At 39.1% G+C, this 144,179-nt stretch overlaps 5 protein-coding genes across 7 annotated transcripts; 4 read left to right on the plus strand and 1 right to left on the minus strand.

The window, feature by feature from the left end:
* Positions 1–28,150: 28,150 nt before the first annotated feature.
* On the minus strand, positions 28,151–30,531 carry LOC109998319 (perforin-1-like). Of its 2 annotated transcripts, none has more exons than XM_029281034.2 (3): positions 30,479–30,531; positions 29,774–30,309; positions 28,151–29,586 (listed from the first exon to the last, which is right to left on the minus strand). In XM_029281034.2, exons 2-3 carry the CDS (start codon positions 30,307–30,309, stop codon positions 28,437–28,439), a joined length of 1,686 nt encoding a protein of 561 aa, XP_029136867.1. In that variant the 5' UTR covers positions 30,479–30,531; the 3' UTR covers positions 28,151–28,436. The 2 variants fall into 2 exon arrangements, with proteins under 2 accessions (XP_029136867.1, XP_029136866.1); XM_029281033.2 differs by having other exon boundaries at positions 30,402–30,484.
* A 5,409-nt stretch (positions 30,532–35,940) lies between these two features.
* On the plus strand, positions 35,941–37,251 carry LOC109998322 (myeloid-associated differentiation marker-like). The gene has a single exon (XM_020653112.3). The coding sequence runs from the start codon at positions 36,174–36,176 to the stop codon at positions 37,077–37,079; it is 906 nt and encodes a 301-aa protein (XP_020508768.2). The 5' UTR covers positions 35,941–36,173; the 3' UTR covers positions 37,080–37,251.
* Positions 37,252–38,757: 1,506 nt separating this feature from the next.
* Positions 38,758–73,735, plus strand: LOC110004253 (testis-expressed protein 2). Of its 2 annotated transcripts, none has more exons than XM_065961983.1 (13): positions 38,758–38,933; positions 39,416–39,520; positions 58,033–59,572; positions 60,261–60,461; positions 60,736–61,060; positions 62,080–62,324; positions 62,592–62,759; positions 63,008–63,107; positions 67,620–67,746; positions 69,000–69,107; positions 69,490–69,699; positions 71,070–71,190; positions 71,779–73,735. In XM_065961983.1, the coding sequence occupies exons 3-13, from the start codon at positions 58,058–58,060 to the stop codon at positions 71,926–71,928; spliced, it is 3,270 nt and encodes a 1,089-aa protein (XP_065818055.1). In that variant the 5' UTR covers positions 38,758–38,933; positions 39,416–39,520; positions 58,033–58,057; the 3' UTR covers positions 71,929–73,735. The 2 variants fall into 2 exon arrangements, with proteins under 2 accessions (XP_065818055.1, XP_065818017.1); XM_065961945.1 differs by having other exon boundaries at positions 38,759–38,933; positions 68,994–69,107.
* A 612-nt stretch (positions 73,736–74,347) lies between these two features.
* Positions 74,348–88,337, plus strand: ccdc40 (coiled-coil domain 40 molecular ruler complex subunit). Its single transcript, XM_029281254.2, has 19 exons — positions 74,348–74,377; positions 74,778–74,908; positions 75,253–75,346; positions 75,771–75,892; positions 76,031–76,114; positions 76,507–76,726; positions 77,926–78,083; positions 78,193–78,315; positions 79,744–79,865; positions 80,185–80,428; positions 80,573–80,755; positions 82,243–82,488; positions 82,612–82,825; positions 83,909–84,078; positions 84,162–84,253; positions 84,482–84,602; positions 84,980–85,168; positions 85,258–85,416; positions 87,009–88,337. The coding sequence occupies exons 2-19, from the start codon at positions 74,783–74,785 to the stop codon at positions 87,258–87,260; spliced, it is 2,919 nt and encodes a 972-aa protein (XP_029137087.2). The 5' UTR covers positions 74,348–74,377; positions 74,778–74,782; the 3' UTR covers positions 87,261–88,337.
* A 2,969-nt stretch (positions 88,338–91,306) lies between these two features.
* Positions 91,307–108,599, plus strand: card14 (caspase recruitment domain family, member 14). The gene is made up of 20 exons (XM_020654257.3): positions 91,307–91,668; positions 92,176–92,313; positions 92,403–92,728; positions 93,729–93,869; positions 93,986–94,105; positions 94,377–94,502; positions 95,897–96,043; positions 96,132–96,254; positions 96,791–96,891; positions 97,426–97,481; positions 97,712–97,772; positions 99,446–99,662; positions 99,752–99,878; positions 101,104–101,344; positions 101,479–101,542; positions 102,171–102,264; positions 102,399–102,563; positions 103,140–103,258; positions 104,740–104,855; positions 105,965–108,599. Exons 1-20 carry the CDS (start codon positions 91,455–91,457, stop codon positions 106,170–106,172), a joined length of 2,904 nt encoding a protein of 967 aa, XP_020509913.2. The 5' UTR covers positions 91,307–91,454; the 3' UTR covers positions 106,173–108,599.
* The last annotated feature ends 35,580 nt before the right edge of the window (positions 108,600–144,179 follow it).

Here is a 144,179-nt window from a genome sequence, read left to right on the forward strand (position 1 = left end):
TCATTTTGTGTGTGTTGCATGATTAACAGAGTGTAAAAGACAGAATTTCCCCTCAATAAAGTAAATCTTAATTGTAATCTTAATTTGATTGACTAGTTGTGTTGCAGCTTACAAAGCAAAAATGCTTCACAAGTGACCTTTTCCAATTTGGAGAAAAGAAAAATGAGATGGAAGACTCAGGGAGACCTGTTCCTCTTTAGTCCCCTGATGGTGGAATGAGTTACCAATCTCCATTCTATCTGTAGAGTCCCTTACCACCCTGTAAAAAAGGTGTATATCCAGCTCTTAGATATTGATGCTACAGGTGATTATAGATAATGATGATAAGACAAAAAAAACACAACCAGGAGCACATTATTTAAATGTTTATACAGCAATTTAACATGAATGCTTATATTCTACATGAGCAAATACAATTAATCTGACAAAAGACTGTCAAAAAAGAGTTTGAAATAGCAATAATATTGAAATACACCAGCAGAGGAACGTGTATCATTAAATCAGTCAAAGCCACTCCAGTCTTAGAAAATGATTAGAAATCCCAAAAAAGGTGGCCTAAGAGGTCAGACAGGTATCAGGCCATGATGATATATTTTGAATTAATTATTTTAAAGTAAGCCAATTTTGTAATAATTTTAATTTGGACCTTTTTAGGGGTATCAGCAAGAAGGAGATGCAAAAGTAACCAACAAGAAGGTCACTCTGGATCAGCCTGAGACAAGAATTCTTATTCTAAATCAGTACTGTAGAATAAACAAAAATGCAGGGTTTTTTTTACATCACAATTATGGATCGTACTCACACTTCTGACCTGTGTTGTATTTGTTCCTTTTTTGCAATATAACCCCGCCATGTTCAATGCAGGTGGCACATGCATAGACGATTAAGAAAACAGTAACTGCAGCACACTATTTGAACATCATTCTAACATGAATGCTGATTCCTCACAAAGACATAAAACACCGTATAGAAGACACAAGTGTAGCCGGTGTACCATCAGTGATTTAGTGCTGCTTGTTTGCATACCAACAAAGACTGCGTGTGACTAGACTGGCAGGCCTGATCCAGCTGGGCTTGACAGCAAAGCACACATGAAAGAAAGGGATGGAGGGATGGAGTGGTGAGAGCAGGGAGGAAAGTGAGGGATGAACAGAAACACACACTGGGATCCTGCTGTTCACAGCAGCAGGTGCAAAGGCAGATGGGGGGGGGGGGGGGGGGGGGGGGGGGTTGTTAGCGGGGGGTACAGGCAGTTTTGTGGAAAGGAGAAAGAGAGCATGTGAGAGGGGATGAGGGTGGGGGTGACATATGGGTAGAATTCACTGAATTAAACTCAGTGCCTATATGGAGTCCCTGCATGGGTTCCAATAAATGGAAATCCCTGTTTGATTTTGAACTACTGAGGCTTTTTCCTAATGATTCTCTGAACTTTGGTGCTGTGATGACGCTCCGGACTGTTAAAGGCAGTAAAACCAACTCCGACAACAGCAGGAAGGCACACACTTAAGTTCCCCTTCCCAGTGTGTGAAGGTAAAAAGCAGAGGCAGCAACGAGTGGCTGTCAATTGCAAACACACATCAAGGAATGTCTTTTGACCGGGTCGAAGATTGTGAGTGCAGGTTTCTCACATAGCAGGCTACAATGCTTTTTAATGCTACTTGAAATATGTGCTCCATGTTGCCACAGCAGTTCCCCTTTCTGCAGGCTTCCTCCTTTCTGCTGGCTGAGGTAGTCACACCCAATTCTGCATGCTCCAAATTCAAGGAAATTTGGAGAAAATTTGGTCTTGAACCCTTAAACTCAAATAAAGAAGGCTACACATTCCATCTGTAAAGCTGCTGGAAACTGAAATCCAAAATAGTCTTCTTTGCTATGTTCCAAAGGGTCTTACAGTATGTACTAGTAGGCAAAAAAAAATTCAAAATGGTTTCAAACAGACAGTGTGTGCATGTCGGCTGCGGTATAGGATGACCAGGTGCCAGCAAGCAAAATGTGGGACATGTGTGTTCTTCAGATTGCCGTCTCAAGGTGCAATATTTACGTCCCTGTGACTTTTAGCCTTCAATTTGAATGTTGCGTAGGCATAATGGGGGACATACTTATCCCCACTAAAGAGTATGTTTGTGCGAGACAATGTTGTAAATGTTTAAGCAATGTCAAGAGGTAGATTAGATTTAAATCTCATATCCCTAAATTTTTTATATCGAAACCCTTTTAAAGCTTTTAAATTTAAACAACAGTTCTTTACTACAGGCTGATTCTGTCCCAAACTATGTGCAGGCTGTTCATATCTGCCAGGAGAGCAGGTGCAAACACCTCTGTAACTATAGCTGCTGCTTTTGTATGTTCAAGACATTCTTTTTTATGTGCAAACTGAGTCTGGAAAAATGACCGGAGCTAGCGTTCTACCACAGTCTGCTGACCTCTGTGTGATAGTGACTTCTGCTCAGGATGGTAAATGTTCAGTATTTCAGCTTCTGTAACCGTATCTGTTTGACAATCCTGTTTTGGTTTCGTCACCTCAAGTGAGTAAAATGCCAAACAATGTGTTCATTATTATAATCTTATCATCCTTTTAAGTCTATATTTTCTTGTGTGTAATTGCTCTCTAACCTTTTTTTTTAAAATATTATCACAAAGCTCATTCAGCAGTAATTTACAAGTTATCTGTTCTCACTTTCTGTGGATGGTGTTTTGAAGTCTCTCCTTTAAAACCTGAATGTTCATCACAGTCGAACATGAGCATAATAGCTTGCTATAAGTGCTCAGTAAGATGAAGAAATTAAAAGTAACTCATCGCACACTCTCACAAGCACATGTGACATCACCACATGGGTTATCTTCCGTTATTAGGAAGAGACCATTAATGGCTAATTTGCCTGGAAGGGAAAGTTTCTCTATTAATGTGAGGAAGAGGACTGTTTACCAACGATGTTTCCAAGTATAATTTACGTGACGTTTTCATCACAGCAGCACATACAGCGACAGTACTGCAGCTCACACTCACACACCTTATGCAGCAGTCTTTGGCTTACCATCCTGTGTTTCCCTGGCAACGGTAAACATTTTGTGTCTGTCATGGCGGCTCATCGTGGCGGCTCATCGTGGCGGCTCATCGTGGCGGCTCATCGTGGCGGCTCATCGTGGCGGCTGCAGCGAAAACACAGCCCATTGCAACTGTTAAATGACGTATTTCTCTGGCTTTGATAACTGTTGGAAATGTTTGAGGTATATTTGTAGGAAAATGTAACATAGGCTTAGTAAATTTATAATTATATATTTGAATGTAAACATTGTCATACAATTCTGCATACTATATTTATAATTATATATTTGAATGTAAACATTGTCATACAATTCTGCATACTATACCTTTAACAACCTTGAAAGATTTGGGGATTTGAGAAAACATTCAGCCCAAGAAGCCAGCCCCGATCTGATCTTTCAATTCTGTTGCTGTGTTTATTGGCACCTCCCCGGTTCTTCTCCTTATTCCTGTTAAACAGCGGTTTGGCAAACTGGCAGTGCACAGTGCTACACCATTTCATGGTGCTTTCAATGACCCACATAACAGTTGTGTTCAGTGACACTGCAGCGTCAGAGTTTCAATTAACTAACCATCTGATGTAGGCCATTGGGGCCCCCCTTGATGGCACCAAGACACTGTGATTCTGTGTTTAGCCATGTTCAATAAACTGTGTTTACTTTGTAAGAGTGTTTAATTTTGACTCCAGCTTGCAAGGCTCAAACACACTACATAGGGCTGCAATACACTGATTGTCACATGCACTGTCGTTCTAGCACGGAAGACTTCATTCAGACTCTGATATGCCACACCCAAACAGTCTTGAGGGATGATCTACACTGCAAATTAATAAATGTTATAACTACATTTTCTTCAAGTTTCAAAAGTCTATTATCAGTCAGATTTTTGACTATGCTAAATAAGACTCAAACTTATATACTGACATTTGATGCACATTTTTAGAGGCAATAGACAAAGGTGTTCTTGTTTTTTGTTGTTCACTTTAACTTGAATAAGGAGCAGGTAAAGTAACCAAGGGCAATCGTTTTCATTGGTTATTGTTTTATCATGCTATTGAATAGTTACCGACTGAACCAGCGTTAACATCTACGCCTGCACTCCCCTGAGCTAGCTTGTGCCCTAACAAAGATTTTTTTTTTTTTTCAAAAAACCCTAGAGTAGAGGAGATGGAGCAGGGGATATATCAAATTACAGTACATCAGTCTCGAAGAGAGGCATCTTTTTTTGAAGACTGGGCGTTGACAGACAGCCAGAGAACAGGCGAGGGAGGAAAGCTGAGGATCTCTGCCTTTGATGAGACATAACAATATCCAAATCCCCGACCGCCTCTTATTTAAGTTACTGAGGACTCTGAAAAAGGGAAGTTCTTCCAAAGTCGCTCAGAAGCTTGTGCGCTTTAGGTGAAGGGAGGGAATGGAGGGAGCAAGAAGTAGAAGGGTGGGGGGGAAAGAAGATAATGTTTATGCATTAGATTTTCAAAGCACTTTTTTTTCTGTAAGGAAATTCAGATTCAAAGGTGTACTTCTTTGCAGGAAGATCTAAAGGATTCTTTCTCCCTCTCCCTGTTATTGCTTGAGTGACAAAGTCTCTCTGTAGCTTAGCCAGGACTTTGTATGCACATGGTAACTGAGCGTGAGTAGGCTCGACATAGCTACAGTACATCCACCAAGGGGATTGAGTGATGTGTAAGTGTGTATTTTATATATAGTATTTTTTACGCTCAAACTACACATTCGACATCAAAGAGAACAGTAACGCTAAAGTAACTCCTCTGCTTAGGCAATCAAATGCTACTGTTGAAATGGAGTCAAGCACCCTGCCGCCCACAAGCAATGCCACTGTGCTCACAATGGAGCCTGAACTGTACGCCCCGCGCTTATCGCTCCAAATTCAAACTCATCGGAGCAATATTAGCTGAGACTTTTTTTCTAAGTGTAAGTTTGAACTTCAAAAACTTCAGAGGCAGAGCACTTTGAAAGAGCTGAAGGAGCGGAGATGAGAACACAAGGATGTGTGTGTGTGTGTGTGTGTGTGTGTGTGTGTGTGTGTGTGTGTGTGTGTGTGTGCAGGCTCGCGTCGGGATAGTTGCTGAGCGCAGCACTCGTACATACGTGTGATTAAAAATTCAAATGAGCGCCGTTAGAATCGATGGGATGGCTTTGAGGCTCCGTAATGAGGCTGATATATGATGTTTAAACACTCGGAGCCGCTGGAAGTGCCACCGTGGAAATAAGAGACAGAGAAAAGAGGAGGGAGGCAAAGGAAAAAAAAAAGGGGAAGATTTGTGGCTTTGATGCAGGGATATCACCGTGGGGCATGGCTGGTTGGCTTGGTGCTGGCTGGTACTGGGATCCGGAGTGATTTCAGAATGTTTGCAGCGTTCCCCAAGACACTATTTTTACAGTAAATCCCCCTCACCAACAGTCCAGGACAAACTGGGAGGAAGGAGGGAGAGAGGCGGAAGAGAAGAAGAAGAAGAAGCAGGAAAAAAAGAGGATGGAAGCAGTGTGAGGGGATAAAGAGAGGGATTAAAAGAAGCATGATGACAAAGGAGAGGAACAATGAGAGTGACAAAGAAGAGACTGCTCTCCGTTCTAAGAGCACACCTGTCAATCATACACACACGCATTGACACGTGTGTAAAAAAAAGAATATTTTGTGTGAGGATTTTGGGACAGAAGAAGAGATGTATGAGTTTATGTTACTGAGCGGGACCACATTGGGACTGCGGTCACTCACACACACACACACACACACACACACACACACACACACACACACACACACACACACACACACACACACACACACACACACACACACACACACACACACACATACACACATACACACACACTGTTTTACTTCTAGCTGTGCAAGCTGTGGGAGTCTAGTGTCACTTTGAACTTGCCTACCATTAAAAGCCTGACAGAGTTTTGAAGAGGCCTATTGAAAGGGAACCTGTGCATTTATGATGTAAATGTCTTTTTTTTCGACCCTTTCTTCTTCTCTCCCCCTTCTTTTTATTTTTTATTTTGACAGCCTTTGAAATTTGTCATATGCACATCCAATTTAACAGCAAGAAAAGACTTCTTTGGCCCCCTTTTTTCTTTTTCGTTCACAAATCCATTTTTATATCAACTTGAAAGGAGTTGGCTGAATATTTTTGCTTGATTTTCTTTAATGTGATCATCACTGTTTCAGTCGCTCAATGTGTCGGAGTTAGATTCTTTTTAGTGAGGTAATTTTCTGTCAGATTCACTCTCATAACCGATTCTTCAAAGGGAGGAAAACAAGACAACAACATCTGCAGTCCTTGTGTCTTTCCTTCAGTTTAAACCGGACAATTCAACTTTTTCTTTTAACCTGTGGCTCATGTCCCCTTTACTGAAGTGTCAAAAAGCACTTAAAGATAATTTTTCTCGCATCCCATTTTGCAACTTAAGATTGAAGCTGTGTTTTAAAAGAATAAATTGTCTAATTAATGAGTGACTACATCACATTCTGCACCTCAGGATTTATGTCCAGTGTTATTGTTGACCGCCATGACGGGAGGTGATGTCCCCTTTATGTAGCGAGGCGTAAATAAAAGGTTTGCATTTTTCAGCTCTCAGTAAATATAGCTGTTTTGTAAGACATAAATATCACCTGTTTGATTTAAGATCCTCATGTTTAGATTGGAAAACGTTTCCCTTCTCGGTCACTTGAAATGTGCACTTAAGTTTTAAAAATTAGTTTGATCAAGTCATGGTTGTCAGAGTTCATCAATATTCATTTTCCATTTCCTGCTGACCAGGCAATGGAAGGCCAGAGGTTTCTGTGCAAATAAAGTAGTGGCCTTCTCATTACATTCAATCTGCTCTCCTCTGATTGCTTCTCCAGTCTGTGCCATGCAGCCGAGGTTAAGTGAGACGTCCATGTCTAAGCAGACTTCTTGTTTTTTCAAAAAATACTCTTTCATTCTTAATTGTTGATTAATGAGCAGAATATCTAATGACCAATCTTTGTTAGATTTCCTGAAATAAATACCTGGGTGAGAGGACTTTGCATCCTGTTTGGGGAGTTGATTTCTTTTTCCAGCTTTGATTGCACCTCTTGTTTTTTTTATATATTTTTGCTTTGACCATAATCTTTCCCCAAAAATATACTATAGCTTTCAAGTGCAGGTATTTAAGAGAGAAGATATAATTAGCATATGCAGTGGCTGGTTAATTGAGTCTGCAGGTTGTTCAGGGATATACAAACTAGCTGGAATGGAGGTGAAAAACAGAAAACCAGTTTTTGTCTGCACATTCAGTGCATCACCTGTGGATGAAAGTGTAACTGCAATATTGCATTTTAATAACAAGGTGGTATCTGAAAATACTTTCCCATTCCTTTATATACAAAAACACAATATGAGTACAGTCACAAACATATATTGCTCTTTGTTGTGTCATTAACTGTGAGGATAAATGCAGCCTCTAACACTCTTAGCTTGAGGGAAGATGAAATGGTGGCTGTGAAGGAATGATAGAAAAACAAAATCTAGTTAATTAATTTTTCTCCTGTCAGTATGAAGTGATCTCAAGGCCCCTCTCTATGTGTGTATATGTGTGTGTTTGGAGTGGATCAAAGCTTCCAGCTGGACACAGCAGTAGTTAAACAGGAGTTAAGGCATGAGAGTAAATGGGGGGGTGTGTTTGGGGGGGGGGGGGGGTCATGACAGCTGGAGGCCGACTGCTCTTCTATGATTTTCCACCTGTCAGTAAAGCCTGCCCATATACACCAACGCACACACTCGACAAAACACTGTTGAATATACAGATCAATGTCAAATTACTCAGACACACATACGCATTGATTCCAAAAACACAGAGCATCTCAGGCAAAAAAAAAAAAAAAAAATTCTGCTCACTTCTGCTGACTATGTCATAACTTTGATTTTAAGGACATTTTAAAGGAAGAATGTGCGACATTGTGCACATAAATACAGCACAAATCCATTTTATCCTCTGTAAATGTCTCTCTGAGTCATGACTGTCGCGCTGGCTGTGATGATCTCTGAGCCGTAATTTCATTGTGTTTACATGGACGGGACGGCGGGCCAGCTCATCCCCTTGCATATTAAAGCTGTTAAAGGGAGGGACTAGAGCAGCCTTTCCCAAACTTAAGACTGCCGCAGCCCACTTTGAAATACAAAATTACTCCGGGGCCCATTAAAAAAAAAAAATGTATGACTACATCTATCACTTTCAGTTAGGGTAAATTATTGGACATAATTTACAACATGACAACATGATATTATGGCAAGATAGACACAAAAGTTTACTAAACATTATGTCCATGAATAGTCATGACACGCCTTACTAACCACTGAATGGGTTGACTCATGGTAAATCATCATTATTGTGATATTTATTTTATTTTTAAACTTGGTGGAAGGCTTTTCGCGGCCCACCTGCAGTACCCACATGGCCCACCAGGGGGCTGCAGCCCACACTTTGGGAAGCACTGGACTAGAGAATAGAAGAATAACAAACTGTACTCATTACTTATTTGAATGTCACATAAGTGTTTTTTAGATCACGGTCATTCCATGAACATTTACGAGCAATGTGAAGCCACGAGCAAACAAAAGAGAGCAACCATTAGCTTGCTTTGGTGCGTTCCAAATTGAAAATTCCTTTGTGAAAACGCGAGGAGAGAGGGGTTAGAGGTGTGTCGCTATAGGAGGGAGGAGGATCCAGTGTGGCGGAGGTGTCATCAAACAGCAGTTTGTTTTGTGTTCATGCTAGTGCTCAAGGGCGACATCTACTGGATGAAAAGTTGCACGTTCTTCCTTTAATGTATCAGACTTGATATTTAACGCCAATGCCAGAAAACACTCAGATAGTATGATATCAGCAATTATCAAAAACAGACTGTTAACAATGTGACTCACCAAAATCACTGCTCAAAATTTAATCCCCATTATCAACAACTCTGAAACTGCGTGAACTTCCTCATCGCATAGGACAGAACACGCTAATTATTCAGAGTGCGACATGCCTATCATCATAACTTACAGGTGAACTACAGCAACATTACATCATTTAATTTCCAATGCTTAGAATCTTTGTCAGAATAGATACTTGTGTACTTTCTTTAGTAGTGTTTGTCAGGGTGTGGTTAGTTCTGAGGTGTCTGTTTTGGACATAAAATAAATCTTCTGTGGAGAACCTGAGCAGAGAACATAATGTGTTAAAGATTTGAAAACATTCTGTAAAATTAAAACGGGAAAACCATCTCAGAAGGACTCACAAACTAAAAGATATGATAAATTATCTAAGCTTTGATTGGTTACTGGTGTTTAACACATTTATGAACAACATCAAATATCGGCAGCATAAACATTTGTACTGTTAGATGTATAGGCCTATCTATATTTTATATATGTGTATATATATATATATATATATATATATATATATAAGACTATATTATTATATCAATGTTTATCAGACTGGAGAATATAACTGGTTGTATATTCAGATTTTGGTGGTTAGGTTTCATGTGTGGCAGCAAAGCATGATGGGGATGTAGTACCGGGTATGGCAACAACACATTTATCACAGACATGAAAACCTTAACGTCCCTTTGAACCAATTAATCTCCAAATCTGCCAATAAAAACATTTGAAAGGTTCACATAAGGTTCACATATATATATATATATATATATATATATATATATGTGTATGTATATATATTTATATATATAGTACAGTGAAGTGACATCCTCTGAACAAGTTGAGCGACATTTTCAGACATAACATACCTATTAGAGCTGATGTGTAACTGACTTCATTGGGGGACCACCTATAGGTTCAGAAAGATACTTTGTGCAGTATCCTTCACTTATTCACTCACGCACACCCGCACGCTGTGTTGTTGTGCCCATTCGTGGTGTCAGAGTCTTAATAAAGACTAATCCCCGCCGTGCATCCGCTCTCTGTTCCACAACTCCTGCTGGTCGTCTGTCTCAAGAGGGCCGTGATTTACTGTCACAGAACTCCTCAAACCGGCCACCACGCAGCGCGCTGAGGGGGACGAGAGACTAGGTAACACGGATAAGTGTCAAAAAAGACGGGAAAAAAAACATTCCTATTTCCCCCTCTGGAAAAAAAAGAAAATAATAAAGTGTTCAAAAATAATGGAGGTGGGGAAAGAAACTGTTTTTCACAGTCTCAAACACACACAGCAGTTCGCCCAGCTTTGTTTAGACTTTTTCTTTTTTTCAGAGAATAAAAAAGGAAAGGGGGGAAATATTGCTAGGTGGTTGTCAACAGTTGAAGCTTCAGCCGCACCTGGCATCGTGCGACTGCTCTTTGATCACTTGTCGAGTGAAATTCCGCCATGGATTAAAGTGAAGGAGGGGGCAACCGAGGGTGGGAGGACTAGAAGAAGTGACAAAGAAGAAAAATAAAGAAAAAGACGACCTATCTGAAACGCCTTTAATGTTGCATTCACTGCCCTTTTGCCAATAATTAAAATCAGCATGAATTGTTATATTTGTCTAAAGCCAACCCACTCAACTTAGACCCTGCACATGCTTTGTGTTCAGAAACACATTTAAAGAAGTATATTCTACCTTTGAGAAGACTGAGCCACACCATTTATGCCTTCTCTTATGATTCAGTATGTGCAGCCAAATTTAGCTCAGCCACTAATAGAGAAGTTAGAAACTAGTGGATGATGAATAGAAGATTTTCAACTGTAGATACAAAGAATCGTTACCTCCAATCTTTGGTTGCATTTTTGTACTTTCTCTTCTCAATAGTACTTGCCCAGTGTTGCTGGGATTCTCAACAGCATCAATCACTTATTAATACTGTGAACTATTGAGCCAATAAACAATATTATTTTTGTGTATGTACAAGTCTTTAAAAAGTATTACAAGGGGTGAAGGATGGCCAGGCCGTTATGTCCAAAAAGAAAATTACACCAATGCAGACGTGCAAAATCCTTCAGTTTGTACAGTGTCTGCTTGATGGCTGCCTACTAAAGCACCAGAAGTCACCTTCACACCCGATTCAAACAATCCCATTTTTACAGCAGAATGTTTTGATAACTCATCCGTTCTGATTTTGTAAGGTTAAGTTTTATTGACAATACAGGAAGTAACTGACCTGATCGAGAGGCAGACCTGCCTCAGCTCCAGCTATTAGCCTTTTGTAAAGGTGGACAGAAAGTTAGGGTGAGACAGCATTCCCAGCATGGTGACCGCCATCGATGGGACTCCGAAGCCCCCTGAAGTAGCAGATGGGTGACATCGCTCAGGCTTGCTAAATTAATATTACAGTCTATGGTTATGATGCGCTCCATGTACGCAGGCTATTGTCCTCAGTGCCGCAGCCGGGGGTTCCAGTCCGACCTCAGCCCTTTGCTGCATGTCATCCCATCCTGGGGCAATTTAGCCTTCAGTTATCTCTGTTGTAAAGAACAGAAATGCAACTTTTATTTAAATTCAAATAAAAATCTCCCTTGCTTCTCAGATTAAAAAGGTGCAAGGTCAAAGCATTTAAAGTTTTTAGCTTTAGTGATCTGAAAAATGTCAGTAATCAAAACTGGCCGTTTGATAGGCCTGATGCATGTTGTGAATCTTTAGATTTCAAATACTATTCACAAAACTGCAAAACAGACCACTGAACCTAATAGTCATGTGGTGTGCTGGGTGTCGCGTGTCTTTGACCAATAAGGTGTCTGCAGTGGTTCATCTTTTTAATTTCAAAGAGATCTATTTTTAAACCAACGCAGAAGTGAAACCAAACAGGACTATAGCTGAGACCTTGTGGAGCTTGTGTGGTCCTTATGATCATTTTTGTGAGTTAGGTTCAAAATAAAGAATCCTTATAGTAAGTGATATGAAACAGACTAATGTGTTTTATGTTAGTCTAGATCAGGAGGTGGAGGGTCCGGAGCCACCAAGAGGGGGATCCAGAAATGCCTTCCAAAAAAACAAATACAAATTTAAAATTGTGTATTGTTGTTACATTGTTGTAAAAATAAATACAAAAAAAAATGCAATTTAAAAGAAGCATATCATTAAGTGAAACGAAAACGAATGCATATGACAGCAACAAGACGTACACCTGTGTGTCTTTTATTAAGTTTTATGTCCTCTCAGTGCTCAAGTCTATAAATGGAAATGTCGAGTTCTGTTCTAGAGTTTTTAGTAGACTATAATATTATTTTGTGTTGTTCTTCAGTGTCTGAGAAGGCCTTTAGTGTGTGTGCAGGGCTGTGCGCTATGTTATATGCTTGAACCACTTCCAGGGACCACTGGATTCCCCAGTCCATGTACCCTTATTTTGGGGGTAGCCAGCTGATAAGTTTGGGAACCCCTGGTCTAGATGACATTTCTATACAGTTTAACAATCTGTATCGTTTATGACCTACACTGTAGGCCCAATGTAAATATAATAGGATGAATTCACTGATTTGGATCTAGTTATGAAATTTGCTTGTATGAACAAAATATGTGACACAACGTCCATACAAAAACTTAAGTAAACTTAAATATTGGTTTGCCCTATAAGCTTTATTCACATGGTCATTATCAGCACTATCTTAAGGCCAGCCACTGTTTCAACATCTTTCGTCATTGTTCCTTATTACCAGGTGCTTTATAGTTTGAATACTGTTCTTAGCAGATGCCTTCCCTGTGACCTTCTCATAAAACACACTGTGTTGTGTGACAGGTGACGATCTCACTCTGTGACACTGCAGTGTAAATGTGAAGCACCAGTTAAGATTCTCTTTCAAACATGTCAGGGCGTCCAAGCTAAACTGTTAGCGATATGAGTTAACACCTAGCGTGGGAGCCATGACAGAGCACCGTAGCTTTGAATGGTGGGAGCGACCTTGAGAGGAGCACCAGGAATTCCCTCCACTTGACAGCTGGCTCCCACGTACGCCCTTGACTTAACATGTGCTAATGCTGTCAGAGATGTTTGGGAAGAGGACTGCTGGCATGCTAATCTGTGCTATGTTTGCCACAAGGCTAAGCTGGGCTGTCTGTGGTATGTATAGGGAGGTGTTGACAGCATTGCTACCAGTTGTTCAATCGCCCACTGGGGTGGTACAGTGAGATGAAAGGGACAAAAGATTCCCCAGGTTGCAGTGGACAGCCACAGCAACTGGGTGAGTCCAAGATGGGAGGGGCAGTATTTTAGGCAGCAGTTACGATTGGGTAACCATAGATACCAGCATCTAATATGCAAGATACAACACTACTACAATACACACATGTACTTTAATATACCATACCATGCCATGCCATGCCATGCCTTGCCATAACATAACATAACATAACATAACATAACATAACATAACATAACATAACATGCCATAGCATGCCATAGCATAGCATAGCATAGCATAGCATAGCATAGCATAGCATAGCATGCCATGCCATGCCATGCCATAACATAACATACCATACCATACCATACCATACCATACCATACCATACAATACCATACCATACCATACCATAGAATGCCATACCATACCATACAATACATACCATACCATACCATACCATACCATACCATACCATACCATACCATACCATACCATACCATACCATACAATAACATACCATACCTTACCATACCATACCATACCATACCATACCATACCATACAACACCAAACTATACCATACCATACAACACCATACCATACAATACCATACCATACCATACCATACTATACCATACAATATCATACCATACCATACCATACCATACCATACCGTACCATACCATACCATACCATACCATACCATACAACACCATACCATACAATACCATACCATACCATACCATACTATACCATACCATACTATACCATACAATACCATACCATACCATACCATACTATACCATACAATACCATACCATACCATACCATACCATACCATACCATACCATACCATACCATACCATACCATACCATACCATACATTCTTGTCCCCTTGGTGAATCTTTATTTTTGACTCCTGTGGTGCACACATTTAGCTGCTTCTACAACATAATCAATTAAAGGAACAGTGCTGCGTCGACCTACTCATGCTAAAAGCAAAGGTCACTTCAGGGTTGACAACCACAATGTCTGCCAACTTGGTATCTCGGTTGTTAACTTACACTGTAACATTTTAAAATGTTCAGTTGAAAACAGCGATGCTCGTCTCATTTAATTCACTCTGTTGCTTCTCTAATGTCTTTGATAAACAAAAACTTGACAACCCTTCATCTCAGCAGTTCAGTTAGCTGAATTATCTAAGCATTACCAATGTTGACTAATCACATACTGCCTTGTTGTAATAACTTTTAAACCACAAACGCTGATTATTAAATCATAAGGTCTATACTTCAAATATTGCTCACATTAATTTGAGATCAGAGCGTTGACTCCCCTGCCTCAATGTTCAACAAAAATCAGAAAAGGCATACATATCCCTTACATTGTAAACTGCAGCAAACTAAAGCAAGGCAAAGATGATTGCAATAATCCAAACCATCTCTGTAAAGTATTTTAAATTTCATAAAGTCAAAGTTTTAAAGTTTAAGATTTACTGCTGGAGAACATTTTGAGGGCCTTGGGAATAATTTGTAGATATCTGATGACTCTTGCATGATCAATTTCTTTACCAAAGGATGAAAGATTTTCACCATCACTCCTGCAGGCATGGAATTCACTTTAATTTTTGGTTAAGACATTTACAGAGACCTACACCCAGACTGTTTGAGCCTTGATGGGGACTATTGATCAAATTGTTATTTTTTATTTAACCAAGAAAACCTCATTGAGATTACATAAGAATCCCAAGAGTGTCTTGACCAAGACAGGCAGCAGCGCATTTGAACAAATACAAACATAAAAGAGAGCAATTACAAACACAGATCAACAAACCGAAATGAGTCACAGAGCAGAAATTCATTAGTCAAAGCATCAACAATCTGACTCATCTTCCTCTAATGCCTTCAAATTACGTTTGAAAAGAAGAGACCAGCTCTTTTCTCATGGATAAAATCACACACATATGTGACACAAGAGAAGGTTTCTATACTGATTAGAGCTCTCAATGTTGTGTTTTGCCTCTGGTCACTTCCTGTCAGCACCTGTGTGTCCAATCAGACTCAAAGCTGATCGTTTGCTCTTACTGACATTGTTCCCTTTTTTCTAGATCCTTGCTTGTGTTGTTCTTACTCTCTGATGTACGTCGCTTTGGATAAAAGCGTCTGCTAAGTGAATTCTTGAAGTATAGTCTTATTAAAAGACAGGCCAGCCACTTGATCATACAGAGAACAATTTTGAGTTAGAGCCCTGAGATTTGGTATTTATCAACGCTCCTTTGTATACAGTATCTAAAGATTTACAGCATCGAGTAGATGCATGCATAAAATATCACCGTAATCGATAGCTGCAACAAGTGGGGGATTTTTTTACAGCAAAAGAAAAACAAGACTTTCTTAAGAGCTATCATAAGCGATATTATAAGAGAAAAACACTATTAGTTGCAAAACAGACTTTGGATGGAAGCACCTCTCACTCTGGTTTAAAAAAAAAAAATAGTTCAGTCATTTAAGATTTTTCATCAAGAAAATGAACATATTCTTCAATCTTTACTATTTATTTTAAATTCCAGCAAATATCAGAGTTTTACTGATTGATGAAACAGGAGAAGTTTGTTGATGTGACAAAGTCAACTCATAGTGGGAGTCCTAACATGGGAACATTTTTTCACTCATCTATATACTTGCTTGTCCAGCAGATGGCAGTATTCACATAAAATGAACCAAAGGTGTTGTCCATGTGCTCCTCATAAATCTGTGAGATTTTAGACCCAGGATATAGGTAGTTGATTATGTGACAGTCTCTATAATGCTTTAAACTGTGTTGCATCACAGAGAGGTTTTATATTAATCATGTGAGGTGAACAAAGTGACACAAAACCTGTTAGAGAATTCTGTAATTCCTACCCAATGACCAAAACAGGTGAATCAAAAATATGCTAAAAAAAAAAAAAAAAGGAAGAAAGGCCTATATGTAATGTCTGTTGTATTTGCACAAGTTCTAACAAGGTTTGCCGGATAACCAACAACTGATTGTATAATTAAATAAAAGAGCATGTTTGATCATTCTGATTCTGATGTCATGCTCCCTTACTCCATAGGGCCACCTTAGGGTGAGGCGTTACACTTATAACTTTTCTTGAGGAAAAGAAAAAGCTGTTACTTTCAGATTTAATTGAAGCTCTGTTTTATTGTGTTTCTCAGTCCCTCAGGACAGGGTGATAAAGTGACAACACAGCTCCTGTGTGTTATTTTAGATTCTTTTCTACATTTTGTCAATCTAGCCTTCTTAGCAACTTACTTGCCTGTACAAAGGTCGAAACCTTTTGTCCTACCATTCCTTTCATGCAAAGGTTGTTTTAGATCCTGGAATTTAAGCGCTTTGATATTTCCACTTGTGCTGTTCAGTGAAATGTCAAACATTTTCAGCTAAAATAAGAAAAGTCCTACTGAGACTTAAAACTCAGAACAGTGTGTTAGCCCCTACCCCCAACCCCCGTCACCCTGATCCAGTTCCTACTTCAAGTCTGGTCTCTAATCTTGATTGAGTGTTTGCCTTTAGAAAGCATCTGAGATACAACAAAGACAAGCAGGCCTCACAGACAGGATGAGCTGATTCTGCACAACACAGAATGTGTATTAGAATTACACTTTGTGTTTAAGTAGCATGAGGTTTCTTTTTTTTTTATCTGGGCTTTGACATAAATTGAGCTGTCTGCAGACAGGAGTAGGATGTCTCATTGATAGTAGAGTACTGAGTTACCATGGCACTAACACGCACATGGTTATGTTGTTGAAGAGAGGTGCATAGCATGGTATACATATCTGTTGAATTTGTTTATATACAGTATATGTCTCTTTTTCATGCATGTTAAATCATGCAGGGTGTGGTAACCTCTGAAAGCCCTCTCCATCTCGCCTTGGTTCCATGGGAACCTGCATGCAGCTAATCCTCCTTTTGGCTGGAGAGGGCTTCTCCAAACAAATCATCCAGCTCTAAGACCCACTGCTCCTCAAGTGGGCTCCTGGCTCTCTTTGCCAAGCCTTACCAAAAAAACCTCTCTCCTTTCTTCTCTCCTTTCTCATATGCTTCACATAAAACAGCTACCTAGCGTGAGGCAAATCCCCTCGTCTCTGTCTCTTTTCTTCTAGGAGCAAGAGAAGGAGAGAGGAATGGGGTGTGGATAAGCCAGACCAGCAGGAGATTGTCAAGTTGAAGAACTGAGATGACCTGTTTTGGAAGAGCGGACCGATTCTGAATAATGGCTGCTGGTGAAGGGGTCATTGTTTGATTGCAGACGGGAGGAAAGTGAGGATAAGGAGTGGGATCTCACTCCTTTGATGTCGCTCCTTCTGCTTTCCTTGAGTGTGAATGAAGCTCTCTCTATCTGTTTACAGTATTTACCCATATTTATCTGTTCATCTATCATTCTGGGATTGCTGTTTCAGAATATCTGGCAGGTTGACCTCTAAAGGTCTGCAGTTTGATTTGCAGCTCCTCTTGTTTGTTTATCAAAGTTTCCTTTGTCAAGATTCTGAGCCACAAATTGCCCCTGAAAAGTGTATAGAAAGAGTGTATAGAAAGTGTGTATAGTGTAAAGCCCTTTGACGAGACAAGGTGCTGTTTATGTGCACTATTATCATCAGTTATATTATGTGGGACTGCATTGCCTGCAGATATGCAAGTTGTATCAGTAGTCTCATCTATAATGTAAATACAAAGCTCAATCGTCTCACAATGATTAAACTATTACCTTCAATGTTGTGAATTAGTCCACATAGCTAACATTAAACCAAATGGAGTACACCAAACATCTGCAGGAATATGATGTGTATTTATGCTTTGTTCTGACATGCTATGATTTGTTTTTCAAAACTATCAAATGAAAAGTGTTTAAAAAATGACTATGATACGTGTTGGGACCAATCTTGATATCTCTTATTAAAATGACGCTATTAAAGGCTTTATATTTTTTTGATCCAGCAGATATCGCCCTTGAGCACCAGCATGAAACCAAAACAACTCGCGCTGCATTGTTGTGTTAGCATGCTAATGCTAGCGATCTTTATTATGCTGGTATCTTCACACTGCATGTAAATTTACCTGAAATGAGCGTGGTCTAGAAACACAGTTAAGCAGTGAGTACAGTATGTTATTCTTCTTTTCTCTAGTCCCTCAATTAAACAACTTTTATACGTGAGGGGAGGAGTCAGCTGGCCGTCCCGACGATGTAAACAAACTGAAGATAGGACTCTGAAAACTCTGAAAACATCACAGACAGTGGGACTCGGGTGTTACACCCATTGTAGACAGTCATGACTCACAGAGTTATTTTCAGAGGATATACTTGATTTATGTTACATTTAAGTGTGAAAAATCACATATAAAGACTTTAAAGTTTTTGCAATGTTGTGATGGATCATCATTGTGTCAGGTTTTAGAAAAAGTTTTTAGCTTATATCAGCATCATGTAATATGATCATGAGTATAGTTCAGAATCAAGATTTATTCATATTTTTCACATCAATGAACTCAATATTGTATCGTTTTAACACTTTCTCTAACTAGTTGGACGTTGGATGCTCTGTGCCATGTTAGCTCCTCTCAGACTCCACACATATTTATTTGTTTGTTTAACATGGAAACATGAAATCAACATTGCTTCACGTGTAAAATACAAAGCACATGCCATTCATGCAGGTTTCCAGCTGTGGCTAGTTTGTGACCCTGTTACCTCGGCTTTTAGGATTAAAACAGAAGCACTTCAATATTTCAGTTTTTATTATGTTCAGCCCAAAAAAAACACAGGGTCATCATGTTTGATGAATGCTGCTACTGAATACAATGACTGACATGATTGATAAAACACACTCATGCACAGACACACACACACACAAACAGGCACACACAAACACTAGTCTTTGCACATAATACAACATATTTATTGGAAAGCATATGATTTTGTTTGTTTGTTTGTTTGATTGTTTGTTTGGTGTCTTTTATTTTGAGTTGGACAGAATGGAAAACTGTAGTCTTTTAGTGTCCAACAAGTTTTATATTTTTGGAAAATACGTTTTTTTAAATGTGAATTCAAGATGAAAAAAAAGCTCTTGAAGCTACATAATATAGACCCAAGGAAATAAAAAGTAAAATCATCTCTTTTCCTCTATGGGGGGTGTTCTCACCTGTTATCCTCTAGGTGACTGTTCTGATGCTCCACCCAAAAGAAGCCCTCCAGATTTTGTCACAGAGGAGCATCAAGCATGACCCGGCATCACAGACTGAATGCTTCTAAAGGTTATGTTCAGTATGTTCAGAAAGCTAAACTGCAGGTATCAGGCATTGTGTAATGAAAGTATCTCCTATCTCAGTTTCTGTTGATAGTTGTACTAATCGGACACTGTGATGCTACAAACGCGTAGCACAGCTGAACATCTGATAATAGAAGAACATTATAGTAACACAGTATGTTTCTCTGTAAACCTATACGTGTCATAAAACTATGTCTGAAATCCTAAGAGCTGATTAATGCACACAGCCAAACTGAACACACCAGCAACTTGACATGCCTTGTTTGTAAAGGTCATCATATCATGAGTAGCCTATTAAAAAGTATTAAGCAATGAACACCAATATGTGTTTGTAGTGTGTGACTGAGATCCTACTTATCAGCTATCATAATTAAATGTCTTACTCAGTTTTTTTTTTCAGATTTATTTTTGGCTTTTTGTGCCTTTAATGGAGAGATAGGACAGTGGATAGAGTCAGAAATCAGGGAGAGAGAGAGAGTGGGGAATGACACGCAGGAAAGGAGCCACAGGCCACGAACCCGGGCCGCCCGCCTGGAAGACCACAGCCTCCACACATGGGGCGCGCAGACGAACCACTGTGCCACCAGCGCCCCGTCTTACTCAGTTTTTATCACATATGATAATGTATTGATTTATTGATTTATTTTCTGAAAGATTTACACTCAGTGAGTACATTATGCTGGAAGCATTGCTGTAGTTTAATGGCCTCTCATTGTACGGAAAATCTTCAAACTGTAGAGTCAGTTGAATGAAAGTTAATGACCTTAATACTTCATCCACCTCAGCACTCACGGCACTCAGTGTACTGATGAGTAAATCACTGTGTGTTTGTTATTCACTGACATAATGTTCACAGAGAAATGTTATTGTGCAAATATAAGGGGAGAGCAATACATTTAATACAGACTCCTTCATGTGAAAGGTGTTCATATCATGAAGAGGTTCTCCCCCTGCTGCTCCTCACCCTGTACTACACAGAGGCTTCCATGGTTTGTATGAAAATTGTCATTTATGTTGTTGCTACTGAAAGTTTCACTTTGAATTACAAGAAATAGTAGAATGTATTCCACACAACAGTTATCATCAGTTCTTTATTGTGCAAATGAGAACTTTTTATGATTTATTGCTGAGGAATGACAAAATCATTTACTTTAATTCATTTTTTATATTTAAAAGACAGAAGACAAAGCTACTGTCTGTTATTAACACAGTGCTGGTGTGCTGTTACACAACGGGAAAGTGATTGGTTGGGATCTTCAGAGAACTAATGAAAATAAGATGTATGTACACAATCATACAAACACTTGTTCTGGAAACATTTTTACAGTGCAGGCCATGAATATATACTCCCATATGTACCAATGCATTCCTATGCATGCATACAAAAGATGGATATAGTCAAATGATAATAACTTTATTTATATAGCACTTTTTCAAAACCAGGTTACAACATGCTTTCTAATTGAAACAAGCAGAAAAATAGTCTAAGAAAAAAATAGTCTAAGACAAACAGGTATATGTAGGCCTATAACAAAAGTCACTCTTCTCACTTACCAGTGCACCCATGGAAATACCTCAAAGAACTCCTCACCCCACAATCCTCCACATTAAGTCTCCGATCAGTAAATAACAACCTCCTCCATCCCCCAGGACTAAACTCCACACCATGGGAGGCCGGGCCTTCTGCTCCACTGCTCCCAGTCTGTGGAACGCTCTCCCTGACCAGCTGAGGGCGACACAGTCTGCGGACGTAAACCCACCTTTTCAACAGAGCCGTTTACTAGTAGGGTTTTTTGTACCCTTAATTGCCTTTCTTGTTTTTATTCCAATGGTTTATTTTGATGATTTATTATTTTATTTTTATTAGAATGTATCTATAATAATAATGTATGTAATTGTTATTAAAATGTATTATTATTAATCTCATTATTATTATATGTAAGCTAGGCTGGCATCCACACAGATATCGAAACATTGATTTCTATCCAAGGAGGTCAAACACATATCTAAGTGCTGCCAAAGGAAAAGAGACACAAGTTGCTCCTCTCAGCATCAGCTTCTCCTCTTTGTTTTCCGTCTCCAATAAGAAGCCCTTTTTTTCAGAAGTGAACTATAGACAAACAACTTGTATGTTTTTATTCAGATTCATTTTCAGTATTGGAGGGTAGGTACAGTACAGGATATTCTGCAAGTAAAGCAGTACTACTGCTGCTGCTCGTTCAGTACTACAACTCAACTCACAACATCCTGAACCCTTGAAAAATTGCAATTCATATTCATATCCACAGTGGGGCACTATAGTTTTGTAAAGAAATGACCAGAAATGAAAGATTTTCATCACAGCTGTGGTACATTAATACTTTCTCCAGCAGATCATTAAGTTTGTTACGTATACAAGAAATGGTCTGTGTGTCTGTGCAGGAATAACTGTGTCATTATTTTAATTTATAAAGTTGTTGGAATCTGGAAATGTACATAAGAGTAATGCTTGATGACCGGAAATGAAGTAGGACAATTTAGTTTTTTTCTAAAGCAGTAAGACAAAAAAGGAACCAGTTCCTTTAGCTGATAAAGATAAACTTGACCCTTCATCTCAGTAAATTAATTATTTATATCAAATCAAACATATCAACACATTACAGCCATTTTTCTGTATAGTCTGGTTTCCTCTGTTCATCAGCTCTCGTCTGTCTTTGTCTCCTTCCTTCTGTCAAAACAGAAGTTTTTGAAGTGAAGCTGCCTGACACGAGGGAATTGATGTATCCACCGACTATTTATAACAGAGAGAGCAGGTGTGCTGGTACACAGAGGCAACAGTGATTGGTTGGGATGCTTCTTTGTGCTTGTGTACATAAGGTACACATATACTGTGGGTTGCACATCAACAACACACGTGCCTGTGTCCTATGGAAACATGCATGCACACAAATTATGCACATTTTTCAGAACCCTTTTTACCATGCAGGACCATGCATGCACTCTCATGTATAAGAGACCAATGTATTATAAAAGATCCGCCACTTGCGGCAGACACACAAACATCCTAACTTCCATCTGCAAAATTCAATTTAAAACATATTTTAAAGTGTCATCAAATGAAAAGAGAGACCACTGCTCTTTCCAATATCAGCATCTTCTCCCCCTGAATATAAAGCAGGTCCATCCATACCCACAACCACATCATGTGCAGCAAATCATCTCAACAGCAGCAGATCATGTCCTAGTGCAAATGTTCCGAGGACAGTTTAAAACACCATGCACATGGAGTGTCATGTTTTTCCTCTAACATTGAGGTCAAAGTTGTACAAAATAAAAAAGATAGAAAGAAAAGCAGACAGCTGGTGGCAAACAAAACGCCCTTGTTGTCAGATGAACCTACTCAGTTTATTACATCAGAATAAAGAACAGCATTTCATAAGAAACCAATACGAGTGTTGTTTGCCAATGTTTTCTAGTGTGGTCATTTGTACCTTCCTCCAGAGACTGTCAAGCAAGAAAGAAGAAAACCTACTTTCACAGCAACAGTGCTTCAAATTGAATAAACAAATGCCTGGCCTCACATTGTAATGTATTGTTCCAAAATCATGACTAATACCACATGATTAAATCATTCCTCTGTATCTCCTTGTTTTGACCTCTTTGGCATGGGGCGAATATAACGACTGTGGACAAAGAGCTAAAGAAGGAAAAATGTAATCATAATGAGGCCAAATGTCACGCAGACACAGCTTGTCCCAAAACAAGGGTGAACCTTGAGTTGGCTTTCACCCGCAGATGCTCAGGCGTCTATCCTCAGGCATCTGATCCAACCTTCTCAACAGGGTCCTAAGACGCCCACTAGACTCTTCTCCTCTGTCCCCCCCCGGTGGTGGAATGAACTTCTAAAACTCCATTGGATCTGCAGAGTCCCTCTGCACCTTTAAGAAAAAGCTAAAGACCCAGCTCTTTCATGAATACCTACTAACTTAATGATGATGGTTTCGATATTATTGATGATGATGATGGTAATGACGATTGTTTTAGTTTGATAACGATGACTTATAAGATGGTTTCTATACTGATTAGAGCTCTCAAGAACTGCCCTCAATGTTGTGTTTTGCCTCTGGTCACTTCCTGTCAGCACCTGTGTGTCCAATCAGACTCAAAGCTGATCGTTTGCTCTTACTCACATTGTTCCCTTTTTTCTAGATCCTTGCTTGTGTTGCACTTACTCTCTGATGTACGTCGCTTTGGATAAAAGCGTCTGCTAAGTGAATTGTAGAATTGTAGATGCAGAGTTAACGTGTTGAACAGACAGATGCCAAATATCGCAGGTTAGCTTGTGCTGGCATACGGTAGCTTGCAATGTAGTTAGTCCTACTGTAAGCTGTAAACATAAACACTACATCCTGCAGTGAGTGTGCACTTTCTAGGGACGATGAGCCTAGGAGGAGAGGCCCAGGATGTTGTGTTTACAAGATGCAAGGAACAATGATACTGACTCTGCCTATAAAGACTCAAGCTTTTCCCTGTGGCACATCTTTTTACAAAGAAGTTAGCACATTTAGGCTAGGATATTGAGCATGAGAGGAGCAAGGGGTTAGCAAATGTACAGTAATCAAAGTTGCAGTTCTGCCTCTGGCTAATTCTAAGCTAGCAAGCTAAATTACGCTAGGTATGGCAAGCCAGTGCAGACACACAAAGTGACACTAAGTATTCCACAAATACTTCAGAAGGCATAGACGGCATCCTGATTCAGGGCAATGTCACATGCACACAGTTGCCTTTTACAGAATCAGCAGCTGGAGAGCAATCAGCCTGAGCGTTTGTGATAGCACCATTTGATAAATAAAAAGGCAACATTTTACCCTCAATTTCACTGTGCTATATGTCTCCATGTATCACTGAGGGGAATATGTAACTTAGCTGATAAATGTTCCTCAAATGAACTATGTCTATGTCAGTTGTTTGATGCCAGGAGAAGAATATAGAAGGTCTTAAAAAAACACAAATTAAAAACAATTAGGCCTATGTGACTGAATCTATATCAGAGTTTCAGTAAGTCTACAAGCTAAATTTTGGTTGTTCTTTTAATGCTTTTCTCTATATTGTCCTTCAACTGGTTTAGTCAATGAATTCATGTTCTTTATCCTTATTGAGTACAAACACAACCTGCAGCTGACTCTCACACACAATCAGGCAGGAAGAAGGTCAATGGTTCGATAATTTGTCTTCCAGTTTGTCCAGAAGATGGTGCCATCAACCTGACTTAAGAAGTTGAATTTCTGATAATGAATCACAAATGGAGGACAATAAATTCCTCCAAACTTTAAAAACTAGATAAAAAAAAGACTCAAATAACAAACTGACGTCACAAAGTGAATATTATAGCAGGAAAGAAGAGTCAATTAAAGACTGTAGAAGAACCTTAGGAGATCCTGTTAATGAGAGCACAGTAAAAAAGTCCCTCACAGCTAACACAGCCAGGAGCTTTTTTTAGAAGACAAAAAAGGTAAAATACAAGAAAACATTCAAAGAGCACATGGAATCAAAAGTATATTTAACCATCTTCAGCCACCAGTTATTAGAAATGAAAGAGACTCAACAGGAAATCTATGAGAATTTAACTGTTAGTGAAGTGTTCTCTCTCTTACACCTGACCTTTTGTCGTCTAAAAGGACAGGTGAATTTTCCATCCGAATGATAAAGGAAAACTTCAAAAAAACTTTAAGCTTAAGAAATTGTCTGATTGTCAGATCAAGCAGTTAATACCACAAAGTGAGGTTCACAGTGTGTTGCCAACTGTCTGCGCCATTTGGACTAATGTCACAAGAAAGTTTAGTTTGATGTTGCTATGTATTGTCTGAACATGTCTAAATCAAGCTATTGTAGTTAAGCTGATGACTGACCGTCCCACTAAGCTTAAGTAGAGCTAGACTTCAGTCAACGCACCAAAGTTAGGTTCAACGTACTTCCACAGGAAATGAAGTCATTGCTGCATTTTCATTTACATATTGCAACAGTATACTGTGAATAAATATCAGCTTTATGTCTTCATAAACATCTGCAGACTTTTAGGACATTGTGATGTATTTACAAGATTAAAAACATGCTTCATGTTTTCATGACCATTCTGCTGAAACACATAAAAGGGTTTTGTTCATCTAGCAATGACTGTACATGCATCGTCTTTTTTTTCTTTTGCAGAACTTCCTTTCAAGAAGTGTGCAAAAGAGGTGTCAGTTGTAAGCATGGGTTCATGCCAGCGGTTTAATGAGAAGAATAAGCTGAACTTCCTTGTAGGACTTTTTTTTAACTTGCAGAGAAGTTGTACCAAGTTCTTGAACATGTGATCTTTTTCCCCCCCATTGAACTAACCCCTTTGTTTTGTTGTTTTCTCACTCCATCCACAGACATGCAACTAAGTAATTTTATTTTAGGAAACTCATTTTCTTTATAGAGCTTTTCCAAACATACTGTATATTCTGCATGTATAATAGAAAATATTTTTTTAGTTCCTGCAAGTCGGTGCATATGATTGCTTATACAGTATTCATGCTTGCAATGTGACCTGTTTTCACTTCCCATTCATCAAGCTTACCCTAACTCTATTGATATGCTTGTAGGAAATATCTCAACATTTTCACTTTAGGGATCAACTTTCAGCTGTCAATACTGGATGAATTACTCGCCAACAAAAGGACATCATGCTGAGCTGATGATCATTGTGACATCCCACAATACACAAATGAATCCAACAGCAGAACAGACACTACTGTCAGCTCATCAGACAAATGGCCACTATCGCTCTATGATACAATGAATGAACACACTATAAAATTGCTGAATAGAAGTGATTGTATTAAATTAGGGGATCATTCATAAGTTTTACACTCTCTCTGAATGCTTCATTTGAGGTAAAACACAACTTGGTTTCTAATTGACGGATGGTGATTCAGGAAGGCCAACAAAACGATTGACTCATTATTCTGTGTTTCTTTTAACATAATTATCAACCCAATCAAATGTGCTCATCTTCCTGTATTTGGTTTTCTGTTCCTCATTCTTTTGCATGCATATGACTCCTGCGGGTGCCATGTGTGATACAAAAATACTCCCACGATGATGTGTTGGTTAGAAGACAAAGAGTTGCACTTTGCAGTGCATTGAAGACTATAATCACTTATCAATAGTTAACTGAAAACCTTTTTTTTCATGCCTTTGTTTCTCATGTTGTATTAAAGAGAAGGTAATTTGTAATTCCACTTGTAAAGGGATTCAAATACTTTTCAAGAGCTCTAAATTTGCTTTCATAATAACTGAACTTTCAGTGAGCATGGACTTAGTTTAGTTACATTTCTATCAATTTGTTATTTGAGCATTCAGTCATCTCCTCTTCAGCTGAGCTCACAATAGGAAAGTCCCTCAAGTTTAAATTCTTCTTTCTTGATTTCACATCTCATCACCCAAATCTTGACCTCTATCTAGAGGCTCCTGGATAGAATAAGAATTTTAATTTTTTTTTTACTAGATCTGGTCTCAGTCTATATTGCAGAAAAAGCTGACACAATATGAGCCAGTTGGCAAATCCTGCACTTCTGGCTACTTCAAAGAGGATGAATTAGATTTAAAGGTGACCCCGCTATTAGCATCAGGTCCACAAGGGCTTGAAAATGAGCTGGAGGCAGAAAGTAGGCTTACTGAATTATTGACTTGTTTGAAATTTGTTGAACCTTTATTTACAGACATGCTTTAATGTTTTGTTGCCTTTTGTTGCCTTTATTTCATGTTCACCACTCATTTCAGCTGCTGAAAAAACAAAAACTGTCTTCCAACAAACACATCATCATAAGAGTATTTCAGCTGCTCCTCTCAAGCAGCATTTTCAGAGTATTAGCAAAAAAGAAAACTTAAAGGAACTCTTTTATTCCCACTGCAATACGCATTTTATACAAGGCTAGATAAGCAATATTTTTTTAAATGCTGTGCACATGTGCGTTTACCTATTTATGGTACTTTTTGCTGTTTTATGACTTAATGAGAGCCTTAATGTGAATGTTTGTATGTTTTTATGTTACTGAGCCCCAACAAAAGGTGATTTTCTTATGTGATAGACAGAAAGGTTTTTTGAATCTTGAATCTTAATTGTATCATCCCTTTGTTTTCTCACTACTCCGGTTTTCCAGTATTTACATTTTCCTTCAAATCTATCTCGTACCTTCAGTGTCTTCTACTTTTGTTTGGAGTTTTTTGTTCAGCTGCTATTGTTAAATCTTAGAATCCTGATTTATCTTTGTCTACCACCAATGCACCTTGAAATCTAAAGTTGTAATCATGCTGTATCTGTAAAATTAGTTTAAATGATTAAAGGTCACATTTTATGTAAAATGCACTTCACCATGTTTTTCTAACAGTTATGTGTCTTTAGTCTGTCTTCAATTCCCCCAATGATGAGAAAAGTCCATCCTCTCCATCTTTTGCCTACTCCACTTTAAAGAAAATGTGTGCTCAAACAGGCTGTTTGGAGATTTGCCCTTCATGACATTACAAAGGGCAGATCTGGAGTTGCTGTGGATTTTGTTTAACTTCAGTTATTTTCACCAGTAGTTTCTGATGCATTTGAAAATTACATGAACCAATACAGTACACAATTTTATTTTATCCTAAATATATTTGTAAATATTATTAATAAAATCAGACAAAAACTCTAAATGTCTTAGATGATGCTTTATTGGCAGAGTTTTTTTTCTAACAGGGAACAAGCAGAAACAAGTTTATTATTACAGACATAATTACAAACAAATATTTGCATTGAATATGATAAATTCATCATTTGTAAAAAAATGCAAACAAAAGTTAAACAAAAATAGAAGATAAGAACAGAGGGGGGATGCTTTGAACTACTTGCTAAATGATCATGAAATCTAAACCTTACTCATTATCCTCTCATCTCACACCAGCAGCTGACCTCAAACTGATTGAGTGATTGATTGACTTCTTACTTCTTCCCCATTTCTCCCGCTAGGACCCCGTTTCTGGTGTAGAAGATCTTGGCAAGGGAGTCACTCATTGGGGAGGGACTGTACTCCTGACACTGATCACCGCTAAGACTTCCTGCACACTCTACTATGTAGGAGAAGAAGAATGTACCGTGGTTAAGCATGCAGGAGTCACTCACCCTCCCTCTACGCAGAGCAAAAGAACACGTGCCTAACTGATCACTGTTCCAGTAAGAGTCCTCATCATACACATTGAACTTCAGTTTGTTTTTCATGTTGATAGTGATTGGTCCAAATTCAAATTGCTCCGGCCATTTAGGATTGTCATTGTTACTCATGATGACAGTGCGCTTATTCTGATTGCCGTAATGCACCTCAACAGAACCATCTGTAGCAGTCCACTTATCACCATACAGACCCTGGGCATAGAGCCTAAACACCTTCAGTGTGGCGAGACCTTTCCCTGCAGGACAGCAGTTTGACTTGGTATTCTGATTACTGTTGCAAACACAAGCGCAAGGATCCCTTTTGCTGGACTTGTGCCCAATTTGACAGGTTTCTGAGCATTTTTTCAACACTGCATTTTTCTTGATGTATGTCTCCACCATTCGCTTGAGCCCGGCCCTGGCAGGATGCTCTATTGGCAGTATGGTGTGCAGGGGCTGTAAGCTGTATCGAACCACATCAGGAGTGGTTTTCAGTGACCTCAGCCAGCTGTCATAGACGGAGGGCTGTGACTGCTCTTCAAAGAGGAAATCAGCCTCGTTAATGTTTCCTCCAATGACCTCTGTGTGGCGCTCATTGAACCTGGCACTAAAACTCTGGCTGTGGCCTAGCTTCTTTTTCTCGCCCTGACAGTGTTTGTTCATTACTTCAATTTTGGCACTGCTTGCAAAGCTAGCAGAGGCCTCAACTGACAAACAGTCGTTGATATCAGTCGATGACAGTCCACTCACGGTTGACTCACAGGTCCTAACAGCAGTGATTGCTTTTATTTCCCCTCCCAGAAACACTTGTGTGATGTAATGAGTACCATAGGTGTCAATAATTCTAAGATACGATTGCTCATTTTTGGGTGAACATGAAGGAAGAGAGTTCACAGCTGATTGAAAGTCATGGCTCAATGGAGGATTGGTGTTCATTCTGTAGCTGTGAAGGACAAGAAGGACATTAATTACTTTGAGTCAGTCCAATTTTAATTCATATTTTGCCTTTTATATTAGGCCATTTGTTTCCTGTAGAAATACTGTCAAGAACACTGAGCATTTCTGATTGAACAAGACAAAAACAAGGAAGAGAGGATGATGTAAGGACAATAATCTGACCAGATACTCACCGGTAGAAGCTACAGCTGACGGAATGGCTCAGGAAGGTGAAGTGGTCTTGTTTCGACTTCTGCATGGCAAATGTAGATTCTTTGGAGTGGGAACCTCCAAAGCCAACCCCAACAGTGACAGAAGGGTCCACTGGGATGTCCAGACCAACTTTCCAGTCATTGGACACCGATGATGTGGAATCATTGACGAGGGTTTCAACTGAGTCATAAACGGTACTGGAGACCTTTGTACTGCACTTCGGGAGGGATCTCCAGTCCTCCACGGCTGATGGGACCTTCTGGGTTTCCCTGTTCAGGTAGGGGTTTCTGTACAGCTTGCAAGTGCCATTGGCAAGCTTCCATGTTTCGGTGTCAATGACGTATGCGCCTTTTCTCTCCATTGTGACAATGTCGAATCCTTCTCCGCCAAGGTTGTAACCAGGGACCAATTGAGCCTTTTCACACTCTTGTGGCGTACCGATGTATTTAACACTGGACGGCAGACAGAGAGGACAACCTGTCCAGAACAGGAGCATGAGAAGCCACAGCTTTGCCATCTATTGGAAAGAGTTTTACAATTGGAAAAGACACATGAAAATCAGTTAACAACTTGTATTTAATATTTAAATTTGAATAAGATGGCACTTACTTGACAATAGAAAAAAGGTAGGTGTGAAAGAGACATCAATTTTTACAAAACCTTTTTAGAAAGTTTGCATGTCTTACCGTGACTGCTGACAGCAAGCTCAGAAGTTTACAGTATCTCTCTCATGTTATAGTAACCATCAGGAGGTGGAGTTTAGTGTCAGTCTCACACATTATTTATATTTAACCATCACACTTTGAGGGAACATCTTAGGGCGTCAATCACATGAATAATTCATCAATGCTGGGAAATGTCTTTTCTTTGTGACCAACAATTTCTCACTTGAATGTGGCTCTACCTTCTACCTGTGGTTGTTCATAAAGTATGTGAAAGTCTGTGTACAGTTAAATCCATGTATTAACCATCTGAGTTCCAATGTTTTTTAAACCAGGAATATACAATGAATCATTCAAATATATGTATATTATGTTTCATACTGATTAAATATGGGGCACAGCTATGACTTCCCACTTATCCTTTCCTGACATAAATAAAGTATACTCAATGCTGCCATGATTTTGAAAATTCAACAATGTCATAATTGAAATTATTTATATTGACAACTTTTTGAGGGGAAACTATATCCAGTTTCCCATCTTTAAGATCTATTAATTATGTATACACTTTAAAGGCTTTATATGCGATTTTTTGATCCAGCAGATGTCGCCCTTGAGCACCAGCATGAAACCAAAACAACTAGCGATGCATTGTTGTGTTAGCATGCTAATGCTAGCGATCTTTATTATGCTCGTATCATCACACTGCATGTACATTTTCCTGAAATGAGCGTGATCTAGAAACACAGTTAAGCAGTGAGTACAGTATGTTATTCTTCTTTTCTCTAGTCCCTCAGTTAAACAACTTTTATACGTGAGGGGAGGAGTCAGCTGGCCGTCCCGACGATGTAAACAAAGTGAAGATAGGACTCTGAAAACTCTGAAAACATCACAGACAGTGGGACTCGGGTGTTACACCCATTGTAGACAGTCATGACTCACAGAGTTATTTTCAGAGGATATACTTGATTTCTATTACATTTAAGTGTGAAAAATCACATATAAAGCCTTTAAAGATAGTCATTGGTTGATCCACCAGGAAATAAGTGTTTCTTAGCAGCACTCAGACAAAGGTAAGTAAGTAAAAAAGCATGATCAGTACATTCTCAGTTACGGATGAGGCAGTTGTTGTTAAATAACAACCAGTTTATTTATTACTGACACCATAGCAGGATAAGAACGTTTGACATCAATAGCACCTGTAGCAGTTGTTCAAAAAACCCCAGTGGTGCTTATATCCTCCCTATTTTAGATAAGGTTTAAGATTAAGATTTTAGATTCAGGTTGTAGTTGCATCATCAGTTGCTCTTAGGAACTAATAATGCAACTATCCCCTTAATTGACAAAGTGACCAAACACTTGAAACAGACAACACATGATTTAACAGTAACAAAGGTGTTCCACAAGGTTCAATTTTAGGCCCGGTTTTATTTACTATATACATAAACAATATCGTCTCGTCTCTATCAAACTGTGATGCCCATCTTTATGCTGATGACACAGTTCTATATTGTGCGGCTGACTAGGTACATCTTGAAGCCAAAAATTTGCTGCAGTCTTTTAATGTACTGCAGGATACCCTAATATATATTTGCAGTCTTGATTCACTTTGCCAATTAAGGCTGTAGTTGCATCATCAGTTGCTCTTAGGAACTGATAATGCAACTATAACCTTAATTACTTAACGTAATTGGTGAGTCCATGGTAACGTCTCAGATTTGACCATTTTAAACCGCAAGGCACCATCTTGTTGCCTTTATTATTTCAATTATTATTATTATTACAAATAAGTTTAGACTCCAAGAGTCTTTTTTTAGCTTATTTAAATATGCTGATGATATGGCACTCGTTAGCCTCCTATCTGCAGGGGACACTAAAGGAGAGAATATGTAGCTTCTCTCTAGGACTGGTGTCTATCAAGTGCTTTAGAGATATACATTAGTAATACTAAAGAAATGGTCATATCCAGTAAAAACCATATTACTGACTCATGCCAAACCCTAACAATAATGGGGGAAATTGTTGAAACTGTTCATTGTTTTGAATATTTAGCAACTTACAGAGATAGCCATCTCAAATTGATAGATAATACAGACTTTAAAACAGCTCTGCAGAGGCTACACCTACATGGGAAGCTGAATGAGTTTGGGGTGAGTCCAAAGATTATTGAAATGGTAAACAAGACTCTGGTAGAAAGTATTTTGTCTTTTAACATGGTTGCATAGTATGGGCACTTAGATGTCAATGGAAAGGTAAACTGACAAGAGCTGTCAATACAGCCAGTAAAGTCATAGGGAAACCGAACATGTCACTTTGTGACAGGCATGTACTGAACACAAAAAAGAAAGCACTCGACACAACAAGCGACCCCTCTCATCTACTGTACTCCCAGTTTGAAGTGCTTCTGTCAGGTCGCTAAAACATAAACATATCTGCACACTGTTTTAAGAAATGACTGTTTTAAACCTTTAACTTTATGAAATGAATGTCTTAATACTCTAAAACTTATTTATGTTATATTTTTTTAAATGTACTAACCATGTTAACTGTGATGTTGTCGAGGACAGTCGCTCTTCTGGTTTCTTGCTGTATCTGAATATTGTCTTTTTTGTCATTATGTTTTTGATTTTTGTGCTTGTGAAGCCGAAGACAATTTTCCATATTGTGGACCAATAAATTTCTATTCTATGTTTAATATTTCTACTTCAGTGAGATAATCTTATTTCACCAAAGGGCTGTTGTGGCTGTTTCCCCCGAAGTTATATTTTCAATGTGCCCTTATTAAGAGATAGAAAGTGGGTTGGCCAATAAAGGTAAAGTCCGATCCAAGCTCCTTCAGTCAAAAATGTTCAGTGTCATTTAAATATAAATAGAAAAACAATGACACTCATCTCAAGAGAAGTATACCAACTTCCTGTGTCACACAGTAGAACTAAGCTGTCTGGCATTGTTGCAAGTTTGCAGATGCATTGCACTTAAAAACATTAGAAAATAATATCTTTGGGTATATATTAAATAGTGTGTGCAATAAAAAACTTTGATTCATAAAAACATGCAAGATGCAAAAATGTATTTGCAATTACAGCTTTATATAGTTTTAGCATTTCTCCAGCACAGCTCTGCTCTGTTCACATTAAACCAAATGTCACACGTTTGGTCTTTGTACCTCGTGGTTTATATGCTCATTTCACACTCTGTCATTAACTTTAATAAAGGAAGTGCAAAGTGAGGTGTTTTGTAAATGGCACTTATGGCAGGGTTAATAGTCATCGGGTTACTGCAAAGAACTGACAACGTCTTTATTGTTTTTTCCCCTTTACTTCTTAATAAAATCAAGTTTGAAATGTAAGATACATAACAGGTACTACAGCTTTATTAACACAGGGGATCTCAATTCAAGTTACAATGTTGGACTTCCAGAAATGTTCTTGTTGGGATGCATTTGTGAACAGAAATAGCTTTTTTCATTTGGGGTGTTGGAAGGTTGCAATTTATTTTGATTATGACATCTAGCTCCTGTCTTATTCAGTTTGAATCCACTGAATGTGGACCAGTTCTGATAATATTATCTTTGTGACTGTGCTTTATTAAAATGAAAGGCAAGAAATTTCCCTAGTCGTGAAATAAAATAAAATCAGTTTAAGTACAGTATGTCCTATAATGTTGTGTTTTTTTGTGTCTAAAATGTGGCTTAAATGCCAGACTGGACTGTCATATCCATCACAGGCTTAAATTGATTTGTTCTTATCAGAGCAGCATTATAAAGGCTCCACCATACAAATAGAAACCAAACTAAAGAAAAAAACATTCCATGTAATTGTAGAAAACAATCTTTGATTTTCTTGGGAGTTAAAAAAAATTAAAATCTCTTCTTTTTTCAGAAGTGAAATGTTTTTTTCTTTATTCAGATTTCATTTCAGTATTGGAGGGTTGGTACAGAACAGGATGTTCTGCAAGTAAAGCAATAATTATCATGATGACGTCCTCCCTCTGCTGCTGCTCATTCAGTACTACAGGCCGGCATTCAACTCCACTTAAAAAATATTGGGCCTTTGAAAAAATGCAATTCATATTATTTCACAGAGTGGCACTCACTGCATGAAGAATTCACCAGAAATTGTGTGAAATTCATTACAGCTGTAGTACATTCACAGTTTCTTCAGCAGATCATGATGTTGTGTTTCTATGCAGGAATAACTGTATTTTTTCACAAGGGTTGTTGGAATCTGGAAATGAGAGACTTGGTTGATGTCTGGAAAGTTAGAACAAGTTTTAAACATCAAAAAGCTCAGATGGTTGCTGAATTGCCTCTTCATGATCATTCATCTGTTTCCGACTCATTGTTAGGTGGATTTTACAGCACATGTTTGTCTAAAGTTGTAAAAAAAAAAAACCTTGCTTCTTTAGATGATGAAGATAAACTGCACAAGTGACCATTAATCTTAGTGAATTCATTGTTAATTAAAAAAAAAACATCAACATCCATTAACATCAACATCCTCTGTTCATTAGCTCTCGTCTGTCTTTGTCTCCTTCCTTCTGTCAAAACAGAAGTTTTTGAAGTGAAGCTGCCTGACACGAGGGAATTGATGTATCCACCGACTATTTATAACAGAGAGAGCAGGTGTGCTGGTACACAGAGGCAACAGTGATTGGTTGGGATCTTCAGATGGTTCTTTGTACTTGTGTAAATAATGCACACATATAGGCTCCACACCAGCAACATACTTGCCTTGTCCTATGGAAACATGCATGCACTCGTAAATTCACGTCCTTTCCACAACCATTTTTACTGTGCAGGACCATGAGACTAACGCATTTCCATCTCTGCACACATTAAAGCAATAACCCTAAGTGCCTAATAACCCATTTAACCCATAACCCCTTGCTGCTGCATCTATACATAGATATCAGAAGATTGATTTTAATTGAAGAAAGCAACACATCTTAAATGATGGAAATGTTGTCAAATGAAAAGAGAAACATACGCTTCTTCTTTTACCCTCTCCCTTGGGGGAAAGGCAGGCCCACCCACACCAGATCCTCTGAGCAACAAATCAACACTTAACAGCAGATCAAGTTTTAAAATAAATGATCCTACAACAGTTTCCAACACCATGTAGAGTATATTCAGGCAGCCACCTGTGAGCTCGCCTCATTCCTCAAACAGTTAGGTTTAAGAGGTCAATAAAGCAGGCAGTGGTTTACAAAACATCTCACACATAACCCATTACCACCAAAGTGTAGTAGTGTTAAATCAGGAGAAAAAAAGAAACAGCAGTTCATGAGAAGCCCAGGTGGGTGAAAGCTAGCTTTGTTTGCATATACTTTTTGATTGTGGTCATTTGCACCTATACCTGAAGTGAGACTGAAAGCTGTGCTGCAACCTCAAAAAGGAAGTAGGCGAGGCCTATTTTGACGGCAACCGTGCTATAAAATATATTCCCTGAGAAACTTTAGTGAAGTCTTACTTTGTATGTAAACAGGATGGAGCACTGCTGAACTGAACAGAGAGAGGGCGTGTGCTTTTATTCATGGAGCCTGACAGTTCCACAAAGATTTGCTGAATCTGACTGTTTCTATGGACTTTAATGGACTTATTCTCTGAATTCAACATTGGGGAGTTATTAATTCAAGACTGGAACCAAGGTATTATTTGGCACACGTGAGGATACCTAGTTTCTTGGGCTCTGGATTACTCAGATTCAACATTGTGGCAATGCCTGTGATTGTACTGGAGGCCAGAGACTTAATCAGTCCTCTGTTTTTGATACGGACATGGGAGATCTTATCAGGCTGCACCACTTTCAGTCTTGTGGCCTCACTGGAAGATTCCGAGTTAAATAAAAATCCATCCACCCTCCGCTTCAACACATTCAGGGTCTTCTGCATGTTCACCTGGTGCTTCTTCTTCACCCTTTCGCTACTGATCCACATCCTCAGTGTCATCCAGTTTCACAGCCTTATACCAATATCCTGGAAGAACCTAACGATGACCGTGGCAGTTTTAGGTGGATTGATGTGTTTCACGGCCTCTGTGCTTTTTCCTTGGCTCATCATGGATCACCAAAGGGTATCACCACGTCCTCTGGTGGCTGCTGTGACCTCCTGCCTCACTGTCCTGGCCTACTCCTCCGAGTCCTACATTCTTCGCACCCAAGCCCACGAGCACAGAGGCTACATGGGCAGCCTGCCTGGTCTCCTTAAGACAATCCAACTCTGGGGAGGCTTTCAGATGATACCCCTGGTTGTAGAGGTGGTCTTTGGACTGCAAAGAGGAGTACACAGTTGGCAGGTGTGGGTCACTGGCGTGTCATACGGTGTGTGTCTCCTCATGTCCCTTGTCACACTGGTGGTGATATTAGGTGACCTTGCTGGGAGATGCCCCTTACCTTTTGACAGATTTTTGGCTGGTTTCACTGTAATTGGGGTTTTGCTTTATATGGTGGCCACAGTGATTTGTTTTACCAAGATTCTTCAGCTAAGAGAACTCGAACAACAAGTTTCCAATGAAAGTGCAGGGCTGGTTATCATGGAAACAGTGGTTGCAGGTATTACACTGTTAGCTTATACAGTTGACCTTGCCTTTTCCACGAAACTGTTATGTGACAGGAGTCATGTATGACGTTATTTTTTATGAGCAAAACCATGTGATTTTTATGTTGAGTTATTGCTGTATGATCAAACAGGCCTCTCTTTTAAGAGATAAACTACATTTTGAAATATATGTAATGTATTGTTTTGTTGAGTTTCACAAAATTGGACGTGTTCAGCTGACCATAAAATATTTAGCCTAAGTGACGTGTATGATGGTGTTCACTTCGACACATAAACTGTACAACTAAATCAGGGTTCAGTGCACTGACTTGTAAATACACAGCTTCTTTTATTGACATGTTCTATCCAAAACAGCAGTTATCACTCATAAAGCCTATAAAATTATTTCATTACTTTTACATTATTTAGAAAAGAGGGTCCACAAAAATGACCCAACCAAAGAATTGCAGACTAAAAACAATATACATCTCAAGTCTTATGTTTGTTTTTTTGTTTGTTTAGATTGTAAACTCAAATTCAAATTCAAATTCAAATTCAAATTCAAAAAAACATTGTCCCCGGGGTGCAATTCAAAGGCACACAGAGCAGTAAATTAACAACAGTGCAAGTAAACGAAACATTTTAACCTAAATATAAAGTGTCAATTTAAATACAACTTAAAGCTTAAACTTAACTTCAAAATACAAAATATAAAAGAGCAGATATAAGTGGACAGTGATCGGACTAACAGATGTAAACAGATGTAACCAGAACTATGTGCAGTAGTGACCAGATGTAAACAGAACTATGTGCAGTAAACAAGAAATAAATATATATATACAGAACTATGTGCAAGTAGGCAAATACTAAATGATAAGTTAATAAGGTGCATGGTGAATAATGGAACAACAGAACTAATATATACAATATAACTGTAAAGGTAAAAATGAGATAAATAAAGTGACCGTAGTGCAATGATGGATAAGAACAACAGGAATAAAGTAACCAGAACTGTATGAATACTGATATAGAAAGGATAGAATAAAGTGATGAGGATAGGTAAAGTGATGAATATATGATATATAACTTTTTACAAGCTTTCTGTATTCTACATATAGTAAGAACAGTTGCTTTTCAATAACACTAGGTGGCAACACTCTAATATGATGGGTACGTAAAATCACTGGACTTTATTTGATGTGTTTATGCAGCAGAAATGCTTTGGTCGTGACGATATTTTATTGTGTCCTTAACCTTCAATCACATTATTTAATTTAAACCTTTCGGGTTCATTCAAACTTAAATCTTTTTCACCCGGGAATAAAAAAGTGAGTCTTTCATATTCTGATTATGTTACAACTTACTGGCTTTATTCAAAAAGACGAGGCATGCAAAACATTAACTTACCCAGAGCTTATTAACGTTACAAACGGAGACCTATTTAATTAAAACTAATAATGCAATCACAGCCCATTCAATTGACTGATTTTTATGTCGTATTTATAATACCGAGTAATTTTCTTCTATTTTACTTGTATACGCGACTAAAGACGGTGAAACCAAAGGGGGAAACATTTCTAATAACTTATTTACATTTACAATGTTTACCTTCTCACATCTGTCTCGTCTGATCTAAGGCTTCATAGAAGATCAATCGAAAAATCGATTTCCAATCCTCGACCAGACGGCGAACAAATTACGTGGGTACTCTGGCTCGATTGCTCTTGACTTGGTAGGTCTGCTGCGTTTTTTCTTTAAGGAACTGGGTCCCAGTTAGTCAGTTTGTCAACAGGCTGGGCGAGAAAACGAACCGTCGATACAACTTGGTACGTGGAAGTGATAACTCAAACGTTACCGTACGTTTCCCTGTTGAGAAAAACCTTTTAACTCGTCTGGTTTTTGTTGGTGTGTACTCGGACAAACATGAAGTTCCCCTGACACGGTAAGATATCTTCGATTTGTCTCTTTTTTGAAAGATTGTTGCGAGTTAACCTCGACTAGCCGCACTTAAAAACAATTTAGAGATATTACTAGTTTGTCCTTGTTCCATCTTTCCTCCCTTACACTTCCATTTTTAACCACATTTGAGCTAAAGGCGTGAAAAGTGTGTCTGTCAGCGTTGTTGCTGGCTTTTAATCTTACATGCATCACAAGACAGGCTGCTTTCACTGGGTGTTGTTTGGTTTCAAAGCTTGCCTAGACTTGGTTTTATTTAGACAGCTCAGTATATTTAGTTATTATACGCTACCTGCCACTGGAAATGTGTAATATTTAATACCATGTGGTCACAGTCCACAAACATTTGATAGCCAACAAAGGGCGACCAGGGTAACTACTTATTGTCCAACAAATAAACGCCTTAATGTCTGTCTTTTAGTTTGTATATTTACAAATGTACTGATTTAGCATGTCTCCTGTTTTTAGTCTGTTCTTCAGAAGCCCCCAGAGCATCATGGAAATGTGAAACTTGACTCTCCAGTAAGGCAGATGCAAGTCCCAGGCTGGATTGAATGGCACTGAGGATACAAGGTAAGCACTTTGCCAGTAAAACTCATTATTGATCAATTTCCTTGGTTAGGGCAAAGTCTAGATAGAGAGAGGGGGGAAATGTGGGAAAGGAAGGACAAACCGCTCTTGAAAATGAAGATCTGAGTAGGAACATACAAAAATCAGTTTAGCTTTCAAGGGTCATAGGGAACTCAATTGAATTATCAAGACCATGTAAAGTGATGACCCTTAAGTGAAGGAGCACAGAGCGACATATTGCAAATTACTGTGTCTATCCGACTTATCACGTGGGAATCAACTCCAAAAAAAAAAGCAGGTTTGCTTTCTTTGTTAATCACCTCCTGCTGCAGTAATGATCTTACATGGCTAGCTTTTCATCCGTTTTTAGAAACGGCACAGACTTCAAACTAGAGGAGAAATCTTTTTTTGTGTCAAAACTGTTTACAATCACAAGGCTTGTCTTCATGTGGGCCAACAGTTACACTTAATGGCATTCAGGCTAAAGCCCTTAAGAGTGGATGATTAAAGTCAATAGCTGCAAGGTGTTTTACAGGTTTCTCTGCACACATTGACCTCAAGGTATGCGTAAAATGTAAAGTAACTTCTCGTAGGTGAACCTGCGGAAGGATCATTACCGGTTTTGAGATCCCCGCACCCGAGGCCGCGTGGCCCCTCGGTGCTGGCGGCGGATATGTCAGAAAAACACATTTGTCTACAAGGTTTCTAGGCATAGTGACCTGCTCACTAAAGAGAGACCACTGTAAACACACCAAAGTGTGTTTACAGTGGTCTCTCTTTAGTTTCCCTGCATCTGTTCTTGTTTATTGCATATAGCTATGTCTCCCATATAGAGAACATCAGTCACTTGTGGATTGTTTATTGGCCAATAAGGGTATTTCAATATGTCTCGTAAGTGTTGACTGCTTTTACTGTTGCCTCTCTGAACGCTGTCATTGAGTTGGTTGTTATGGACCTTTAAACAGGCTTTAAGATCCTGGGGCCAAAGTCACACAGGAACAATTTGTTGATCACAAAATCTGCAGAAATAAACATTCCCATACCCCCAGTCTTACACACAAGAATAGTTTTGATATTATTATTGGGTTTCCTAAGTGACCTTTGTGTCTCTCCTTATCCCCCTTATTTATTGCAAAACCACTATGGTTCTGAACCTTGAACTTCAACAGCATTCTTTTTCAAATGTTTTTGCAGGCACTTGTCATTACAGTTCCTGTGTTGTTGAGTCAATAACACAAAGTGCACTGCTTAGTGATTTTCCTTGAAACTGGAACACATGTTGTGACCTCTGTCCATACTGATGGTTTCTTTCTCATCACAACATTCCACTTGTGTTCTACAGTTTTTAAAGCTCTCTTCCTGGTGGTTCGTGGCAATTTGAAAATCCACGAGGAGGAGACTTTATTTGATAATATATTATTAATCCCAAAGACATTTAAAACTAACTTGTAAATAGGCATTACAATTTAAAAATGCTTGAATGTAGTATGCTATCTTCCTTGAATTTCATTCCAAGTACACGATTGGACTCAAAATGTAAGAAATACAAACATAATAGGAGACCAAAGTTTTTGTTTAGCATAAAATAAATGTTTTGTCTTATAAGTTATACGTTGTTTTATAAAATATACCTTTTAATAAAGATTCACTGAGCCACATTTTTTCAGTTCGGATAATGATTAATAATGTAAATTATTAAATAACTTCACATACAAACAGGAAGCAGCAACTACTGTCAGATTTTCAAATTAAATCTTTTGAACTGAAATGTGAGCGTTGTATATTGATCACATAAAAGAAGCTGTTCCATCTCGTCTGAACCTCATGATGGAGATGATTTGTGGGCACTTCTTACAGTTCAGTCTGAACGTCTTCAAAGTGAGACTGTACGAGCTGAGAATGTTTTTTATTTTTTTAATACTCTTTATTGAAAATTTCAATACCCCACACAGTACCCCCCCACCCCAAGTGACCAGACAGTATATTCGACTAAACAGAAATAATTACAGAATAAAATAGAAAACAAATGAATAATAAAATAATGAAAAACAATAATAATTTAAAAAAGAAACTAAAACAAACCTAAATATATGTAAATTTACATGCTCTTACACTCTCACAAATATACATGTTTATACATGAAAGGAAATAATAATAATAATAAAAAGAGATAGACTTAACTTAAAAAACAACTACAATAACATAAATGTATCATATGAATTCAGAAAAATAATAAGAAAAAAATAAAATAAAAATAACTTCCAGCCTACTGTATGTAGATAAAAGTGTCGGATAACCAGTCATCAGCAGCCTGAGCTGAGAATGTTTAAAGTGTCCAACCATCTTTCTCGATCTGTGACGTGGATCGAGTGTTTGTAGTTTTCAAAAAACATGGGACTAAATCTCTGCCCCTGCTAAATTTCATTCATTTTCATATGAAAATAATTCAATTGCAGCACTTTTCTTCGTCCTTTCATGAATGGGACCCTTTTTTGTTTTTTTTACTTTTTTCACTCAGAATTTTGATTTGAGTTTTTTTTGCACAACTTACATGCACTTCCTTTGGTTAAATTGTGCACCTTCACTTTTTACAATATATTGTCTGTTTATTGTGTGACACCTTACAGTGTCAATTATTAAGTCCAGAGAGATTATGTTTTTTCTTATAAAACCTGTAAGGTGTAATGACGACATCAGTTTAAAACAGCCTCCATAAGAAATTATCATGAACTAAGCAAGAGGGGAAAATTGAGTGCAGAGGGTTACATCCTGTTTATCAGTGGGTTTTTTTTACCATCAACATATCCAAAGAAAAGACCAAGAACCTCGAGCCCTCCAATGATCAGTGTGATGAGTGTTCCTCAAAACATAAAAAAAGACATACCATCATCAAAACATCAGTGTTAGTTGTTGGTAAATCTGTGGATACTCTAGTGTCAAATAGAGTGGATTAAAAGTGCATCCACATGCTGTAGATATTTCATGTTTTGTTGTACAGTAGGCTTTACTTAACTATAGATTTGCACCAGTCTTCAACTCCAAACACGCTGCTTGATGTTAGAATAAAAAATGAAAAACATGTTCAAAAAGGATAAATTCATAGGATATTTTTGATAATGGAAACATAGTACAAAAATGCTGCAGTTATCCATTACCTCACATCTGTCACAGAGATGGCATTGAAGGCTTTATGAGCTGTCATGTTAGAAAGTAAGGGTGAGAGGAGAAGGTGTCAGTTTGCCAGTGGAAGTGGAAAACAAAACGGCAACAGAATGAAAGAGGTTTTAGTTTTTGAGCAGCAGGTGCATTGACCTTTCACCGGTAATAATAAACTTTTCACACTGAGACGAGGAACATGTGCTGCTGATCATACTCTGAGAAGGAATAATCCGATACCTTTTGACTCTACACCTGTTCAAAGCTTGAACTCTTTTCATGGCCTTAGTTCTCAGGTCATTTCATTATACAGAAATGACCTGTTTTGATCAGCTGAGATGTTGCAGAGTACTTCATGACGGGCTTTACAAATGAAAAAAAGTCAGACTCTAAGTGCTGAAGACTGTGGCATTTCTTTACAATGGCCTGGTTACAACACCATTCAACAAGGTTTTACAACACAGTCTAATTTGCTTAACTTCTTTAAACAGGAGGCCAATAGAAAGTGCTAAAGTCTTATACATAGTATTTTCACTCTGCTCTGTTTTTATGCAGTTTGCCTTCTGTCATATGCTGAACTTATTTGGCTTTTGGTTTGAAACATGTCACAGTTTTCAGGCCTCTTACTCGAGGCTTATTTGGATTAAATAGAAAAAACCAAGTCTCCTCTTCTTACAACACAGCCTTTTGATTCAATTAAGAAAGGGGTGGTTAGTGCCTTGCTTCAGGGTTACCCTCTTACTGCTTACTCAACCATAATGTCACGCTCCTTAAGAAAAGTTTTGAGGTCAACATGTATTCAAATAATCTTCATTATTTTATAAAAGTGATGGAAAGGCTAGTCATCTTGCTAAGCTTGACAGGTCACAATCTTGAAAACAATGCAAATGACAGCAAGCCTTGCCTTGTTGTCACATGACTACATACTGGGGGAGGCAACTACATTTTTTTATTGGAGCAATGTCCAGGTCTTTGTTAGACCTGATCTTTCGAGAATTCCACATAGGGGTGTGTCTTTGATGATATAGATAATTGTGATGTCTGTCAGTAGAATACTGGCAGTGTCATACAGTAGGTACAAAGGCCTTGAATCCTCGACCAAAGCACGTTTAGGGCCTCTGGGCATTTGTTTGGCGTTTGAGTGTTGTTCCAAATGTTTATATCTTGAGTGTTGTGTTGTGTTTGAGTGTTGTGTTAAAATTTTTGTATCTTTGTTTCCTGTCTTAATTGTTGTGCCGCAAACGAAGCCGCTGTGATGCAAGGCAAATTTCAGACTACGTCTGACAATAAAGTATTATCTATCTATCTATCTATCTTGTACTACTTATAAGTACTTGTAAACAACAGTAGATCTAGAAATACGCGTTGACATTATCCATTTTCATTGTCTATAATAAGAGAAAGTCAGCAATGTCATATAGAGTTTAGGGAGCTTGTACGTTTTTTTTACATTGCTACAATTCCTTATTAATTCAGATGCCAGCATTGCTGTTGTTACAGAAAGGTGCAGCTCCCTAACTTGTTTATCAGCTATAGAAAATGTGTCAGCCTGCCAGCCATCAACATTTACTGGCCCTTCTTCAGGTGCTATCTGCATCGTGCTAAGACAGTACCATTCATCTCCCTACAAATAATAATCACTTGTCACAGGGGAGAGAGAAAGAGGCAAGGTGGGAAGTTGGAAGATGTATAAAAATAGCCTCGCTATAAATATAAGAGTTTCTCACTTGATACTGAGACATCATTTACAAAGCCTGTGCAAACAAACAAAGATGACTGAGCATTAGTGAATTCCTTTTCTGTTAATTTGAGCCCAGAGGAATAGAGGATCTGTCCTTGTTTATAAGAATAATGTTGCTCCTTTGGGATATCTCAGTCACTCACCATGATCTACAGACAAACACAGACCATCTTAGTCTCCCATGGGCTGCACTCAGTCTTGAAAACAGTGTAGTCTTTTGTCTTTACTGTTTGGCTGTGAAATACTCATTCATTTCACTTTGTCCAACACTGATAGAAATACATAAGGGATTACTGTATTTCATTCTCAGGGTTTAGTGTCTTTATCATTTATCGTTGGTCAAAGTAGGGCCCGATACACATGGGATTTTTGAGATACAGATTACAATTTAAGAGGTGGAAAATAGCAATAGCAATTTCATTTATAAACGCATTTCATTACAAGCTCAATGTGTTCTAACAAAAATTTTAGTTAATCAACAAAATGATTATGCTCTATCTGTTTTTGTGCCTCAAAGCTTTCTGTTATTGAGCTGTACTGAGTCTCAATAACTTGTTAACTCCACACAAATGAGGCACCATACAGGTTTCTATTTAACCTTTTATTTCAACTAGGAATATTCCCATTGAGATATAAAATCTCTTTTACAAGGGAGTTGATTCAAACACACATTGTCATCCAGGAGAAAACACACATGTTGGGTGGAATTCTATCACCTAATTTTTCAAAGTTGAAATCTTTATGCAATCTTTAATAATTTACATTGAGAAGCATGTAATTTAGTCGTTGTACAACTTCTGGACAACTTTTAACACAGTTTGTAGGTTGTTAAATTACACTAACTAAGGAAGGACAACAGAGTGTGTAAAACTGTATTGTCATAAGTCAAATTTCTACTTACATTTTTGTTATAAATAAATAAAATGGGACCCAATATGGACCCTTGTGGAACACCATTATTTTTTTAAGTATACGCTAGATCATCAAATTGAAAACATTGCAGTCTACCACGCAAGTAATTTTCAAACTATTTAACTGTTTTTCTAGAAAACCTTATATCTGCCAAGTACTGTAAAAGAACACAGTGATCAGTTGGGGCGAAAGCCTTCATTAAGTCTAAGAAAAATGCAACACAGTAATATTTAGAGTCAATGGCATTTATGATGTAAATTAAGACCTTAATAGTAAGTTTAGCTGTAAGTAATACGGTAGGAAAAATAAAAACCCAACTCCAAAGAGTCGAAAAGTTTCCTTCTACCTTCTCACAATTACAACATAATTTTGCCATTGGCTGATTTCCATTCTGAAATGAGGGATATTAATGTTATGTAGGCTGTTAACAATTAGGATGTATTGGGATCTGTTTTGGGATAAACAAGTCTTTGTGTAGATAAAGCAGGAAGTTGGTCAAAGTCTCTATCCAAGCAGATGTTGCCAGAAGGGCAGACAACTGTCCCTAATTCCTTGAAGCACATTATGGCTTTGGTAGCCGTTCCCATATTCTTGTGTTGGTTAGAAGGATACGTTTCACTATAATTTATCATGCATGAATCATTTGTTTAAATTTTACACAAATTAGCATGTGATTATTGCAAACAATATTTTGTTTATCTGCTGAGTGTTTCACCCCATCATTTCCCCATACATTTCTTGGAAGTAAAAACCATAACTTGTACTAGAACCGGGCCCTGGCCTTTAAAGTGAATAGAGACCTGCTTGTCTTGAACACATGTCAGGAAAAACATGATTACATGGTTGACCTTTTGCAGTAATTAAAAACATAGACCTCAAGTGAGCTTGTCTTTTATGACTGACTATTTGAAAGTAGTATATGAGACTACCAATTCAAATTTACTGAACAGTAATGGAAATGAGGCTTCTGGTAAAAACAGCAAGGCAGTACCTTTCTTATTGAAGAATATTAACTTAAAAAAAATAATAGCTCAAATGTTCCTCAGAAATATTTTAAGTGCTATTATAATGAACCACCAAAATAATTTAGTAAAAAATTGAAAGAGTTGCATACTGTTGGTACTTGTAACCAGAGCAGAGCGGCATATCCCTGTGCTTGATCTTTGTCACAGGTTTGTCACTGCTGCAGCCAAGTGGTTCATTTATAAGTAATCATGGCCTGTTGACAAGGTTAAGCATTTAAGTGAGGTGTGCATTATTAAACACCAACAAGGTCTGGGTCAGTAAATAACAAGGGCTTTAGATATGCTGAACTCTTAAAGTGTGAACTACAAGTAGAAAAACAAAGCTTCTTTAAGGTCTTTGAATGTGAAAGAAATTATAAGGGTACAGGGTATAAGAAGTTGTGCTTGTGTAAAGCCAGAGCAACAATGTTGTGAAAGTCTTCTGTGAGGTTCTTTTTAACTTCCTACCCTGGGTGGTCACATTCTCAGCACGAGCCAGTGTGTTCTCACTGTTTTGATCCACAACAGCTGAGCCATTTCAGCCAATAATTGAGCAATCCACCCACCTACCCTGATGGCCTGTTAAGAACAAGTATTCATTCTTTAACATCTGCCATAACTGCTTTGTCATTATTATATTTAAATATTTGCAAAAGGCAGCAAAAAAAACGTTTTCAACAAGTTGTTTGAAATGAAAATTTATTGAATTTAATTTTAATGTTTATGTGCTAAGGAAAGTCAGTTATATTCAAACACGTATCACAACCAATAAAGTTGTGCTTCAACACTTACTGTAGTTTTCACTTCCATTAGGACATAATATAATTTAAAGGGTTAAATCAAGCATAAATCAGTTTACTCATTAATAACTGTCAATAGTCAAAGAAAATCTGACATTTCTGCTGCTTAAAGGGTAGGTTATTGAAATTCTATACACATTCAGACAGCACCCAAAAAAGATAATTCTACTTTTGAAATCATTTATATCATTGTGTTTTTAAATCAAGCAGTTATGGCCTATCTATCAGATGGGCAATAACCATTTGTTTTTCCCCCACAACATTATTTTAACGTCTTCTTATCCCAAAAGGGGCTTTGACTTTGAAGCCTCACCTTTTATATGACATTAAATTTTGTTATTATCTTTGTATTTTGGATGCATTTAAACAGCCCTCAGAAGGTGAAAACATCCTCATAATTAAACAGCCATCATTTAATAATCCCATTCGAAGAGCTACAGTAGAATATGACTCCCAAACTATTATTTGCATCTAGTGAATGTAAATACAGAGACTGGAACATAAAGATCTAGGTTATGATGAAACGAGGGCTGGGTTATAGTAGGTTAGTTAGATCTGTTGCATGCTGTTCTTACATACAGCACTTCATGTGCAGTGGATACAATTCAAATAATGTTGTTCACCTTGTACGTCGGTTTGTGTTTAGAATATGTTCTCTGTCTTTTCCATTGTTAGTTTCCTTAAACCTTGTCCCAGTCTGAACTGTTGATTTGACCTGACTTTGCACTGTCATGGATCAGAAACCTTACATTAAGAATAGGAATAAAGGAAACCCTTATAAATTGACCACTTCTAATATTATTCCAAGTTTAGATTTGTTTAATTATTTGTAATTAGTAAGATTTTAATCCAAAGCATTAAAAGGTTGTTTTTTTTCTACTGAAGTGGTGTTGGGGCCAGAGATATATTATATGCTGCTTGTCTGTGTAATAACTGTGGTCGTGCAGGATGAAATTGTAAAAAGATCTTTCACAAGTATTTCGTCAATACACTCGCTTGTTTCAGTGGCATGATGTGCTGAGGCTGGCAGAGACAGGACAGGCCTTACCCATTATTATCTTGGCATTTCAATCCCCACCTGTTTCACCAGTTTGTCAGCATTCCTGAGAACAGTTTCGGTTTTGTTGGTCGCCGATTGTCTTTGTCTCCAGAACATGCCATCTTAAACGGCTTAGTGAAATGCACTTACCTTCACTTCTATCTTATAGTCACAGATACAAGAATACACACATAAGCCCTCACAAACAAAATTGTCTGAATTCAAGTTGTTGGCCACATTGAATACTACCTACCGGCTTCTTACTCGTCATCAATGTATATATGTAGTTATTTTTTTTATTTGTTTTTAAGTTAATTTTGGGCTTGTTTGCCTTTATTGGATGGATAGTCCAAGAGAGACAAGAAATGTATGGAGGAGAGAGAGTGGGGGATGACATGCAGCAATGAGCCGTGGTCGGATTCTGACCTACGGCGCTGCTGTGAGGACTACAGCCTCCGTACATGGGGTGCATGACATAATTGCTAGGCTATCCGGTGCTCTATATATATATATATGTATGTATATATATATATATTTTTTTTTTTTAAGTTAGAAAAATGAGTGAGCAGAAGATAAGGAAACACGTAGTTCATTTAATTACATATCCAGGTAAAGCACATACTTCACATAATGCATAAACAAGCACAGAAAACACCTCCTATATAGAAATGTGTTTTTTTTAAGTTAAGCTTTCTCCAACCTCAGCATATTCTTTTTAATTACAACCTCAAACAATGGGAAATGTAGTCTGTGTGCAGCAACTGGATACCTGTAAATTGTCTTTGTCTGTGGGCCATTAACTGTTAGCTACGGTAGCTGCAATGCTGCCAGTAACATTGACGAGAGCACTGGACTGTGAGATGCTTTGCAAGTCATTAGCTAAACTGTCAGTTAAAGCCCAGGCAAAGCCATTACTACTGCAAATAAACAGTAGGATTGAAAGTGAAACGTCCTCTTTTCCCTTCCTAGGCAACCTGGAAAACATAAAGTGGTTTGGGATTTCATTATGTCTTCCATGGGGGTTTTGTGTGAGTCATGTTTGCAAGGTTTTTTTTCCACAGGTCTTTTTCTCTGGTAGTGTATGCCCTGTACCTCAGCAAGCATCCTCATATTGCTACTGATATAACCTGCAACACTAGTGTATGACATTTGAGATGCCACGAGGGGCCTGGCATGTGGTGTTGTATTGGCAGGAAGCAGGATGACTTGCAAAAAAATACCCTAAGAGTGTGCTTACTTTGCTGCAACACTGGAAACACTGCCTGCCCGATGTGCTGATATTTTAGGCCCACATCATTCACGAGGTAGGGACAGTAATGTGGGGAGACTGGCTTCTAAGTTCATGCTATGTTTTTAAACAGTAATCAGAATGTTTTTTTAATTTCATTCCATCATGCTTTTTGTATTTAAGTCTGAGCTTCTGGGAAACAGAAACAATGAGCAGGATCTTTGTCTATTGTTGTAGACTGTGAAGGCTAGTAGTGTTCCCCAAGGTGCCTGTCTTTTCCCATCGTTATTGCAACCATTTTCCTTATTGTTCTGTTTATTCAGGATCAGGCTAAGAGAGCTGCCAAGAGTTGTTGACAAATATTTGATTCCTTATTGGTCAGAGGCTTTTGGATAGTTAGTGTTTCACAGTGGACTTAGGGGTTTTAAGAAAATGAACAAATGGCTCTTGTCTCACACAAAACAACATGAATTGTTGTCATAAGGAGCAGTTTTGAAAACAATAAATACATAATATATTGTGTATTATAGACCTACCCTGCAAATTCCCCTTATGGTTCGATGTATGAAATAGATTCTATTCATCTGTAAACATGACATTTCTACTAAAAAGTTGCTTTAACAACTCAATCACATTTTGTATTTATCCAGCAGCATTTTTGTCCACTATGGGCACTGTAACGTTTGCTTAATTTAAACATGAATGAACGACTGGTGCATACTTTATCATTAACAGTCTAATTGTCTACCTCGCTCACACTGCCACTTCATTCATTTTGGCAGTAAACCCTTGTTGACTTAAAGCTGCCTTGTGTGCACACAATGCATGCGTACCATACAACATGTGCAAAGCAGCCTAAGCTTTACACTCATGTTGCTCCTATGTTGCTTTTTTTTTGAGCAGTGCCTCTCAAAACGACATGCGCTGTAGTCAACTGATTGAGCATTTCTTTGATTGTAGTAGAAATCATGTTTCGTCCAAGCCGTGTTAGCTTTTTAGCTTGTAGCACTGCTATGTGCCGCTTGTTAGACCAGTCTCCTGTTAGACGTGAAAATGGGCAAACATCAGAGTTCTAGATATCTGTGGTGTAACTTATAATAATATAACTTATAATAGTAAGCCACAGCCATCCCAAAAAGAGATGCTTGTCTAGGTAAGTTGGTTTACATTTTACAATGCTACCACCACCACCCTTCCAAAATAGGCATGGCAGATGTTGCTGGTAGCCATAGAAGTTGTTGGTGTAACCACCATGAAATACCTCCAAACTGGTGGCCATGTTATGTTGGCTCCACGTACTGATGACACATGAGATAGTAGGCGCACATAGTTGCTACATTTTATAGACCTGCCACATAGATTTTGCTCAAAGATACAAATCTAGCTATTTGGGTCCAGGACCGGACCAGTAACCTACCAGGATCGGATTGGTGGAAACCCTGGTCTTTAATCATTTTCAAGCAATTATGGTGTTGTACTTGCTTATGCATCAAAAGTGATTTGAATTGTGGAGTGATGGCTTCAAAAGAGAGCCTGAGGTAAATGTGTCAATCCAGCTTATCTTCTCTACCTACTCACACATGGCCAACCGCGGAACCTTTTTACACACACAGTTGTTATTGTGACTTCTCTTGCTTAGTATTCCCCATTATGGAAACAGGAGGCTTAAAATGCAGAGAATGAACATTACTGTGTTTCCCTGAGTAGCATGACATACTTTGTCACTATGTTCTTTCCATACATTTTCATTATAAGTTGAATGTTATACCCCTTCTTAATAAATTTAATTTCAAAGAGCAATCCACTTCATGATAAATATTTATCCCAACATTCATGTTAAACTATACTAAACCACATATGATGTAGCTGCAGCTACTTGTCCCTGCTCCTCTGCTGTCTGCAGACAGGTCATCACGGGGGCACGCCGAGACGAGACACACCAACATACATGGCTGCAAACGCACACACACACCGGAACGCCAACCACCGCAGTGCAACTGTGCAATGGAACACGGTTGATCCGCTATCCGTATGGAGCGAGTGGGGAACGCACGTTCAACTTTTGTCCGTCCACTTCCACCGTTTTTATCAACAATCAATAACTTAACGATTGTAACGTCAGCCAGCTGTAGTCTGTGAACTTCTCCACACAGACTGTCAAACAGCGCTGCGTTATAGCCAGCAAATATATTTTTATTATTTCTCAATTTCCTGATCTGATCAAATGATCCAATTTATCTGTGACTTAAATCTGTGATTATTTGACTCAAATGAATGTACTTAAACAAATGTGTATGTAAAATGAAAACACAGTTTAAAGGAAAAGAGCAGCGATCATAGGAAGAGGGTGAAATGCACTGGCAGGATGTGACCTCCCCTCTCCCAATCTCATTACACCCCTCTCCCTCAAAAACTCTCTCCTCTCCTGTTTCACTGTTGCAATACAAAAATCTTTACCAGATTTAATTGGGGTTTCAGTAACTTAAGCATAATGATAATATTCTTTATAAAATGGTCAGAAATAAGTAATAGTCACCCCCAAAGGCCCATTCTGAGCCAGGAAAACCCTGAAGTTAATACAACATTCCAAACATTGAGAGTAACCAAACTTTCATGGATGTTTGTCTTGTTTTAAATTGGCTTCCTCCCCCACCATTAAACGATTTTACCCATCAAAAATACAACAACAGGAATAATCACCAGAGCACAAACATGGGGAGTCTGTAATACAACTATAATAAAATACTGCTGTCTGTTAGAAGCACACATTCCTGGAACAAATTACCAATACATATCAGAGGCTGTGACAACTATTTAATGTTTACCACACAACTCAAACATCCGCCAAAAACAATCCAGTCATGTACTCATGCATGGCCTGGGCCATGTGACTAAAAATCACAATGAATGAATGTCAAATAATTATTTCCTTTCAAATTGAAAGGTGGATTTTTTGATCCTGAGTTAAAGTTGAAGAAACCAGATGGTAAATTGGAGTTTAATTATTATTTTTAGTAACATGACAAACTGTAACATTTCACAATCATAAGGACAGTGCACAGGCTTGAAAACGCTGAGAAAAGTTAAATCGCAATAATTATAGTTTTATCACCCAGGCCTACTCATGCAGAAATTATCTGTTTCCTTCTCTGATACATGATCCAGGAGGAGGTCTGGCTTTTGCTACGTTTAAAGTGTATTTTATGTCACTCTGTTATTTGTAACGTATCTTATGTGTGACATGATGGCTTACATGTTATTACATGCTTCAGGACTACAGAGGAAATTTAGCTTTTGTGCTAATTCTGGCATATGTATTTGATTAATGTTAAAATTCCTAATTCAATAAATAAAAATGAATAAATGAACCATGGACTGCCACCAGTTCAAGCTCAGTACTAGAACTAGGTTCATTTTGGTGTGGAGGTTACGTGGAGTTTTTGGAGAGGTCATGCAGGGTGGGACTCAGTGTGAGACACTTAGTCATGCTACAGAAAAAAAGAACCATGATTGTAACAGAAACTCAAACTATTGCAAAGCTGACTCATCAGTTACATTTATTCTTCAAATAATTGTTGAAAGACGGATTCTCCCTTCTTTTGGTGGACCCACTTTTTATCATCTTATTGAATTTGGCAATTCTGCTCTATAAGAGACTTCCTAAAATATCTATTTTGACATTTGGGGAAAAAATAAATGAAAAAGGAGGGATTGTGAACTTGTGATGAACTCAGCAGAGGTCATCCAGTCAAGTAAAAAAGTGACAGCTACTTCTCACTCTTAAGGAAGGATTACTCTTTGCTCTACTTGTTGGCTACTGTGGCGCTGACACACACAAAAAAAAATGTTTTTTTCCAAGCATTGTCAAACTTTCAATGATTAATCAGCATTGAATCCCAATTGAAACACAAAAAAAATCCATAATACTTTTTTAATGAAGGCATCGTCAGTAGATAACCCATGGCTCTAGATCAATTAGATTTTTTAAAAATTGACAGATGCCTGATCCTTTTCCCTGATGACAACAAATGAGATCAGCTCCAAAGTTAGAAAACAAGATGAAGTGGATTTTGTTAGTCGCCATCAATCCGACTTTCTGTTCAGAATGTTGAAGTTCAACTTTCCCATTGCCTTGGATTGCATAACATTGGATGCTCTGTCCATACTGAATCCGTCAATGCATTCATATTTATAATCAATCCACAAACCAGTCAACTATACACTCCAGATCAAAAAAGAGATGAATCCTCTTGAGTGAACTATCATCCTACGTTGGGAGTTTTTTAACACAGCAAATATGTTTTATATTGAAATGTCATTCTCTGATTATTTTCTGAACATTACATAATACTTAGCCAAAACCAGCATGGTTGCATAGTGTTGATAAAATGTATTCTTAACAGATACTTACAGCCTCTAAGGCAAGTTATGATAACTCCTAATTTCTTCTCCCTGAATCAGCTTTTAATGTGAACAAGGGGAATAAAATGGGAAGCAGTTGCAAGCTTTTGTTCACACCTTAAAAAAAAGTCACTCTGAAGAAAACAATCAGACACTTAAAACGGCTTGTATTTCAGATTCAGATTGTAAATTTCCCCATTGTGGGATAAATAAAGAATTATCTTATCTTATCTTCAGATTCAGACAACTTTATTTATCCCAGAAGGGCAATTCAGTTTCCCAGCCTACCGAGCCATTGAAAAACACAAAGATAACATTAATGAAACAAGCACATCACAGCAGCATTCAAACAGTTACATTCACATATTTGAGATTTCAGTGGCCTGTCGTAACAATCCACATGATTAAGCCTCACTGCATCAAATAACCTTTTACATCAAATGAAATGAAACTACCATCATGTCACCTCACTAATGAATATTTTTCCACTTCATTTGATCACTGCATCTGTTGGCCCAGAGACACAACGCCATGCTACGTTCATGTGTTTAGATGTCTTCAGCATGTGTTGAAGCTCCTTGAGTCTCTTCTCATTACAAGTGTGTAGTGCTTGATAGAGAAGAAGTGAGCTGTGAACATGTTGCTAATTAGTGCCAAACATGAGGGTAAATGAGGCGGGCTTGCGTCTGTAATTAGCTTCATCAGCATCAGTGGGCAGATTTCATTCTGCACTGTCTGCTTAGCTCAGGGAAAGCCACTGTGTTCCACAGGACATACAAGGACTTCATTGTACAATACACATGGGAATAACTTCCAAATACATAAACACACCAATATTCTTGCCCAGTGTTTTGCTGTACTTGTTTGTTCCATCTCTCAAGTGTGTATTGGCAGATAGAATCAGCTGACAGATCACACAAACAAACAAATAAATGCACATTTTTCCCAGTGAACCACTAAATCGTAATGTGCTGTTGGCAAATAAATCTCTGTTCTATGAGCCAAATATGTTTAAATGAAATCCATGTCCAAATTGAGAGAGAGAATAGGTTCATTGTGTTGCTGACTGAAGGCTGGCTGGCTAAAGACAGAGGTGGCTGGCAGTCTGCCTGGCTGGGTAACAAGCTCACTCGTGACCCATGTGACAATGAGTGGCCAAGTTGAGCCTGTGTATGAGCGAGCAAGCATGACCTCACGCCACCTCCGCTGTCCAGACAAGGCACAATGCTGCCAGAGCTAAATGTCAGCAGGACAAAAAAAACACAGATTTCTGTCACATAGATGTCAACATTAGGCAATAGTTCAGAAAATCGATCCTAAATACAGAAACTAACCATGAAATGTGTTTTGTTTTTGTCAAAGAAGTTATTTATCGTTTTGCAAAATGCCACTTACAAACAGTTAAAAGGGAAAGTGGAAATATTTTTCTCGGGAAAAGTCCTGCTTAAGAATAAATTCTTTCCATTGTAAGCGTATTGTACAGCTTTACACTGGGCAGCTTAGTAACACACTAAATTCGTAGCTATAGATTTTGTGCATTTACATACGACCTTCTGGACATCTGATCATGATCACTAAAGTTCCTATTTTTGTGCATGATACTAAAGAATGAAGCTAAAGATGTTCCTTAATCGTAAGGTTTTTGTTCAACAGCAACACTTTAACATTGCTTTACTAGGCCACCTTAAAGTAGCAGCTCCTGACTGAAATGAGTTTATAAATGCTGTGCGACTTAGAGCTTTATTCTCCTTAGCTATTTAAGACCAAATAAACAAGGGACATTACATAATGGCTTCTTAAAGATCAGAAGTAGTGTTCAGTTTGTAGAATAAAATGCTTGTTTGCTTAAAGCGTACTCCACAAAATAATCATTTCACTTTATCACATTCACAAAAAAAAGAAGCTTTTCCAGTTTGTTTCCCTCAAAAAAAAGTGTTTTCTCCTACATATGTAAATTGTGTGTTTGTCAGGTGTTCTATTTTAAATAATTTGCAGAGCACTTGTGAGGAATGTTCATTTTGTGTTGATCTTTCTGGCCCTGTGGACATAATACTCCTTTACTCATTGCTAATCCTGCCGTGTATGTGTGGCATAAGTATTCTTATCTAACCAAATATTTCATCCTGCTTAATTTTAACCATCTACCATACAAGTCGCCATGGAACTCGTCTGGGGAAAATACAGACAATAGCTCTTTCAGTCTGCAGGCTGCAAATCTCTTTGATGGAATCTGACTAGATGGCAGTGGTGTCAGGCGTTAAAAATAACTCAAGAAATGATGACCCAGTTAGCTTTTTTTTTGGTCATTTTGGGTCACTACTGCATTAAATTATGACTGATTTATAGCCAGTTAAAACTCCTCATTGTGTATTTCAGTTAGAAATGTCTTCTGAAATGACTCTGTTTATTTGCTACTTTAAATCTAAGAAGGTATTTCAATCTGCACAGCCTTATGTTCAGGGGCATGTCCAGACTTTTTGGACTGGGGTGGACTGAAAACTATGAGCTGCCTGTTGCAACATAAGTCCCACCTCTGGTAAGGCAAATAGCCAATCACAGTTAGGGATTCTGGGGTGGCACCTCGGGTGGCCAATAAGATTTCAAGTCGGGCCCATGCCACCCCTGGTCCCCCTCTCTGGACACGCCCCTGCTTATGTTCCTTTAAGAGAAGTGTGATCCTTCTCTTTGACTTGTATAATAGAAAGATATGTTTTATTATACCACAGTAGTACTTAAGACATCTTGTTGTGGAGCCCAGTTCTCTGTATCATCTTGCTGTTTTACATGATTTCAGATTGTTTTCTGGACTTTTGCTGTTGTCTCTGGAAGTTTGTTCTTGAAGTCTTTGCGTTCAACGGCGTCTTTAATACTTAGACAGTATGTTGTTTAATCTTTTATCGGCCAAGGTTTTAAATGGTTCATATTATAAAACGAATTGATAACACAAATTTGTTTTTGTATGGTTGAAATGTGAAAATTTTCTTAAAAACTTGAACTGATTTACCCTTACAAAGTTATGCACCCTCAGAAACATCGTAAAGTCTTGACCAAGTATGTTCCTCATTGGGCGTTTTGATTTTCCTGAACGGTTTAGAAGTTTGTGGCAGGTATTTAGTCCAAGCAAGTGGTGAGTGGGAGTGGGGTTTCATTACATCTGAGTTGTTTGTTTGTGGTAGATGCTGTTGAACTGGGGTGCTGGTGGCGCAGTGATTAGTGCGTGCCCCATGTGTGGAGGCTATAGTCTTCCAAGCGGGCGGCCCAGGTTTCAAATCACACCTGTGGCTCCTTTCCCGCATGTCATACCTCCATTAAAGGCACAAAAAGCCCCCCCCCCCCCCCCCGCCCCCCCCCCCCACCAACACAGGTACACATGTAAATGGACTTGTGAATGGGAAATAAGGAACATAATACACTTGTGCTCAGTTTTCTAGATGGATAAAATGAAGACACAATAATGTATTGATTATATATTTTTGAAAATATGATGCGTCATCTCTTTTTTTGTTTTTTTTTTATAATTTGGGTTTTTATAAATTCTCCAAAGCCTGAGCCAGAATGCTAGATCCCTTGGACTTTATTTATTTTGTCACTGCCTGGAATGTTGCTAGTCACTGTTTTTTAACCTCATAGAAATAAATTAATTTCACCATGAATGTAATCCTAGCTCCCTCTGTGCAGGGGCCCAGACCAATTACTGAGATTTTCTAGTGAAGTGATAACGAAATGCTCTATCACTGGCTACCAATTTGAGAAGTCTACCTCCTCCGTTTGTGTGCTTCCCTTTGAATTATTCTTGTTTCTCTTGCTTGATTTAAAGAATGTAGGGCCTGCATCATTGGCAAATGTTGTTTATAGTCAGAAGTCACACACATTTTAAGTTTAGTCAGTGTTGTTTTCAGATATTGAATTTAGTATTGGGCAGCAACTTAAAGTTATTTATAGTTTGGTTAAATAGAACATTCATTTACACGATGGGATGTATTATTTTGTCTATAGATTGGTACAGATATCCAATTATTAAATTTCATTTGTAACCAAAGTTGTTTTTTCCAACTAACAGTCCAATATATATCCCTAAGTATTCGACATTTCTCACAAGTCGAGATCCTGGAACCAGAGAATCTTTGGCATTTTTATGCTTTAATTATTTGTGATAATAAGAACGTCAAAAATCATAACTGATATTTTCTTTTCTAAGTTTATCTCTAATTTGTCATCTCTGCCTTCTTTTCAGACACTGACTCAGTTGGAGTACTGCGATGACCAGCAAGCATCATAGCCATGCAGAGAGCGCTCACTCCACAGAAAAGAAGCCATCCACTGCATCCCCCAAGCTCCATGTCCAGCGATCGCTGTCGAAGGAGAACATCACTATCCACTTCTCAGCTCTTGGGAAGGAGGAAGAAGAGGAGGAAGAAGAGTTGTACATTACCTCCGTCTCAGCTACCTCAGCCATTCGGAATGACTCAAACATTGTGACAGCTTTAGAAGCAAGCGAGGAGATGTTTGAAGGGGTAACACCAGACTCCAGACTTTCTTTAGTTTCTAGAAAACACACCGACAGTTTACCCACAGACACGCCGTCATTGGATGTTGCTGAGAATAAAGGCTCAACTTCTTCCTCTTCTCCTTCTAAATCTTCAAGCTTTCCCTCCAGCGACAAACCGTTTCTCAGTTTGGTGAAGTCTCTCTCCTCTGACATGGAGACTTGTGAGGGGATCCCCTCTGTTGCTGCTCCTACAGTTAGGCATCGGCACCTAATGAAGAACTTTGTCAAATCTTTATCTTCAGATACATCCCAGGACACATCCTCCTCCTCCACCTCGTCCTCCACGCCCTACCGTCTTCCAGAATCCCGCCTCAACCTGCAACTTTTCAAGCAATTCACACAGTCCCGGTCTGGTGGCACATCATCAGCAAGTGATTCAAAAACAGCCCCTTCCTCTCCGTTGACCTCACCAGACAATCGCAGCTTTTTCAAAGTCTCAGAAGTGGAGGCCAGGATTGAAGACACCAAGCGGCGTCTCTCTGAGGCCATCTCCGAACCACTCCAGCTGCTGAGTAAGATCATCGATGAGAGGAGCAGCAGTCTGTCTAGTAGCAGCCTTTACCGGCCCAAGGCCCTCTCTGCCAGTGCTACAGAGCTCTCCAACATAAGTTCTGTCAATGGTCACCCGGAGAGCAACAACAATTACTGCATCAAGGAGGAAGAAGGAGGTGACTGGGAGGCAGAGAGCCCCAACAGCCATGCTCCTGCTGAACTGCCTGATCCTCCCAGTGCTGACACCGAGTGCCCCAACAAACCCTCTTCACTGTCCATGTCATTGGACAAATGCTCCATGTCTGCTCTTGCCAAACAAGAGGATGAGGACTTTTGCATTCTTTACAACAAAGACTTTGACATTTGCACAGAGACAGATGGTGAGGGTGATAGAACTCTTGATTCTGGAAGCGGGAGCCCAACTAAAGTGCCACTAAGTGGTAGTACTGAACCATGCAGTGAAGATGAATCACAAAGCATTGAGCCGGCACCAAGTGTTCCACACTACACTCTCATCATCCTTACTCTTGTGGTCTATGGGTGTTTTGTGTTACCGCTTCCCACTTACGTCGGAGGAGTTCTGCTTGGGATCGCTCTGGGGTTCCTTTTAGCCATAGGTGTGGTCTGGTTGACAGGACCAAAACCTTCCGACAGACGCTTTAGACATTCCAGATTTCATGGGAAGTTCTGGAATCTGAACAAGTTGGACATTAAGGAACCAGAAATCTATAAGGTCAGTCAATATTTCAAATGTTCAAATTTCTAGCTGATGAATGTGTTTCTTTCAAATGAAAAACCCATTTTTATGTCTTCCCAAGATGATCTTTCTCTCTTGTCTAGAAATGTAAATTTTATTTTAATTTTTTTATTTTATTTTTTGGAGTGTGGGATATATCACTTTCAATGCAAATGTTATCTTTATAAATAAATAAATCCGGGCACTATAATGTAATTCAATAGTTATGGTTTGCTGTGAATAAAAGCTGCACAGTTTTATAATGAAGTGACAAATCAAAAAATAAACTGGATGTGGGCTTATTTTAGAGAGTGGAACTTCAAAGCCTACCACATAAAGACTCTTTCTCAACAGTATGAAGTTTCGACAGACAGGTCACCTTTTATAGAAAGATTAAACATGTGTGACAACACACTGTTAATGGATATTCACACTGCCGTCTTTTTTTGGCACAGGTTTGGATTGTTAACTTCTCTTTGCTTGTAGTTGTTCAAAAAGCAATTCTCTGCGCAAATATTGAAACGTAGAGAGAATACAATTGTTAAAAAGACTCATCTTTATGAAAAAAACATACAGTACCTTTTTAGATTTTAAAATGTAACTCTTTTGAGAGAATTATTGTGTTGCAACTCAATCCTAGTACATGTAATCTACATAATGTAAAATGGAGATTTCTCCCCTCTAGGGCTGGATGAATGAGATCTCCAACTACGACCCCGAGACATACCATGCCACACTGACGCAGTCTGTGTTTGTCCGGTTGGAGGGCTCCATCATTCGTCTTTCCAAACCCAATCACAACATTGCACGCCGTGCAACACATAATGAACCAAAACCTGATGTCACCTACATCAGCCAGAAGATCTATGACCTCACAAACAGCAAAGTATGTGATCAGTAAATTATTTCTTTTCTTTGGTTAACCTTTCTGCAGCATGGTTAAAAGTCATCTGTCGTTACTAATCAATGTACTGTACACCTATGTGAGCCTAGTCCAAGGCATGTTGAATGTGTCTATTTTAACTTAGATAAGGACAAATGTTTACAGAATTGGATATAGTGCTAAAACTCTTCAAAAAGTATTTGAAAAATGCATGATTTTTTGGGGAAAAATGTTTGAACTTTGTTATTCTCATGTCTGTCTTCCATTATCTTTCAAGGTATACGTAGTGCCTCAGAGTCTGGCCAGGAAGCGTGTATGGAACAAAAAATACCCCATCTGCATAGAACTCAGCAAACAGGATGACTTCATGTCTAAGGCCGAGGGTGACCGGTGGGAGCCCAGTGAGAGCCCCAGCACGAGGGACAGAGGAGAGGGCGCAGGAGGAGCACAGGATCGAAGGTCTTCATCCAGCAGAGACCTGACCCTCTACCTGTTTGGAAGGACTGGGAGGGAGAAGGAGGAGTGGTTCCAGCGCTTTCTCTCAGCGTCCAAGCTCAAGGCCGATTTAAAGAAAGCCACAGGCGTTGCAGTGTGCAAGAGCGGTGAGCAAAACTGACATCATCTTTTTCTTGTTTCTCTCACTAACATCCTGGTGATTTGTGCCATTATAAGAAGTATTTAGAATATAAAGAATTTTAGTGTTTTAATTATCTGTTAATTTCCATGCAGTGTTAAATTAATATTGATGTTTTGTTTTCTCTGTTCTATTTTTCTTTTTCTTCTAACTTGTGAGCTATGGGACACTCCTGAATTTCCGGATTTGTTTCCTGCAGTTAAAGAGAAAATATAGGGGGAAACTGTTTGTCTTGTTTCATTTGTCCACTGCTTTCTCCTCTTTTCCCAAATTTTGAACTGTCTTAAAATTAAGATTAAAACTTTCAACTGTCTTTGAAAGTTTTAATCATAAACTATACCACCAGCGTATTGACAAAATCTGACATTTTAAAATCATTTTTAAGAGCTGCTGTTCGTTAAAAAAACGACTACACAATGTACAAATATACCACGTAGGGCCCTTTAAACATTTTTAATCAGTTAGCTAATAACTCAAGTGAGACACAGGTTGAACTACCCAGTGAACTTTGAAGCATCTTCTGCATCCCTGTACCTTCTGGAAATCATGTTTTTGTAAAAACAATCCTTAAACCGGTTCGTGTTTGGACTTTTATTCAGCTCCACATTGAAATTGTTCAAAAGTTTTACACCACTAATTGATATGGAAACACTGTGTTGTGTGTTGGCTAGAATTTTGAGATTTAGTTTTAGAATAGTTAAGCCTAACTTCGATATCAAATACAACCAAACTTGTGCAACTTTTCATTCTAATTAAAAAAAACTCAGCTGTTATTCTGTGCCCTTGATGTGCTTTGAAGTGCTTTACATGACTGCACTTTCATTTTCTTTGTTGCATTTTAGGGATTTTTAACTTATAACTACACTGCAATCTGTTCTGTCATTAAAATGTATGTATTTAATTAAATTCAATCTGTCTCAAGTTTGAGCAGTTTTGAATCCAAAAAATCATTCGGTGCAGTATTTAACTGCTGACTTGTTTTTGTAGCGCCCACGGTTCTGAACTCTCACAGTCGCAGCAGCAGCCGGGGCAGTTTGGATGAACTGGCATCTCAGCCAAAGTCAAAGGACTCCTCAGCCTCCTCATCCACAGCAGGCATTGCCAAAGCGAAGCCACTACTGGACTACAGTGTATATATGGCCTCCATGCTGCCAAACCAGGCAGCAGTGAGCCCTGCAGCTACCAGCCCTGCTCCTCAGAGTCCTCAGAGCAGCCCGGGGTCTGATAAGAAGGTAACACATCTTCCATTTACACTATGAACACCTTTAAAATTCTTCTCACTGGTGACCTACTTGTTATCTATTTGCAATTTAACCGAGTTGTGTTAGAGTGCAAAGTCACGACAAACAATGACCTAGTGATGAAGATGATCCATCTTGAAATATAGAGGGGTAAAGGGTTGTATTGTAAGGGAGGTGAATTTTTCAGAACATTGAACTGATGTATGAAATTCTTTATTTTTTCCTGACTAATGTTGATATGAATTGCTGTGTCTTTAGCTTCAGAGCACCACTTCAGCTCCTGTGCAGCCCTGTGTGGAGGAGGAGGATGATAATGTTGCCTGGGTGAATGCGGCTCTCGGCCGTGTCTTCTGGGACTTCCTGAGCGAGCCCCACTGGGCTGAACTGGTCTCCAACAAGATTCAGATGAAACTCAGCAAGATACGGGTGAGTGAAACAAGGCCGTTACAACCTTTCACTGCAACAATGTGGATTTAAACAGGCGGTAAAGAAACAGGTCAATTAGAGTGTATAGAGAAGTTATACATGAATTTAGATGTGTGCGTCCTTTTTTCACCTATCGAAAATACTCTTTAGGGCTTTTTTTTTTTCATCATTGATTATTTAACTTCATACACTTGAATACTTTATGTACAGTGTGCTCAGATGAGTTGTATACTTTTCTGTGTTTTCAGTTACCATATTTCATGAATGAGCTAACCCTGACAGAACTGGACATGGGCTCAGCCACTCCCAGAATTCTCCGGGCGTCCAAACCCTCCATTGACTACCGAGGTAAGAGAAAAATCATGAAGGCCAAAAAACACACACATACTCAGCTGTTACTGAAGAGAGATACTGGTATGTCTGGCTACTTACACGATGTGATCGGTGCATTGAGGTATATGTTTGCTATTCTGGGAAGTTCTGATTAATTGTACAATATGTATTTCTGCACAGAGCTCATTTAGATGATCATTGTTTGAACGTGACACCCCTCTGGTGAGTTAGTTACATATTAGAGATAATGAAGCCAAACACGTGGTAAGGCTAGTTTGTTTTCACTGATGTGTTTTCATGGAGTTTACTCAGAGTTAAGAAGTGTTAGAGGAAATAGTGTTTTTGAGGTGATGAACTTGCACCCTGCCCATCCCCCTCACTGCATTTGTGAGGTAGCAGTTAGCACACATGCTTGTATTCCATCACATGGAAATACACTACACAAATAATTAGCTTCTGTGTTCAATTCTAATGTGTAGCCAATGTGTTAATGCTGAACATGAATTATTCTCCCAACAAAGCAGAGAGATTTTCAGAGAGATTTTCTAAGCTGCTGTTAAAAGTCTTTATTGGAAAGGCTAAACATTTAGCCATTTACAAAGTAACAAGGTCATTAAAGGAAGTAACATTTTCACACATGCAACACGTAAGTATTCAACTTCCATGCACAACATTTAGATTGGCTTTGATTTCCAAGCCAGTATTTAAACACTCAGTGTACACCCCAGATGAGATGGACAGGAGGTAGAGTTGTTCAATCCCGATTGTTCTGTTTGTGTGTCCAAGCATCCTTGGACAAGACATTGGCTTGTTTGGTGGTGTTATTTCAAAGTGCTTTGGATAGATGCAGCAATACAACAACATCTTTGCAGAGGCTTAACTTCTATATCTTATGTCTGTTTTTTGTCAGCAATATTTTGAATTGAATTATACTAAAATAAAACAAGGAAAAATAGAAATCAATGAGGAAATAGAAGGCTCGCCTAGTCACATTATTCTAATTCTTATTATGAAAGGGGGTGGGGTCAGTTCATGGCGGTTTAAGGTTCACTTGTTATCTCGGAACAGCTTGGCTGGATCCTCCAGTATACGGAGTAAACAAAACAAAGCTTCTTAAAAAGCAAGAGTCATGCCACATTTCACAATTTGTATCCCTCAGTGGAAAAAACTGCTTGAATAATCTGAGGTTTTAAAAAAAGGTGAGATGACTTTATTTGATCAAGCCGAGCAGAGAGCAAATACATTTATCAGATTAAAAAAAGACTTATCTAACATAAATGTATTGTTTTGAGTGTACATTTCACATTCTGCATTGTAACAGTTGTTGACCGTTGCTTTCTCGGTCTCTGAGATTTTATTTTTAGTTACCTAAATTACTTTTCATAACAAGAATTAGAGCATTGTCAAAATCTTTCCAAAATACAAGATATTGTTTTCTATTTCACGATCTTGCAGCACGACAAGGAGTATAAACTCTCAAATTGGGACAATACTTTTGCAATCTTCTGACATGGGCAGAAGTGGCCTTTTGTCTAAAGACTGGTAACGCCGCCTTTTATTTTTTTTAATCTTCTTGTTGTGATTAATAAAATCATGTTACTACAGCAATGTCTGAATGCAAAAATATGCTTTTATTCTAAAAAAAGCAGCAGCTGTATTCATCCAATGAAAACCATTCTGTGCAAGCTGAAGTGCTTACACATATAACCATCAGAGCAGACATCACAAACAAGTAATGAAAGTGCAGAGAGTAATAAAAGGCAGAGTGTTATGTCATCGTCCTGTTAGGATTCATCTCTAGTGGTGTCACAGATCTTAAATCCCACTGTTTGGATTGGAACAGATTTTGATCACGGATAGGATTGTTTTTTTTGGATCGTGTTACAAAAGGTGTGTGTTTAAAAATATGACTCAAACTCCTCTATTGGAGGAAAGTTGTACTGAAGCTCTTTGAAAACAACGCTCTCGATATGTTTTTTTTAAATGCAGTTTCAGAGGTATAACCAAATTTGATTGGTTAGTGAGCTCTAAGCTGAGTACAATACAATCCAGCCCTAAGCACTTTAGTAGGTCTTATGGTTATCTGTGGAGGCTTAGCTATGTGAGGTCTCAGCTTTGTGATGGACTGTACATTTGCTTGGAGCAATACCACTGATATTTTGCCTAAAATAAAAGCTGAACTTTGAAGCAAACTGTGTTCTATTTTTTGATCAGTGGGAGCTGTGTTTGTCATTTGAAGGAGTCACTCGATGGTCATTCAGCTCTGAGTCAGCACTGAGCTTTCAATCCCTTCATGCAATATTTTTTTTCCTCTTCTCTCTTTATCCTGCAACAGATCTGTCTCATCGTCCGTTTCACATGTCTCTGACTGTCTTCCCTGTTTTCTCTCTTTCCCTTTTCATTTCATCTTCCTCTTTGTGTCCTTACTCACTCTTTAGTCTCACTGCCCCCCCCAATGCTGTGAGTCACTGGCTTTTTTATCCCGGCAGCACTCACATTACCCTATAATCAGAGCAGGAATTGATTGCATCTCCAACTGAGATGTCATTTGTTGGAGCTGTTCCAGGCAAAACACACTTCAACAGCCACTTTAAAGGAACCCTGTGTACTAAAGCTACCCTAATGTTGATGTTGCTGAGAGGTCATCAGCTTCTGATTGCCGCCCTCTACACAGAAGGTAGAGGTATATGCTCTGAAATCCTGTTATTCCTATTTTATGTTGTGTATTTCGATCATAACTAGACTTGATAATTGAAAACTTTCTGGTCAGTTTTGATTCATTTTTTTTTAATTTCCACTAGAATTACAATGGTTGTATCTTCCAAGCGTCTCAGGTTCTGCCTTTGCCTCGTCTCACCCCGCTTCCTTTCCTGGAATAAACATGCTGAGTGCATTGGATCAATGAACCTCTCCAGCTGTGTGTGTCTGTGTGCGAATCTCTACATGGCATGGGCACTTGTACTTTTGATTTAGTGCCCATTGCTAATTGCATAACAGTGGTAACCCTGTATTTCTTTGATGGATGCACAACCCTAACTCCTGCAGTGTGCTTCTACCCTATTTAAGGAAGCACTACACCACTGCCCCCCCCCCAGCTTGCACCCAGGCTTTTCAATCCTTTCCTCCAACAAACCTAAACCCATCTAGACACAGTCATTTTATCTACCACCTCACAATGGACAGGCAGGCAGGTGCAGCAAAGCCCACTATGTTGGGCAGACTCAGACAGTTCAAACTGTGTCTTTGTTCCATAGTCAAACTGAATTTTTGAACCCTCTGTTTTTATTTATTCTTTCTCCAAGTTATTCTCTGCTTTAACTTTAGCAGAACTCTGTTTCTCTCTGATTTTCTTTCACCCTGTGACACTCTTTGCATGATCTCATCATTTTGCACAACCAACTGGGGTTTCAGGACTTAACGGAGCATTCAGTTTCAGGGACCTCTTCTAGTGCTGTGTGTTTTAAACCACAGATGTTGGCACAATAGCAACAGTTTCTTGAAACTATTTTCTCATGGACCCAAAGAGAAACCTGGAGTCACCTGGTTCTGTACCCTATACTCCTCGGCCATGTGAACTGTTGTTAAGTAAGATATCTAAATATTAGAAAAAACTTGTGTTACTGTGCACTTAATGATGTTCTATATGTTTGTACTCATTGTCTAGACTTTGCATGGTATACATTCACGTTTCTTGATTTAAACCACGTTCCATACAATGTGCTTTGAATTCCTTCTTTTAACCTGTTTTTTTTAATCCTTTGTCCTTTGCTGCCTCCCAGTGGTGCAAGGAAGAAACACCATGGTAGTCATGTTTATTTTTGGGCTCTTTGTATGCAAGAGCATGTGATCCTGTGTTGAACAAAAAGAAGAAAAATAAAAAGTGTGTAGCATGTAAAGCCCGCCCAAAGTTTGTCAGGGGTTGGATTGAGGCTGTTGGGGGAGGGTTTATGTTATCCAGATTATAGCAAGTTTTGGTAAAGTAGAGGACAAAGCAGGGAAAAAGAGAGCGAGCGAGATAGAGCTGTGTACGCAGCCAGTCCCCCCCCCTGCCTGCTGATATCAAACGGGGGCTAGGGGGGAGATTGTGTGCTCCCCAACTGTTTCCCCTCTGTTCAAAGGACCTTGTGATCTGCTCCTTCACAGACTCTTTGGCGGAGTATTTCTCGTTTTAGTGGATGGATCAAGAAAATCAAATCTGTTGGGGTCTCAACTTCTAGGATGCTTGGGGGGGGGTGCAAGAGAATGGCGTCACAGAAAATGCAAGACAGCAAGGGTAGAGCCTAAGAATAAATGTGGAAACAAAGGAGTAAGACAGAGCGAGAGATTCAACATACAAGAGAAGGGAAGTGGCCTGAACTGCATTGAACATGAGATAAACGGGATCTGTCACTAAAGTATCATCACTGATGAGTACAGCGTTCACTGTAAATCAGTCTCATTTCTGTGGACCTTCCCCCCTGCTGTAGTTTCACTTCTGTCATGTTCTCTCAGATAAACATTTCATGAAACTATTGTGCTTCCCTTCAGGTCTGTGGTTTGACCTGGAGCTCTCCTACAGCGGCTCCTTCCTGATGACCCTGGAAACCAAGATGAACCTCATCCGCCTGGGCAAGGAGGGAGAGAGTGTCCGCTTAGGAGAATTTGGCAAAGATGGGTAAGACAGTCAAAGTCTTCTAGATGACGGACACATTCTTAAAAAATAAATCAAGGTTCATTTTTTTCAGTTGAATGATTTAAGACCTTTTTTCTGCTCTACCTGTTTTTTCTGCTCTACCTATATTAATCTGTACATTCTGTCTGGCTCACTCTTGTTTTCTATATCTTTGCTGTCTTCTCTACACTCTCTTCTCTCTTCACTGCTGCTTCCTCTCTGGTTGGATTCTGCCTTTAACACAACTGCTAAATGGGTGTATTCCTGCTCTCGGTGAGTGCTGCATGATTCTAAAAACAATAAATATACTGCTCATGTCTCGTTCTTTTATTTGTATGTCTACAGTCTTTTCTCATTTTATGAAACCACCTAACACTTTTTTATTTCTTAATGTATCAGTGTTTCTGTGTTTACAAATTTGATCCTCAACAAAGGAGGAGTAGATACAGGAGAGATGCACTCTGCCTCATCTGTCATACTGCTTAGATTACAGAGAGTGAGTGCAGTATAGATCTCTGGAGGCTCTTGCATAAGACATAACTTCCTTTCTGCCAGTTTCAACCAGGAAACAGGTTTAGTATGCAGTCGATGTGTCAGTTTAGCCCCGTTTCCACCAGGCGGTCTGGTTCAGTTCAGTACGGTACCCATTTATTGGCATTTCCACCATCAAAAGTTGGGAATGGTACCAAACTAAGGGATCCGTACGGTCCTATTTTTTTGGTACCCTTCTGTTGGGGTGCCGATCGGACCCTAAAGGGTCCCTTTTGTTTACTGTGTTCTTCTTCGTTGAACTTCATTAATAGCGGCCTACACTGTGTTGGGCTGTTATGATGTCACACTATTCTGTAGCTGACTATGGCTATTTCAAATCTGGCTTACACTGCGCTTACCATAATAAAGGTACGGTTGGCTGCGGAAACGCAAGCAAGATCAGGCTTTAACGTACCCAACTTTACCAAACTGCACTGAACCAAACTGGACCCGCTTGGTTTTTAAAACTATCTTAATAAATTCTTATTCATAAATGTAATGTTTCTAAAAATGTTTAACAAACGTGCATTTGAACTGCCCGAGTTATGCAACGATACCTCTCTTTGTTAGCTTTACTATAGAAATGTGGCACTAGTTCTAAGTAAACACATAGGACCTTGTGAATGTCTTACTGCATACATTCAGATGTGTTTGGTGGTGTGTGTGTTTGTGTGTGTTCACAATCTTCTTTTCTTACATGTATATTTCTGTGTGTCCAGATACAGGCCGAGGACTTACTGCTTAGCTGATAGTGATGAAGAGTCCTCCAGCGCTGGATCCTCAGATGAGGAAGACATGTCAGAGCTCTCAAATGACTCTGCAGGAGCAGAGGGGTGAGACAGACTTTCTGGACACTCTCAGTATAGTCTTGTCTAGAGAGGATGGAAAAGAGAGGAACAGATATAATTCAGATGTTTTTGTTGTTGTTGAATATAAAACATGAGACATCCAGAAATCACAGTACATACAAAAACCATCATTGGACTTTACAAAACCCAGCTGTTATGGGGGGGCCTTTATAAATGTTAAACTGAATGTAAATGTTTTTTTGTTTGAGTTGTATACTGACTTAATCATTTCAACTGGGACATAATTAACCCCAACAATATGTTGGCAGCTTTAGGGATTAATTTATCAATTTAAAAAAAATCAATTTATTTTTACACGCATCATTAACAGCTACTCTACATTTGTATCTTCCCTTCTGAAATAAAGATTTGTTGGAGGTCACAAACCCAGTAAAATCATGCGGTTCGTGGACAAGATCACAAAGTCCAAATACTTCCAGAAGGCCACAGAAACAGAGTTCATCAAGAAGAAAATGGAGGAAGTGTCTAACACACCTCTTCTTCTCACTGTGGAGCTGCAGGAACTCCAGGGAACACTAGCTGTCAACATCCCTCCTCCACCCACTGACAGGATTTGGTATGTTGTTTTTTTTCTTCTTCATTAACTTAGCACAAAGTGAATTTAAATGTCTGTCAGCGTGACAAAGAGTCATGTGGCAGCTCTTTCCCACAGATGGAGGACAATTGCCATCTGAGTTGAATGCATGATTCTTAGCTTGTTGTTAATTAGCCAAATTTCCTCCCATGACAGTTCTTTCAGTCACGTGACCAACGCAAAGCCTTGGAGGGCACCGTTGAACACACAGTGGAGCTGCAGCACCAGATTCATTTTCCATCTCCAAAAACAATGCATGTTTGCATCCCCTGACAATCACAGAAAAATAATGTTATTAAGATAAATCCATGTGTGACCTGTATACAGCACTAGGGACAAGATTTCACTTCAGTGGTTGTACTTGTAGTAAAGTGTTGAATCCTTCTTCTCACACTGCTGCAGGATTGTATTTAAATAATTGTCAATGTGTCTGGGTCAGTTATGCTGATCTTTGGGAGTTAAAAGGCAAGAAATTCCTCATCAAACCATACGTGAGGTATAATTAGCTCATCATAGAACAATATTTGATGACAGTATTAGTCAAGTCATATTTATATTCATATTTGACCAAAGTGCTGTACAATACATTAAAAAAGAAAAAACAACTTGAGATCACAACGTCCACAGGAAAGAAATATATATATGTATACATATATAAAGAAAGCAACAAAGGAACCTGAAAGAAACGGTCTATTCAGGACCAGAGGACTCTTTTATATGCTAAAATATAAAAGTGTGTCTTGAGACGGGACTTAAAAGAGTCAACAGAGGGTGCAGACCTGATGGTAGGAGAATATTTGGAGAATATTAGGAGAAATCTGTTCTTTTGTTCCCTCAACAGAGACAGTGAAGCTTCTAAAAATCATCAATCCACATTCTCCTCCTCTGGGATTTCTTTCACCGTTTCAATTCTGAAGAAGTACAACCCAGGTTTATCTCCTCGTCTCTGGGATTGCATCCAATTCAACGACAACTGTCTTTAATTTAAAAAATAAAACTGTGATAACTTCTCCGAGCGCGCAGCAGTATAAAGCCTTTCTCGCCTGCCAGGTGGAAAGTTCCATAAGTGTGTGTGACGAGCTGTGAAAGCTATGAATAGTTAGAAGTTAATAAACAACATGCTTGCTGTATATTTAATGTAAAACTACCTTTACAAGGATGTAAGGATCTGTGTGTTTAGAGAAATTCATGTGCAAGTTTTATTTATTTTTAAATAAAGCATTACTGTGTACATTACATCACTGCCCTCTGCTGGAGGTGACTGCAATCTGTGGAACTACACTTTCTTCTTTTGTGAACAATAACATTGTTTGAATTGAAATCATTGATCATCTTGACCTTTACTGTTGCAGGTATGGCTTCAGGACGCCCCCTCACCTAGAACTGAAGGCGCGACCTAAACTGGGCGAAAGAAAAGTCACTCTGGCTCATGTTACCGACTGGATAGAGAAAAAACTGGACCAGGAGTTCCAGGTATTGATAAGCACTGTTTTTTGGGGGTTTCAATTCTGGATTCAGAGACACGATGTCCAATCAGCAAAGTTGTCTTGTTTCTTCTTTTTTATCAATTTGTTGACAAATGACCTTAGACAATGAAACAGAATAAACTTACTGAGAGAACACAAAATACTAAAGACAGAACTAAAAGTTCCACTGAAATGTTCTAAATGCTGGCGTTACTGTGCTATTATAATCTCAAGGATGGGTTTTATATCCAGTAGAGTTTTCTTTAGGTGTGCTGCCATCATGGATGTATTTGGCTTACACTAGCAACTGTCATTTTAAACCAAAAAGGGACTGTTTAAGGTAATACATCACAATACAATAGCAAATAACAACACTGCAGTTTGATCAGTGCATCTCTCCTGTATCTACTCCTCCTTTGTTCAGGATTACCCCCCTCACTTTGCTGAAGTGATTTTGTTTTTTACCATATTACGGAACTGGATTTGGTCATACACAAATGCACAACAAATCAAATGTTTTCAAACTCAGGACTTAATGTGTCAATCATACATTGTCTTTACCATTCACCATCACATTCTTTCTCTGTCCTTATAGAAAATCTTTGTAATGCCAAACATGGATGACATATGGCTGACTATCATGCATTCTGCTATGGACTCCCGCACAGCCGGCGGACCCTTAATGGTCCCTGCAGTGGACCCTGAGCCTCCTCAGCCAGAGAAGGAATGTCCCAGCCAGCTATGAAGATTGTTTACAGTATTTAGTAGAGCCAAAGCCTACGGATCAGACACTACTTTAAAAAAAAACACTTTTGTGTTAGTGAGTGGGTCTCTTATCCACATTAAAGGAGACCATACTAATATTAAAGGACAATGTAGAGCTGACCAAGGAAACACTAAAAAACAAACTGTTGCTTGCTGCTCTGTTTGAGTATTTATCTTGCCAGAGGAAAAGCTTATTTGGCTGTGAAGGATTTGTACAATCGTAAGGAGCTATTGAATAGGGACAGATGAAGAAAGTCATGTGTCTCAATGTGGGATACCTGAGTTATTAAGGGGAATATATATGTCATTAAGTAATGTTGTATGGCCATGTTAATGTGAACGCATTCACCAGATACCTTACAGGCTGCAGATGAGCAGTTTGCTGGAGTGAAGAATGCCTCTCAAAATACAACAAAGTGTAGAGAACGGTTCAGAGTGAAGGATTATTTAGTGAAGAAGAGTAACACTTTAATTGTAGAAATGCATTAAATGTTATCAGATTTAAAAAATGATTGAAAGAAGCTACTTGATGTTAGGTTTATATGCTAGAAGAAACCTTGATCCTTAAAGTGTCATGATGTCAACGGTATTTGATCAGGTGTTAACAGTTAGCAGTATTCATTCGAGCTGTGACCACACATTGAACACCCACCTTAATTTGCCAACACCCCCCTTTTTCTTTTTATTATACCGATGATAACCTTATCCATGTCTACAAGGAAATAATTGCTGAGGAGCAGACATGTATTGTCTAGGAAAAGTGTCATTTTGGTATAAAATGTCTCCACTAAAGACAAGTACAAAAACACAATAAGTGCAATGATAGAAACGCTGCATAGGCTTTAGTATGATCTTCATATGGATGTAATATATAACTGAATGTCTGATGAGAAGTACGAGGCCTACAACATGTCTATTGAATGTATATTTGGATAGTTTTGGTTACTTGTAGTTGTATGACAACAATTTCCACCCAGTTACATTCTCACTGGTATGCAAATTATTATGCAAAGTACAAGATTTCTTTTTGTTTGTGATTAACACTATCTGATCTTGCATACCTTTTTATATCCAAATGTGTCAACCAATTGTTTTGTTTATGGAGTTCCATGTGGTGTATTTTTTTGTACATCATTTCTACCTTCATGGTGTTAATGTTTTCAGCAGATGTGACTTTAAATGACCAACTCTAATACATGACAGAGCTTTAAAAACTCCATGCTGTGTGTAAAACAATGAGGTTGAGGTACAACTGTATAGTAGAGCAACTTTTGCCAAGATTGTATAGTCTTAACTTCAGGTCCCTTTTCTAATAAAATATTTTAATCTGTGGCAACCCAAACTCCTTAATTAGACCTCTGGTGTTGGATCTGTCTCTGCTCAAAGGTACACACCTCTAATTGATGTTACAAATGTACTACAATGCCTTCATTTACATTGTTTACAGTAATTCTTACCTTGTTTAATTTTGTTGCTCTCTTAAGATACTAAAGCTCTGTACCACACAATAGATTTGTTTCTGTAGGACTGTCTAAACCGTAATGCCTTGGTTGCTTTTTTTTTGTTTATGAATGACTACATGAGATGGGTTATGGTTGTATTTTTGTCTACTGCTTTGGAATAAACAGAATTAAATGAGATTTTCGAGGATATATGAAGACATGCCATGATTTGTCTCTGTGAATTAATTATGACTTTTTACAATTATCAAGACATTTTAAAGCCAAATTCAGTGATTATGTGTTTTATGCTTTATTTATAGAGCAAAAATAAAACTGTCAATGAAAGCCTTTTTTGCATTTTGCTTTATTTTTGTTTTCAGTATGTGTTTTATGATTTATTTTCTCTGGACTGAAAAATTTTAGTTTTTTAAAGAACAAGAAATGGCAGCAGTAAGGGTAATAGCCTACTGCTTTATAGGCTAACTTCATGGCCATTGCATTGATGTAGCCTAGTGTTAATGTAAGCTGTCTCCACTGATCACACAAGCACCACATTTAATTGACTTATCTAAGTTCATCATTTTTTGATATTGTAAACTAGCCTACATGTCGACAACATAAAGTCAATGTAATGTTGTAGGCTATATTTCAGTCATTACTTAACAAATCCCCTACCTGTATGTTTTTTTAAGTTGATCACATACGAAGGATATGCCTACATTCCTACATTGAACCGGAAATGGTGTTTTTATGACCATAAAATTGTTAATTATATATAATAATAATAATAATATATGTATAATGAATGCATTCGGTCTTTATTTACAGTAAAGATGCTGCTGTTGCTGCTGCATCATCAACAAATGCTTTTCGAGAACTTTACAGCTGCCGGTCACAACTTCCGGTCTGAGATAACGACGACTCATTGCTCTAACGGAAGTTTGCGGTTGCCGAGCAACGGTTGTTGGGGGGGATTGTGTGACAGTGGTAAGTAACAATAGCGCTTATTTTAATCACAATTGGATGGAATTATTTACCTTTTTACATACAGAAAAAAAACTGTATTTATTATTTCTGTTCCACACTTTAGTTACATCAGCCTTCAAACAAAACGACTACTACTATTACTACTACTAAACGACTAAGTTAACGTAAGCGCTGGTGTTCGCTCCGTTGTTTTCCTTCTTTCTACACAGGCCATATGGCGAGATAGTTTTCTACAGAAGAAATTGGAGAAAAATAGCGTTCAAAAACACAGTTACAGTATGTTTGTTTACCTGTTGGGAAGGAAGACACTGACGCTACCAGTACAGATGTGCTAGTGCTACTATGTTCAAACCACTTGGTTGTCATGTAAAACGATCCAGTCTATATGTTGTCATCACAGAGCTCATGGAGAGGGAAAGAGAGGAGGGTAGGATGGAAAGCTTCGACCAAGAGGAGGAAGACAGCAGGACGCAGGATGGAAGAGTTCAATCTGCAGAGGACCATGGAGCAACTGTACCATTCGATCAAGAGGTAAAGAAGTGTCATATTGTTTGATGTAGTGTTTTTATTCTCCTGTGGGGATCAATAAAGAGATATCTTCTTGTCATCCTGTGAATAAATAGCCGCATTCATTGTGTTTTATTATGTGATATTTAATTTATATCACACTTTGCTAGTGTGTTGTATAGAATAATTAACAAGGAATCCAAGTACCCTATACTGTTGCATACAATGTTTGTCCTATCAAACACAAATAACCAGTTCCCACAAAGGCTGAATATGTGCAATCCAATGTGTGTTCATAACTAAACTCTGTTTAAATCATTTTTCAGTATCCAAAAATCCTTTCTATGTGCTTTCCGTATGTGTCACAGTGTGGCTTACAGGATCAGCCAGAAGCAGAGCTGGATAGGGCGACCCCCAAGCCTCACTCTGACCACAGGGGCACAGATGAATATCACACTGAAGGTCAGTCTCACAGTAACCCTGTTTGTGATTTACAAGAGTATAAAACAACACAGTGTGACACATTTTAACAAAGTTCAATATGATTCTTAATCACCAAAGGGAAATACATATTGGCAAATGTAGTGCAAACTGATTTAAATGACATCTATAAGGGCTCATATAGGAGGATTTGCTCAAGACCTATTTATTCAAAAGTCAATTTAATAAATTGAGACTGAATCAATGAGATGTTATTATCAAAAGTATAACAAAAAGAACAAAAGAATGAACACAAATATATTCTTTAAAAAGATAAAGTCAAAGAAAGACAAGAATACTTTCAATAACATGTTTACGAGTACTTTCACAGTCAGCATTATATTTTTATTTTTTTACATTTAGATGCTGTTATGGTTTAAAGATTTGCCTGATTTTCTGATTTCAGTGGTGGAAAATGTTACTGAGGTGCCGTTACCTCACTTCTCAGATCTAAATGCATCGGAAGACACAGAGGACCATGATCCACTGCAAGAAGAAGAGGAGTTTATTGTTCTGGACCCTGAGCATGTCTGTAGCTTCTTAAAGATTCCATGTTATTGCAGAATCATGGTTTTAGTGTACGAATACAATGATTTTATAGTCAGTTGGTTGATTCTTATAAAGCCTACTGTCGTGCCTTTGATGCCGTGTTTGATGTTTTGGCAGCCCCTGGTTAGAAGGCAGCAAGCCGCCCTCAGCAGGCAGCTCAGCAATGAGTTGGAGAGGATCAACGAGCGTCTAAAGCAAAAGGTTGGTATCTTCTCACGTACCATATTGTGTTAGTTCTAACATAAATAGATGTACACCTTAAGAAGCAAACATCATGTAGTTAACAATCACCCCACATGTCAATTCATCCACAAGATGGTGCTGTTGACCTGTGAAGAAAAAATAGATCATAATAATAAATCTCTTTAAAAATAGACCATAATAATAAATCTCTTTAAAAATAGAGCATAATAATAAATCTCTTTATTTTGATCTATGGTCCTTCATGTAATATTTACTCAACAGCATAAGATATTAACACAACATGGATATATGTGACCAAAATTGTATACATGGAAAATGTATAGAAAGTATACTGAGATTGCCTGAAAGACTAAACGAGGGATGTTGTGCCCTTTCTCTGACTGTTCCAGCAATCAATAGAGAAGACGGATGACAAGCACAAACTGGAGGTAGCTGTCGAGTTATTTAGGGTTCAGGAGCAGCTTGCGAGACTCCAGAGCAGGCTGGAGGAGCGTCATCAAAACAAGGCACAGGCTGAAGCCAAACATCGGCAGATCCAGGATCAACTGGGGGTGGTGAAGAGCCAGTATTCTAGTACCACCAACCAGAACAAGAAAGCCAAATCTAACAGTGAGAGTGATTTAGTGGTCTTGTTTTGTTGTTGATCGAGTATTCTATAGAACTCTCTGTCTCCATTTACTTTGATTCAACAGATCTTACATAACACAAATATTTTCTAACAATTCTCATTTTAAAGACAAATTTGGAAATATTACAAAATATTCTGAAACATAGGCCTGACCTGGACAATTAATTCTAGAAATAGTGAAGGGTGGTGTGTTGTGTTCTGAAACCAAAAACTGAAGTTGAGCCTCTCACGCAACTCAATTTAACTTCAACTTGAGCCAGGAGAAGAAGTATGGACACACAAGCTTAAATATTAGAGCTTTAACAAGTTGAAGAAAATGTATTTTAATTATTTAATTGAAGTAAATATTACTTCACCAGATCTGTTAATTACAAGAGTTTATTCTCTGAGTAGTTATAAAGCTACAGAAATGAGATTTCAGATGGTTTTGTATGTACAAGAGATTCAATCATTTAAACTTACTGAGAGTGATTTCAAACAGTCATTAGTACCTTTCTATTTAAAACAGCCTTTAGGGTCTTAGTAGACCTCTGCATATTGCAGGCTAAAAGAACAATAGCTTTAACAGCTTTAACACAGTGGTAGGCTGAGTATTACACGATGGTTTAATGAAATGTCTCTGTGCTTGGCTCTGGAAAAGATAACATATACACTTAAAGACAAACAAGAATTATTTGACGATATCTGGGGCCTATATATTAATTTCCTTCGGGATAAAGATCTGTCACATATTTTGAGCTAGGCTGGTAAAGAGTTGGCGATGTCTGCAATTGTGGTTGTTTTTGCAGAAACTGTTCTCGGGCAGAATATTTGTGATTAACAAATTATTTATGGCAATGTACTCCCTTTAGTTATTTTTATTTAATACAGACAGTAATAATTAAGCAACATTTTGTTTTTATTATTATATTTTACTTTTTTCCCCCCTTCTTTTATTAATGTGTATATATGTACATGTGTATATCTTTTCTTTTTTTTATCTTTCCTTAGAATTTATTTAATTGTAATTGTGTGTCTGGGAAAAATATTTAAAACTCAATAAACATATTGTTAAAAAAAAAAAAAAACAGCCTTTAGTTAGGTCCTTTTGATATACAGTTCTGTCTCAGCAACAGAAAGACAGCAGCAGTGGATGTCCACACAGATTTAATGCGCTGACTGCTGTGAATCTTTTCTTCAGTGTCCCAGCTACAGTCGGAGATAGACAACCTGATGCAGCATCTCGTCTTCGCACAAGGAGTCAGTGAGGATCTGCGCTCTCATGTGAAAGCTTTGAAGAATGCCAAACACAAAGCGGGAGCTGAGAAGACCCAGGCTGAAGAACAGAAATTAAAGCAGGTGGACAGGACACAGCTAAAACATTACATCTTTTTAACTTCTGACTATATGAGGCTTTATTGTGTAATAATGTTGTTGTATTTTTTTTTTAATACTCCTTCGCTATAAGGATATTTATGTTGAGCGTCTAATGAAGGATCTGGAGAGGCTGACGCAGCAGGTAGCCATGTATGAGACCCAGGCGAGTGCCCAAGCAGAAGAGACACAGGCAGCCAAAGAAGCTCTAGCTGAGGTAACTGTAATATGGCATACAACAATATAAACCTGTCAATTCGAAAAGGTCCTTAATCACCAAATAAGCACTAATCATATGAGCAAATATTAATACTAGAAACATTTGGAAAGTATTGACAGAAGTGTGTAAAGCTTCAAAAATGTGTCACCACGTTCCAGCGCTTAATGACAAACCTGATAGCAAAAGTGACACATTATCATATCTAGTTGGGGATTTTGAATATCCAGGAAAAAACAGATTGTTAAGTACAGTCATTAAGAGTTACAAATAAAAGATATAAGTCACGTTTACAGCGTCACAGTGGTGATTTGGTTAGCACTGTTGTCCTTACATTAATGCTACCTCTGCTCTGCCATTGCCTACATGCTTGTTAGGGTAAATGGTGAATGGTGAAGTGAATGGTTGCCCCTCTCTTTGTGTCGGCCCTGTGATTGACTGGCAACCTCTCGAGGGTTTCCCCCGTCTCCAGCATAATGTCTGCTGGGATCGGCTCTAGCCCCTCGTGTAGATAATAATAATAATAATAATAATAGCTTTATTTATATAGCACCTTTAAAACAAATGTTTACAAAGTGCTGTGACAGACAAAGCAAATACAGCAACACGACAACAGAACAGAGATCAACAGACGGGCCAAACAGAGAGGGCAAAATTATAAAAATGCAAATAACAGGAATAATATAGATTCAACAGGCAGGTATGGAGAGGCAGTTCAATACAATGAAGGAAAATTAGTTTAAAATCAACCAGGAGAGAACAAAATTCTTGAACAAAATAATTGATAGAGGCCCAATACCCACTCTCTTTTTTTTTTTAGCTCTTTTCTGATCTCAACCAACTCCTGAGATAAACACAGCCTTTTAGCCACAGAATAGACCACACTTTGTCACAGCTAGTCACTTACTTTGGTTGCTTTATGACACTTTTTAGGGAGTGTACAGTCAGACTAGCAAACCTTTTTGAACAAACAGAAGAGCTGTCTAGAAGAGGCAAGAAGACTCTGGTGAGCTGCAGTATCAGGTGATCATTGTTTTGGACACCTTTGACATTAGTTATTGTTGCTGTATAGATATTGATTAATAGAAAATGAATCCAGTGTCTTTATAATCCAAACAGAACTAACAGTGATATTTGGTATAGAGACAACAGAGAGTAAAGCCTGGCAGTATATGTGATTATTATGACAGTACATTATTCATTTGACCTGATGGACTCCAGCCTCTCCCCACATAAAATGTACTCTAAGCAAATGAAAAACACTCGTTGGGAATGCTGTTGTTCCCTCAGGACAGTGTTGTACGTTTATTAATACGAAGGTACACCTTTGTTATACTAGGCATGGTGACACATTTTTGGCTGTTAAGGAAGTACATAAAAAACATCCTTCCAAAAATGTGTTTCTGTCACGTTCCTTTCTGTGTGCAGGCGGAGATGGAAGTGGAGTCTCTGGCAATGGCTCGTAGGCAGCTGATGCAGCAGTGGAGCAGCAGCTTGATGGGGATGAGGAGACGAGATGAGGCCTTCAGCGCAATGCAGGACGCCACGCGGTGAGAGTGAGGGCATCACGGATATTGACATGTAACTGAGTACAGCATGCATAAAATCAGCAGCATCTTGGATATTTTTCCTCTTTGCTGAGATTTGCTGTTTGGTTGGCATTTTTAAAGATCAAGCAAAATGTGAAATTACAGCAATTACATCAACTATGAATGTGACTCAGCTGTCCTCCCAGAGTCTGAAGATAATATAAAGAAAATACATCATCTGCACTAGACCCAATCGCAATGTTAGACTTAGACTGGAGGGTAAATTGTATTTTTGTAAAACAAGCAAATTCATTCTTTCCACCGTGTTTGTTTTTCCCAGTGCTGTTGCGCACCAGGGGATTTTGCTGGACAGAGAGATTGAAGGATACAAGAAATCTGTCGCTGAGGAGCAGGAGCAAAATGAGACACTAACTATGCAGCTCAACTGGTCCCAGATGGATGGTAACACCTCAAAGAAGCAGATCAGCCAGAAGCAGGCCCAGCAAGAGGCTTTGCATGCTCACTACACAACCTGCCTTCGCACTCTAAGGGAGACTGAGCGCACTCTCAGCAGGCTGACTAAGGTGCTTAGAGGACACAGACGTTTTGTTGTGACAGCACTGCAACCAATTTATCAAGATGTCCTAATTGCATTGTCTTGCCACTTTCTTTTTCCCCCTTGTCACCATTTCACTCTCCAACTTGTTTTGTTCTTCTGTCTCCTGTAGGAAACGGGCATCCACCACGTTGAAGTGAACGATCAGAGGAAGCACTTGGAGAAAGAGAGTGCTGTGCGCCTAGAGTTGGAGGACAAGATTATGACCAATATGCAGCAGAAGCTCACCCACAACAAGGCGGCCAAATACTCCGAAAGGCTCACCAGCAAGATAGCCTTGCTTAAGAAGGAAAAGGTAAATATAGGTTTTAAAAAGACGTAAAGTATTCAGGATGTTTGAGTGAAACACTCAGTGTGTAAAAAGCTTGACAGTCAATCAGTCAAAACGTACATGTTCTCAAATCTCTACAAGCAAATACCTCTTCCATAAAGTCTGTCTTTTAAAGTTTTTCGTCCTTTTTAGTGTCAACATAAGTTAGAACTTGTCTAAAAACATAACCAAAATTGTATATAAAAAATTTATATTATAAAACTATGAAGAATTTTCTTAGAACTTAAGTATAAAACTGGACCTCCATCAGTAAGGTACAGTTAACGTATATGTGAATATCAGGGTTCCCACTTGTCCTGGAAAACCTGGAAAACACTTGACTAATTTTCCAGTACTGGAAAACACCTGGAGAATGAGAGAAAAAGGAAAATGTCAAGGAAAATCAAGTGTTGTCCTGGAAAATTATTCCAACACTCCTACAGAGTTGGACATTTTCCTCGCCACACGTTAATAAAAGTAGCTATATGTTACATTAATCCACAACGCAGATTGAATGGAAGTCTATAGATAATGTAATGGCTCCGCCTCCCCCTCATGTCAAAAGTGGATATTTATTTACAATTTAGTTGAGTGGATGGAGCGAAAAGATCCTTTACAAAAAGAGAACAAACACCATGAGAGTAAATTGTGGCAACAACTATCAGGTAGACTTGTGTTTTCTCCTCAGTTTGAGGTCAGCACATCAACATACCTTTGTAGCGGTAGCTCACAGTGGGTGTGATTAGCCTTGTTAAAGACACTTAATATTGGTGTGGCACGATCACGGACTGTCATACCAGCTCGATCATCGCTGAAAATGTCCTGGAAAAGTCATGGAAAATTATCTCTGGAAAAGAGTGGGAACCCTGGAATATACTTTCATTCAGTTCAAAAGATTTAGCAGGAAGACCTCTCAGAATTGTCTACATTTGATCCTGAAAATCAAAAAGGAACATTGTGTCGCTGCTTCTGTTTACCATTCAGTCATTTAAAAAGAACAACTGTAAGGGGAAAACAAATACCCAGAAGTGCTGCTGCAATGTTAACTAGCTGTCATGTAATCCCCAGTCACAAATGTGTTGCTGCTTCTATTCTTGTTGAGACTGTAATGCTTAAGTTTACTTTTTGTCTTTTAATAAATAATTGTTCACCTTGTGTAGATAGTCTTCCCTCAAATATTTAAGCCTAATGGTCGACTTCTTTAAGCTATATTAAGAGATCCAAACACTTTGGACTTGAGATTGTCAGTCGTAGCACAAGCTGGAAAGTGAATCTCATGTTGAGTAAACAGAACTTTATGTACACAAATAAGAGGATGTTTCCTCTAAGAGGTCATGGAAAGCAGCTTCAGTTCAGTGCCAGAGGATACAAAACTGCAACAGAATAAAACCACATGTGCAATATGATAAACAATAGATGCTTAACAATATATATTTTTTTGTCCTGCTTGTCTTCTCTCCCTCCCTTTTTAGGTCTCTCAGTTGTGGCAGCTGGAGAACAATATAGCAGTGGTGGAACTGGAGAGGAGCAAGGTCATTCAACATCTGGAAAGCCTGGCTGTCATCCAGGAAGCCCTCGATGAAGAAATCTCAAAGAAAAACAAGATAACAACAACCATCCAGGCCAACATTTCTTCTTTTGTCACACTAATTGCTCAGAAGCAATCCAGCATAGCAAACTATGACAAAAAAATCGGTCAAATCGTCGCCAGCACTGGGGTGAGTTACTGACGGGGAAGCAGTAATCCTCTGTCTTCTTTTTTATGTGGAAGATGATTTGATAGCGATATTTTCAGTCAGGTATGAAAATGGCATGCTCTCTTTTTGTGATTTGTTCCCCAGCGTGATGACCTTAGTCCGATGCAAATCAAGATAGAGGCATTGATGTCACAGTCTGCAGAAGTGACTGCAACTATGGAGAGTGTCAAAAAGCTCTGGATGAAACGTCAGGAGATACTGGAAGAGCAGAGCCAGGAAATAGAAGCCAACAGCAAGGACATGTTCAAACTGCAGAAAGAGTACACAGGCATGCAGAAGGAAAGGATATGCCTGGAGAGTAAGTGTTCAAGTTTAAAGAAGCACACATTGACACACATAGGTGCATAGGATACAAGTATCGGTCAGTCATTCAAATAGAATTCATAATAAAGCCATCAGTTTGTGCTTTAACTCAGCGCCTTCTCAGTCTTACATATGGCCAGGGTTTTTTTTTATCGTTTATTTGAATCAGGGACAGTGTACAAAAAAAACATTAGTCTCAGAAGAGAAGAGATGCTTTGTACCAGATTTAGCTAGCTAGCTAATTTCCATCTGTTGTCCCTGGGCAGATGATGGCAACAGCAAAATACAAATCAACCAGTCACACACACACACACACACACACACACACACACACACACACACACACACACACACACACACACACACACACACACACACACACACACACACACATTTCATAAGAGAGAAGAAGGACATCGTACAATTTACAGACATTAAAACATTATGTACAAGTTTCCCTGAGAGATCTAAAAGGTTGTCGAGATGACACATTAATGCTGACAAGACTGGTTACTTAAAATCCGTTTTTTGACTTTCTGGGTGAAAGTGCAGAAGTTTGTGATGCAAATCAAGATTTCAGATTAAGTTTGATTGTAGTCACTTCCTGGTAGTCACTGTAATCACTCCCAAATGAACATACAGTTATTAAAAAGCAAAGTAAGTATTTCAAATGTTTGAGTTTTTAGGCTTTTGAAACTATTTTCTAAATATCAAATTTAGAATATCTACAAATAAACTGATTATCCAAGCAGGGCATATAACTGAGTTTCCATGAACACAGTGACAAATCTGGTCAGTCGTGGTGGAGATTAAGATTGAAAGCCATATGCACAGGTTATTTCTGTGTTGTGAACACCTGGCATCAGAATAGCATACACGGTCAGAATGGAGTGTACATGTTTACAGTTAGATTTAAAAAAAACATATTTTTCAGAATAAATCTTTGGTTCTTTTTTCTTTATCATGACATATTGTCTAAAAAAAAAGTTTGGAAGTTTCGCCATGTATGGAATTCTTAAAATGGAAAAATGTGTAAGAACCCTGTAAGCTACTATTAAGCCATCACCAAACCCACCAGGTCAGGTGGAAGTAGAGCATCGTGACAAGATGGAGCTGGAGAAGAATGCAAAGACGCTGAGAGGCGACCTGCTGAAGCTCAACACTCTGATCAGCAAGAACGGACAGCTCAGTGTTGCACTAGAGCAGGACAATGAACTGATGGAGACAGACTTCCTGCACAGACTCAAGGCATGTCAGAACAGTTTCATTTCTCTCCAATGGTGTTCTTTTTTTTTTGAAGTAATACTTATTATGTCATATAATGTCTTAAGGAGGCTGAGCGGGATTCTATCAAGATGCAGATGAAACACGAGAAGACCCAGGAGGAAAAAGAGAGACTCCTTAACAGTCTGCTAGAGGCCCAGTCAGTCACTTCTACATTTATTACAAGTTGATTTAGATTACATGTCTAGTATTCAACTTGAAGAAAATCACATGCTCCACAAGTTAACAAGGAAATGAAATGTGTGTTAAATGTTGCTGATTTGAATCATGTCTGCTGCTCTTATCATTCAGATTTGATCATTTGTCCTGGCTCTTATCTCCATTCTGTTTTCTCTTGCGTTCCCTTGGTTGTGTGTGTGGCCAATAGGCAGCAGATTATGCTGTGGGAGAAGAAGATCCAGCTTGTAAAAGAGACACGTTCTGCCGTGGACATAGATTTGGGTCAGGGAGACTTCCAGATGATGAAGACTGAGATACACCGTATGGAGGTAAAGCCTTAAACATCTCTCTGTTTGTTCCTGAATGTATATGCACAAAAAAGACGTGTTACTGAAGACTTTGAGGTCTTTTTTCCTCTGTGATCCTTTGAGAGATCCCGCAAAATGAATATGAACAAGTTTGACATATAAGTGAATACAATGAATGGTAAGTGTTTTATTGTATTTGGACTGTAGTGCTGATATGTGGCCCTCCCCATTGTGAATGGATTTCCATGTGTTTAATTTACAGTGTTGTCGATGCAACCTCTAAGGAAGGTTCCTAATGTTTCATAATGAAGACAGGAGCCTCTCTGTGTGGAGTTCTCTATGTGCTTGAGCTTGTTTAATAAATGTGTTCACTCTATTCAACGTGTTTTGTTGTGCAGGTACGACTCAACCAGCTGATGAAGCAGCAGGAGCGACTGCTCAGAGAAAGTGAAGCGACAGTGGCAAGGAGGGAGACCATTGTGCTGCGCAGGGAGGCCATGGTCCACACTTCCATCAAACAGAATACAAAGGGCGAACTAAACCGAGCGATACAGTGCCTGCAGCGCAAGATCCAGGACACACACAAGGTATAACACTGCCACTTTCCGTTTCTGCATATGGGCCAGATTCATTTTTATTTTTTAAATGATCTTACATGGCGTATGTATCATTTCAGCATGTAGTCGAGTGTGAGCAGGTGATCAGGGACCTACAGGAGAGTCGGGTGATTCTGAGTGACAAGCTGGCACAGCAGAAGCAGCAGCTGGTAGATGTCTGCAGCTTCAGCTACATTCTGGAGCCTGACTTTGTAAATCTTCAGGACACCAAAGACAGTGTAAGAAGCGTTTTCTGTCACATGCACTGCATTACAACACATTTGGTCTTTCCACCATGTAGTTGACAGTAGATGTGTGAAAGAGGGGGAGTGTGTATTTTTTATTTTATACTGCCTTCTTTTGTGTCTCTTTACTATGCAACCTCTTTAGTCCGCATTGGATTTTACAATTCCTTTTTACAGTGTTCACAGTACACGCTAAGATAATCTTTAATACTTTTTCCAATCTTAAAATTTGAAAAGGTATTTCACCAAAGACAAAGTTATTTTATTTTTATCATACAGTAAGAAGCTTGATTTTCACAGAAACACCTCAGACCTTAAGGGTCAGGAGATCCAGATCTTGGTAGTTGAGATGAACACTTAGACCTTTTAATATAGATTTAAAATGATGAATAATGATCTCTACAACTTTTATTTGGTCCAGTATTGACTTTGTCTCGATCTTAGAGACATTTTAAAGTAATCCAGGCTTGGCTAAGAATGAAATGTTTTTGACTTTTTTGAATTACAGTTTTCACCCCTTCCTCTGACCGTGTCTCCCTTTCCCTTTCTCTCTCTCTCTCTCTCTCTCTCTCTCTCTAACAACAACTTGAAAACTGTTCAAGAAGCAGATTTTTAGATGTTCAATTGTAACTCTCAATAACTGAAATCAAAATTTTAAAGTATAACATTTAAATTGTAATGCAAATAATATTTCACAAATCAAGTGTTTGTGATCCACTTGATGAAGCGTAAACTAATCTAAGACTCAACCAGAGCAGTGCTGAATAACCCTGTATGATACTTCACATTGAGACAAGATGTGTGGATTAAAAACAGCTCTGCTCCTGCGTTCCCAGGTCAATCAGAATACAGTCATACCTACACACTCCACAGAAATTCATTGAAAGTGGAGCTACATGTCTCAACACTAATTCATCAGAATAAAGTATAAATGAACTTCTCAGAAACTCAATGGAAACTCATACTGTGGATTAACATTAATATTTCCCATCATTGCTCTCTGAATCACATTTGAAAATCTGTATACAGTATATATTATATCAAGTGCATACATATGTCGTATATGATCATAGAAACCAGTATTTTGTGTTTTTGTAAAAATGAACCAAGAGTAATTAATAATAATCTACCTGTAATTATATCAAATCAGTTGTACCATTTGAGTGCAAAGACAAATGTACTTTCAATAGTATGGGCTTTTATGCAGTATTATAGTTCCACAGTTTCCACTTCTAACGAAAATAAAAGTTGTCATTTAACATACACATTATAGTTATGAGTCATTATTGGGTTAGGCTACTGAAGAAATAAATACATGGTGTGTCACTCAAGTCAGTCCACAGAAAATTGTTTTGCAGGTGATTCTTTTATAGCTTTATGTTGTGGTGAGCATGTTTACTTAAACATTTATCTGGGTCATGTGGAAATTGCTGTGGATTTATTGTCATGTGCATTGCTGTTTCCACTCATGAAAACCACTCCCACACATCAAGAATAGCTCCAGAAGGTGGAGCACTGTTGTGAATTTTCCAACAATTAAAAGAAGAAAAAAAATACAATAATTTTCATCCCCTCTGTCCACATAGAATCTGGCCCACCTAGTAACTCTTCAAAGCAGGACCAAGAAGCTGCAGGGGTTGAGTGTGGGCGGGTACCAAGCCCTATCCACCAGTGAATCCATCGACGTTGCTACGCAAAGCAAGATGGAGCGCATGCACACTACCAGCGCCATCTTGCACCGTGTGTGTCAGGAATTCCCTCAGCACCAGGGGGCGCTGCACAGGCTGTTACTGGCACTGGCAGCACGCACACAAGTCCTGGAGCAGGAGATGTCCTGAGAGTGTGGAGAGGATGTAGACATGACTGTGAGTACAGCAGAAGAAGTACAGAGAATGGAAGAGGAGGACATTGTAGGTCAAGATAAGAGAAACACATGACCTTCAAAATATTAAGATCTCGTCTATTTTATTGTTTGTGTTTTTTTGTACTTTTGCTGTTAAACTGATTGTGAAACAAAGGAATAAAATGAAGAACTATTTGGCATGAATGCAATACACTAAACTGACTATAATGTGTCACTTTTCAATCCGGTTGCCAGTATAGAAACTGATTTGTGGTTACATAAGTGAGGGGGATGAGTATAAAGTGGAAAAAGCACACTAATTTTTTGTGATTGTAATTTTTAATTACACTGTGGGGAATTAGCATTTTGATGGTCAATAGACACCCTGCCTTGAATGGTAAATGGACTTGAGCTTATATAGCGCTATTATATAGTCTTCTGACTACTCAAAGCCCTATTACACTGCATGTCACACCCACACATTCACACACTGATGGTGGTGGTCGCTATGTAGTATCATCCATCAGAAGGAACTAATCTCATTCATACACCGCCAACGAAGCAATTCAGGGTTAAGTGTCTTCCCCAAGGACATATCGGACATGTTGCCCAGCTGGGGATTGAACCCTCGACCTTCCGGTTGAGAGATGACGACACAGTGTGTATGTAGCACCTGCAAAGATGTAATTGATTGACATTAGTTGTGTCTTAATAGTTACATTTAATGATTGAGAAGCCATCAGAGCACTAGTGTGAAAATCTGTTCCTTAAAAAAACAATATATTTACTGTGGATGGGGACGTGTATTCACTTTGCTACTGAAATAAACAAATCACACTTCTCCTCTCTGGCAACAGAATTTCAAGTTTGTTATTATTATCCATTGCCATTACGACAGCATCATGATGCAATGACTGCATTGCAAAGCATAGAGACTGAACATTCACTTGCAGTGACTTCAAGTAATGTAAAACATCTCTGACGAGGGTGGCCAACAAACCATATCAATGCAATGTTGTTCAACTGGCTCTTCAGAATACATGCTTCCTGGAAGCATTATCATGTACTGTCGGGACTTTCCTCAGCTCCTCTGGGCATCAAACAGAGGTTCTATGTTCCAGAAGACAATTGTTCAATAACATTATAAGAGATTGTTGAGCGCTTCAGTTTACATTTCAAAAGAACTTCATTAGAAAAGAAATAGACTTTTGTTGTGCAGTTTGTATGAAGTTAAAAGTCTGTGGTACACACCAGTGTAAAAGTAACAGCTGTAACATTAAGTATAACATACCTACATGTTCATATTTTTTGACACATTGATGTGAACATAAAATCCTTTGAGAAATCCTGTTGTGTAAGAAGGACAATACGATTGGGAACATAGAACCCTGGGAACATGGACATGCTCTCATCCTAACTGGCACCATGCATGCATCCCTGGAGCGTTGCTAAACAAGCAGCTAATAGAAATAACAGCATCTACTCTTACTAAAACTCTCTCCCACCCTCCCATTGCCTTACTATCTAAACCCAAATTTTAACTCTGGGTAACCAAATCCCTACTATAAGGCCGTGGCTCAGTGGTAGAGTTGTCACTCTCAATTCAATCCCCAGCTTCTACAACCACATTGGTCAAGACACTTAACCCCAAATTGCTTTTGCTGCTTAGTCTGTGATGTATGAATGTATGAATGGGATTAGTTACTTGTGATGGTTACATAACATAGCAATCTCTGCCATCATTGTGTGAATGGGTGCTAATGGGTAGGTGTGACAGAAGACAAAAGAAGCGCTATACAAGCTCAAGTCCATTCATCATATCATCTAAATGGATATGGGAGATTATCTCTGTCTGAGCTTTACTACTAGATCAGTAAGTGTTGTAGAGGATGTACGTGATGTACTTGAGTGAAAATATGACACAAAACCAACTCCTAGTATTGTGAAGTGCCTATTGACTCCATATCAGGTCTTGCCAAATGCAGTGTTCAGCTGTTTTGATCCCATTAGTATGAGTTCCTTTTCAGTGACCTGCATATTAAAGGTGAGGAACAATGCATGAATGCTCTCAGTCTGCCATTCAGCAAAAGTTACACAGTAAGCCTTAGGGAGTTATCCAGTTTAAACATTCACCACTCAACCTCTGTCATCATAAAAACTACAGCTGCTTGTGAGTTAATGAAAAATGATTTCCATTTACATGATCAAACATACTCTGTGGGAAAATCCATAGGGTTCATTTGCCCTCGTTCTGTAATGTAAGAGATAAGCAAGCCCTATGTTGTTGAAAGAGGCGGTTCAGGTTACAGAATACTGGCTCTTGCACTTCAGACAGCAATAGTTTAGAGTTTCTTATACAGTATGAGAAGCAGGTGCAGGACAATCGTTTATTGAATCACTTGTAACTTAAATGAGCTTCATGTGTCCATCATCAGGGAGCCATGAGGTTGTGCTTTAATATTTCACATTACATGTGACTTCTTTTTGAGTCAACCCTTTCAGTGATTAGTAAGGTGTGTCATGACTATTCATGGACATAATGTTTAGTAAACATTTGTGTCTATCTTGCCATAATATAATTTTGTCATGTCCAATCATTTATCCTAACTCAAGGTTCAAGGTTGTCTTTATTATCCCTGCTAGAGGGCAATTTGTTTTGCAGTAAGCAGTAAAACACACACATAAATACAGCCATGAGCAAACAACATAGAAAGGACAGTAAATAAATACAATAGATCAGAAACACAACACACAGTTAGTGGTTTAAAAAGGTGATGGCAACAGGAACAAATGAGTTTCTCGTCCTCTTCGTCCTACATGCTGGCAGACTGACTCTGCGGCCTGATGGCAGCAACTTAAAGTCCTTGGACAAAGGATGACTTTGATCTGCCACGATTGACTGAGCTTTCTTAAGACACTTTGTTTTATATAAATAAGAAAGGTCAGAAATGAGATTCTGACACACAGTTTGACAATGCGGCACCATGCAGAATGTTAAAACTGATTCAATAAAACAGGAATAAAACATCTTCATAAAAGTGCTGTCAACATTAAAATTCCTAAGCTTCCTCAGAAAGTGCACACGCTGATGAGCTTCTTTGCAGACAGCTTCAGTTTGGAGCTCGAAGGTGAGTTTTTCATCGATGATAGTCCCCAGGTACTTGCATTGGTGCACCACCTCAACAGCCTGGTTGTTAATAAAAACAGGGGAAATGACAGAGGAAATCCCTCTGTCACTGACTACAGAAAGGGATAGCTGTAGTCAAAACTTTTATAATGGGCCCCGGAGTAATTTTGTATATCAATGTGGGCCAAGGCAGTGGGAAAGGCTGTTCTAAAGTATTTGTGTAAATTATCATATTTCCTGTAACTAGTGAGTTCACTGTGTTCTACAGAATGTCATTCGGGGACTTTATTCCAGTGCATCATTTGCATCATGTTGCCATGACGACAGCTTTAATTTGTTTAAGTACCGGTACATTATTACAGACCAGTGAAAAAATAAATAATAAAATAACTTTACCACTTTACCCCCCCCCCCACACACACACACACAGACACACACACACTCATTATTTCCTCCTGTAACAGACTTTGTACGTCACAGCTCAGTGTTTGCTCCTGTCAACAGTGTTGTGTGTGTGTGTGTGTGTGTGTGTGTGTGTGTGTGTGTGTGTGTGTGCTTTGCTGTGATTAGGAATTATTAAAGCAAATGTGCAAACTGTGTAACGTTTAGGTCTCAGTGAGAGTCATTGTTCATGTGTACCACTGGCTCTGGCTCAACAACGGACAAACATCATGTTTCATTTATACAATCAGGCAGATTTGATCTGATTTAATGTTTGATATGCTTTTTAAAAGTAAACGAACGTTGCAAAGCCGCCACTTCAGTCAGAAGTCTAAAGAAGCTTTTTGAGCTGCATCACAGAGGGCTTGCTTTACAGGTTTTGCCACACACCCACAGATAAACACAGAAACACGCGGTGTCACAAACACCAACAGGGCGTGGAAAGAGCCTTGTCCTTGTACAGTGCTCCTCTGCATTTTGCAGTCAGTACAGATTTTCTCACTTCCAGGAATGAGTCTCTGACAACTGTCTTTGCAGCTAAGGGTGTGTGTGTGTGCGTGTTTGCTCCAGCTGAGCCCACTGACTCAGCAGAAGGCAAGCCCCTCTCTCTTTCAAGTCAGGATGTCAGAGGAGTGTGTTCCTGAGGGTCTAGACCTCAAAGAGCGGTGCGAGGAGGAACTTTGGGAACTGATTAACGACAACAGACACCGGATCTCCCTCGGAGTGCAGCCATGCAACTTGATCCCGTACCTGAGGCAGGCCAGGGTGCTCAGCGAGATGGACCAGGACGAGATCCTCTCCTGCCACAATCTAACCAACCGCAGCATGAGAACCAGTGAGATTTCTGACTCTGCTCTTTTAAGACATTTAAAGCCATGGAGTTATGGAGTACTGTTGTCTGCCTCAATGTGTTAATGACAAGTGGATCATCTTTGTCCTTTTTTTGTTTTTATTGCGCCTACTGATGCACTTACTGATTTATTAAGAAAGACTTTTGAATCCATTTTTAATAGAATAATTCCAACAACACTTCAGAGATTAGAACAACTATAAATCACATACACCGACATGTAATGTTGCTTGTTAGAATTTTAAAGTGTCATGGCCTGCTTTTACAAAATATTCAAGTGTTTACTTATGATTATTGTACAGTATGATTGTTGCTTTCTCGCCTAAGAGAAATGAAAAGGCAGTGCTTTTACTTCTGATAGGGACGATAAAAGAGAAAAACATAGCTGTCCCCCTGTTGGTTTGCTTGTAGTCATATCTTTAGAGGAAGTTTGTTGACACAAAGGTTGAAGTTTGAGCAGGATGGTGTTTTATTGACCTCAACTATTTCTAGGCTATATGTTAGATTTGCTGAGGACCCAGGGGAGGAATGGCGCTGTGGCTTTGCTTGAGAGTCTGATGATCCATTACCCGATCCTGTACACCCATGTTACTGGACAGAAACCCAGCACTGAGCCTTCAGGATTCAGTGGTCAGTGGCTTAAAGTCTTCCTGCAATGTGAGGGGAAATACTTGTTTTTATTCAAACTATATGTCTGACCCACATTGCTCTCTTTGCAGGCCTGATAAAGTACTCAGAGCTGACAGAGTATCTGGTCAGAGCTGTTACAGGGATGCAGAAGGAGCTTCAGCAGGCACGATGTGAGGCCGGCAGGATGAGTGCACGCTGTGCCTCCCTGGAGTCAGAGATTGGGCAGATAATGGCGCAGGAGGAGAAGTCCAGGTGCCTTCAGTCCGAGAATGAACGCCTGCGGAGGCACCTGTTCTCTTTGCAACATGATGTCACTAAGCTCAAGGACGAGAAATGTGACTTGTATATGCGCTACACAGCGGCCATTGAGGAGAAGTCAGCTGTGAACATGCGCCTCCATGACCTCAACCTGCAGGTCAGTTTTCTTTCTCAACAATATTTTTTCTCACCTCAGGGAACTCGTGCACACATAGAATGAGTTTCTTCTTCCTGAAACACAAAGCTGTGATCTCAGGGGAAAGTCCTAAGAAGGTCAGCGTGAAAGAACTGAAATGTGAGCAAGGTAGATTGAGGGTAATTTAGAGCACAATTCCATCATCATTGTGAACACAGCCTGTACAAACTCTTGTCTGTTTTTCCCTTTTGAAGCTTATTTTGAGAGGCTGTTTACATCCATCCAGGGTGATCTGATAACAAGTGAATAACCTTAAGGCTAGGAGTGCACCACATTACTGTAAGTCCTAAGAACAGATTTTGATACAACAGCTCAGACCACACACAGAGGTGGTCCTCATTGTTTTGGAAGTGTAAACCATAGACTGTAAAAATAAAATAATAATAAAATAAAGAAAGAAATAAAATAAGAAATAAAATAAATAAAATAAGAAAATAATAATAAGAAAATAATAAATGCTCATGCGTCCTGTGCAGCATTAAGATCCTCCCCCTCAATTTGAGAACTGGGACAACAATGCCACCCCCATCACGTGCGCTCATTTGCATGTGAAGCGGGCATGTGGGTTCTGATCTCAAGTACAGGTACTCAATGAAATGTGTTGTCAATGTTAAGTGTAAACACCTGTAAATAAGAGTTATTCACTTGTTATCAGATCACCCATGATGGATGTTTACGCAGGGTGTAAACAGCCTTTGAGAAAGTGACATCATCTGAGTAATCTGGGCTTTGGCTCAGATACAACATATGTATAATGTAGTCCCAATGTAACAGTATCATTGACTGTGGATGTAACCAATGGAACAGGCCGAATTGACAAGTGTTTTTTCACAACATAATTAGATTGAGGAGCTTACAATTTGAGGCCTTGTGGGTTTTTTTTTTTTTAATGATTACTAAAAAAACAATAGTTGAAATATTCTTTGAGTACATGAGTGGTGTTGTTCTTATGTGACGGCAGGTGTATCAGCTGCAGACAGAGCTGCAGAAGGCAAAAAAAGAGAGTGAGTTCCAGCAGCGGCGCTCGCTTAGGCGTGCCTCTCAGCCAGCCTATCCACGACTACAAGAGGGAGTTGGGTCTCTGCCCTGCCAGCTTGTGAAGGTGAAGCAATGAGAATGATCAATTCTGCATTAAAAAAAAAAAAAAAAAAAAAAACCCCTCTGACGTAGTTCCAGATGTCTCTTATGCAGTCTTGTGTGATGTCATGTCTCTGACAGGCTGGTCGGGACATCCTTGCCCAGGATCTGGCTGAGGCCATAGACAGCCACGCGGAGCTCGCAGAGCAGCTCAGGTGTTACAGAGAGGAGAATGAAAAGGTGTTTAATGAAAACAAAGGGGTGTGTATGTGCTTTTTTTTTTTAGGTTTTAGTCTCCAGGGATCAGGAAATGCTATGCAAATTCTGTATTTCTGTGCTATAGAGAGCCTTTGACTATCTCACTGTGCCTTTTTGTGCAAAAAGCCTCGTTCAGAGGAACATTTGTGATTCAAGTCATTTCTTGAGCTTCCAGTTTGGTGCTTGTTGACTTGCTCATCAAACATTCTAAATCCTGTAATATATCTCTGAAATACTGGAGGCCACTATTGTTTCTGTATGTTTTTCAATACAGCTTCTGGATCAGAAAGAGTGCCTGAGCCTCCAGGTGCAGCAGCTGACCCTGGACTGTAACTTGCACCAGCAGAAGAGCACTGTGATCCAAAACCAGATCAGGGAGCTGCAAGCGGAGAGAGACCAGGCAAGGAAATTATTAAAACCTCATCCTTCAAACTTTACTGTCGAGCACTTGTTTGGATTTTAGACGGTGCTGTTTGGTTTCTCTTGACTGTTTTATCCCAGTCATGTGTCGGTGTGAAGTCGTTTATTTGTCTTGGCCGGGATCACTGGTTAAACGAATCTCCTAGAAATTCTATAGTCAGAATCAGAATCAGAATCAGAATCGGGGTTTATTGCCAAGTACATTTACACATACAAGGAATTTGACTTGGTGTATCGGTGCTAAACAATTAACAAGGAAATAAAGCAGAACTAGCAACAACTTAAATAATACAGAATAAGAAGATATTACAATATATGAAATAGAATTTAAAAATGTAAAATATAAAATATAAAAAATAAAGATAAAAAACACAAAATGTACAAAAGGGGTAATGTAGGAGCTGTGCAGTGAACAATGAGAAAAAATCTTAGTGTGTGTAACTACTCACAGAATGCATGTAAGGAAGATACATTTTTAAAGTCCAAGTAGTCTTTGTCGATGAGCCGTTGTTAAAGTCACCTCTTACAATCACATAAATCATTTTGTTACATTGTCCTTTTGTTGCTGTCATGCCAAAATGATTCATCTCAAATCCAGTTTCTAAATTGTTTAGAAATTCAACTTCATTGATGTCAAGAGGAATGAAATGCATAATCCACCCACACCCTAGAACCTCCTGAGCTGGTGAAAAGTCAGTCACATACTGTACATAGGAGTAACCAACAACACTAGACTATGATTAGACCTCACAGCCTGTTATTAATGAATGGATCATGCTCTCTTGTGTGTTGCCACATAAACATGATGTGTCATTGGTAAACCTGCTCTTTAAAACCTCTCATTCCAGGAAAAGCAGGGTTTGTTTGATGAAGGTTTGTCTGTTGCCAATAAATGTTTGTTTGCAAGTTAGACCGTGTGCGGGAGTTTACCATGAAGCTTTTGATGAACACATTGTTCTCTTACGCACTTGTCTTATGAAATGGAAGTACAAAGGGTTTTTTTCCTACTTAAAAAAAAAAAAACATTTCCTAAATTAAAAAAAGGAATCCAGAAGCAGAACGGCACAATGTTCTGCTATAGTCCTCATGTTAAATAAAAGAATGTACCCACAGGTATGTTCAATTCATATTTGACATCAACTTTAGGATTATGTGATGCTACATGCTACATGTTTGTGTGAGAGTTTTTCTTCCTTGCACCATAAACAAAGAGAAGAATATGATTCAAATTTTGTCTCTATTTTATTAACCATAGCTGACTGAAACACGTGTTGTCAGGCTTGTTGTCGTCATGGCATTTTGGTGATGTGTATCGTTCTTTGTAAAAAAATGAAAGGACTGCATGATGTTAAGTACGGTTGTTTTGGTTTGTAGGCATACCTGTCCAGAAACGAGGCACAGTCAGTGATTGCCCGTGTGTTGGCTGAGAAGGACACCCTAAGGTGTCAGCTGGTGGAGCTCCAGGAGCGCGTCTTTAGCCTGCAGGCCAACCATAACTCCAGAAGACAGCAGAGCTGTGATGTAATATCTCACACAAGCACAGAGCAGCACACACGTTAACACAACAGGAATGATGATATTAACACAGTCATCTATGTTATTGTGAAAGGAGTCTGAGGCAGAGTGGGAGAGCCCAAGATCCAGCTTTGAAGATTCCACAATCAGACCGAGACGTAGACTTTGTCGTATGGATGCAGTCAATCCCATATCAATGAGTGCCAGCAACTCAGAGGTATGTGTGTTTTTTGAGTTACAAGACCAGCCATGGGGGGACGCTTTGTGATTTTTAACCATGCATCTATTATCAAATGCTCCTCAAACATCCGAAACATTTTTTTTTAAAGCTTAAACATCTTTGTTTGGAAATTGAAACATTATTTGTGTGACTTTTTCCAAATATATGCTTTGGCAGTAAGAACCAATGGGCTTAGGGCTGAGAAGTACTGAAAGATGAACCAACACTATGTTGCCTTGTGTGGGGGTTGCAGGAAGTTGAAGTTTGACATATTTTAGAAAATCAAATTTGTTTGTATGTGTCACTTTGGTATTAAAATAAGTTAATTTGGCGTTGAAATAAAAAACAATCACAATCAGAGAATGTGTCTAAACTCAACATTTAGGCTTTCATTGAGACTTGGAATAAAACATTGAGGTGACAGTACTTTTAACACTAGCTTTTATCAGACAGTATATTTACTTTTTATTATTATAAATAGTTTGACATGAATTGAGAGTACATGTTTACTATGTGTATCTTTCTGTGTGTAGTGTGAAGATCCTACAGCAGGAAGTGTCAGATCAAATATCGCTGACCCCCCTGGTTTGGAGTCTCTGCGTAGAAGGGAAGAAGAGCTCCATGCTGACAGCAGGTCTGTATCTTTCTGCATTAGTATTATAGTATATGTTACTGCCATCTGCTCCCCATGCTTTTTTTTTAAGTACAATGTGAATTTTCAAAAGACAAAGCAGTCGGCTGTAAGCACAACACAGGAATAACGACATTAAGGTGTCCTGACTTCTGCATTCCTCTCTGTTAACATGACAACACCAGTTTCAAATAGATGATTTATTTACAGGATGGAAAGAGGTTTAAAGAGGATGAGATCATACAAAGTTTTAGAAGAGGAGAGAGTTTTAATAAATAAGACAAGTACGTTTTGTAATACTGTTCAAAGGAGCTTTATGTGTATTACATTGTTCAAAGTGAAAACAAGGACTCAGCCTCGTCAACAATAAAGTTTGAATAATCTCTACCCACTAAACTTGTACCTGGGTTGAAGAATGGCTTAGTTATGTAACATTTGGTATTCACTTTTGGCTTTTAAACCAACATCATCAGTTTATGTGGTCATGATTTTTTTAAGTTTATGAAGCTAGTATCTTTTTTTTTTCTTCTCTTGTAGCTTGGAAAAAGCTGAGACTGATTCTCTTACGGACAGCTTTGAGTTTATTCTCCATGGTTTGTACAGAAAAATCATTAACTATCTTTGCGTGAGTGTCTCTATGTGTTTGTGTGCCTGTGTGAGTGGGTGGGTGGGGTGGAGGGGTGGTGTTTCTGACCTTCATTATCTTAAGATATCGATGTTGAGCCTTTGCCAGGGCTGTAAAGTAACACATTATTCCTTAGCATGTTATTACTGAGAAAACAAACCTGATGCCAAATCCTTCAACAGCCTCTCTTTTGTTTAGTGGGGAATGAAGATGAGCACACGCCCAGGCTTTCCCCTGCCACTGTTTCCAGCCCTGATGGGTGAGTTTGTCCACAGAATCAACATTGTTAAACCCAATATTATATACGGCTTAATACAGGATTACTTTCAAATGTCAACCACATTATTTCAGCTCTTTCAAGTTTTTCGGCTTCTCTTAGACACAGCAGTGCCGTGAACAAAATGCTAACATCTATTTGCAAACAATAATCATGTAAACAGCAGTTGCCTGTCAAGTATAATATCGTCCCCAACTTAGTTAAGCATGTTAGTATACTATGTTAAAAAGCACAGAACACAAAGTACATGTGAGGCCGGTGGGAGTTTAATTTGTTTCGAAGCATTGGTGGAAATCCATAAAGTACAATCTGTCATCCAACAAATCTTTCATTTGCTACCTGCAAAACAAGAAAAAGTAGATGCTCACCAAAGTCAGGATGGTTTATCCTCTGGGCTCAGTAATACAACTCACTTTTATCCCGGTTGTTCAAAGATCACCTGATCCAGGTGCAGACCTTTAAAGTCCCTGTAAAGTCAAATCAACAATACGTCTCCAAGCACGCTAAATATGTTGCAAGAAGACAGCTTTAAACATGTGCAAAGACTGAGAACTATGTTTGACTAATTTCCGATTTTTGACAGTTATTACGGTTTTCTCAAGTTTCAGTTCTAGGTTTTCATGGGCGGAGCTAAATCGGGTCGTTATTATGTAGATCAGCCCTTCATCTGAACGTTCCATGCTAAGCGATATAAAAACACTGAGCTCTGCAGCATTTTCTAGCTAACTATGCCCTCTGCAACAAGTGTATCTTCCCTGGATTACCAAATCTGGTTTAGCAGAGCTGTAAAGGAAAGACTACATAGTTTGCCCACAGGAGTCGCCAAAATCTACACACATTGAAAGATCCATATGGCTGCTTTAAGTTAGAAAGGTAATGTTTGATAGTGGAGCTTTTTGGTGAACATGTATCTGGAAAACTCTAATTTGGACCTCATCTACTTTGTCACTGAAGCAAAACAGCATTCTAGGGCAAAATATAGTTCAAATGAAGTCTTTAAAAGTATCCACTATCTTGTAGAAGTGTTGTTTTGTTTTAGCAATTTAAAAGTTTTCTTGCATTTTTTCTTTGTAATCCAGCCTCATCAGGACGACCCAGATGTTGTAGATGAAAGTTATCATAAACCTACTCAAAAGTTTTGAGCAACACAAACTGGAGGTTTTTGTTTGGATTAAACCAGGATTGGATTACTTGATCCTTTTAGATTACGTTGTCCTTTTTTTCAGTTGAAAAAACTGGATTTCAATTCCTATTTGATAGTTTTAATCCCGTTAGATTATTGTCGAACCACTGGGCCCTTGGGACCATGAGTAAGTATAGAAAATAAAAAGGCAATCCATCCTGTCAGTCTTATTTTTCATGCCACACGAGCATTTGTAAAGCAGCAAAATAATAAGTAGTAAAAATTGAAAAACATACACATACATTTCTTTTAAATGACCTCTTCAGGTCAGCCAGTATATTATCAGCTCAACAAGAGAGAACAGCCAACACATTGGAAATGATTGACTTATTGTACAAAATTATGTTTTTATTTTTGAATTAAAAATGACATGTTTCTTTTTATTGACGGAAATTACCATCTTTTAAAAAATTTTAAAAAAAAATGCCCGTAGCCTGTCTTTAATTTTTTCCCCTCATTCATTTCTCACCAGCCTGTCAAGAACCACTCCCCCTCCTTTCCTCATGCGATCTCGTCCAAAAGCACTCCGCGTGAATGCCAGAGTGCTCAGCTTCTCCTTCCAGGGGGAGGCGCTGCTCAGCCAGCTGGCCGTGGTCGGAGGCAATAAGACCGGAGTGTTTGTTCACCAAGTGACAGAAGGCAGCGCTGCCCATACTGTCGGCATCAGCCCCGGGGCACAGATAGTGGAGGTTGGTCTGAGTGTGTTTCTGATCACTGCAGTAATCTTATCCTGTCCACTGTGAAGACTTTTTTTATTATCTTTTTGCTTTTTCTGCAGGTGAAGTACGAGCACAACCAGAAAGCTCTTCAGATGGTCCTGGAGGATTCTACTCTGGAGGAGGCTTTGTGGGCTCTTGGCCAAGTCACAGGCCTCTGTAACCTTTCCCTTCGGCACAGGCAAGACGGTATGTTCATCAGAATGTAGACACAATATGTTTCACTCCAAATGTTACTTCCAGCTCCAAAAACCTTTCAATTCTTTAAGTATAAGTTTTTCATTCTGAAACACATCAGGTAACCTATCATTTCTCATGACAAATCCAGCACAGTTGCACTGGGACAATTTGTGGTTATAGGCAAGGCAAGTTTATTTATGTCGCACATTTCAACAAGGCAATTCAAAGTGCTTCACACAAGACATCAAAAGCATCATGACAGAGGAAAGAAAATAAACATTCAAATAGAACATTTAAAAATCACTGAAATTATTCAATCCTAACATATGTTCAAATAAATATAATTCAAATGAAATAAATAAAGTAAAAATATAAAAAGAGTTAAAAGTTACAGTGCAGAGTTAAAGTTTAAAATCTTATTAAAGCTGTTTAATGAAAGGCAGCTGTAAACAGGTGTGTCTTCAACCTGGATTTAAAAGAGCTGAGAGTTTCAGCAGACCTGCAGTTTTCTGGGAGTTTGTTCCAGATATAAGAAGCATAGAAACTGAACGCTGCTTCTCTGTGTTTGGTTCTGACTCTGGGGACAGAGAGCAGACCTGTCCCAGACGACCTGAGCGGTCTGGATGGTTCATAATTAATCAGGAGGTCACTCATGTATTTTGGCCCTAAACCTTTAAGCGCTTTAAGTACAGCATAAATAACAAACATAAAAGGAACAAAATGAATGCTTTTGCACTTTGCTAATATAGTTTATTAGAGAAAATGTGCTTACACATGATGTGGATGTAAAATATGTGCACATGCAGAATCATAACACAGTGACTGTATCTTGGCACTGGCTGTGAAATACATGTTTTGGGCTTCAGCTGATTTGATGCCTGCAGTTTGTTTTTCTTGAGGCATGGCCAGCTGCTATGTGATGAATCTCATGTGAACTTGTGAGCTTGTTGAAGTTCAACAAGGTAAAATGTTGTTCAACCTGCTGCATCAGAGAGAGGGTGTTTTTTTGTGTTGGCATTTTGAAGAGGATATGTGACACAGGAATCTAAAAATGGAACAAGATTTGTTTTGGGTTTTTTAACTCTAAACAAGAGCGATAACTTTCTTATTTGGAAAAAACAAAACAAAACAAACACACACAACCAGAGCCACAGTACACATTTAGTGAAAAGGTAATAGAGTTCATCCTGTGTAAATAAAAGATACAAACACAGATTGTCCTCTGCCTTCTCAGACTATGAGGTGCTGCTGCAGAAACTGAAGAGCAGTCAGACATCATCAGGAGACTCCTTTTACGTCCGTGTCAACATGTCCTTCCCTGCCGGCCCAAACGGATCCCTGGCCGTGTCCTGCAACGACATCCTTCATGTGACCAACACACGACCAATTAACAGCGAGGACTCATGGCACGCCAGTCAAGTTCATCCCTGTCAGCTCCTGGCCCTCAAGAGCGGAACCGTACCAAACTATTACAGGTGAGTACACTGATGAGAAATATGCAGCAGATGTGTTTTTGGGAGGTGGCAGCTTTGGTAGAAAGTGAGAACTTGCAAGTCATTTTGAAAACACTGCTCAAAGTCCTGGGAACTTCTGCTTTCTGATGACACAGGGCACAAAGACTTCTGATCCGTATTATTGAAGAAATGAGCTTTCAAACGAAGAAGTCTCAAAAGGTGAGAATCATTGAAAATGCTACCGCCCTGCTGGAACTATCCAAAATAATAATAATAATAATACATTTTGTTGGGCCGCTGGTGGCGCAGTGGTTAGTGCGCACGTCCCATGTATGGAGGCTGTCGTCTCAAGCGGGTGGCCCGGGTTCACCTGTGGCCTTTTTCCTGCATGTCATTCCCCTCTCTCTCTCCCTGATTTCCAAGTCTATCCACTGTCCTATCTCTCCATTAAAGACACAAAAAGCCCAAAAATAAATCTTTAAAAAAAAAAAAATAATACATTTTATTTATAAGCGCTTTTCAAAAACTCAAAGACACAAAGTTAAAAACAGAAAGAACAGCACAGTAAGACAGACTAACAGACATTGCAACATTACACACAAATCATAAAGATAACAACAATAAAGGTAAACTACAGAAAACAGGAAATACATCACAATCATACATTAAAAGCTTGTTTGAAGAGGTGAGTTTTGATAAGAGATTTGAAAGTAGGAGGCTCGGTGCAGTGTTGAATGTGTGTAGGGAGTGAGTTCCAGAGAGAAGGCTCTGTCCCCCCAGGTTCACTGGTGACGTCTTCCTTGGAATATTTCTTATTTTTCACGAGGCTTGGTGTTTGGTGTCTCAGAATAAGGAGAAGGCGGTGAGGATCGTCAGCACCGGGCGACAGGGCAGGAACCCACTGTGGGTCAGTGTGGAGGATGAGAAGACCCTAGAGTCAGGTATAGTATGATAGCCTGGGGCAGCAGATTCAAAAACTACAAATGTTTTTTTAACTGTCTTATATCAACTGTTTGATAAAGACTTTTAATGAATGCACGTACCTTTCTCTCGATGTGAATCATTTCCTTTGCAGGAGCTTCATCAGCATCTAAAACCTGCATGTCCCTCATGCCTTACACCCTGGTCACTCCACACTACCCACCCATCTGCAGGCCTGTCCTGCTGCTGCCCACCGTCCTGGGCCGCATCCTGGACAAGAAGCTGGAAGGATGGCAGGGCTTCCAGCTCTGTGAGCCTGGTGGGGAATTCAATGCTGTTATTTTTCTGAAATGATAGCACGTGTATTCATATTTCATATTTGTTTCTGCTGGAGTATAAGGTTTAGGTACACAGTAACACACTTCAAAGCACCCACAGATGAGTCTATTTTAATCACATGTTTGTGTATTGCTGCAAACCAGGAAGGAAATCAACTGTGTGTATAAATAGTGATTACATTTATTGAGGCTGTAAAGATGTTAAATGCTGTCCGGAAACCCTGCGATGATAAGGTGAAATGAAGGTTTGATGTTCATTGTCTGGAAGTTTAATAGTAATAACAAAGACAAATGTAAAGAACAGAAGACAAGAGGTCATGCAGATAGAGATCTAATCCAAATGTCTCAGATATTACACCAAACAAGATCATGTAGCTATAAATAATGATGAGCTTTAACATAGCTTTAAGGTCAATCATTGTGTGTGTTTTAATGAAAATGAAAGTATACATAACTCTATCTACATGATTAAAATGAATGACAACAGAGATGTTATCACCTCATGCCTTATATCTTGGATTCTCTCTCTCCTATCTCTCCAATCCTTCACTCTACAGAGATGCTAAACGCCAGCGAGCATGGAGCTCGTCTGCAGAGGTCTGAGATCCTGGAGGAGTGTGAGCAGGGAGGAAACTGCTGCTACACTCTGCAGAGTGTCAACAAAGTCATGAAGAAGGTCAGAATCAAATCATAAGAGTTGAACAGATGTTTTTTTGTCCTTATTGTAAGAACTAAGTCACTAAATCTATTGTTGTGAGTTTTTTAACAAAAATTCATAGTTTTCAAATTTTCCAACTCAGTAACTTTGACAATACAGACATTTCCTCGTGCACCATGTTTTTGTGTAAAATACCTTGGACTGTTATTTTGGCTATCAATTTTATACAATATAGATTACAGATTTCAGGTGTGGTGTTTAAAACAGAGGAGAGGCACATACATGGCGTTTTTGATGGAAGTTGTATCCTTGGACTTGGCACTGATAACAGATATAATCTATATCAAAGGCAATTTGCTGCATCCCTTTGATTTAGTCCACATACATGAAATAACACATTTCTGCATTAGAATATACATTAGCTTATACCCACTGTTACGTTTATTAAATCAAAATCACAGGACATCAACATGCATGTTTTATCTCAGTCTTATGTCTATATGGGCAAAGTAAGATCACTTTTCACAGTGTACTGCCTAAATTAAAATCATATCTGACCAGGTTTGCAGATTTGTGAAGTTAAGTTTACACATGCTCTCAGTTTCCCTCCTGGTATAGCTGTAGTTCTTCCCCAGGGATTGGCTTCGCTGTTCCAGATGACACTAGTAACCAGTCTGGCTGTTTTTTTCATGAAGACACATTCATGTCTGTATTCAAACACACTCAGCCAATCTGTACTTGTAGATCCTGCATACCTTTACCAAAATAAAGGCTATGCCCTCAAGCCCTACAACCTTCCCCTTCATCTCTAGCACCATCATCAGGACAGAAATGATACATTTTTACATTGACTTAGTGTCCTACAGTAACAGCAAGCTTTATATGTCGCGTCGCACATGATCACACGGTCGCTGTCCACACTGCCATTTAATCAGTGTTAAAGCTAGAGTGTCCATTAATATGTTTATTTACCAAATAATATAATATATAAAAGTCATGACACTGCAATCAAAATATAGTTTTTTTAAAGCCTACATGAAAAATGAAAAAAAGGGCAAAGAAATGAGAGGCCTTGGTAGGCAACCCCTAGACTTACTGCTCAGCTACCAGCACTAGTAGTGACTGTGTTGTCTACATGTTGTTGACATGTCAGATTTTAACGCATAGACAACGTGTAAACACCGTGTAAACAAATGGTATACAATGTGTTGTTAACGTGTTGAAAGTCACGTGTATTTGAACAGTCTGGCATTCCATGGTAAGACCAAAAACTTGCTAAACTGATTTGTTTTCTGATTCTTAAGCAATGAATTGCATGTTAACTGACTAAGCTACAGTTGATAAACCTGGTAAACCATCCTGCTAAACATAAGCATGCTAACACTTCCATTTTGGGCATGTTGTCATTCTGCAGTGTCATGGTGTTGCCTTAAAGTTGTGTGAAGTAAAAACACTGACTTTTAAAGCGTATTCTAACATTCTTTCTCCTTACTCAACAGGGGATCCACTGTGTGCTGCCGTTGGGGCTGGACTGCGTGCGTCGGCTGCACAGGGCTCAGATCTTCCCTATTATCATCTTCATTGGCCAGTCTGCACGCAGTGCACGTAAACTGAGGTAAACTTTTCTACTTTTTCTGACAGAGCTCACCTCATTGCTCATGATGCAGCTTATCAGATTTAGATCATCTTTAAGATTTCAGCTATGCAAACATGCCCTCAGGTGAAAGTGATTACCCCACTGGAGATGGATAACCCAGTTTGTCCTGTGTATGACGTTAACACACAGAAAAAACAAATGGAAATATGTATGTTTGATCCGTGATCATATATAGTAACTCATACAAGCTGGGTCTGTTTCCATGCAGTGATGTTTGTTTTGTCGTACTCGGACACAACCCGACTTTTAAAAAAAGGGGTTACACCTGAATTAAATTAGAAGGCATCAAATGAGGAATCAGTGCATGGATGAATTTTAAACTTAATGTATGAAAAGAAGTTCAGGACAGTCCACCAAAATCTTACATTTCCACTTCAGCACTCATATAAGTAACTGAGGGTGAGTGCATATTTTGGATTTACTTTCTGAATTTTAACATAACAAATCTTCTCACTGTGATTTTCAGTGAAAGATTTTTGAGCAATATTAAAAATGATTGTTTCTGTTTTATTTACATGTCAGAGCATCACACTTTCTTTAGAACCAGTGTTGTATCTTAGTGTTTGTTTTTGCAAACCTTTAGGGAACCTTTTACATCAGTGTATTTCAGTAACTATGGTTTCATTTACATTAAATCTAACTTTCCATGAAAACCATTGAATCCCAAAGTACACTTAACAAACAGGCCTTTAAGTCTGCTGACCAGATTTTATTTATGTTGAATAACTTAAGAATAGCAACAGAGGGAAAAAAAAGTTTTTAAAAAAAATTCATGCCCGCCTGCAGCCGCAAAGTGGTCCGGTCTGTCACAGGAAAAACTCTCATCTCTTCAGAGAGATATTTGTCTTTCATTAAATGTCGCCAGTCCAGAGAGAAACCTTTTCCCTTTAAACAGAACCTGGCCTTTCATGTTGATGTTTCATGTAGATAAGACAAACTCATTTTAGCTGTAAGGAAATAACCTGACGTCGTGAAAGTCTACACTTGTACTGTCCTTATCTGATCAAAGATGTACAGTAGATCCTGCATTCATCTTTTACTTTATCTCCTTTATTCCTTCTATCAAGGGCGAAGTTGCATCGCCACAGCCAGTCAGAGGAGCAGCTCCTCGCATGTTCAAGGAGTGAGGAGCCCCTGTTGGACAAGCTGCCGTGTCTGTATCACAGCGTGACTCCGGACTCCTGGTGTGACCAGGCCTCCCTGCTGACAAGCCTGCGCACCATCATCCGGGAGGAGCAGCAGAAGATTGTCTGGGTGGAGCCGGACCTGTGGTGAAGCAGAGGACAGAACAGAACATTCAGAAGACATAGAATTAGAAGTATTATCTCTCATAGAACTCTTCTAATAAGAATATTTAACAATTGTGTAAAAAAGCTTTACAGGAAAATATTTTTCTGAACATGTGTACGTATCTATGATACCTATGAGTTACTTGGTGTAAGAAGGACTCTTTACTTTTTTACTGTATGTTTGAAAGGTGTTCACACCTCGTGAAGTATAGGGTTGTAGGATGTTGAACTTCAGTCTTAAAAAGAGAAGATCCTACACTCTACTCTTGCTCAGTATACAAGAGGCATTCATTTAAAACAAATACTGGTATGTGGTGCCCACTAAAAACACAAACATCATTAAAACATGCTAATGACCTCTGCAATATGTTTCAGATATTGTACTTTAAAAAACTCCCTCCAATAACCATTCTCTTTTTCATCTCTGGATCTTTTCTGTAAACATTCTTAATGACGTTACAGTGGCCACTTTCTCATTTCTCAGAATAGTGAGTGGAGTCTTTAATGGAGAATATTTTGATCAGTTCTGTTTGAAATGTTTCCAGCACACATTGTTTGGAAATTCCCAGAGCCTTGTTTATTTTTGCACATTTTATAGATGAAGATTTATGATTGAAACGTGCTGTGTTTATAACGTGTTAAAGGAGCAGTGGTGACATGGAAAGTCCAGTGGAATGCAGCCAACCGGCTTGTCACAGCAACATGTGGTGCAACCCCAACATTCCCCTCACACAGACAGGATGGTTACGTGTCAGATAGGCCTGATTGGTTGTTTGATTCACACCTGATAAGGATTTAAAAAAAGCATGACTTTCACAGATCAGAGACACATTTATTCAAAGGAAAAAAAAATAATGTATAGTTAATGACATGCAATGATTCAAATGTGTTACTTCAACCAACATTTGAATGAAAAATATTTACATTCTGTAGCTTTGATGTATAGATTTTTTTTCCTTTTCATAGTGATGACAACAATACTGACCCTGATAAGGTATTTTTTTAGTCGGTACCGTGCTCACTCCATAAATCTGCAGCTTATGGGCCAGTTGTGAGGAGGGCAAAAGTGTGACCACGGCCTCCAAGATGTGCATGCCTTCCAGGTCTTCATTTGAGGCACACAGTCCCTCCACCCATGGACACCCACAACAACTGGATGACCACCTGCTGCTGAATTTATGGGAGCAGGACCCCCCCCCCCCCCCCCCCCCCCCCCCCACTCAACACTTCCTATTACCATACGGAAAAGACAAGAAGGAGTGCAGCACTAGCAGAATTACGAGCTGCTGGGACAAGTGCAAAGAGGAAGCTGCATGCACCAACAGAGACCCTTACAGTCCCCCCCCCCCCCTTACAGTCCCCCCCCCTATTAAGAGGCTGAGGTCTGGACTGATCCCAAGATGCAGCTTTCCCCTGAGGTCATAAAAAGAAGAATGTATACAGCAGAATTGTAGGCAACATGCATCTTTCTCTGAATAAGATCAGAAAATTAAAAAGAGGCCTGTTGAAATATGAATCACAACTTTAAATGGACGATGTAAATGATTGAAGAATCTTTAAGGCATGATGGGATTGTTATAATAATTACGTGGAAGACTAGATCCTTCAGAGCATGAGAAAAAGTTGTTTCAGAAAAAGATGAGATTTGACAAACGTAACCATGGCTATCAGTCTCCAGAACGAGCAGTAACCTCAGTTATTAATCTAAGTTAGCTGTGTGAGCTTTATGTATATTATTTTTTTCATAAAAGTGAGAATCTCTGAACACATTTACTTATTTTGCTATATATCTCCTTAACTAAACATGACTATCATGGCTTGTAGCAGCTTTTAAAAAATCAGATATCGTTATTAGTAAGTGAGATTGTATAATAAAGTTTGGTCAGTAAACAGACACAGGTAACTCCAATCTGAGATCTTCTTCTCAAACAGTCCTGCCCTTTGTCTTGTATTTATTTTCAAATATTATTTTATATTAATTAACAGGTAGGCACAGTTCTGAAAACGTCTCAGGTGGAGTCAACTTAGCATGGGTGGAGCAGCATTTTAAAAGTGCAGGTGTTCTAATACTTGTATATTACCACCCTCTAACAAACCAACACATTCTGGTTAATTTAATGTCCAATAACTAATGTTAGCTGACACATCATACAACAAGACAAAGTTACAAAAGATTATAAACAGACACTAACTTTATGAACATCCATTGTGAGTAACCCAGTTATCTTAAGCTCTGAAAAACAGATTCAAAATTGCTCTTTGTGATGCTTTTATTTTGCTTTTCTTATTGCCTTGTGCCTCAGTCCATTTATTTCCGGTCTTCAAATATAATGTGATTTTATTTTGAAAAACTGCAAAGGGGACTTCCGCTACATCGTAAAGTTACGGGAGTAAATAAATAATGTTAAACTTACGTTGTTTTGTGAGGTGGGTTTATCTTAAAAACATTTGTTTGGGTGACTAACTCTCTTTCAGAAGGATGCTACATGTAGCATGTGTCCATTTGTTAGCTCTGAGCACTGACTCAGACAGTGATGACTGACAGGAGGATTACTGCTAAATGAACGTAACTTTACCGTGCTTCAACTGTAACCAAACAGCTATGATTGGCTTAACTGTCACTTAATAAATCTTACTTGACCAATAGGTTTTCATCGATGACTCCACTGGTAAAAAGTGTGGGGGATGAAATTACGTTTCAGTGAAAGTGTGGGTGTCGCAACACTCACAACACCCACGGGGGAGACGCGCCCACTCACTCCTTCGCAGCCGCAACATGATACAATGTTTGACCCACGCACACACACACACACACACACACACACACACACACACACACACACACACACACACACACACACACACACACAGGTTATTTAGGCATGAGCGAGGACGAGGACTTCTCTCCTCCAGAGTCTCCTGAAGACCCTCCTGTAGATCATGAGGACCACGGAGGTCCTGAGCCGTATCGGTTTGATCCGTTAGCAGGGGCAGCGAGTGATCAGGACAGTGAGGTGCAGGAGAGGACGGGGGACGTCTCTGAATGGTAGGCTACACGAGGCCCCCTGCAGGATTTATTATGACTTTTACATTTTAGACAAATAACTATTTTAAAATGTACAACATGTTTCACAGTAATGCACTTTGATTTATTTTCTTTTACAACAGGTGTTCTTGTTGTCACTGTTCAAAGCTCTCTCCTCGAGAGAATATCTGCTGCAAGGAGGTGGCAAAGGTAACAGAACACCAAGAGCCACAACAGAACAATGTATGTTTGATCCCATACTGCAACCTGGCACTACTGCAAAGAATACCTACAGATCACATTGCATTATTAGTTCATGATCTCATAACACATTCATCCATACACAACACCATCACAAAGTTATTCAGTTTTTCATTTCATGCAGGTGATGCATAGATGTGAGCAGGTTGGGGTTGCAGCCTGCATAACTGCCCACCCAGGTTTCCAACCAGTTGCCCTCAACCCCTATGTGCTGCAGGCTCTGTATGAGACATACATGCAGCTCTATGGGGAGATGCAGACACCAGATCTCAAGAGGTCAGTTTTACTAAATCACTGTCAATTTATACAAATAATAGTTTCTAAATATTTTTAGTCACAACATGTAGTGTGCAAAGTCAGAGTGTACAATCCGAATCCTTTGTGATAGGCCAATATTATTTCCATTCTGAACATTATCCTTGATTTGGAGTATATAAAATCATTGTCATTTAGGACAAAGCACTGCAAAAAGGTTTACCATTATTTTGTTATTTTCATTTTTCACAGTTCCTACAGACACCTGGCATACTGCAATTTTGTGCGGTGGTGCTGGGGATACATGGACCAGAACATCAGGGAGGTCATCCCTTCTTGTGTTGTCACCCGCATCAGATGAGAGTTTCCTGAACCTGGTTTCCAACTCCCTCCCCTTGAATAAAAACATTGTTTCCACGTTTTTGTTGGGGCAGTATGCTTTTCTCCTCCCCCTGATGTGGAAGTTGATGCCGCCCAGTAAAGATGGTTTACCACAAGCCGACATCCTTTGTTTTTGTTATTTTTTGCCAGCGCATCACATTTATTTCCCAATCCCTGGGCACAATAAATAACATTTTAAACACAAATTGTAGAAGACAATCTCAGGATTTTGTTTTATTGTTGTTTTAATTCAAATACACTTCCTTTGCCATATGCCAAGGGTGAAAGTAGTGGGTAATGTCTGGTCTCTGCTCCCACAAAAACTTCTGTACCACCGTATGTCTGTCGGTGACAGTGGCCTTGATTAGGACCTCTTCCTTCTCCATCCGTAAGCTGTTTTCAACTGCATTGCTCTGACAAACAAAATAAAGTAGACATGTGCTCTGCAAAGTTAAAACAAAAGGACTAATATGATTCTGAATTCCAGCAGTTTATCAGTGTTATACCTGCACTAGTTGAATGTCAATGACCTTGTTTGTTTTGAGTGTAGCTCCCATACTTTGTAGAATGTCCTGCACTTATAAGAGAGAAAACTCAGAAAAAAAGTATTGCCTTTGTATGACTAAACAGACAATAATAATCATCTATTATCATCTATCTATCTCATCAAAGTAAATGATCAGCTGGTGAGTCAGCACGCATGTCACAACCGAGTGTCACATCCACCACATCTCTGGTGTCCTTGATGATGTCTTCCTGGTGTCTGTTAGGACAGTGTTTCTCAAATGGGGGGGACGTGTACCCCTAGGGGTACATGGGAGTACTGCAAGGGGTACGTGACAAATGTCATTAAAAAAAAGTTGCACCACAACAAACCAATATAATGATTTCTCGGAAAATCCATTCACTGATTAAAGACAAATTAATTAACAACATATGTTCTCTATGCAACATTTAATAGGGCACTATTTCCAACTTGAGGATATTCATTTATAAAATAGCTTGCTTTATGTATGAATGTATGAAAACCACATACATCAATTTATTCATGTTCTTTTCTCAAATTATTTCCTGAAAATCTTCTTGGCCGGACAAAGGGGTACTTGGCTGAAAGAAATTCTGAAAGGGGGTACACTAGCCCAAAAAGTTAGAGAACCTCTGTGTTAGGACATTCATGCGCAATGAATGGTTCCACATCATCTGCGTCACCACAAGAGGGAGCAAGACTTCAGATACGTTAGCTAACATTTTGAAGTAATAATTGCTAGAGAGAAAAAAAAAAACTTGGGCCTACAGGATGGCCCATTTCGTTAGCTTGATTTCTGATCGAATGAAGTGATTTTAAAACTTTAGACCAACACTTATTTACACTGTCTTAGTTTAAGTCACATCTTTATTCAATTCAATTCAATTCAAAAAACTTTATTTGTCCCCGGGGGGCAATTCAAAGTCCCACAGAGCATTAAATTAACAACAGTGCAAGTAAACGAAACATTTTAACCTAAATATAAAGTGTCAATTTAAATACAACTTAAAGCTTAAACTTAACTTCAAAATACAAAATATAAAAGAGTAGATATAAGTGGACAGTGATCGGACTAACAGATGTAAACAGATGTAACCAGAACTATGTGCAGTAGTGACCAGATGTAAACAGAACTATGTGCAGTAAACAAGAAATAAATATATATATACAGAGCTATGTGCAAGTAGGCAAATACTAAATGATAAGTTAATAAGGTGCATGGTGAATAATGGAACAACAGAACTAATATATACAATATAACTGTAAAGGTAAAAATGAGATAAATAAAGTGACCGTAGTGCAATGATGGATAAGAACAACAGGAATAAAGTAACCAGAACTGTATGAATACTGATATAGAAAGGATAGAATAAAGTGATGTAGTGCATGAGACCAGATAAAGCAGAGGCAGTTAAGGTGCATGGCAAATATAAAGGAAGTAAAAAAGCAAAGTTCACAGCTGAGAGTCTGCATTGGGTGAGAGGTGTTGGTGTCTGTTGGGGGGGGGGGGGGGGGGGGGGGTTAGGAGTTGAGGAGCTGGACAGCCCTGGGAACAAAGGTTGCTTTTCTCCTCTGTGTCCTGCAGGGACAGCGAAGCTGGCGTCCTGCGGGGAGCGAGCCACTCAAACGCTGGGAAGAGAGCGTGTGAGGGGTCCTGCACAATCCGACCTGCTAGCCTGATTGTCTGTTGCTCATAGATCAATTGATGTCAAAGTCCTTACAGGTAGTCCAATGATCTTAGATCAGACTGTGACCGTGCTCTGCAGGCGGTTTCTGTTCTGGAGGGTGGTGGAGTGGAATCAGCAGGTTATAGAAAAAGTAATAATGCTCTCAATGAAGGAGTAGTAGAAGGTCAGAAGAATGTTCTTACTGACTCCAAAGGAATTGAGCTTCCTTAGGAGGTATTTTCGCTGCTGACATTTCCTGAGAATCTCCCCGGCGTTGGAGGAGAATTTCAGCAGGCTGTCGAAGATGGTACCCAGGTACTTATACTCCTCTACTAGTTCGACAGGATTCCCATGGATTGTGGTGATTGCTGATGCAGCCAGTTCCCTCTGCTTGTTGGAGAAGGTCACCACCATGTCTTTGGTCTTGCTCACGTTCAGTTCGAGGCAGGAGATGTCACACCACTCCACAAACTCCTGAAGAACTGGTCCATGGTGCTGAGAGGGGCCTGACAGCAGAGACAGGAGAACTGTGTCGTCTGCGTACTTCACCAGGTGACAGTATGGCTGTTTGGTTCTGCAGTCATCGGTGTAGAGGATGAAGAGCAGAGGTGAGAGCACGCAGCCCTGAGGGGAGCCAGTTGAGGTGTGTTGGAGGTTGGAGAAGGTGTTGTTGACCTGAACTCTCTGTGATCTGTTGGTCAGAAAGTCCAATATCCACAGGATGAGCTGGTCGTTCAGATGGAAGCAAGTTGAAAGTTTGTCAGCCAGGATGTGAGGCTGCAGGGTGTTGAATGCAGAGGAGAAGTCTGCAAACAGGAGTCTGGCTGAGGTGTTGGGGTGCTCCAGGTGTTTTTGAACAGTGTCTATTATGAATGTTTTTGCATCATTGACACCTCTGCCTGCACGATAAGCAAATTGTAGCGGGTTCATCTGGGAGTCGTTTTCTCTGATGATGTGTTGTTTTATGATCCTCTCCATGGCCTTCATCACCAGAGACGTGAGGGCCATAGGCCTGAGGTCATTCAGTGATTTGGCGGGGCTTTTCTTGGGGATGGGGATAACTGTGGAGTGTTTCCACAGCTGGGGTACTGTGCTGCTGTCCATAGAGCTCTGGAACAGGGTCTGAAACACGCCCCCTAGCTGCTCGGCACAGTGCTTCAGGATGCGGCCACTGATGTTGTCTGGACCAGGTGAGCTGCTCTCACCACATCCTCTCTGCTGAAGGTGAGTGCAGAGTCACTGGGCTTGAGCATGGACACTGTTCCTTCCAGCTGTGTCGTGTTGTCCTTCTCAAATCTGGTGTAGAATGAGTTGAGATCGTTGGAAGAGAGAAGTAGAGCTGCTGCCTGCAACCTCGATGGTTTTGATGTTGGTAGCAGCAGTGTTCACAGCAGCCATGTTTTTGAGGCCCTGCCAAGCTGAGCGGAGGTTCCCCTGTGTGAATTTTTACTCCACTTTGTTCTTGTACTTGAGTTTCTCTGTTTACCTCCCTTTTTTCCATTTCAGAGCCGATGAGGAAGACCCTTTTCTTCTTGTTGAGGACCTCCTTGAGCTCTTTGGTGATCCAAGGTTTATTGTTGGGGTAGATTGTGACTGTTTTGGAGGGGATGATGTTGTCCACACAGAAGGAGATGTACGATGAAACAGTGTCCACATGCTCATTAATGTTGTTGGAGGGGGTCAAGAGGTTATCCCAGTCAATGGATTCAAAGCATCCTTGTAGTGTAAGAATGCTTTCGTTGGTCCACTGCTTGATGTTCTTAGCAACTTTCTTAACCCTCTTTATTACAGGAGTATATGCTGGAGCAAGCAGGATGGCATGGTGGTCAGCAGAGCCAAGAGGGGGGAGAGCAACAGCTCTGTATGCGTTAAGAATTGAACCATAGCATTTATCCAGTGTCTTCCCCAGGCGGGTGCTGCATGTAATGTACTGCTGGTAGCCTTTTAGTGCTTTTTCAGGAGAGCAATGGTTGAAATCACCCAAGATGAATTTGGGAGAGTCCGGTGATATGAGTTCCAGTTTATTTAATAAGTTTGTGATGTGTTCAGTGGCTGTGGCTGCGTTAACTCTGGGGAGGATGTAAACCAGGATGAGAAAAAGTTGTGGAAATTCTCTGGGGAGATAGAAAGGGCGAAGGGAGACAGCCAGAAGCTCGATGTCCGAGGTGCACAGTTTCTCCCTCACGACGATCGTCGAGCACCAGCGTGTGTTTACATAAAGACACACGCCGCCGCCATGTTGTTTCCCAGTGAGCTCACTGTCTTGATCAAGTCTTAAAGGGGGGGAGAAGCCATCAACATGCAGCGTGTTATCATCATTGTTCTTATTTAACCACGTCTCAGTAAAAGCAAGAACAGAGACAGTCCTGTACTCATGCATGTGGTTAATGTTGACCTGTAACTCGTCCGTTTTATTGCGGAGGGAGCGTACATTAGCCAGGATGATAGATGGAAGCGGCCGTTGTTTACATGTCTCCCGTTTGAGCCTGGCTCTGATTCCTCCCTTTCTCTTTCCCCTCCTGGTTACCTTGTTATTTCTGTGAGCGGAGTTGTCTTAGTGAGTTATCCCGGAGAATTTCTTCGGGAAGCATGTCTGTGTTGATGGCATGATGAGTTTTAAATCCGAGCTGCAGCAGAATGTCTCTCGAGTAGGTGGTTTGCGACCCGCCAGGAACGTTGTTTCTGCTCGCAGTCACAAACTCCCAGAGGAGCCAAACGTGCAGAAACGTCCAAAAAAGAATTCGGGTATCCATGCCAATGGTAAATAATTCCGGGGGATGAAAAGAAAAGAAAGAAGAAGACTGCCGTGTGCTGCAGTCTGTTTGTCGCGGTGCTCACGGTTGTAAACAAAGAGCAGGGCTGAGAGAGGACGAGCGCGGGAAAAAAGAAAGTCTGCTTCGTCTGTGTAGTAGCGGTCAAAAGTTATAAAACACACTCTTCCTGTGTGTCCTTGGGAAAAACCATGGAAAACAATATATCTAAAGAAAAATAAACAGTAGAAAAATGTAATGAATGCGAAATAAAGGCTAAATAACTGCTCTGTGAGCCGGCCAGTCTTCCACACGAGCAGCGACCCAGACTACTTATTTAAGTAGCCTGTAGGCTATTTTAGGTACCTACCTCTTGACTGTTTGGCATACTTAAAGTGTTAGCTAGAAATGCTTTTCAATAGAAGAACATTAAGGATAGATTTTTTTTAAGGACCATAATTGTTGATCTTAAAATCCTTAATAAACGGCCAACACAAAAGTATCTTCTATGTCACATCCTCAAGGATTATCAGGAATGTGTTAATGAACCATATAAACTAAATGCAGGTCAGTAGTTATAAGTATAAACCACCTGTCAGGAAGATTTATTGTAAAGTGGTACCACATGTTGAATAAAAAAAAAGATCTTAATCTTCTTTTAATCACTTACAGTTTGCTGCAGTTTATTTCTTTTTATGGCTGAGGGAGCTGCCATGACCAGTAGTGACCACAGGGAGGAGGCAGAGAGAAATAAATGTGGGTCAGAGGGAGTGGTTGGAGAAGGAAAACATGGTTCCTACTGAGAGAGGGTAGAGCAGGAAGGGATGAGACGGGACACTTTGATTTCTGACCAGACGCTCAAAGCACCACTGTCTTTCATCGTTGTTCTGTGTCTTTGGCTGTTTGCTACAGCTCTTCATTTTACTGCCTGTGTGTGCCGAGCAGCAGAAAACAAGGATAATCAATGCTCCCAACCCCCCATTCCCCTCTTCCCCCCGCCCCTTTTTTTTTATCTGGTGGTGATTATTGACTGGATCTGAGGGATATTTTTAAGACTTCCACTGAATCAATTTCCTCTCCTGGAAGATGGTTTTGGCTCCATCAGAGTCCAAAACCCCCAAATTCTCCCTCCTGTTGCTGGGAAACCACTCCAGTGATTTGTGTGTTGTCAGAGTGCATTATAGACAGTGACATAGAGAGAGAGGGAGAGAGAAACCTTGGCTGGAGAAAGAGGGAAGAGAGAGAGAGGAGAGGAGAGGAGAGGGGGAGGGTGGGGGTTCAAGAATAAAAATGATTACATGCACATCTACTCTGGCTCCCTTTCTCTCTCTTGCACTGTCTTGCTCAAACACACACACACACACACACACACACACACACACACAATCACTCACAGTCTCACACACTGCACTGTAGGGCTCGATTAACATGCTTTGATTCCCCTGTCTGTCTGTTTCTCTCTCTCTCTCTCTCTCTCTCTCTCTCTCTCTTGCTCGCTCGCTTTCCACTGGCGTGTTAAATGGGTTGAATTTCAGCTTTTGGGATTAAAGGAACGAAGAATGTGTTTGGCAGCAAAACTGTTGAGGAGAATATTTGATGTTTAATTGATAGAGGTTGGATGTCAGCACAGGAAACTTGTTAAACGCAATTACCTTAAATCATGAACTGCCTGTCTGTGTGTGTGTGTGTGTGTGTGTGTGTGTGTGTGTGTGTGTGTGTGTGTGTGTGTGTGTGTGTGTGTGTGTGTGTGTGTGTGTGTGTGTGTGTGTGTGTGTGTTTGAGGAGCTGTGTCTTTCTCAAAGTGTGAATGATTTCATACCAAGAACAGGGGGCCTGATGCTGCCAAGTTCCTCCCTACATGACGTGAGAGGGAAACTGTCACATTAATTAAAAACAATATGGCCATCATGAGCTCTGCACCAATAACCATAGGGACAAGCATAAAGTTTTTTTCTCAACACAGCTGAGCAAGGACAACGTGACTGATAGAGATCAGGCCTGCACGATAACGTTGTTCAATATGGTGATAAATACAGGGATAAATAAACAAAAACTCAAAGAGTGCATACTCGCCATAACTCACAGTTTCTGTCTTATCTGCTGACTTTCATGTTTCATACAATACCTTTGTTTTTTTCCACCAGTTAATTAGAAGTCATTAATGTGTAACAAATCCTAAATCTAATGCATGTACTGTACATGTCAAAATGATAGCTGTGGGATTCTACCAATGTGAATGTTGATGCACAGATAAGTAAGTAAAGTTTATTTATATATCACTTTTCACGGACAAAGATCACAAAGTGCTTAACATCAGCAAAAAACAACAACAGCATACACACAATAAAAACAAGAACAAATGAGTACGTCATTGACGACATTATAAAATCCAGCTATAACCAGGAACAATAATTGTCACAGTAAAACAGTGATCCATGGGTACACTGGGTGGACCTAATTATCCATAGGCCTGTCTATAAACATCAACGTTTTAACTGCTTTTTAAAAGACTCAGCAGAATCCGAAAGACGCATCAAGATGGGCAAGGAATTCTAGAGGATTGGTGCTATGGCCTCAGAGGCAAGATCGCCACAAGTATTAAAATGTGTCTGCGAGTCAGACAGCAGGTGTAGGGGGATTGACCGTAGTGAACGGGTGGGTGAATACGGGTGAAGGAGTTTTGAAAGATATTTTGGGGCCTGACTGGGAATGGCTCTGACAGTGAGGCTGAGAATTTTAAACTTAATCCTATATGCCAGTTCAGTGTTTTCCTGTTCTTGTTTTTAAAGTGTTCAAAACACACTTATCAATAGAAAGTGAGTATGGATGGTCTAACATAGAAAGATGGACAGCTAACACTTTTGTCACTGTTAGTGGTACATGAAAGTCACATTTTAAAAAAAAGCCTGAACCAACTTCAGCATTAGCAGAGGAATTATCAGCTGTTATTTAAAATATTTTTGAGTGAATTTGTCCTTTAATTTTGAAGATACAAGTGTATGTACTGAGCTATGTTCCTACCCCATCCATAGTAAAAAATAAATAAATGTGTGTTTCTAATCTATATATCTTTTTAGGTTTTATAACAACAGTTTATTTTAGACATCCGACAGACAGAAAGTAAAATCCATTAGGAGTCTGTATACTTTGCCCTGACTGTCATCATTAGCCACTCTCCTTGTTCTGCTGTATTCCAGCTTGATTTGACAATTTGTATATGGAAGCTACTGTAGGTATATTTGCAGCAGGTTTTATCAAAGGTGAGCTTCAGATAACACTTGTTGAAATGCTAGTTGAATGTCTGTTGTAAAATAAATGAAGGTCCAAGTACTGTGGAGGGTTATGGAACTTTTTTAACTGCTTATTCTGTAGCAAACAACCAAAAGAGAAAAAGAGGAACTCTTTCTTCAATGATGTCCTTGTCAGTGAGGATAAAACTGACAACTCTCTCTCTCTCTCTTGCAGTGTGCTGACCCTCCAATGACCCTGCATGGTGTGAAACACTAACACAGGAGTGGCTGCAAAACCACGTGTGAGACTCTGCAGATTCTTGTCTGTCTCTCACACACACACACTCTCACACAGTCACACTCAGAGCTCACCTTTAGGGCGGCCCTGCCTCTCTAAGTACCAGCATGGATTAAGCCCTCATGGGAACTCTGCTCTGTCAACAGGTTCTAAGTGCATCAGTGCTTTATCAACAGCTAATCCGGCATTTGTCATCACAGGTTTCTCTTCAAACCCTGCAGAAATACACGTCGTCTTAAAGCACAGTCCAGTAATCATACAACCATATTGTACTTTTTTCCCCTCATGTTATAATGGTCAGTGTCAAAAGTAACATTACAGTGACCAATAAGATCATGGCTGCACGGCAAAAATATGATCAGCATGATCAGGGTTGTTTCTTTCTGCTCCTCTTGTTGCATTGGTTTAAAATACTTAAAAGCTTTTCTCCTGTGTGCTTTTGAATTATGGAAAACGGAATATAGGGAGCCTCAGAAAAAATGTGCTCATAACCAGATTTTTGTATTTTCTCTGTAAACGTACGTAAACTGACTCATGTGGTACATCGAAGATTTACAAATCCTCAACTAAGACATATTCACAACAGATTATGTCTCCTCTCCTGCTGAAACACTGAACCCAATACTGACGTCACTGCTGACAAACATAAAAAAGAACTGCTGACCTGGTCTTAAAGCAACAGGAATCATATTCAATCATACAGTTATAAATAAGTATTATAACAAAAGAAAAAGAAAGACTTGAAATATATGTGGTGTGAAATACATCCTCTTTCTGCCTCGTCTAATTTTAATGGAGCCTAGCAATTTCTTTTAGTACCAAAGACTATTTAATGTATTGGTTTACTTTTGCGTAATTCTTTTGCAAATATAATAATAATGACTATCCATTAAGAAACATTAGAAATTGTAATTTTAGTTTAACACATTTTTGGGCAGATTCGGTTTGAACGATAGTTTAAAAGCTGTTGTTACTATGCCTGACTAACAATGCATGTTTTCACACACACATACTTTTACTCTATCCATCCCACCTCCACCCTGCCCCCCCTCTGTCACCTGCACTATTCTCCTCTCTCCATTCTTTGTCTGACAGTGAGGCTTGAGGTGGGTTGGAAAGCTTTGAGTAGAGCCCTTGTGCCCAGAGGTCAGAGAGAGTCAGAGGTGCACAATGCCAGGGTCAGAGTCACTGCGGTGATGGCCTGACCACTTGGCAGCAGCATCCCACTCAGATGGATAGACCACAAGCAAAGTAGGAGTCAGGGAAAAACTGGGGAATAAAGAGGGACAGGCACAGAGAGCGAAGGTGAAAGAGGTAACCAACACATTCTGAATTAGTGTCAGAAATACAGCTACAGTAGATGACTCTCCTGAATTATACAGCAATGAGAATAGAGGTGCAGGGAAAGAATAAAGACAGGTTTATAAAAAATGTATGACACTGTTAGTTTGTTATTGGAAGAGAGAGAGAGAGCAGAGCTTTTAGAATACAATAGAATAGATGTTTATTGTCATTTGCACAGGTACAGGACAGTACAGGTACATTGGAATTTTTGTGCGTTTCTCCCTGAGTCAGCTTAAAATTATATATAAAATAGAAGCATTTTAAGAGAAAAAAAGAGTAGAAAAGTACAAAAAAAATAAAGAAATATGTTCTAGTAACAGCTAAGTAAATCAAAATAAACTGTACAGAAGCTATACACTGTATTAAAGCAAAGATATAATACAAAAAAATAACAAAGGGGAACAGTGTACAATAAAAAGGAAAATATAAATACATTTTCTTATTGCACTTATTATCTCTTATTGCACCTGAGGTTATTGCACACATATTTTTCACATTATATAATTACACTGTTTTTTGTTTTTAAGGTTAATATTGCACACTTGTATTGCACTGTGAGGTGGTCAGCTGTCCATTTAGTCTGTGAGGTGTGGGGTGAACTACTTCCTTCCCATCTTAATGTCCTGTGCATTTGAGTAGAAAAACAAATCTTGGGCCATCTAATAATGACTGTCAAAATACCATCGTTTGATATTACAAAAAAACCTGTATGGTTATGTGGACAGGAAAGTCTGCAGCAGTGTAAAGCTTCCTTCAGCTGGTTTTCTGACTCACTTCTAGTAAATACTCCAACTAATAACAGTCAACAACAGGGGTGTGAATCACCAGAGGCTCCACGATACCATATTATCACGATACTTGAGTGACGATTCGATATAATTGCGATTTTAAACATTTGGAGACATGCTGAGAATTGCGATACAATATGTTGAGATTGATCTTTTTTTAACTGAATATTATGTCCACGACATTAAACTAAAAATCAAAAACTGTTTTGTCAAATAAGAAAAATAATCTTCACTCTGTTCATCTCACTTCAGTCTTTTTATTTCTACACAATGGGAGTCGAGCCCACAGGCACTGTGAGGCTTTATGCACCTCACAATCTGAACTGATGATATTTCAGTCCAATCCAACTCAACTGAACACAAACATGTACGGACGACTGAACAACTGCAGTAATGTTTAAGGCCGTGTTCACACTTAACTTCTTTTTTCAACTGCCAGCACCTTTTTTACATACAAGCCTATGGAAAAATGAAAAAGGTTGACGCCTTTTTAAAAAGCGCTGCGCCCGACGCCTTTTTCAGTTGAATTATTTCAACTTTTCAGAAAAGCGCTGGGTGACGTCAAGCGCCTTTCTGACAGCTGACCAATCAGGACGAGTAGTAACCTACGTCCCTATTTACCTGTGCCCCAAAACTGCAAACTTCCACCAGATATGTGTGCATTGCGTGTCCGTTCCGGTCTGTTACGGGTCCGTGCACCCTCATCCGTCAACACCCACCGGCTGTGTTCTCAGTCTGTAGCACGGAGAGCACAGCCGGACAGCTGGAGTACGGAGACAGAGGCGTTTCCGTGGTAATGTTACAGATTCACTCGCGACAGAACGAGATAATACGATGTTGGTGGTATAAAACTCAATAAAAACACATAAACAAACACATAAACGATGTCTGAACCGTCAAAACGGAGAGTTTTATTGTGAAAATAAACCGGATGTTTTAATGTTGTATCGGTGTCTGACTTCCCGTCCCGTTTCTTCTTTTCTGTGCTAAATTGATGCGTCGGGCTCAAGGGGCAACCTCCGGTCTCGAAAAATGAAGCCTATGCGGAAGTACAAAAAACTGCAGTTCCTCGAGGTTCCGCTTGAGGCTGGCTGCAGAAGCGCCGGAAGTGCCATAAGCCCACAGCCAAAAAAGCCCGTTTTTACCACAGGAATCAACATGTTTACAGCCTGGTTCAAAAAACGAGATGTATCTGAGAAGTTGACGGCCCCTTCTCCTCACACTGTGGGGGGGGGTGAATTTTTTTATAACTCATCGGATTTTATTCTATTAAGGAAAACGACTATGCCCATATTTGGTTGTGTCAGATTTGATTGACAGCTCTGCGCGCTGCATCTGTCTGTCAGGTCAGCAGGTCAGGAGGCTAACAGCTTGATCCGTCTGATTTCTCCTCTTTTTTACATCATTTGGAGAGTTTGTTTAACACATATCTGACAACATACATGGCTTGCTGTGCGGTTAACAGACCATCCAACAAGTTGATGCTTCAGTTTTTTTCGGTAAGTGATGTAGTAGTGTTATATTTACTGCTTACTCATGTGTTTATATTTACGGACCTAGCTTGTTTAGCGTTAGCTTGTAAACCAGTCGGCTAACTGTGTAGCTCATTATTTACAGTCAATGGTTTAGAAATGTTTGTTAAGATGTTGTTGTTGAAAATAGTGAGTTTGTGTGATGTTAGAAGCTAAAGGTTCAGCTCGGTGGTTATCTGACGTTATGATGAATGTTATACTCCACATAAATGTCGACATTAAAAAACAAACTTTGTGTAGTAATTATCTGTCAGTAACATAAACTGAACTGAACCTAATCTGCTGTGTAGGTTATAGAGGATGACATTAATGTTACATGGTTGATGTAGTGTCTTAAGATTTGAGCAAACTGTTAACAAATAAAAAAAACTTCACTTTGTAAGAGCATCTGTAACCATTAAGAACTATATTAATAACCATATTAATTTTCACTGAACTCATACACAGAATATAGCTGTAGAAATATAAAATATAAATAACATGTGGAATAAGATTTAAAGCACATAAGATATAAATTACAAGAAATAGTTTGAAGAGTACAGCCATGTACTGAGCTCATGTTAATAATAAATGAGTTACTGTATGTTCTGTACTAAAGCACAGAGAGTTGGGACCTGTTACTGATTTAAATAATTCAGGTTATATTTGTTTCATGTTAAGATGAAGTACTATCCACAATAAATTGCTGAATTTTTCCTCACAAAATCTGAGACAATTTGATGTGGAATATCATTGTGTGAGTGAGAGAGCTGAAAACAGCATGATTACAATAATGTTTATCTTCTTAACTTTAAATAGATGTTGATTACCTGAATACTGTACCTTTGTTGTCTGGGTAGTACACTGTTGAATTTATAATGTGCTCTTACACACAGATGAATACAGAAAAATAGTTGAGAACAAAAAAAATGATTTAATGAATAACTGATATTTTCTCTCTTTCTTTGTCATCCTGAAGACCCCTCACTAAAAGTCCATGTTCTCCTGGATCCATGTCACATGCTCGAGCTTCTTCTGAATGACTTTTCAACAGTCGAAGTTCTGCTGAGAGAAGATGGCCAGCAGATAAGACAGCAGTACATGAAGGAGCTCCACAGGCTTCAGGAGGAGGAGGAGGGTTTGCACCTTGGAAGACTGTATTCATGCTGTTCAAATAAAACTAGATCTCCTCCAAACAACTTGCAATCAAACTATTTTCTTCCCATTTTAAAACCCTTTGTCCAGTTTAGATGGGAGAAGTTGATATTATGTGATATTGATCAGGGAAGACTACATTTCTAAATCATTTTTAACTGTTTTTATTCTCAAGTTATTGATCTTATTTACTCTCCACGTATCTTGATTTAAGAGTGGGACTGTGTTTAAGGGCATATTTTTGCAATGACTCTGTTCCATCCCACTTTCAGAAATGAACTGCATTAGTATTTATCAAAAGAATAAGAAGTTGTGTAAAAGTAGACTTCCTTCCCTAAGCTATTGAGTTGAGCATTAATCTGAAATGTATACTCATAAGTAGACATAAAGGAGTGCATTTATATAGAAATATTTATTTAATCTGAAAAACAACATTAAAAAAAGTCTGTTTTTATAGCAGAGATTAACATGTTTACAGCTTGGTACAAAACAAACAAATAGGTGTGATTAGCTCATGTCTGGATGGACACACACTGTACGGGGGGTGAATGTTTTGATGACTCATCAGTTTTGATTTGATGAAGGATAAGAGTTATTCACAATAAGGCGTGTAGCTGACCAGCTTGACAGGCGGGCGCGGTGTAACGGTTTGTCAGGAGGTTTAAAACCCGTCTCAGCTCTCAGTCTGTGGGTGACATCACTCAGGCCATCCGGGGGAGACCTCCCTCACAGCGAGCTGTTGAAGAGAAGCAACTGAAGTCCACCCCAGAAGAACCAACAAATGCAGATATTGTTGAGGCTCAGGTTTCTTCCTCTGTCTCTGCAGCTCTCTGGGCACCTCGATGGACCAGTCACCAATAATCCACACTGTGTCTATAGGAGAAATACAAAGGTGTTCAATTAATGCCTCAGACAAGACAAAATGTACAGTTAACTACATGTGACAGCTCAGGGTGTTTTTTTGTTATGAGCCACATCTGAAGGAATAATATTGAACAAAGTAGCTGCAACTCATAATAATAGATGCCAGTCTTAAATACTATTTTTTCTAATACTTAAAGTTTTTGGTGTGAAGCTGACACTGTCCACAGACTCCATGACTTCACAGGTTCAATAGAAAACAAATGTCTTATAATAAATACTAAATCATTATTTTTCAGTTGTCATGTTCACCTCATCGCTGTTGACATCAGTAAATATAAGACACAGACATTCCTCTTATTGTCAGAACAGTAACATGAACTGTATGCTTTGTAATATTGATTTCTTCTGGATGTCTCATATTTATTTACAGTCTATGGATAAAACTTTGTTAATGTATTTCTCTGCTAACACTGACAAAGTCTAACTTCTCTAACAAATAACTAATAACCATGATTGTATATTTAAAAAAGTGTAGTTTTAAGACTTTTATTAAATATTTGGGTTGAATATAATTAGTTTTAACTGTGTTGTAGAAAAGTTAAATGTTAACTTACTGTTTGTAGAGTTTTCTCAGGACGAGCAGGAATAGGGGATGATAGCAGCCTAGCTGTTAGCTATGCTGTGAAGTGGACCGCTAACGTCGAGCTGAATGGGCGGAGCTAAGTCCCGCCGGTCCCGCCTTACTGCTGTTGCTAGGTTGATCCGAAGTTAGGTTGAGACTGCAAATCCAATATGGATGCGGCCGTCGATTGGACTCATTTTCTGCCTATGTCACAGACGGGTCAGGGTTCGTCCAGTAATATTTACAGTCTATGGTCGGGCTCCGGCATGGTTGCACTGTAGGCTAGATCCCGTTGTTAAGGTTACAGCACAGTGAGCACACTCGCACATAAGCGCTCAAAAGGCGCTGAAGGCAGCGCTTTTTTCTGAAAATGAAAAAGAAGAATCTGTAAAATTACCGTGGAAATTCCTTTGTGTCCGTCGGTCGCAGCGCTTTTTAATAAGGCGTCATCTGTTTTCCTTTTTCCATAGGGTTGTATGTTGAAAAGGCGCTGGCAGTTGAAAAAAGAAGTCAAGTGTGAACAGGGCCTAACAGTGCAAGTTGTTCAAAATGAATGTCAAAAGAAGCAATATCCATACTTGGCAGCCATGGGACGATATAATATTACCATGCAAAACATTGCGATACTATGCTGCATCGATTTTCCTCCGCCTCCAGTCAACAATCTCTTTTAGAACATTCACGCCATTTTGTTTGTTTTGTTATTATCACCACAGAAAGTCTTTCTTCTTCATGCTGTTTACCACTTCAGCAACACCCCACAGAAACAATAGAATGATTTGGCTCTAATATTTAATTTGTTTCAAGCTTTTCTGTCGTTAATAATAGCTAAAAAAAAAAAAGATAGTTTATGAGATTCTATTACCAGAAATATAAAACTGTTTGGTCAACACAGACAATTCAATTCAATTCAATTCAATTTATTTTGTATAGCGTCAACTCATAACAAGTGTTATCTCAAGACACTTTACAAAAAGCAGGTAAAATACCTTACTCTTTGTCTGTTAACATTACAAAAGAGCAGGAAAAAAGACCTTACTCATTGTTATATTACAAAAAGCAGGTAAAAGACCTTACTCATTGGTGGTGGTGGGGGGGGTTGTTCTGGCAGGCCGTCAACCAACGATCTTGAGGAGCCTAAGAGAGCTCAAGAGCTCTCAGGAAAGTAGGTGGTTAGTGACTGAGATTTACAGATAGATACATGCAGTAATATGATGTACTGTATATGCACAGAGAGAGAGAGAGAGAGAGAGAGAGAGAGAGAGAGAGAGGAGCTCAAGGTGCCAGTTCCCCTGGTAGTCTAAGCCTATAGCAGCATAACTAAGAGCTGGTCTACACCAGCACTAACTATAAGATTTATCAAAAAGGAAAGTTTTAAGTCTATTCTTAAAAATACAGACTGTGTCTGCCTCCCGGAACCCGACTGGAAGGCGATTCCAGAGGAGAGGAGCCCGATAACTGAAGGCTTTACCCCCCATAGTACACTTAGAGACTGTAGGTACCACCAGCAGGCCTGCACTCCGGGACCGCAACGCTCTCGAGGGACAGTACGGCACTAGTACCTCCTTAAGATAAGATGGTGCCTGGCCATTTAGAGCTTTGTAAGTGAGAAGAAGGATCTTGAATTCTATTCTAGACTGTATAGGGAGCCAGTGCAGAGAAGCCAACACAGGAGTAATGTGGTCTCTTTTCCTAGTTCTAGTCAGTACACGAGCTGCAGCGTTCTGGACTAGTTGAAGAGTCTTTAGAGACTTGCCAGAGCACCCTGACAAAAGAGAATTACAATAATCCAGTCTGGAGGTAACAAATGCATGAACTAATTTTTCTGCATCACAAGCACTTAACTGATTTGTATTTCAGATTCCAGATGTTTTCTCCTCATATAAAAAACTTTATATAGTTATTAAACTGAACTACAGTATAAAACATTTTGTGTTGAGGCATGTTCACTGTTTATCTTTGATTATATGCTTATGCACGTCTTGGCCTTACTAGAAATATCAGATTTTTCCTGAACTCTATTATTCAAGCTAAGCTGCCTTGTGTCTTTAGAAAGTCTTTCTATAAATATGAGACATAATGTCAATGTTACGTTCAATAATCACATCTTGTAGTTTACTGCCCGTCTCCACTGAAGCGCTAATGTGTTGGTCTGGAGCTGTCTGCACTCTATAAACGCAGCTTTGACTGGAATAAGCACCATCTATTAGCTGACCTGCTGTCACCCAGCCAGAAGACAATCAATACCTTCTCATAATGATGTCATTTACTCACAGTAAACCAGTCTCCACTTATTACTTTATTTCATGGGCTTTGTATCAAAGCAGGGATCAACTCGCGCATGAACCTTCTCATCCACTTCAAATAAACCCTCCAGAAGAATACTGAGCATGAATCAGGCTTTATTAACATGATTTTATGAAAACATCAAGAAGTAGCTTGTTGAAATCCATAGAAAAAAACAAGATTACACATGTACACCAGGACTTTGCTGAATACTACATTTAATTTTTAGTATTATTGTTTGAATTTGTTTCTTTTTGTTACACTAGCAGCATCATATTCTTCTAGGTTGATATACATTATATTGCATATTTATACAGAAACCTTTAAGCTGAACTCATTTGAGATTATCTAAATAATTTATTTAGTAAAAACTTATTGGCTTGTTCCTTTGCTGAATACCTTTAGTTGAATTCATGTTTGTTGAATGTTGATGTTGGATTTCAAAAGTATCCAACCAAAATGACAAGTATTACTGGGGAGGAACAAGAACAAGAGAGCTTATCAGTTTCATGTTTAACTATCCAACCACCATTCTCTGCATTCCTCGAGTGATCGGCCCAGTAGTTCTTTGTTTGGTTTTTCTGATGAACAATACATGCTCAGGCAGAGTGAGCACATAGACAAGAAGATATGCAGAAAGTCACGTAGACCATTCACTTGTTGTATTCAAACAGAATGATAGCAACAGCCAAAGATACTTAAACAAAAAAATAATAATTATTAGAGGATTTTATTTTGAGATTTCTGACGAGAAACATACACGTAATGATCATTTTAACAAAAAAAACACACAGCTTCTAAAATAAATCGCCTAAACTTAGCTTTAAATATGAAGTTTCATGAAATGTAGAATCTTGACTTCAGTCACAGAAATAAACAGAATTAAAACTCCTCCTACTAAAATCCACCTTGATTTGTTATAACATGGAGACAATTATTATATTGTGAATCATAGCTCCAGTAGTACAACTTTGAGAGCTGCTTGTTCAGACTTTATCATCAGGAGTAGAGCAGTGCAGTGTGAATAAAAGGGGGTGTTACAAGGATGAGTGTGTGTATGTTTGCAGGTTTGCAGGAGTTGTAAATTCATGCTGAGGTGAGGTCTGAGCCTCAGGTTGATCCACGGTCGATCTGACAAGAAGCACAGGGAGTCAGAATCTGCCTCCAGCTAACTGCCCCCCACACACACACTTTTCCTTCTACCCACACACGTACACACATCCACCCCCCCCTTGTACACTACCTCCTCCACAGCCTCCCACTGCACCCTCCATCCATCCACTCCCATCCTCCTCCTCTCTCCTCTCCTCTCTCTCCTCTCCTCCCTCCCTCAAGGATCCTGGTAAAGGCAGCCAGACTGAAGTGGATGTCAGGGGGAATTAGATGGGAGCAGACAATTTGATTTCTCCGTCTTTAAGGCTTCCTTCTCCTCCGCAGACACGGGCAGCATAGATTGTTTGATGTTTACAGACAAGCAGGTGTGAGAAGAGAAGGAGACAGGGATAGAAACGGTCAGAGAGAGAAGCAGATGAAAGGTGAAAGTTATAAAGTCAGACGGTGACTCTCAACATAGAGGGAGAATTAAAGACGCTGGTTTGAAATCATTCAGAAATAAAAAAGGCATGTAATAATGACTGACGCAAAAAAAAGACATAACCCAAGAAGAAACCAAAGAGGAGAACAACAGAGCAGGGGAAAGGTTGAGTGTGTCAGTTGGAGACAAACAGAGAAAGACAATGGCAGAGGCCATCCATGCAGCCACTTAATAGTCCACCCACTCGCTGCTGTCCAAATGGGCAGATTGATGCCTGTTAGCTCCTTTAAGAGATCCTGTAATGGACCACAGTTTAGGTGGGCGGTAGAAAGGGAGCCATGCTGTCCAAAGTAACCCAATTCCCCCGTTCTCGTCTCTCGTTTCAGCCCCTTCCGACACATCAAGGCGTTGAACAGATAGTGAGCTCTTACCTTGCACTGATCATGTACACCCATAGATTTACTAACCCACAGAGGACTCTGGCAAGGTGAATTATGGTGAAAGTGGCCGACCTGGAGGTATCTTGATGTCAATTTGAGTTGTGTGAGTGTGTGTGTGTGTGTGTGTGTGTGTGTGTGTGTATAGGGGGGTTCTGTACATTACATGCACATCATGAACATTAAATCAAACACAATAACTAGAGGTGTGTCTTTCTGTCTGTGTTTGTATATTTAAATGCACCAACCTTTCTGAAGGCCTGTTTGTGTTGTTGTGATGCTGTGTGTCCATTTAAGTGGTTATGACTGCATGTGGATCTAGTTAGGGTTGTGTAACTATGGAGAGCAATGCTAGTGGAGCTCGGATAATATAACAATATATACATATATTTTTTTTTATTAGGTGCAATAGAGTGACAAACTGGTGACATATACATAACAAACGAGGCACAAAAAAAACCAAACAGACAAAGTCAGGACAAAATTCCAAAATACAATAAAAATAAATAAATAAACAAATAAAGACAGCAAAATACTAAGACATCAAATACAACCAGCAAAACTACAAAACTATATGAAATACCTAAGAAAGGATACAAGAAGTGAAAGAAGAGAAAGAGAGAAGGGGAGGGAGAGAAGGTTCTTTGTAAGGGGGACTTGAGAGGTAGAAGAGAGTTGAGCAGTGTGTATGATGTGTGTTGAATATGTTGATGTTAAACAATATTGTGGTGGGAGAGTTTTATACAGAGTAAGTGAGAATAATATTACAATATTTTTAATGTTTGTGAATCTCCATAATTATCCTCTTACTCCCAATGCCGTAATTTATTTTACTGTAATGCATTCATATTAAATCCCACTTAGTAGTTACAGCAAAAAGCAGGACATCAAACCTCATTCAAACCCATAAAAGTCATTCGGAAAATTTTGCGGTAACTCAAAAAGTGACCTAGATACAAATTTATATCCATCTGAAATTCAGGACAAAACATTGAAACTTTTTCAATTTAAAGCTATAGAAAGTGGAAAGTCTTATTTTATAACAGGAAACATTTTAGCAAAGCCCGCAAATTTGTGTCAAATAGAATCCACTTCTAACTCTTTATGTCTCAACATATCCCATATACACAACACAGAGGTTACATTAGACTTGTGTTGACATTGTGACACACAGGACGTAAAAATGAAGTCATGGTACATTTTGGCCCTCCATTAATTACACATCACGTGTGTTCATATAATTTTGACTTTTAACAAACAATCAGTTATAGTAAAATAAAAATACTAACTCAAAAAACACATTACTGTTAGAAGATAAAAAGAGTTGTTGGTCCAAACGAAAAAAAGCAGATTAGAGGTTTGAACATGATGGTTGCAGAGCTTTGATTCTATTGGATACCATGAATGTAGTTTGAAACAGTTACAGTTAGTTACAGCTTTGTAAAAGTCATTGCAGAACATATTTCCATCTCACAGGCTTATTCCTCTTGTTCACCTTCGTCTCGCTCTTTATCATCATGATTATGATTTTTTTCTTGTTAATTAATATAAGTTTCAGCAGATGTAAAAACACACAGGATTAACTGTGGTGTCCTGTGTTTATAACGTGTTGTTACTCTGACGCTCCACTTTCTCTCAGCTACTGATCAAAAGAGTCCCAATAAGTAAAGTCACTTGAGGATTTTGTTTCTTGAAAGTAGACAACTTTTTTTGGGCCATTTGCTGAAATAAATGATGCTGTAATAATTCTAGGGAGGACATCCTCATGTACACAGAAATATACATGCATATATGTTTAAGTTTAGCTGGATATTGTATTTAATTACTACTGTATTATTTGTTTTAAATAAAACAGTAACATCACAAAAGTGTCAAAGAGCTAGAACAGCTGAGAATCAATAAGATCGTGTCAGACTGTGTAGAATTTCTTAAATTATTTTATTTAACCTTTATTTAACCAGATAAATAACCCATTGAACCCATTGAACCCAAATCACAGCTAACATTTTGAGATGGGAACACAATGAACAAGGAGTCAATCACAGGATAAGATAAACCCTAAATATGCTAAAAGTGTTCCACTGTCTTCAAAATGTAACATTTTTATGTGAACATAAAAAACATAAAGTTGATTTTATCTGTGACAAAAATCTACCACATTATGATCTTTAAATTCTCATTGTAATTTCTGCTTTTGTATGAAATTACTGCATTATGCTAACAATGCTGTTAATGAATGTTATTATTACTAGTTAATACAATTTTAGCTGAAGCTAAAATTGTATTGCAGAAATCAAAGTGGTGATTCTTGACATATGGAATGACATTCAGAATTCAGTCAAATAAGCGTGATCAATACAGATAAAGTGAGAAAGAAGGTTAAGATATTCATTAGAACTGCAACTTGTCAAAAGTAAATTATGGGTGTGTTCTGTAATGGAGTTTGATTACTAGAAGTGGCCTTCTTGTTCTAGTTCAGTTACAGATGGTTAAGACTGTTTTAAGATATCTTGAAACAAGATTTCCAACAATAAGAATGAATGTTTATCAAAACCTTTACATATTGATTTGGGGGAAACTGATATTTTTTTTATTTTTATTATAACTGCTACTTGTCAGAATGACATTATGGACAGATGACAACCCGTCATAAGAACAGTTTCTTCCCCCAGGCTGTCACTCTGATAAACGTTAAACATTCACAGAGTGTCAGACCTGTCGTGGTAAAATGACTCTAAACCAACCGTCACTATGAATATACATATATGTATATATATATTATTTAATTTAAATGATCAATACACGCACACTTATTTATGTAAATACTGTAATTGACATGTTAATTGACCCATCTGTCACAACTGCATTTTACTTATCATGTTACTTCAGCATCTTTTGCACTATTCACCACTGCACTGTTTCATATTTAGTCATGTAAATATTAGTCTTTTCTTATTATGTTTATTGTTGATATTTAATGTTGTACCTGTACATAAGAGAGCACAGTTCAACAAAGTTAAATTCCTTGTGTGTGTAAGAATACCTGGACAATAAATCTGATTCTGATTCTGATTCTGATTCTGAGATGGGCTGGGAGGTTTACTCAAAACTAATATTTTTATCTACAAATGTTATTACCCACTTCTTATTCAAAATGTAGCTCGACACTTCAGTCCTCTCTTTTGCACCCAGAAGCATCAAGGTTGCATCGGCGTTGAGTTCATTGGTAACATGTTAGCTTTGTTGCTGGTTTAAAGTAAAATATCTCCCTCAGCTGCAGGCGGTGCTGCTCCCTCAGCTGTGCAGTTCCTGAGGCCGTCGGGCTCGTAGTGAGGGAGAGAACTGTATATATCTATTCCGGGTACGGGTTACCAGACTCTGCATACACCCAGAGAAACTTGTTAACTGTTCACTGTTGTTTCCCCCCCAGCCCAGCGGCAACACTTTGCATGTCTCCCCCCACCCTCCCAGCCGCCCACTCAGCTGGAGGTTGCCAGGTTCTCAGTCCCCTCAGATGCGGGTTGCCAGATCTTAGTAAGCCTGTGCAGTGAGGGGCGGGGGGGGGGGGGGGGGGGGGGGGGGTGGACTGAGGTGCTGGATGTGGCCTGGTGCCACGCTGGGCCCGGTTATTATCTCCAGATGACATCAGCATGAGCAGCAGATGCCTTTTTGGCCACAGGGGCTGAACAGAAAAAGAGAAAAACTGTGTGTGTGTGCACGTGTGTGTGGTAGTCTACATGCTGTTAACCACAGGACCAGGCTATTTATTACCTCCCCACTTATTAGGCCATCTCCCCCACTTAGCTGGGAAGGACTGTCAGTCCAAAAACAAACTTTTCTTCTCTTGATAATAATGTAATCATGCAAAGACATATGCAAACATGGAGATGAGCCATGTATTAATAGTAATCATTATCTATTTGCTGTGGCAGTGATGCTAACATATACATGTGAGAAGTGACACAATAATAAGCATCACGAGTCATAATGATGATACTAATAAAAAGTAACAATCATATCAGAATCAGAATTGGGTTTTATTTCCACGTACATTTATACATAAAAGCAATTTGTCTTGTTGTTGGTGCAAAAACAGTTAACAAAGGAAATAAAGAAAAAGTAGCAAGAACTTAAGAATTAAATATAAGAAGCAATTATAAATATATATTATACACAATTAAAAAAAAAAAAAATATGAGAAACAAAAAGTACAAAATGTGCAATGAATACTCTTCATGTAACAATCATCTCAGTCCCCTCATGAATTCATGATTAATGTGATTTACACTCGCACCTGGAGATACTGCAGTTAATGATGGTGATCAGGTTTGTTATGTGGGTCAACTGGTGTGTGTGTGTGTCTTGCCAACTGTGTGTGTGATGTCCTGCTGCAAGCTGCTGGTTTATTTATGAATGTGTTTTCTTTGAGGGACAGGCTGGAGAGGCAGGAGATTAAACTCATGGAGGCAAATCAAAGCAGAGGCAGACGATTCAGATTAAAGCACCTGCACCTCGCTAAGGTTTAGAAAGTGCATGTGTGAATGTGTGTACCAGGTGTGTACTTGTGTGTGTGTGTGTGTGTGTGTGTGTGTGTGTGTGTGTATACGAGTCAGGCACTGCAGCAGTACCCTGTCTATCACCTCAGTTATTTTACAGTCCTCCTTCCAAGAAGCTTATTATATACAGTCCATCCCTGCTCAGCTCTGGCCAATTTAATGGAGGGACAAAGATGGCAGCAGGAAATGATACTTCTAATCACACAACAGCAACTTCTTATTACAATGGGGGGGTTCTTCTTTCTTTCTCTCTGTCGAGGTTCAGAGCAGTCTACACGGCTGATAATGGCCTTGCCTGGCCTGGTGTCATCATATTAAAGCAGTGAATGATCACACACACACACACAATCACACACACACACACACACACACGTTCTCTCTCCCTGCTCTCTAGGCAATTCCCCCTCATATTCTTCCTCCCTCGCTCATTTCCAGTGAAAATGGACACTTTGTTGTTCTTTCTTTTATTGCTCGATCCTGATATGTATTATATCTTTGAAAAAAAGATTAAATTCCCCTGAGATCTCAGGGCCAGGCAATCGTACCTCATTAAAGCAGCTGTGGATTTGTAAAGCTGTAATGTTCACTATGGCAGAGCAGTGTGCACATCTGCAGAATATAGAAACAACATTTATTTTAAATATATTTGACCCTGTGTTTAATGTTGTACTTTAACTGAGAGCATGTAAAGGATTGATTGCAGTGTTTTTTTTTACACATTCAGTATAAATTGGGTTCAGATAATTGATTTAAAAGTCATATATTTTTTATCCTGTGTTATTTTTCTGCATCCTTGTATCCAAGAACATAACACATAGGTTAAATGGCTTTGGCTGTTTTTGTTCATTCTGACCTCATAACAATAGTATGACAAACGTTACCTTCAGAAAAATCCCTTTCAATTTCTGGTGGTTGAATAAACTACAAATCCTGCGTGCATTTGAAGCTGTCAATGACAACAAAGAACTAAAACATCTGTATGAAGTGTACAAAGTTAAACATATGTGAGATTGATTTCATTATTAATGTTTCAAGATCAGCTGTCTTCAGCTGTGTGGCCAAAAAGCATTTTAAAAAATAGCCTCATGCTTAAGCTGTTGCTGCTATGGGGGAAATGATTTAATCCATTTAGAACATTGTTTTTAGACCTGACCTTCAAAATGCATCGTGGAATAATACCTAAACTTTAAAAAGCATACTACATGATAATACTTTGCATGCTCTTAGCATAGACAGTTTTTCTACAATATTTAGCGAAGCGTAGCATCTACAATGTTACAATTCACATAGCAGACACTTTTATCCAAAACAATGTACATCAGAGAGTAAGTACAACACAAGCATCTGAGAGGCTAATAGTGACAGGGCGTTGTTTATTTGTAATGCAAACAGGAATTTCCATTGTGGTGTCATCTGTACTTTGTGTATTTGAAAGCACTGATGACATAAAGGTTAAACTCCAGTAATGACGTCTGATGTCACAGAACAAAGCAGTGCAGTAATACAATATTTACATTTAGTGTGCAGCCTCTTCTGTTCTTTTTATCAGTTCCCCCATTATATCAGCAACATTTACACGTCACATTTACCACGGCAGATCATCCAAATGTTGAAGTCAGGATAATTCCATTGTGTGTGGGAGAAGAGTTAAATGACGCTTCAAACACCTCCAGCACGTTAATGTTCACACAGCTACAAGGAGGAAACCCGGGTTAACAAACTCAAAGAATTATATGTTTTTGTTCACCCATACAGTGCCTAACCCTTTCTTAAGGTTAGTTACTGTGTTAGACTAACCTTAAGACAAGTCCATAAATGAGACACATGCATTCACAACCAATGGGAAGATCTTAATAAACACACTAAACAAAATGATTCCTCACATTTCTTAAAGGAGAAATATGAACAACATATTCCCTAAACTCAAGTAATTATCTGAACTTTTTAAATATGTTTAATATACAGTATATTTTGATCAGGGTGTGAAGGCTTTTTGATTGGTTTATGTGACATAGGAAAAAATGTACCTACATTGGTGAGTACCTTCCAATATCACTAATATCTAAAGCCCAAAGATTGGAATGTGATTAAGTTTTTAATGTAAGATGAATTAAAACAGGATAATGTCCCCCATGTACACTGGCTGAGTACACAATTGATTCTAGCCATTTGCTCTTTGCTGCATGTGCTCCCCTCTGTCTTCTACACACATTTAATGTCTCTGTACATCTTTCACCATCCGATGATGAAGTCAAAGATTGGGGCTGCAGTAGTTCAGTCTGTAGGGACGTGGGTTGTCGCCGAACCCAGTCCTACAATTCTACAATTCACTTAGCAGACGCTTTTATCCAAAGCGACGTACATCAGAGAGTAAGAACAACTCAAGCAAGGATCTAGAAAAAAGGGAACAATGTCAGTAAGAGCAAATGATCAGCTTTGAGTCTGATTGGACACACAGGTGCTGACAGGAAGTGACCAGAGGCAAAGCACAACATTGAGGGCAGTTCTTGAGAGCTCTAATCAGTATAGAAACCATCTTATAAGTCATCGTTATCAAACAAAAACCATCATCATCATCAATAATATGGAGACCATCATCATTAAGTTAGTAGGTATTCATGAAAGAGCTGGGTCTTTAGATTTTTCTTAAAGGTGCAGAGGGACTCTGCAGATCCAATGGAGTCCTGATGTGGACCAGAATATAGCTGGAGTGGCACTTCCTGAGTACTGCCAAGGGGCCCTTGTGCAAGGCACCAAACCCCCAACTGCTCTGGTACGCTCCCTGCATGGCAGTGTGTAGCAGCTCCACTCTGACATCTCTCCACTAATGCATGTCCACAGGTCCAGTTTGTGCATGTGTGTGATTCAGGCCTATGTGTGTGAGAAGCATGTCATTAAAATAACAGAGTGTAAAACCAGAATTTCCCTCAAGGATTAATAAAGTATTTCAAAATTTAAAAAAATAAAGGAAGGAAAATGTAAATGACATTCTGCTGTATCTGGTTCATGGCTGCCCCTTGTTGTCACCAAAAGCTGAAAGCTTTGACCTTCTGGATCAAAAAGAATGAACACTGTAGGTTGTATTTTTTATGAAATACAGCAAAATTGATAAATGAAGGATTAACCACAGCCATCGTGTCAGGTTAGGGTCCATGTTCCTGGAGCAGTCAGTCCAGGCACATAAATGTATTGAAATAATAACAAACACATTTAAGAATTTAGACCCCTATCTCATGAGTTAACCTTGTTCTCTTCTGTTGTGGTGCTTATAAAAAGGTTAGAGGGAAATCAATCAGGAGGAACGGCTTTAAACTTCTCTCGTCTCAAGTGCACTTAGTTAAAAGAGCGTGTGCTTGGGACTGTGTTCATGCAGTAAAGGTGACATTTGGATGATCATTCACGATGTTATTCTGTAGACTGTTTAAGCAGGCTATGGTATAATGTAGTAGTAGTAATCAGTAGTAATCATTTATTTCGGTCACAAGAAAAAAAAAAAAAAAAAATTTGACTGAAAAGGTGTAGGCTGAAGCTTTATCTTATTACACCTACCCTTGTTACAAGTCTCATTATTTAAGACACTACTAGTTTAGTTACAACAAAACAAAACATATCAGAACAAAATTTATTCCAAGAATCTATTTCAAAACAAAACAAATGAAACAAACAAAAAACAAAACAGAAGTCACACTCACTAAAAATAATCAAAATGACCTTTTATATTTGTTAAACACCATTTTTTTTAAACAAAAATGTAATGCATGTAGAGTTGATTTTTTTCCAGTAAAAACAGTAAGAACTTGAAACACACATAGTGCACATACGGTAAGACTCTGGAAACATGGCTGTGAATGCAGATGGTGTCTGAAGAGCAACAGACTAAACAGTTGCTCTGGATTGCATCAGTTGTGTTTTTCTAACTCTGCTCCATATCATCACAGTGAAGCTAAATCAAACTAAAAGTGCTAATTAGAGGCCACTGGTGGCTACGTGGGAGTTGTCCCAGAGATAGTCAGCGGTTAGTGTGGAAGCAGAGAGGAAACAGAAAGTGTCACTCAGGTAAAACAAACAAAGACAAAAAAGCCTTGTTTGTTCTGCTCCACCTTGTTTACCTTTCCCTTATTTACTGCTGCAGTATGCAAACAGTTCCTGCATTACAGGATCTACTTTTAATTTCTCTGCCCCTCTCTCTCTCTCTCTCTTTCTCTCGCCCTCTAGTCAGGGTGTTTTCATCCGGAGGCCCCTCTGCTGTTCTGGATGTTGAGTAGTGACCACAGGTGGAAAACCAATGGTATGTTGTCACCCAAAGTCAGACACCACCTCCAGGCTGGAGCTCAAGGTAAACATGAATGTCGCCAGCACACACACACACACACACACACACACACACACACACACACACACACACACACACACACACACACACACACAAACACACAGTTATTCTGCTGACATGCTCAGTAAAGCTCATAAATTCAGGTTTCTGTTGTTGGCTTCCAACACACACACACACACACACATATCCCCTTCCTGAACTCGTCTCTTACACACACAGTTTATAGCGGCTGCTGAATACCCGGCCTGTCTCTTGGCAGTGTGTCACTCCGTCTTAATCCCTCTGGTACAGTGTTTACAGCATGTGACAAGTGCACACATTCAGCCAGGATTGACAGGGTGTGGTTTTACTGTTACCTTTTGTTTTTTTTAAGCAAACAAGACACTCTTGCGTGCAGTTGCATTCCTGCTTTTAGTGCATTGCATAGTTTTTGTAAGTCAGCCTTGTTATTTTTTGTTTTTTGTGTGTTATTATTACATGAGTGTCAACATAACTGTGTTAACAACCTGATGGAAAGAATGCAAACAGGAAGCTTTAAAAGCAAAGTGACATTTGAAAAGACTGTTGTGTAAAAAGACGATCAACAACAGGAGAATCTCGACTTCCAGTATAAAAAAATGTGTCCTACATATAAATACTGCTCTAAATCTCCATAACTGTTCTAAAGACTTTTGTAAGTTTGCAACACACCATCCGGTTTTGCATCCAATATTTCTTTTGTAACTCTCCCTCTCCTGCCTGCTATTCATTGAGCTTCACAGCAGCATTAAGCTGTTTCAAACGCCTCAAAAGACAATGAACGTGAGTCAGTGGCCTCGCCCGCGCAGGCGCAGCTGAGGCGGACATTTTAATAGGTATTGACGGCAGGTTTTAGCCTCGTTCTCCCACCTCGCTTAAAAGCCCATGTTCCACTGATTAGCTAATTAAAACCTAGAGCGAGGGCTATCGATTCAGGAGAAAGGCAATCGGGAGGCATCTGTCCCTCAGGATGAGATGGCCCTGGTACTCACATCCCCACAACACATGAATACACACACACACACACACACACACACACACACACATCTCTTCTGTTAGGGCCTGAAAGCATTACCAAGGCCTTTTACACTCAGCTCGATCTATGTATTGGCTCTAGTAGAAGTTATCACTTCTAATTTGAGAACATTTGTTTGTGATTACCTGTTGAGGAGATGATATTTTTGTATGTCTGCAGGAGTGCGTGTTTGGTCAGGAGGGCCACAGCTCCTAGCATGCGGTTTCGATCGGTGTCCTGCCATGCTCTCAGTAATGGTGGGTATTTATACGCCGGGCTATCAGACACCTGATGGAGGCAGATTATAGGCTTGTGTCTGGACAGGTAGCTATAGAGGTGTCAGCCCTCTTTTTGCTTTTTCCTGTCACCTCACATTAAACCTAATAGCATGATATCACCAGACCTATTTGAGACAAGCTTATTTTCTATTTAGGGATAAAAATAGATAAATGCAGTGTGTTGTGTTTTATGTCAGACACAAAATAAAAGAATCAATTAGTGTCACACTGCAGAAAATTTAGCAATAAGGTAATAATTAGTGAACAAAAAAACAACTTCTATTAAATTCATATAGGGCAGTGATTCCTAAAGTGAAGGGTCGGGACCCGAGGGGGTTGCAAGCCACCAAGAGGGGGGTTGCAAGATGCCTTCCAATAGGCCTATTACTGTGTGCGCTACTTTATATACCGTAACCATCTCCAGGGACAGTGGGGGTCCCCAGTCTCTGGCACCTTTATTTAGGGGGTTGCAAGCTGAAAAGTTTGGGAACCCCTGATATAAGGTGTTATATCAATAGTACCAATTTCTTAACAGGGGGAGGTTAGACATTTTTACTCATGCAGTCCTTTTCTCATGATGTTAAATTATATTGTTTTGCTTTATATGCTGGTCTATTGTTTATTTATGTATTTATTCATGTGAGAAAGAGATCACTGAGCTTTGACCAATCCTGACTTTGCACTGCAAACCTATCTTACTCTTTGTAATTTAAACAATTAAAAAAAGTTCTACTGCTATCTGCCACCAAAAAATACAAGCAAATGATCTCAAATGAATTATGATGTTGAAAGATTGAGTGAGAAGTTAAAAATGTATGAAGTCGACACAATTATAAACTAATTATGAACGTTAGTTACACAAATGAGGGAGACTGAGTGCCTGCCTACATAACAACCTGAGGTTAGCTGAGGTTGATGGACGGTGAATATCTCATTGGCACAGTTATGCAACTAACACAAATACACACCTGTGCAAAAAGTAGGCCATGTTAGTGCCATAATCAAACTCTTTCATAATGACACTTATCCAACCACTAATCCAAGCTGAATACAGTCAAAGTAAACTGTGTGTGTGTGTGTGTGTGTGTGTGTGCGTGTGTGCGTGTGTGTGTGCGTGCGTGCGTGCGCGCGCGTGCGTGTGTGTGTGTGTGTTAGGACAATAGTTTAATTTATCTACCTATTCCTCATAGGATATATATATATATATATATATATATATATAAGTGTGTGTTAAGGGATTGTGTGTTTGATGGCAAGGAGCACACAGCACCTTGCAGAGTCACATTTCCTCCTCTGTATTCATTAACCTCCCGCTCGTCTCTCCTGGGATAGAGGATTAGCCCCAAGAAGGGAAATAAATGCTTTCTGGGTAGACGGCGTTCTCTCTGCCTGCAGCAGGAGGTCCATTGTCTGGTTTGATATCCGCGTAGGACACGAGACATCTGATCTGGCAGCTCTGACACACATGACATAGCCGTTAGCACAAGGGGGGGGGGGGGGGGGGGGGGGGGGGCAGAGGAAGCTGAACTGTGTTGACAGGAAGTGCTGCAGTTTCCATATGAGGGACTACTTCTTGATTGGAGGAGGAGTTTGCTTATGATTGAAAAAGCTTTGTGTTTGGTTTTTTGTTGACAACTGTGAATTCATGCTTGTCGTATGAATCAGATCAGTCAATGCACAGATAAAACATCAATGTAGTGTCATTAATGTCACCAAATGTTTTGAAGCCCAGCGATGAGGGTTTCCATGTTTTACTCCCTGTAAAGTGTGTACAAAGAAATGAGCTATTGATGCCACTGTTTACCAATCTGTCAACATGTATGCTTCTGCTGTAGTAATGGGCATTTTTATATTGGACTTGATGCGGATTTCTTTGGCTTCTGCAGCCAGCCTGTAGTGGAAAGTTGAGTGTACAGTGTAACTGCAGTTTTTAGTACTTCCACATTGGCTTTTTTTTTTTAACACCAAAGGTTGTCTCTTGGGCCATTGTAGGGTTTCAGTGTTTCAGACAACAACAGGAAATACATTTGAATCCATATTAAGTGTGCGGGAGGGATTGAGTGTGAGATGTGGCAGCTCTGTGCTTGACCGCTCGAACTGGAGGGTGAGTTTTAATTTTGAAGAAATCAGTGTCCGCCGTGCATTAATGCAAAGAAGCTTTTCATAAAGCAGGAGCTTTTTCTATTATTCTGTTTTGAAAATGAACACTGCTTCATTGGGACCAGGATTTTTTTTTTTTTTTCGAAACCAATCTTTAAAAAAAAATCCTCAGGAGAACATTTCTCTCAGCAAAATGTTGGCATTCAGCTTGAGATGATAGAGCACATCTTTAACCATACTGCCCCCTTCCCCTCTCTCCTGTGTCCACAAAATCCATCAAGGGAATTTAAGTAGCTGTTAATTACTTCCCCGTCCCTATTCAAAGGAGGAAGAGAGCGGAGAGAAATCAAGAGAGAGGGAGACTTTTAAAGAGCTAAAGCTTTGCTGCAGTGCAAATCCTCTCTGCCTAACAAAACCAAATCAATCTATACCCCTCAGCCATCCACCAACCACCCTGCTCTTACACATACACACACAGGAAGATGATCCTGTAAATCTGTGCTCTCAAGGGGCTGTTTGAGTGCTACTCCAGGGTTTTTTTGGGAGGGGGCGACCACAGGGGTTCGGGGACTGAAGGAAAAGTGTAAATACCCCCAAATTGCAGCTAAAATGTAACGTTAGGATTGGTAAGCCCCACTTTCGGCCGTAATCTTCCACAGCACTAAACCGTTGCACTAAATGACCTCCATTACAGAGCGTGAACCCATTAAGTCAATACAGGGGAGATTACCTGTGAAATAGAGGTGACTAGCTGCCTGCTCTGACAGCCGCTGTCCCCCCCAAAAAAGCCTGAGGCAAAATTAGATTTGGGTCCGGGGCATTGTTTGTGCCTGCAGGGGAGAATTAGAGGATGTAGTATTGACCTCAGCTTGCTTGTTAGGAAGGAATGTGTGTACACGAGCATGAGTGTAGATCACAGTGCAAATGACAGAGTTGTGAGCCAGCGCCATGTTGTGTGATTTAAGACCAAGTGAGATCCTGAACACTGAGCAGAACTGCAGAGTGCTCAGCTGAATGTTTCATGCTGTAGTCCAGCAACAGTCAGTAACTTGAACGTTTTTTATGAGTGTCATGAGATCGCCATTAAGCTTCTTTTTGTCCAGTTTAAATAAAAGCTACATGCTTTTATTGAAGCAACACCAGGCAACTTAAATAAAGAAAATGAACTTGCAAAGTTATGAATTATCCTACCATTGATTAAAAAAAAAAGACATGACATACAGGTTTCTGATATTTGTTCAGATCTGTCATACAATAAATCATCATTGAGTTAACTAATATTAAATTATACTAATTGATTGATTAGCTACATCATATCAGAATCCGTGCTTGCTTATTATCAGTCATTAAATCACTTTTTAATGCTATTGTACAAAACTGAGAATTTTCACTTTATAACCTGCGTACAATAGAGTAGAATTGAGCATCACCTTCACTAGCCTTCTTTTCAAAGGAGGATGAAGAAAAAGTTTTCAACAGAAGTCCATCTGCCAAACTTTGATCAAAGGGGACTCAACTTGTTTTTTAAATCAAGAAGTAGAAAGATGTAATTACAATTCATTGGAAATCCAACTTGAATACCCATCTCTACTTAAAGAGGACATATAATCCCCCTTTCCACCTTTTCAAACAGTCTCCTGTGGTCTAAATGAAACATCTGTGCTTTGGTCAAAATATAACATGAATCAAGCACCAGAGGAGGTTTGTGACCCTGTATAAACCAGCTCTCTCAGAACGCTCCGTTTTGGTGTGTGTGTCTCTTTAAATGTAATAACCCCCCCCCCCCCTGAGTTTTCCCAGAAGGCATCACTCTTCTGTAGCGAGAATAAAAATGGTGGACCTGTGCAAAAGTTTTACTCTAGGCTGGGGGTGGAGTCCATGGGTGGAGATACCAGGGGAGGGAGGGGATTTTTTTTTTTTTTTTACCAGAATCCCACTGTGACATCACAAGGAGAGCAAATTCAAAACGGATAATTTTTTTGGTGTGGTAAGACTTATGCAGACTGGACTGGATAGACAAAGGACTGGATGGGTTTATTTCACATTTTGTGGGTCTGTAGACACTCAGGTTACCAGATATATGTTCAGAAACACTGTACAAGTGCATTTGTCATAATATGTCAATGATCATGACCGAATAATGGTCAAGGAGGGAACAAGGGTTAAGCTGTCACCTCCTTCAGAAACAAAGGCATATTGTCATTTCACCCTTTATTGTATCAGGCATGTCTTAAGAGTTTTGTTTATAGAGCCCCCTGCATTGAATAATACACTTTAAAAATGTAACAGTAAACACACGATCAACAGTTGTCATGGATTCTAACAAAGAGTCCCATGAAATCTGAAAACAAACTGCAGATACAGTTGAATCCACCTGATCACCTAAGACCTTCTTATAGCCCTCAAAATGTTCTTTCATAACTTCATTCCTTATCCATGTTCTATATGTACCAGAGACCTCGTCATCATTTTCAGTTGGCAAAGCTGATAGGAGGTTGTGTTATTGTTTGTTTGTTTGTTTGTTTGTGTGTTTGTGTGTTTTCCTGTCAGATACTAGGATCAGAATGAGGTGATTTCAATGCTGTGGTCACGCAGGGGGAACACTTGTTCTTTGTGTTGATGCGTGTTTAGACTCATACATGCATACGTGAGAAAGCGATTGTGTGTGCGTGTGTGTGTTTTTTTATGTGTGCATGAATGAGTGTGTTGCCATAGCAGTTATCCCGCAGGGAGCGGATAGTGGAGGAGATGGAGGGAGG

The sequence above is a fragment of the Labrus bergylta genome, chromosome 1 (assembly GCF_963930695.1).
Source record: "Labrus bergylta chromosome 1, fLabBer1.1, whole genome shotgun sequence".
Taxonomy (NCBI): Eukaryota; Metazoa; Chordata; class Actinopteri; order Labriformes; family Labridae; genus Labrus; species Labrus bergylta.

Excerpts from the sequence above, each read along its gene's own strand:
- LOC109998319 (XM_029281033.2), bottom strand. The coding sequence starts at position 30,437 with ATGTCTCTTTCACACCTACCTTTTTTCTATTGTCAA. Across the intron at positions 30,310-30,401 it reads TACCTTTTTTCTATTGTCAA|ATGGCAAAGCTGTGGCTTCT; the intron begins GTAAGTGCCATC and ends TCTTTCCAATAG. Across the intron at positions 29,587-29,773 it reads GTCAGCTGTAGCTTCTACCG|CTACAGAATGAACACCAATC; the intron begins GTGAGTATCTGG and ends TGTCCTTCACAG.
- LOC109998322 (XM_020653112.3), top strand. The coding sequence starts at position 36,174 with ATGCCTGTGATTGTACTGGAGGCCAGAGACTTAATCAGTCCTCTGTTT.
- LOC110004253 (XM_065961945.1), top strand. The coding sequence starts at position 58,058 with ATGACCAGCAAGCATCATAGCCATGCAGAGAGCGCTCACTCCACAGAA. Across the intron at positions 62,325-62,591 it reads GCCCGGGGTCTGATAAGAAG|CTTCAGAGCACCACTTCAGC; the intron begins GTAACACATCTT and ends CTGTGTCTTTAG. Across the intron at positions 69,700-71,069 it reads CCACCCACTGACAGGATTTG|GTATGGCTTCAGGACGCCCC; the intron begins GTATGTTGTTTT and ends TTACTGTTGCAG.
- ccdc40 (XM_029281254.2), top strand. The coding sequence starts at position 74,783 with ATGGAGAGGGAAAGAGAGGAGGGTAGGATGGAAAGCTTCGACCAAGAG. Across the intron at positions 82,489-82,611 it reads AAATCGTCGCCAGCACTGGG|CGTGATGACCTTAGTCCGAT; the intron begins GTGAGTTACTGA and ends TTTGTTCCCCAG. Across the intron at positions 84,254-84,481 it reads AACAGTCTGCTAGAGGCCCA|GCAGCAGATTATGCTGTGGG; the intron begins GTCAGTCACTTC and ends TGTGGCCAATAG.
- card14 (XM_020654257.3), top strand. The coding sequence starts at position 91,455 with ATGTCAGAGGAGTGTGTTCCTGAGGGTCTAGACCTCAAAGAGCGGTGC. Across the intron at positions 92,729-93,728 it reads TCCATGACCTCAACCTGCAG|GTGTATCAGCTGCAGACAGA; the intron begins GTCAGTTTTCTT and ends ATGTGACGGCAG. Across the intron at positions 96,255-96,790 it reads TGAGTGCCAGCAACTCAGAG|TGTGAAGATCCTACAGCAGG; the intron begins GTATGTGTGTTT and ends TTCTGTGTGTAG.